Here is a 144,179-nt window from a genome sequence, read left to right as displayed (position 1 = left end):
TTTGGCCACAGGATGCAACCAGCTTGTAGTGACCCAGCAGAAAGAAAGTCCAGAAATTAAATATTCCCAATCCCACTCTCCTCTATTCCTCTTTCTGCTCTCCTGTCAATGCTCTCCTAATGGCCACACCTTCTCTTAAGCCTTTTAAGGCACAGAGTAAGGCAGGAAAGAATGGAGAGCACATTTGGAGGGGCCAACAAAAGGTATCCAGCAGAGACTGACTAACATTTTATAGGCCCATGTAAAAATAAGTTTACGGGAAAACTCACAAGAGTAAGTCCCCTGGGAGGTTTGTTTTTTAATAAAATATATTAGAAAACTTACTACTAAGCCTGAGAGATGCTGTGTTAGTTAGGTTTTGCTATAACAATGCAGCATCACAAACAACCCCAAAATCTCAGTGGCCTATAATAATTAACATTTATATTTTACTCTCAGGTCTACAGGTCAGTTCTGGTTCAATTACATTTAGCTAAGTTAGCTGGACATGGCTCCAGGCTAAGGGTTGGGATCAGTTGTGCTTCACATATCTTCTCCTTCTAGAATTTGGGCTAAGTGGCCAATGATTACATAGAACATGGAAGAGGGTAGGAGCACAAAGGGAAAAACAGAAATCATGACATCTCTTAACTTGTAACTGGTATGCGGTCACTTCCACCATATTGAATCAGCCAATGGAAGACTTTTGACCAAGCCCAAGGTCAATGGAGTGGGAAAGTCAATGGATAGAGAATGGAAGAGTGAATATTTTGCAAACTATAATTAATCTACTATACTTAGTAAAACTGCCTCTGAAAATGTATAAAAACATCCAGGCATTGCAACTACAAATCGATTTTTACCCCATTAACTGTTTTTATATATATACTTTTTTGCTGTGATTACGCATTCCTGCCAATCACATTTACCTTCTACATTACTAAAAGAAACTGTCTAGGTAAACACTATTAACAGAAATAGCAGCCTGAAAGCACATTATATGTACCTTCATATATAGGTATAGGTATAGGCCTCTGCCTAAAGCACCTAAAGAAGACAAAAAGCACTAAAAGTTCATATATTATACACCCTAGTGACTTATTCAAATTTCAAAGCTACTCATAGCCCTTTCTAAATCATCAGCAGAATTTTTAAAACGTATTAAAGCTGATTTTTAAAGATTTGCATGTTCAGTGTTTCCTTGCTATCCATCTACAGTTACAATGTTTTTTTTCCAGCTTTATTGAGACATAATTGACATATAGCATTGTGTAAGTTTAAGGTGTACAAATCGTCGAATTAATACATTTATATATTCTAATATGATTACCACTGCAGCCTTAGCTAACACCTCCATCACATCACATAATTACCATTTCGTTTTTGTGGTGAAAAAAAATTTAAGATTACTCTCTTAGAAACTTTCAAGTATACAATACAGTATTATTAACTATAATCACAATGCTGTGCATAGAACTTATTCATCTTCTAACTGGAAGTCTATATTCTTTGTCCAACATCTCTCCATTTCCCTCATCCCCCTGGTAACCACCATTCTATTCTATGTTTCTACTAGTTCACTTTTTTAGATTCTGCATATAAGAGATATCATACAGTATTTGTCTTTCCTCGTCTGACTTATTTCAATTAGCATAACACTGTCAAGTTCCACTTGTATTGTTGCAAATGGTAGGATTTTCTTCTTTCTCATGGCTGAGTAATATATATATATATATATATATATATACACATATATATATATACACATATATATATATGTATGTATATAATCATCAATATCTTATTTTCATTTTTGCATCTATATTCATCAGGGATATTGACCAGTAGTTTTCTTGCAGTGTCTTTATCTGGCTTTGGTATCAGGATAATTCTGGCCTTGTAAAATAATTTTGGAAATTTTTTGGAAGAGTTTGTGAAAGATTGGTGTTAATTCTTCTTTAAATATTTGTTGGAATTCACCAGTGTAACCATCTGGTCCTGAGCTTTCCTTTGCTGAGAGGTTTTTGATTACTGATTAATGTTTCTACTCATTATTGGTCTGTTCATATTTTCTATTTCTTCATGATTCAGTCTTGATAAGTTGTTTGTTTCTAGGAATTTATCCATTCTTCTATGTTATCCAATTTGTTGGTATGTAATTGTTTATACTAATCTCTTATGATATCTATGTATTTCAGTTGTAATAACTCCTCTTTCACTTCTGATTTCATTTGAGTCTTCTCTCTTCTTCACTTATCTAGCGAAAGGTTTTCAATTTTGTTTATCTTTTAAAAAAGCAGCTCTTAGTCTTTTCTGTTATTTTCCTGATCTCTATTTCATTTATTTCTGCTCTGATCTTTGTTATTTCCTTCATCTGCTAACTTTAGGCTTAGCTTGTTCTTCTTTTTCTAGTTCCTTGAGGTGTAAAATTAGGTTATTTCCAAAGATAAAGAGAAAGAATCAGAGCATACTACCAGAGAAAATAACCAGTTAACAAGGGCAGCAAGAGAAGAAACAAGAAACAAGAAAGCTACAAAAAAAAAAAAAAAGCCAGAAAATGATTACTAAGATGACATTAATAAGTCCTCACATATCAATAATTTCTCTAAATATAATAGATTGAATTCTTCAATCAAAAACACAGTGTAGTTGGCTGGATTAAAAAAAGCAAGATCCAACTATATTTTGCCTATAGGAAACTCACGTCAGCTTTGAGGAAAACATGGACTCAAAGTGAAAGGATGGAAAAAGATATTCCAAGCAAGCAGAAACCAAAAGAGAACAAGGATAGCTATACTTACATCAGACAAAGAAGACTTTATGCCAAAAGTGGTAACAAGAGACAAAGAAGGTCATTATATAAGATAAATGAGTCTCTGTCAAGTATACTTCAAAAAATTAATTTTTTAAAATTTAAAAACATAACAAAAAAGTTTTTTAAAAAGATTAATGGGTCAACTCATTAAGAAGATATCATTGTCATAAATGTATTTGCACCCAACATGGGACCACTTAAATTATTAAGCAAATATTAAGAGGTCTAAAAGTCAAAATAGATGATAATACAATAATAGTAAGGAGAATTCAATACCCCACTTTCAGCAATGGACAGATCATTCAGAGAGAAAATCAACAAGGAAACATTGGACTTGAGCCATGCCTTAAACCAAATGGACCTAATGAACCTATAAAGAACATTCCATCCAATAGCCTCAGAATACACATTCTTCTCAAGCACACACAGAACATAGTCTAGGATAGATCATATGATAGGTCACATAATAAGTCTTATCAAATTAAAAAAGACTGAAGTTATACCAAGAATCCTTTCCAGCTACAATAGGATGTAACTAGAAACCAACAACAGGAAAGCTGGAAAGTTCACAAACGTGGGAATTAAGCAACACCCCCTTGAACAACCAGTAGAGAAGAAATCGAAAGGGAAATCAAAAATTGTCCCAAAATAAATTTAAATGGAGACACAACCGAACAAAACTTATAGGACACAGCAAAAGCAGTTCTAAGAGGGAAGTGTATAGCAATAAATGCCCATATTAAGAACAAAAGGAAGATCTCAAACAACCTAACTTTATACCTCAAGGAACCATGATGTTTATCTTCTAATTTATGCACTATGCATGAAAGAAGGAAAATCACAAAAACCTTAAGGATTTAAGCAGTTATATAGGTAAACTTACAGTCCTGTTCAGGAATGTTTTCCCCTGTGTGCCTGACAAAGTATTGTGCCACCTCTGATTAAATAGCTCTGGTGATAGGCTGTCACCATCTAACATGGTAGTCTTTTGGACACTCTCTTTGATGGAATGTTATGATTTATTCATTTTTCTTTTTTGAGTAAACTCTACACCCAATGTGGGGCTTGAACTCATGACCCCAAGATCAAGAGTCACAGGCCCTACCAACTAAGCCAGGCTGGTACCCCACTTGTTTTGTTTTAAAATTGATCCAAAATCTTCCTTTCTTCAGCTTCCTCTTCAATTGTTCCCAGTTTTGTCCTTGGAAGTAAAGCAAATGCATTCCCTCTTCCATTAGGTTAGCTGCTCCATGTTTGGAAACAGCTAGAACATGTGCTATCCTCCTTCCCTGACCCATTTCCCACTTCACCAGTGCTCTAGTTTCTTTTTAAGACAAGGTCTCTTTCGAAATGTCCTCTTATATCAGTGTCTCCAGAACTCTTGTCACCCTGGTTGTACTCTTTTAGATTCCGTTGAGAAAAACAGATTCAGGGAGATTTATTTCCAGATTTTAAATATTATGTTGCCTTCCCCAAACATCCAACCTAAAATAACTTTCATTATATCCTTGCAGGGTACCTTGTTCTATTCCTTTTAGTACTTATTATATATAATCAATACTTACAAATTTAATTAATCATATATATCTAATTTAAATTACATTTAAATTATTAAATGTTCATTTAATTATTTAATTATACCTATAATAATATCTGTCTGTCCCACTGGTCTGTAAGTTCTCTGAGAGTATGAACTGTATTTATTTTGCTCACCTTATTTCTTGCTTTCAGCACAATCCCTGCCACACAGTAGATATTAGTAAGTACTCATTGATTTTCAGCTGTTGAATAAAATGAAATTCACATTGTAAACATAATTAAAGAAAGCAGAGTGGCATTGTTTTACTACATAGAAAAAAATTTCCCAGAAGAATTTAAGTTTAAGGTGAATTTTGAAGAAGACAAGGATCCTGTATTGATGGTGAAAGCAGGGAAAAACACTCCAGCAAATAGCGCTTTATCTCATGTGGTAGAGAAAGGTAGCTGTTTACTGAAGTCCATCTCCCCTTCTTCCTGGACACATGGTTAGGCTACATTTCTAAGCCTCCCTTCCTGTTAAAGAATTCCCTTGCTGGTAACTAAGTTCTCACCAATGGAACATGAACATAAGTGATGGCTACCCCATTTGAGTTTCTGTCTTAGAAGTAGTTGCGTTTCCTCCTTGCCCTTTTGTCTCTTGCCAGCCTCAACGATGCAGACAACAGCAAGGCCACAAGTGACCTATGTTCCACATGGGGCAGAGCCACAAGTTGGAAGGAGCCTGGGTCTCTTTTTGACTCCCCAGAGCAGAGCTGTCCCACTCACTTGAACTGTACCTCTTGTATTATTGTGTGGAGAAATAAACTTCTTTGCTCTTTAGGCTACATTATCATTGGGTCTCTTCTTGTAACAACTTACCCTTCACCCTAAGATATCTGTCATTTAGAAAATAATCAATATTGTTTGAATTCACAGTGTAGACAATGACATATGTGGCATATCCTAAAAGAATCTACTCACAAAGAGAGGGGATAAATGTGCCTCAGATAAGAAGCTAAGTGAAAAGAGTAGTGAGAAATCACTAATCAATTTTGGAAAGTATTTGGGGTTATTATAAACATATATATTATATATGTGCATAAACAACATAAGTTATATTATTAAACTCCCAAGTACCTGCCCCTCAAAATGAATTAAATGTCAGCATTTTTGGAATTTACTTCAGATTTGCTTTTTTTTTTTAAAGAAATAGTACCTTATAAAGAGTGACCATCCCCTATAATTATCCTCGTTGGAGGAGGTTTTTCAACATTCCTCTGAAAATATGGTACCTACAGCTGAAACCCAAATAAGGACTAATCATGAGAGTACAGAGCCTATTACTCACTGGGATCTGAACAGTGAAGTTCTAATAACAGAGCCCAAGATTGCATTACTTACTTAACAACTGCTTAACACTATTTGCTTATGTTAAACTTGAAATTTACTAAAACTGCCTAGCCATCTTTCACATCCACTCCTACCAACAGTTCTCCCCTTTCCATGCTAATTAAACTTGTGAAATTCACTACTGACATAAGTACACCACCCAACATTGATTACTTGTAATTGTTACCCTGCTGATCTTGGTCTATTGATGACAGAGCATGATTCTTATTCAGGTGAATTTTTGGCATCTAATTGTAGACATTGCCCACTTACCCGCTCTGAAAAACTTCCAGGTGGATCTTAGCATTTCCAATATCTTACATTATGATGATCACTTGGGTCCTTTCCCAAAACTAGTCAATGTATCAGGCAGGTACAGGGTGCCTGGTGAAGGCAAGGCCCTATCTTAGCATTTTTGTTTTGTTTTGAGTCTGATAAAGTTTCATCTAAAAGTTGCTAGACATATTCTGCCACAACCAGTAGCAACACCCATTATTCCTTGGAAGAAAATTCCTTTGTTTTGAAAAAATTACATGAAAGAGCCATTTAATTATATTTCCCAGTTGTTCTGTGGATTGTTCTGCGGTAGCAGGGAACAAGGGTTTTGTTTGGTTTTGTTTTTGTTTGCTTGGAGGGCAGAATGGGTGAAATTAATCCAAGAGATTTCCAGATGACATTATTGAGTGAAAAAAGTAAGATGCACAGAGGTGTATATAATGTGATTCCATTTATGTAAAATAAATGAAACAAAAATATGAACATATAAATATGTTTTTAAGTGGCTATGTGAACATAGAAAGAGTACATTAGGATATAAACACCAGACTGAACATGGGATGGTCTTCTGGTATAAGACAAAAGCAAAAACAAAAAGCAAAAAAAAAAAAAAAAGGGGGGGGAGATATTTTTAACAAAGAGCACTAAAAAGCAACATTACCATGTAATAAGAGTGAAAGATTGGACTTTGCTAAACTAGTTGTCTGGGGGCTCGAAGTCATCATTTTTCAAATATGAAAGGAATGACCTTATTTTATAGTGACAGGCCTATGTTTTAAGATGAACATCAAAATACAAAAAAAAATATCTACTATATGCAAATTATTTATTTTTTTAACTATATGTAAATTAGAAGGCCATGGTAAAGCCCTCTATGACAAAAGCAGTGCAAATTATCTCAAGTGTTTCTGTTAATAGATTTTAAATATGCAGTTTGAAAGGGTACAGTTAGTGGCATGTCACCCTTAAGAGCAAAGAAAAAAATGCCAACTAAAGCAGATTTGATTCCAGATCACAGAATAAAGTGGGGAGCCTATAATGGCTTCTTTCAGTTATGACTTAAGATTCCAGCATAGGTTTTAATGTAACCATTTTACAGATGATGAAACTGAGTCTTGGAAGGTTTTGGCAGCTTTCCTAAGATTTGAGCCCATTCACATAATTCCAAAACCCATGTACTCTCTCTGACAGTAACTGTCTATGTAGAATGATACAAGTATCACAGATTTAGAATCCATTTAGGAATGTGACATATATATCCTGCACTTGCCCTGGCAGGCTATATGATATTCCAGAGTAGTGCCGCCTAGTTCCTCTCTCCTTTTGTACTAACTGAAATGTTCTCTGTGTTTTCATGCACCAATTTATAGATCCTTCATTAAATCTTCTTTTTAGGCTATACAAACCTACATAATCTGCACACACCTCCATCTCTCTGACTTCCTCTCCTTTCTTACTCCACTCCAGTCATTCTGGCCTCCTTGTTGTTCCTCAAACACAATAAGCATGCTCCTGCCTCAGGGCCTTTGCACTTGACATCTATTTCCCCTACCTGGAATATTCTTCCCTCAGATATCTACTTGATTCATTCTCCTCTTCACAGTAAACATTTTCCTGATCAACTTACTTAAAATTAGAATCTTTGTGGCCAGTCTGACTCTTTCTAATGCTGTCTCCTGTTTCATCTATCACACTAATCATCATTTAATAAGGTTTATATTTATTTATTTACTTTGCTTGATTCCTACTACAAGAACGTAAGCTTCACAGGGTAGCGATTTTCTCTTTTGGTTACTGGTATGTCCCAGGCATCTAAAATAGCACCTGGAACACAGTTGGTAGTCAATATGTGGAATAAATGAATAAATGCAGCACTATTCTCCTTTCCAATATTCAGATCTGATAGTATGATGTTCATAAGATATGTCTTTTCATACCACATTCTGGTCATGCATCTCATCCTAGAAATGTCTACAATTTCTAGATGTCTATGATTTCTAGAGATAAAAATGGAGGGAGGGGTTACAGGTGAGGAAAATGAGTCAATAATATCGTTGAAGAAGGGGCACCTAGGTGGCTCAGTTGGTTAAGCATCTGCCTTTGGCTCAGGTCATGAACCCCGGGGTCCTGGGATTGAACCCCATGCCGGGTTCCCAACTCAGAGGGAAGTCTGCTTTTCCCTCTGACCCTCCCCCTTATTGTGCTCTCTCTCTCTCAAATAAATAAATAAAACCTTATATATATATATTTTTGAAGAAATTGTAATTATATAATATGAAAATATAGTTTTTATCTGTGCTCATACTTTACACAAAAATGAATCTAGGTAGATTATACACATATTTTTAAATAGTGAAAAGCTCAGAAAGTAGAATTTTATCTTGTCACTAGAAGGGTAATAAACAATGTATATATTGCAAAAAGGGATCGAACAAATTTATAAGAAAAAAAGTTAAGATTTTAGGAGATAAATGGGCAAGGTGTAAATAGATAATTTACATAGTGAATACACAATTTGTAAACAAACATGGAAAAAGTCTTCAATGAGTTAATGAGAAATGCAAATGGAAACTATCATATGGTATCATTGTCTTGACAATTAAAAAGTACTATGGTGAAATAGTTATGACAATGTTAAATGAAAAAGGTAGAATTCAAATTGTATCTGTCATGTTTATGGTTATGTATATGGACGTGGACTGGAAGGGAACCCAAAAGTTAAATGTAATTTGGTCTGCTGGTTTTATGAGCATACTAAAATTTAAAGTCTTCTTTATTTTTTTCCCTACCCTATGTTTTGGTATGTCGACATCTGAGATCAATCCTCACCTGGCCAGTTTTCTGTTTATTCTTGTAGCTATTTTAAACTGAAAAATATTAATTTTCTATCTCCTGTCACACCATATTTTCTCCAGAGCATTAAGCTTTGCAGTTTTGAGAGGCAGAATAGTACACAGGTTAAAAGCAAGACTCTTGAGCCAGCCTGCCCCATTTGAATCCCAGCTCAGCATTTTACTTGACCTTGGACAAGTTGCTCAAATGGCTCAGTTTCTTCATCTTTGAAATGGGCATAATAATAATCCCTCACTTGTGTGGTTATTGCAAGGATTAAATGAGTTAGTGCATGTATAAAGCATTAGGACAGTACCCAGCACTGGATAATAGTAGCTATTATTATTATTTAAATAATTGATTATTTTCTCTCCATCTTTCCATTTTCTCAATACTCTTGATCAGATTAAAATTCTTGTCAAACATCCTTTACAACCTTAATAAGAATCATAAGGTTGTTTGCCAGGAGTCTGATGTTTTCTCACTATAATTCAAGATTTGGGTAATCAAAATCTGATCTCTAATGCCATCTATGTAGCTAACAACAGAACACAGCCAGGCAAGTCGGTTTCTCCAGGTGGGAGAACAGACTGGAAGGGGTTGGGTTCTGGAGCCACACCACCAACCATGTGGTACAGACAGCGGAAGAGTAGATCCCTCCCTAGGTGGTAGGAAATTAAGTCTAAACATTTACCAAACATGTCATGTTCCAGGTATCATGCTAAGTCTAAAACCAGAGGAGGCAGCGAGACGGAGTCCTTGCCCTCATAGAGAGTAAAGACAAAGACAAACATTAAATAATCACAAGTGTGATAAACTCTACTCGGAGGTCCAGGATTCTACGGCAGCTTATAGTCTGACAAGCAGATTTTCCACTGCGTGGTCACAGCCAAGAGAACACAGGTTTATTTAGCCTGGGCTGTCAAGATGAGTGGCAGCACCTGGCGTAAGGAGGCCAGAGCAAGCATCGCTCAAACACACGGGAGACACGCCAGGACTCTTACTCCGAAGTCCCTGCCGCCACACGGTTTCAGGGAGATAATTCAGATGCTCGGAAGATTAAGACAGGTGGCCACATCCTGAAAGAAAGTGAAAAGAATATACCGTAGTCTAGAACTACAAGTAATTCCGTGTGGCTGGAGCCCAGACTGGGGAAAGTGCTGCAAAACGGGACTGGGCTCAAACAGGGACTAGATCTTGAGAGCGTTTTCATACCATGTGTGGACAAAAAACCTGCCGCCCACTGGCCGGGCAGTACTATCCAGACCAGTTCTCTTGTCCCTTTCTACCCACTAATAGCGCCAAGCAGAGCCTGAGCCAGTGGGGAGAAGAGTTTTCTAGCTACCGCATTCATCCCAGTGGTCCAAACCCACGCTCAGAAGGGCTTCTAACTAATACGGCCTGTAGAGTTGCACCTCAGAGCACCAACAAGAAATAAGGTTCTCTTTCTTCTCTTTCCTTCCCCCGTCTCTCCACCTGTCTTCCTCCCTCCCTCCCTCCCTTTTTCTGTTTCTCTCTCTCTCATTTTCCCTCTCTCCTGCTTTTTTAAAGTCCAACAACTTCTTCTCTAATGAATAAACAGCTCAATGTGTATTTTGCCTCTTCCCTCATCTGTCCAAAGGAAATGATAAGATAGCCCTTCGTTTTTCTTGCTAGGAATGGGTTTTGCTGAAGGTGGGGGAGGGGGGTACTAGTGTCAGTAGGTGGCAGAAGGGACAGAAGCTCTGCTGGGAATTCTCAGTCCAAGGGGAAGAAACACCCGCATTTCTACTGAAAAATAAAATAGGCCATTTGATCTCATCCATGAGTTGTTTCTCTGCGATCATTTTTCTTTGAATCATGCTGATACTTTGTTATTGTTTTAAAACTATATAATTTTGGAACTATATTTGTGGTATAGACATTACATACGTGTACTGGATAGAATACCTTTTTGAAATAATTTTAAATTTATAGAAAATTTGGCATTCTACTGTAAGGAAAAGCTTTCTCTTCTACTTATTTGTTGGTTTGCTTACCTCTGTATGGAATGTGTATTCCTATTTTATTTAATGTGTTGTACTCTGTTACTATCCTTACTTACTTTAAAGTTCAAAATGATCCTGATTTGGCCAGTGGGTAGTCCCTCAAACTAGCTTCTATGCACTTTGACAACTGTTTATAATCCTTAGAGCATTTCCTTACTTTCTTGAACAACAGGTGATCCAAGTCATCTTGTATTTTCTCTGCGTCAGCTCTGGAACCAACCATGTCCAACAAGTACTGGTTTCTTTTAGTGGATATCAATATTTGGAAACCAAGATCTAAGTACTCAGTATCCTTATTTCTACTGAGCTGTCATTGTTTCTAAGCCCGCTCAGAGAAAAGAAGTAGGAAATATATGTATGTGTACACATAGACATACATACATACACATACATCTATATCTATTTCTATATTTATCCATGTATATATATTTTTAACTCATTAGTTCACATACTAATACTTTCAATTCCAATCCAGCCTCCCTCCTTCCATATTAATAAATTCTTTCTCCAACAGTGAGAAACCTGACTCTTGTGATCGTCAATGTGTTTATTTATTTGTTCAATCTACCTGCATGTAATTGATCTATCTACCATGTTGGCTGCCTGCTCAACCCCAGGGACTGCCATCTCCACAGCAACTGCCTCTTTTAAAGGGGAGGAGAATGGATAAAAAGAGTGGCCTAATGAGAGGGAAAGAAAAAAGGAAGGAAGGGAAGGAGGGAGGAACCAATTCCATCTTAAGGCTTCTCACCTACAGATTATTCAAAAAACCAAAGGTTTAATCAAAGGGAAGGGTTCAATTGTGTTTCCAAATGCCAAATAGGAAAAGAAATGGAGAGTCTGATCCGTATTTAACTGTCTGTGCTTCTTGCAGAAACCCAAAACTTCTGTCAGTAATAATTTCAAGGAGTCCTACAGAGGCTTTTCTACAGACAAGCTGATTATGGTTGAGGGTATTCCTACCATTGCCACAGTAACGTCCCCATTTGGGCTCCCCAGTTATATTTCTCCTAATTAATCGTCACACACCTGTTTATGATCAACCACCATGTCACAGTACCTGCGTTAAAAGGAGCCTACACATAGCGCCAAAAACCAGCCCTTACCCATGGAAGTTTTTGTATTGAAAGCTCAAGCTCTTGAGCTGGGGACGAAATACTAAGACATGTATACCTTTATGAGAAGTAACCAGGCCTTTATAGAAAAGGTCTTGATATTCTTTGTAGAGAAAAACAGTGATAATTTCTGACTTTTTCAGGATAGTGATGATGCATAGCAGGCTCTGCAATTTACAAAATTCCAGGGCATACATAACTTCATTTAAGAAAAGGTAGGAAGTTACCTTATAGACAAGTGTGGAGTATGACTATTTGATTACACTTAGAAGACCTCACCAAGGGGCGCCTGGGTGGCACAGCGGTTAAGCATCTGCCTTCGGCTCAGGGCGTGATCCCGGCGTTGCGGGATCGAGCCCCACATCACTCCTCCACTATGAGCCTGCTTCTTCCTCTCCCACTCCCCCTGCTTGTGTTCCCTCTCTCGCTGGCTGTCTCTATCTCTGTCCAATAAATAAATAAAATCTTTAAAAAAAAAAAAAAAAGAAGACCTCACCAAAATTCCAATATATGAATAATGTTCTTCACTTCCTCTTAGAGAACTCATGGCAAACTCTGAGAATAAATCTGAATCTTTCCTGAGATAAAAACTTATCCTTCATAGAAATCTCTAGTCCAAGTAGTGCTAAGCCTTCCTCGACATTCAAGCCAACTTTAGAAATGTTCCTTTAAACTCCAGAAGCTGAACTTCTGGACCAAATCTGTCTGGTCAGGGATCAGAATGGTACCCAACTGTCCACTAACTGTACAAATGAGAAATAAATTACAGTATATTCAAGAGTGAACTATTACACAGCACTGAGTTAACTACAGCTATGTGGCAACACTGAATCTCACAAACATAACCAAACATGAAAGCATATATCGTGTATGATTCTGTTTACATACAAGGGTCGAACCTAGACAAACCAGGGCATGATGCTACAAGTAGGAATACTAGTCACTCAGGGGGGAATAACTAGAAGAGGGCATAAGGGCGGGCGGTTCCAGAATTCTAATACTATTCTGTTTCTTGATCTGGGTCCTCTTCATTTTGTAAAATTTCATCAATTTGTATATTTTTAGTATGTATGTTAAATTCGATAAAATAAGTATACCTCAAAAGACTCCTTGAATGAAACACCACTAATCCTTAAGGATATCCAGAAGTTTTCAAAAACAAAAGACAATTCTTAGGTCACTTTCTAACATATCCAGGAAAGGTCATAATATTTAAATTCCTTGGCTATGGCAGTGGTCTTCTCTTCTGTCCCAGTGCCAGCTTACTCTGACTGGACTTAGCCCTATATATATATATATAGGAATCAGATGGCTCTAAACCACGTGGGTACCATTAGTGACTGGAGGACTTTTGGAGGTGAGGGAACCTCCATGCTTACACCTATATTTTTGAGAAGGCTGACTCTCTCCAAGTCAAACTTGCCAATATTTGATTGAGAGCCTACCAAACACCAAGGCACATTCAAGGCCAGGAGACCTAATCATTCTGAGGAGGTGGTGAAATGCAATCATGACAGGTAAGCATCTCTAGAAAGCGAGAAAATTCAACAATCTTCTTCAAAATGTTGAATTTAAGATTTCAAACATCCAGAAATCTTGAGCTCATATCCCATTTTCTAGTTTAAAGTAGCAGAGTTTTGAAAGCTCCCCATACCCCGAAGAGATTCCTTGCCCTTCAAAATGATGTGAGCCTACAACCACATTTATACCTAAGGGGCCTAAATTGGTAGGGAAAATTGGATTTTTGTTGCTTTAGAGAAGAGAAAAAAAAATAAAATCTGTTTCTTTTCCACAGGAATCAAAAAATGTTAATCACTTAAGTTTTTGAATTCCCCATTTGTCTTTCTAGGAAGCAATCTAACCTGAAGGTAACATATGCATTGACAGTTCCCTAGCCACACTTAATGAAGTTATGCCCCTACTGAATATATTTACAGTGGCATGTCCCTAGAATAGTTTCAGATTGATGTCTTGCTCTGCTTGTTCTTACTGTTACTATCATCACACCTATTCACACCCCAAATCTTGCTCAACTGATTTAAACACACTTTCTAACTTTTTTCATTGCTACCATGTCATCTTAGCAGCTTTTTTCCTTTGTTGATTATTTGTAAACTTATTCCTTTTTCTCAGCCCAATTCATACAGCTGCCACAATATCTAGCTAGCAATTTTCACTTTCTTCTCCATATATTTTTTCCAGAATAAATCACAACAAGTCCAGGTTTAACCAAGTTATAGTCTTACATTCTTGGCAGCTGAATCATTGAAAGAATGTGTCAGATAATCCTTCCCAATGAGATTTTTATCAGGGCTTTCATAAAATAATCCCTATATTTGGGCAATAAATAATTTATTTGAATTTTTCTTGACTAACAAATCATATTTAGAATGGTTCTGTGATCTGTGTACTTTTCCTAAGAGACTCCTTCTAGGCCTTTCTTTGTTCATCCAATGACCAATAATATCCACAAATGTAGCTACAACCTGAGCAACTCATGTATTTTATAAGCTCACAGAAAAATAAAGGAACCCTTCAGGATGTGGTATATTTTCAAAGTCAATAGATTAATCTAGAAGTATCATCTGAAGCAGAATTTTGCTTAGGAACCGAGACTTGTCATTTTTAACACTGACAACATATGTTATCCTTTTTTCTTCCACTCTTTTAATTTCTCCACTGCTGTGATTCTTCCCTTCATTTGAACAGCTTCTAAGCTCTTTGTTCTAAGATCTTACCCTGTTTTTGCTTTTCTTTACTCATCTTACTACTCAAAATTTGAAAGTAGGGTTCAGCAAACTTTCTAGGTGTAATCAAAGGGGACAGCTTGTCAAATTCGGCACCGTCTGGTTTCAGGTCTGTATCATGCTGCTGATATCTTATCTGTACTTCCAAACCTCTATTAGCTCCTTTGCTCCATAACCCAATGCCTCATAGTCTCTACTTACTGCCTGCAGCTGGCACAGGAAATCTCTCCTCTTTCCACACAGATAACATGGTAAATGGTTTTGAAGCTTTTTCAAACGAGGGAAATGATGGCACCAAAAGTGATATTGATTGCATACTGTGCTATGGTTTATGTAATAGTTTATGCGATTGTTAGAAATAAGTGACAGGCCTCCTAATTCCCAAACCCTGGGTCCGGAAAGAATTTAATACTGTTGTCTTACTGTCATTTTATTTAGTTTTAAGATTACTTTCTATTAATAATAAGTGAAACTGTTCTCCCATTAATGATGGCAATATAAAGTCTCCCTTTAAGATATTTAAGTAAAAATGCCATTACATTAAAGAAATTTTAAATAAATAATAGCAAAAGTGATATGAGGATATGGCAAAATTGGTGATAATCAAATGACTGAGGTTTGGGAAACATTGCTATCTGGAAAACACTATAAAGACTGGTATACAGTGATGGCAGGGCAATCAAGAGTCAAGTGTCATTTACTCTGTTCTCTGGATGGGATTTAATGATTCTTACGACATGGATCTTGGTCCCGATGGCAAGAGCTAATCCCAGGCCTTAATTTAGCCAATAACTGACTTCACTACCCTCCTTGCTGGTTGGCAGTTAGAGAAGCAATCCTATCACAGGTTTGGAACAGCCAGAAAATATGCTGACAAGAGCCAATCTGAGTGACAGTCTTCAAATCCTTTAAAGAATATAAAACTGACCCAAATAAATGAACAGGTAAGTTGGCCAGGATCAGAGAGCATAGATTTGCATGCCACCTCACCCTTGGGGCACCAGTCTCCGATTTTTTGGGGGGGTTGGGGGGATCTTTCAAAAAAGCAAATGTGGGCAAGTGTACAACAGTGACAGAAAGAGCTCTGTGCTCTGGGAAACCCTTAAAGTCTACTAAGGACATTGTAAGTTGGGGTTCTTTGCTTGGTATTTATGGTATTTCTGTTATAGAAAGTATTCTTTTTAGCTAAAAATAATGATAAATATCTTATTTAAGTGACAGGTAGTTGCAATGGTAATTTTGTTCTTGTCAAAACCATAAGTGAGGGACAGAGAGAAGAAGGGGTAGGGAGATTGATACAAAGATCTGACCCTAAATTTTTACCAACAGGGCAGAATTTTGAAGAGGAAGCTCATGTTTTGTTTAAGAACAATTTTTACCAAAAATTAGAACAATATTTATTAACCTTGGGAAAGTCTGAAAACTTTTATAAGCTTCAAAGTCTTCATCTGAAAATAAAGACAGCAATAACTAACACATCTCACACTAATTATTGTGTAGACTACACAAGATAATGAATATAAAGCACCAGGTCACACTAATCCTCAATAAATGTGACATCCCCAGGAAGCCAAAAGAACTCAGGTCAAGATCTGAATCTCATCATAGGTCAGTTTATTTATGTATGGCTCAAAATTCTCCAAAATGTATATGAGGCAGATTATAAAAATTCCAAATAATAAAATGTATACATAAAATTTCAGAATCAGGGACAATATAAATTAGAATAGAAAACCAAGATGAGAAGAGAAAGCATAACACAGACGTTCAGACCAATAAGTCTTTCACAAGTACCAATGTCTACTAAAGTACAAAGTTAGCTCTGGGCTTCCTAGCAACCCAAAAGAAAACGGGAAAATGTTTGATTACAAAATATCCCTTCATTCTCCATAAGGAAGAAAAATATCAAGTGCTCATGGCCCTCATATTTTCAAAGCTTTAATCTCCTCATCCTTAAAATGATAAAAACATTATCTAGCTTTCAGGTTACATGTTGAATAGCAAGTGGAATAATGCATATGAAAAAGTACTTTATAAACTTAATGTGCTATCTAAATGTCACTTATTATTCTTTATACTTTAATTTATCTAATAGAGCAGGTTTCTCACACTTTGGGGTCCTCACTTAAGTTACTGAGCTAAATTATTTTTGCTATAGGAGTATCTAGCATCCCTAGCACTATTCTAATAATTTACATGTATCCCATTACTCCTCACAGTAATAGTAATAGTAACTCCTCACAAAAATGTTTTCCTATTCAGATGAAGAGATTGGGGCATAAAGAGGTTAAGTGATTTTCCCAAGATTACTCTGCTAGCAGGTGACAGTGCTAAGATTGATACCCAGGAAATTTGGCCCCTGAGTCCATGCTTTTAACCACCCTTGTGCACAGATACAACTAGGTATAAACGCCTTATACAGACGGGGCTTATGTAACTATAAAAAATACCAATCTATAAATTGAATATAAACAAGCAATAAAACCAGTAAGTTTTAAATTACAAGCCTTAATTTTATGTGACAGAAGGTATTGCTTTTCTCATCACCACTTGTAGCATGAATTTGATAGTATGACAGTTGGGTTAAAACCAGGTACTGCGAGACAACATTACCTCATCACCGTGTTTCGTACAAATTACCGGTAAACCATTTGTTCATACAGCTTGTAGTGCTATTATGCCTTCACTTCATATAAACACATCATTGACATAGTAAGCCTGCTTTGGTTCTTTCCTCATTAATTCCCTGATTAAACTAGAATTGCTTGACGCTAATTCAATTGTAAAAACAGACTAAAATTGCAGAGCAGCACTTGGCTGGAGGGAGGTCATTCAGAGGAGCCACAGTATACTTATTACTTTTAAATTATCGTTAAATGAAAATTAAAAATTTTTAAACTCTCACAGAGAGCTCACGGACACTAGAGTCTCTTGTTGGAGAAATCCCACCAGAGAACATTCTTTAAAAACCAGTTGAGGGGTGCCTGGGTGGCTCAATCGTTAAGCGGCTGCCTTCGGCTCACAGTGTGATCCCGGAGCCCTGGGATCGAGCCCCACATCAGGCTCCTCTGCTGGGAGGCTGCTTCTTCCTCTCCCGCTCCCCCTGCCTGTATTCCCTCTCTCGCTGGCTGTCTCTCTCTCCGTCAAATAAATAAATAACATCTTTAAATAAAATAAAATAAAACAAAACCAGTTGAGCAGATGATCTCTTTGTACTAGGGTGTGCAAACCTACCCCAGTCCATTGCCAGAGAACCAGCACCAGAGCACCGCCTCCTGCCAATAAGAGAAGAAAATCTCTAAGCAATGCTTATACTCCTCCAAGTTTCCACCTCTTTCTATCATGTACCTTGGGGCATCTTCAGGCAGGGAGTTCAGCTAGTCTGAGTCCTATTTTGATGTAGGCCAGGGGAAAAGAGAGAGACATTAGGGAGAGATTTGGCTACAATAAATCTGTTCTGATGGTACCACGTGCCCCATGCTGACCCTAAGGGGCCTCAGACTGACAAAGGGCTCTCCTGGGGTTATTTGGGCAAGAGCGAAGTCCCTGCATCATGCTCAGCTTGAGTTCTGAGCTGAAAGGGTTGCGGTTCTCAATGAACAGTTCAGCCCCAGAGCGAAAGCAGGTCCAGAAGATTCCAGGTAGGAATGGAGTCTTGTTGCCTAGTGTAAGTCCTCCTCAAATTATGGTTTGCAAACTCAGGTCCGTTGTATTGGTTTCCAAATATGTACAATGGACACAGCATACTGATTTGAAGATGCGAACAGTTTAAGATCTCTGTTACTGAAAATTACATATTAAGACATCTATGAGGATAGCAAATACAGTGCAACAACCTCTGCAGAGAAGCAAAGACAAGGGTCCAGCATGCCAGCTTCTGGCTTAAAATTACCATAAAATAAAGAGCCAATAGCACAGATCTTTTCTAGCAGTTCTGAGAATGAAGTCTGGGCCCTAAAATAGAGTGACTAACTCAATCTCATGATGACAGAAACCTGATCTTGGCCTCATCAACATTCTACACTAACTCCTGGGTAAGCAATCTCTTTAAAGAACCCTCAGTAAGGATAAATAACACCCTGCTGGCATTTTCTTTTGCTACTGAAAACTGATAAGAGGTAAATGATGGTGAGTCAAAAATTAAGGAAGGTAATATCAAGAACTTATCATATACATAACAAAAGTAGCAAGGAGTTGGCTGCCATCAGGGCTGTAGGCTTATTTATAAAAAGTTGATCTAAAATGACCATATTTCCTGATTTTCCCCTGTATAATTCAGCCTGCTGTACCAATACAATTATTAATAGTGCCATTTTCACTCTTGAAAATGTTCTGGATTTTACTATAAATGACCTAGACACCTTATCTATGGCACCATCTCACATTATTTTAGGCTCCATTTCCTCTTCTGATCCTCTTCTCCCTCATCCCCTAGGAATCCTTTATCTTCTTTTTTGCCCATTGGCTGTCTTTCCCTGTTTTCTGAGTGTTTCATGCTCCAAAGTTACTCCTCTGTTCAGTATTCAGTCTTCACTACTATGTAACCCAATTCATTCAACTCAAATGATCCTGGTAAATGATTAGAAAGCAAGCAATCTGATTTTTACATGTAAAGCAGTTTGTATTTGTGCTATCTGTGATTTTACAAGTAATTTAGAACTATGGAAGGGGGGACAGTTTTCTAATGCCTCATGCAAAATCTCTGCCATTTGTCAAAGGTGCAATTGTGTTAATTATGTAATCATTTCTGTCTGCGTTATTTTGTGACTGCTTTTATATATACACTTATTCAGTTATATAATAGGGATCGCTGACTTGGCACCCTTTATTCTGAAAGTTTGCCAACACAAAAAGAAGTACAAGGAAAGACATTGGAAAGAGATCCAGAGAAGCAGAATTACATACAAGTCGTTAGTATATTCTTTATTACACATTTCCATATTTTCCAGATGACTGGAATTGAGTTTGTACTACTTTTATCATCTGGGGGAAAAGATGAATACAATAGAAGAGAATAATATGTACAATAAAAGTAAAGGTCACTTAGACTATTACTTATTTTTATCAATAAGAAAATCTAAAAGCTAGACTTGACATGGGATAATAGTCTGCTGGTTATAAATATATATATTTATATCACATATATATCAAATAATGCTTCTTTCAATGGTCAAAAGTTAGAGTGTATCATCACACTAGCATTCCAGCTTTGCAAGAACTGCTTCTCTCTTATTGGTTACCCTTACTGGCCAGAGAAAGGTCCCTCTTTCCCATTGTGTGGCACAGTAAGGTGTGAACCCAGATAGACAGGAATAAGCCTTGTAAAGGCATGTTTTGTAAGCGTTGCTGTTTCTCTGCACCCCCTACTCTGAGCACCAGAATTTTTATTTCACTTGTTGGTTGAGAGCTATTCAGTCCCAAAATCTAACTTATAACAATGCCTAGTGTTCTTTTCATGCAGTACACTATAAAGACAGACAATTCATTATGAACAACTGATCTAAATACTAAAATACAATAAACTACCTGTATAGATTCTGTCATGAAAACCAACCCCCAGTCCCCCACACTGAGGAGTTATAAGAATTCTTAGCTAGATACAGCTAGGGAAATTATTTATGATTTGATCCTATTAAACCCTTCTTCCTTTGTCATCCCAGGCCCAAATTATTTGCTGAATTGTTTCCAATAATAATTCATGTTCATTAACAGTAAATGATCTTTCTTGCATGGATGCTTTAATGATTTCTTATAGAAAATTTTCATTTCTCTTTCTATAATTATTCAAAGTTCATACATTAAGCAAGAGTCCTTACCAACTGTGCTTCTATTGCTCTGATTATCCCAGTCTCTCTCTTACCCCAAATCTACACAAGGCTTAAATTTTAAGCAGGATAGTCCCCATCAGTATATGACCTTTTTCATCACAAAGCTGACGTTGGGAGTGGTGGGTGTCATGGAGGGGCACATGTTCTCTATAGTCCTGGGTTGTTTTTTTTTTAATAACAAAAAGAATAGCTTCCATATTGAATACTAGATGAAAAATTCCTCTCTGTTGTATTTTTACTACGATACTGCCTATAGCATAGTACAAGAAAACTCCAAGCTAGATTTAGGCTTACTGTTTAACCATTTCACGTCCATAGGTCCACAATAGGTCAGTCACCAGAGAGTCTAGAATTTTGATAAGCCACATAGGAACAAGCAGCTTGAGTACCAGCTGAGATCACCCAAGATTTAGGGTTCATAAAATGAAAATGGCTGCTGCTGAAGAAGGTATGCATGTAGCTGTCAAGAATAGAAGAAAAAGAATCCTCAGAGAGTGAATAGTGATGGAATATGCAGTTCTAGAATGCTCACCAGCAACATGATTACAGGGTAACATATAAATATAGGAGAGCCATTCTTTAATGAGAGAAATGAGCAGTTGTCTCAGGCATTTGGAACACAGGTCATTGAATATTTTTGAAAGAATTTTATCTGTCCAGCTTCTTTACTATATATGTCTACATACAAATTATCAGATCGATCACTCTGTAATAATTAAAACAGCTTCTTTAATTAAGAGATAACAGGGTACCTGGGTGGCTCAGTCGGTTAAGCATCTGACTCTGATCTCGGCTTGGGTCTTGATCTCAGGGTCGCGGGTTCAGGCCTTGCCTTGGGCTTCAGGCTGGATGTGGAGCCTACTTAGAAAAAAAAGAGAGAGAGATAAGATACATACAATAAAACAGAGTTAGTGTACTAATCAATGTATAGCTCAGTAATTTTTACATAAATATGTATACATATATGACACACATACATACATACATATGTGCATATCTCGTACATTGGTAAGCACAACCCAGATTAAGACCAAGGATTTCTTGCATTCCAAAGTCCCCTTGTTCTCCTTCTCAGTCTAGCATGCAGGGCAATTAAAAAATCTCTGGTTTTACACTGAGATACCACCTTACGCCAGTTAGAATGGCAAAGATAGACAAGGCAAGAAACAACAATTGTTGGAGAGGATGTGGAGAAAGGGGATCCCTCCTACATTGTTGGTGGGAATGCAAGTTGGTACAGCCACTCTGGAAAACAGTGTGGAGGTCCCTTAAAAAGTTAAAAATTGAACTACCCTATGACCCAGCCATTGCACTACTGGGTGTTTACCCCAAAGATACAGACGTAGTAAAGAGAAGGGCCATATGCACCCCAATGTTCATAGCTGCATTGTCCACAATAGCCAAATCATGGAAGGAGCCGAGATGCCCTTCAACAGATGACTGGATTAAGAAGCTGTGGTCCATATATACAATGGAATATTACTCAGCTATCAGAAAGAACGAATTCTCAACATTTGCTGCAACATGGACGGCACTGGAGGAGATAATGCTAAGTGAAATAAGTCAAGCAGAGAAAGACAATTATCATATGATTTCTCTCATCTATGGAACATAAGAACTAGGATGATCGGTAGGGGAAGAAAGGGATAAAGAAAAGGGGGGTAATCAGAAGGGGGAATGAAACATGAGAGACTATGGACTATGAGAAACAAACTGAAGACTTCAGAGGGGAGGGGGTGGGGGAATGGGATAGACTGGTGATGGGTAGTAAGGAGGGCACGTATTGCATGGTGCACTGGGTGTTATACGCAACCTAATGAAGCATCGAACTTTACATCGGAATCCGGGGATGTACTGTATGGTGATTAACATAATATAATAAAAAAAAATCATTAAAAATTAAAAAAAATAAAAAAAAAATAAAAGCAAAAAAAAAATCGCTGGTTTTAACAGAGAAAATACTTTGAAGATTACTCACACTAATTGTCTTAGAAATTGCATTAGCTGTGAAAAAGAGACCCCATAAAACAGTGCCTCAGACAAATTAGTGGTTTTCTTTTCCCCTTATGTGAAAAGAATTCCAGATGGAATGAAGATTCCGAAGGACCTAGTTTTCTTCCTTCTGTGCCTGAAGGATCTTCTTGTCACACAGCGCCTGACTCCACCCAGGCGTGGTGACAGCACTCCAAGCAGGAAGAAGGGTTGAAGGGGAGGAGCAAAAGGCCCTGCCTCCTGAGTCAGGCCACTGTCAATGCTTTCTCAGAAGCTCCACCAAATCACATCTGCCTAAATCTCACTGGTGAAAACCGTGTGGCAAATAGTTTTGGGTGGCAAACCCAAAATAAAATCGGATTTTATGAGTAAGAAAGGAAGGGAGTTTCGATATTGGTTAGTCAGAAGTCCCAGCCACACCAATGGTCACCAATTGCTCCCATGAATGACCTTTCTTGAAAATGCCACGTTGCTTGTAATGGATAAATGCAATCTGAAATCATCCCACAATGGGTAATGCGTTCCGAAATAAACATTCCTAAGCCCCTGCTACAGATATAATATTAAAACATTTGGAAAAGAAGTCTAGTGAGGTACCACTTCAAAAATATGTTACCAAAAAAGCATAACTTTATTCTTAAGAAGGAAAATACAGGGAAAATATTAAAGGGTAAAATTAAAAGAACTTAAGACCACACAAATAACTAAAGAAATCTGACAGCAGGTGTACGTTAATTCATTAGGGCCCACAAACGGAAGTTTGGCCATTTCCACATTGTAACTCTGTTCATAACCATGAGGATGATGAGCTTTGATTTAAACTAAGAATGATTTTTTTCAACAAACTGAATGGGACTAGCATCTACAGACGCACAATCTCTTACCTACGCTTATGAATTCCCAAAATTTGAAAGCTGAAAACCGTTTAGTAAGTTGTACTACCTGTTTGGTGACAAAAGCTGACCCGAATTGACCTGGGGCTACGTATAGTCTTTGTTTACTCCATTCAGTGTGATTGGTCATGTATTTTGTTATTGCATTTGGTTATGGGGTGCAGTATCATATTCCTACTTTAAAATTACGGAAGTCCCCCCCAATTCGTGAGGGATATGTTCCAAGACCCCTAATGGATGCCTAAAACCTCAGACAGTACCAAACCCTATACATACTACGTTTTTTCCCCACACATACGTACCTTTGATAAAATTTAATTTGTAAACCAGGCACAGTAAGAGATTAACAATAACTAATAATAAAGTAGGACAATTGTAACAATATACTATAATAAAAGTTATGTGGATGTGGTCTCTTTCTCTCAAAACGTCTTATTGTGCCGTACTCACCCTTCTTGTTGTAATGATGAGAGATGATAAAATGCTACGTTATGCATGAAGTGAGGTGAGTGATAGAGGCACCGTGACGTAGCGTCAGGCAACTACTGACCTGGTCAGAAGGAGGATCGTCTGGTTTCTGTCAGAAGGTAGGCCCCGTGTAACTGAGACAGCAGAAAGCAAAACTGTGGGTAAAGGGGACTACTATATTTTAAAGCTCTGAATTCCAAAACATAGCTTTCTTCACCTCACAGTCCTGAGAGGCAAAGGTCTTAAAAACTGCATTACCTAATTGGCTCACAATTTGATTTGTTTCGAGATTCCTATTACTATCAAAGCTCATTCAAGGAATTACACATCATGGCTTTCAAAATTTTTCTAAGTCTTTGAATCTAAGAAATCGAACACATTATTTCTGCCCATGTATGCACAGCATTTTGGTTTGCTGATGAAGAGTAAATTCAAAAAGGATAACTGTTTTGATTCCAAGTGTATTAGTTAAATTCTAGCTTTAATAATGCTTTGGCTCTTTTGTTTTTTTTAAAAAATGTGTTAATTGAGCCTTGTTCAACTGATAAGAAATACAAGGTTTTTTAAATAAAAAATACCAAAGTCAACACTTGAAAAGAAGTAGAAAATGAGGCAAATGGTTGCCTGACTTCTTTCTTTTCGTTTTACTAGTACTATGTATAATCTTAGATATTTGTTTCTTGTTCACATTCATTTATGAACTGAATCATAATCAATGGCTATAATGATGCAGATGAAATGTAGATTTTTTTTATTTTTAAAAGATTTTATTTGTTTATTTGTCAGGCAAAGAAAGAGCACAAGCAGGGGGAGCAGCAGGCAGAGGGAGAAGCAGGCTCTCCGCTGAGCAGGGAGCCCGATGTGGGACTCAATCCCCAGACCCAGAGATCATGACCTGAGCTGAAGGCAGACGTTTAACCAACTGAGCCACCCAGGCATCCCTGAAATGTAGTTTTTTTTAGAATATAATACCAAAACACTCTGATCCAGCTATGTAAATTCACAATTTGCGTGGAGTTTTGTTTTGTTTTGTTTCTCTATTTCACCAAAGTTTCTCTGGATCTTATCATCACTAAACCTCTAAAATCTCAAATTCCAACCTTCTACTCTCTGAAAATGATTCACTTGCTTAGATACAGAACTCTTCTCTGTAGTTTACAAACCTCTGCAGGATATCACTTCATTTCTGAACTCATCTGATGTCATTTTCCCTTTCTCTCAATATGCTGCCCCCACATTGGCCTCATTTTACTTCCTGGAATACTTCAAGCTCCATTCAGCCTCAGGACATTAGCACACGTCCCATCAAATCTAGTTTCAATGTCACCTGCTTAGAAGCAACTTTCCTTACCACCTTATCTATGTGTTTCCCTTCCTTTTTCTTTTTTTTTTTTTTCTTTTTTTTAAAGATTTTATTTATTTATTTGACAGAGACAGAAACAGCCAGCGAGAGAGGGAACACAAGCAGGGGGAGAGGGAGAGGAAGAAGCAGGCTCATAGCGGAGGCCCGATGTGGGGGCTCGATCCCACAACGCCGGGATCACGCCCTGAGCCGAAGGCAGACGCTTAACCGCTGTGCCACCCAGGCGCCCCTCCCTTCCTTTTTCTGTCTACAACTTCACTGTTTATTTCTTTAAAGTACTTATAATTTGCTTGTTTATTTCTCTGTCTCCCCACTAGACAGTGAACTCCTTGAAGGAGATGATAAACTGTCTCTTGCTTATTAATATATATGTAGCACCAAGCATCATGCCTGGCACATTCTAAACTCTTAAGAACCTATTTCAATAAACAACATGAGAATAATCTATCCTATGTCTTTCAGTAATAATTTTTCCAAAACATCTCACTGTACATTTTACCTTTACCAAAACAAAAGATGTTCAAATCTTGTATATCATGAATATTGGCTCAAAAACTCTGAAGAAAATTCTCCTATAAAAAAGTATATAATTAGAAACATGCACATTGTGGAATATGCACAGAAGATTCTAGTCTATAGATAATAAAGTATACATCAGCATGCATACCTACATAGGTATATATGGGTGCACATATATAGTTATATATGTATAATTGTATGTATACATACATGGATGTACATGCATATATAGGTTTGGGAGAGAAAAGAACAGGGCTAGGGTGATGGAAAGACAAAAGGACATAGTGAAACTGGACTATAACACATTTTTTCTATTGGAAGGAAAGCTGCTTAAAAATTACTCAAGAATTTTTGTCTACTGTCCTCATTAGATGACTTCTTAAGGATGTTTTCCTGATTATAATCAAATATCACTGAATTTCATTCTCATCGGGTCACTACTGATGAGATTACAAAATAAAATGGGTATTAAGATATTCTCTTTACCATGGTTGTTCATTAAATATATTTGAATCCAAGTCTTTTGTCATCTCCTTCAGTTGACATGAGAGCAGGGACAGAGAAGGGGTCTAGCTCAGGTTCTGTCTAAATTGGCCTACAGCCCATGCCTGCAGGTGCCTTGTCTGGCAAAAGTTATAAAAGGTCTCTCTGAAGACATGGTGAGCCCTACCTCCTGGTTTACCGTGGACAATCTCTGTTTATTCCAGTTGTCAAAGAATTAATAATATGCCCCCTTTCACTGTCAAGTGTCCTAGTTAAGATGGCAAATTGTATAGTCACCCTAGCTATAGCTCCTTAAGGACGTTAACTACTAAATCCCAGGCAGGGATAGGGACGCCGGCCTCACAAATTGGGGGCGGGAGGCTGGGGAAGGGATCCTAAAGAAGGTAGGCAATTCCCCACCTCTGTCTTCATCCAATTCCTTTAAACCTTGTTCTCTCCTTGGCTCATTAGAAATTTAGCTGGCCAAGAATTTTATCCTGAGCATGTTCAATTAACACATAGATGCAGTATTTGACACATTTTGATATTTGCTGACTTTTTGACTTTACATTTGCAATCGTCGTGTCACATTCATTTAGTATTGCAATTTTTTTAAAGTCTCAGACTTCATTTTTATTTAAAACCCCAGTTGCAACCACCCAATACCTGACTCAGCTCACAACTAGAAACAGAGCATCAAATTTCCCAGCCCACTTAATTTGAAAGCCTGCCAAGATAGGTGAAAGACCTTATAAATATGTAAAGCAGGAAGTTCAAATTACAGTCAAGTAAATCCTAGTGATTGATGATCTTTTCAAAACAATTACAAAAAAAACCTCATAAAAGCAGCACATTTCTGAGACCCCCCTTACGAAAGGTTTCACCCGAGTTCAGACTGGACAATGTACTTTTCGTACTGTATTTATTTTGGATTTTTACCACTTCCTGGAGGCCAAGAGGAGGCACAGTGGGAGGATCCAAAAAAACTCAGTACCACAGCCATTTTGTTTGTAAGGCAGAGCGGTCGAATTCTGTGAGCCAGGAAAGGTTTTCGAAACAGAATTTTTAAGGAGGAAAAAAAGAAAAAGTATGCCTATTGTTTTAAAATTTAACCACTAACACCCTTTTATTTTCATTCTTTGCACAAATGGCAGTTATTGCGGCTAACGAATTCTGTTTTTACAAGGAATTGAAGCTCTCTCAGCTACGGAGTCGTGCATTTGGCTCATGGACGACCGCCTTCTCTGGGCATCTAAGGATGTCAAATCCGAAACGCTCGGAGGGCCGTAGTTTTCAAATGGCCGTATTTGCATCCCAATTACACGTCGACGTTCGCGAAGCGATCAGCAATTTGCTTAAGAAAAGCGTTCTAGTCCGTAAAAAAACCCAGCGACAGGAGCGGACCGTGTTCCCCGAGCCGTTGAGAGGGCATTTTCCCAAGCTCGCAGGCAGTCGTGGGTGCTATTGTTTTGCAGTGTCACTTAATAGCGAGCTTCGACTTTCGTCGTTGGGTGGCTGTGCTTTTAAAAGCCCAGTGTAAAATGGCACACACACTGCATTTTTTTCCGAGCTGCAGGGGGCGGGGGCGCGGGGGATAGTGCAGACTGTAGGGACACTGCCCTCCCAGCCAATCAGAGCGCGCCTGCTTGCCATCGCAAAGTTGTTAACCCCAGAGTCTTCTGGCTGCCGCTGCCTCCTCTGCTTTTAATCTTCCTGGATATTTCTCCGATTTTTTCCAAACGCCCACAGATCCTGGGGGAAGCTACCCCGTTCAGCCACCCATCATGGAAGAAAGTATTACTTTTTATTTACCAAATATTTTGAAGATGTTTGGAGATCCATATGTTGCCCGGAGGCTGTTGTTTCTAGGGACACAAGTATCCAGCCTATATTGTTACAATTATTTTTCAAGAACTGGCTTCTTCTTTGCCTGCACTAATGGTAAGTTTGTAATTTTAAACATTTATGTCATTAAATCTTCCGAGGAGCCACCAGATAAAGAGGATTTTCATTGTGTTTCTTCTAACAAAACCAATCTTTGTATTTTTCTTCAGCTTTGGTCTCTGCATATTCCACCTAATCTTGTCTGGTAAATTTTTACTAAAAGAAAAAACAAACATAGTTTTTTTTTCATTATTAAAGCTAAATATTTGTGATATAAATTATACTTCAATTACTGTGAACTACAGGGGAACTCAGCTATTTCAAGATGGACTTGTTTTGTGCCAGCAGTGTTGGTAATGCCAAATATGTGCATATACTCTTTATAAGAATTATGTATTACCTAATTTGTCCAGGACTAAATTATCAGCAGGCAAACTGTGGATGTAGTTTTGTTTCTTTTCTTTTTTTCTTTTTTTTAATAGGCCTATTGTGGTTTTCTTGATGGATTACTTGGATACAAACTACAGAAAAGCTGCCCTTGGTATAATGAAGGTGGAGATTGACATAACCGGGTTTATATTAAGTTATGGCTGTTACTAAATAGTGGATCTTTTATTTGGGGATCAGATCTAAACTTGTATTCCCTGATATTAATTCTTTGAAGCTCTTCATTAGATGATCTTTGCAGATCTAGCTTGATTTTCTCCAAAAAGCTACATTTGGAAGACATTTTGTAATTTTTGGCATTTTTCTAATTTTTTTTCTTTTTGCACACGGTGGGAGATCTTTTTTGTTTTGCATTGATCTGTGTTGGTGGCGCTGTAGTGCTCCTCAACAATTTATGTCAGTTTCACTAAAAGAAAAAAGGAGGAAAAAAAAGAGGTGGGGCAAGATTTGATCTATTATCTTATCCCTTTATTTCCTTAAAGAAAGTTCAATTTGGTCAGAGGAATTATTCAGTTGAATTATTTAAATGTTTGTTGTGAACTGTGAACTGTGGGTGAGAGCAGACATGTCGTCACAACCCGTCCAGGGAGCATCAGGGACAAGCATGCAGTTTGCAGTTGTGTTTTATCTGATCTGATTATCTCTAGATCAGAATTTTTCAATAATAAGCTGTTGGTTTACCTTCTCTTGCCTTGGTAACATTTTGCATTTTCTTTATATTGCAATACCATATCTGTTAATGTTTTTTCAATGTAACAAAATGTTTGAGTTTTAGCTCACTCAACATTGTAAAAGTTGAATTTCATTTTGAACCTAGTGATTTCTTAGATAACTATTCTAAGTTTCTCCAGGGAATTTTCTAGTCGTTTGACATGTAATAATGCCTACATTATTATTTATTTTGAAATGATACTTCAGTTGAGTTTATGTATCTCCTTGTTTTGAAAAGAGCAAATATTTTGGAATCAGATAATTTTTTGAGAATATGTACACAACTGCTTCTAACTTTAAAAATACTGGTATTCGTGTATCTAAATGCAAGTAAATGTTTTTCATCTTTGTTCTTACTGAGAGTTATCTGATCAGAGAATATGGGGTTTAGGCCCAAAGCCTCCCAAGAACAAAATGTATATTACGATATGACATAGGTTATACCCGTCTCTGTGAACATTTTAGTTGTTTATGAAGATAGTAAGTATATCCTTCGTTCAAAAAGAAAGTGGGAGGAATCAATAATTGTACCGAAAAACAGATTATTTTGCCAAATAAAATAAAAACAACTGAAATAGTATCCTAGACCACCTTACCATATGATTGAATAATTTCTTGAGAGAGTGAAAATTTCTTGAGTTATTGTTTTTATTCACTTTGAAATAGGTAAATGCTTATTTCCCTAATCATTTACAATTCTGAAGTAAAAATAATGTGTGAAAATAACCAAGAATAGTATTTCTTATTTTTGTGTCCCTATAATTTATTTGTATAGGACTCTTTTCTTGAACTTCAAAAATAATTATGTATCATGTCCATATTTTATTTATACTATGCTATAAAAATTTGAAAATGTCCACTGTAACATTTCATCTCTTTATAAAATTTAAATGCCCCCATCAAGACTAGTTCTGACATTATGGATTATTTATAGAATGAAATACAGCAGGTGTAAATATACTATCTAACCCTCTGGTTATTCTGGAGAGTTTAGTTCTCTGAAGTTGATCTACTGAATAAAATATACTTCCCAATATGTTTGTTGGTAAAATATTCTGTTATTCAGCTGGTGATATATTTTATTTTAATTTGTAAAAACTAAAAATGTTTATATATTGTAGCCCCCCTTTTAAAAACAAACTGATGCTATGAGGTCCATATGTAGCTATGCAATGCTCTTTGTTCTCCTACATCATTGACTATTACATCATTGATTATGAAGTAACCATTATAGTTAAATCTTCACTTTTTAAAATCATCCATATATATTTATGTTAAAGATATTCTTTTATATGTGCCTCTTACATCACTAGGTAGGTAAGGAGGTTTAAATCTATAAGGCAAAAACAATTTATTATTTTATATTATTCTCCATTTTTAAATCCACCTTGTGCTTCATTTTAGCTCTGGATTCTTTGGACATTAATTCTTTTTTTAGCTGACAATATTTTTGTGGGCGTTAGTTCATAAGTTTGGTGTGATTTAGATTAGAATTATTATAAACTATGTTTTTTATCATGAAAAAAAATCTTTATTTATTAAATGTAGAGAGAACTCAGTTTTCCATAGTAACAGTTGCTAGATCATGAACAATAAAAAAATTATATTAAAAAAATCCTGAAATATCATCTTAGTTAATAATTACACATTTCTTTATTTCTTGCACACCATTTTATCAGAGATAGTAGCAAGTAGCAAAATTGACTACATTAAAATGTCATATCACATTTTTTTAACCTGCCCATCCCTCTGGTGGAAGGGAGGGGTCAATGAGTAGTGAAATAGCCAAAAACAGGTTGCAGAAAAAATAAACAAATGATACCAAAGATATGGAGAATCTATAAATCAAATTCTAACAATAAACCTCAGAAAAATGAACTTGATATTATGGAGTTTGGTCAATAACAGAAATAAGATGAAAATTTTATTAAGACTTAATGTAAGGAACCAATACAATTTCCTAATTTATTAATTTGTACTCATTAGTATTGCTAAAAATTGAGAAAATTTTTACGTTAGCCAAACCTATTAGGAAAGATGAGATGACAAAGGGAAGAGATATTAAAATGACCTAACATAAATACTAAAAATATTAGCCAAGACCAATCTAATATACCTTGGAATGAACTTCTTTAGAAGAAGAAAAATAGCTAAAAATTTTGTCCCCAGAAAACCAAGTTCAATACAGACCTGAAATTGTACGTTTCAAATTCCACCCACTTCTTGTGCATATTTACCTCTGCTGTTTCTTGGACATATCATTACTTTCCACAAGACCATACAGATTCACTACTGGCCTCAGCATGGTTGTGTGAGGAAAGAGAAGGGGAAAGTAATAGACAAAATAGGTATTTACAGTATAACTTTTTTTTTTATATTTCTAAAAAGATTCTTAAATGGAGATTCTAAAGAGAAAATAAAGCAAAGAAATTATTTCTTTATGAAAAGGATGAAAGGGTTTTACTTTCTACTTTATTTGTTTAACATTTATTTTTATTTGGAGATTTCTTTATTTTAGATTTTCCTACATATTATTTGCTACTCTGCTAAGGTGCTGGGGTATAATATTAAGACGAGCCAAGCATCCCTGCTTTCATGGAGTTTATTGTCCAAGAAGGTTCGAGTTCTAATCTAAGGTGTTAGATATGGGGGGGCTCCCATTTGGAAATAAAGACCAAATGAGATTTCTGGAGTAAAAAAAAAAATTAATTTAATTTAAATACAATCACATGATTTAACAAGTGTCCTTCTATTGAAGGACCATTATTTGGGCACCAAATATTCACACATTGAGGGGGAAATAGCCCTCAGATTTTAGATATAGCCCAAATAGATGCTATGTAAATAGACAGTTGATTAATACAAAGTTCTGTTGCAAAATGAGAAATAAAACATAAACTTGTTTGCTTGTGAAGAGAGATGGAGAAGGTCACTCTGTTAGTAGGAATTTGGGGTGTGTCCTTGTAAGGTCCATTTGATGAAAACTTTTGAATGTGGTAGAACTTCATTTTGTACATTGTGTTCACTTTGTCATGAAAAAACTGTCAATGTAAATATAAATTGTGAAATGAAGCAGGAAAATATGATTACAATGTTAAAGGATTATATCAAAATTAAAATATTTGTTTTTATTTTAAAATCTGCTGTAATATTTTTTATGATAGATATGCCAAATTTTTTAAATAAAAACAAATATTTTCATTTTTATATATATATAACATAATTATGCAGTTAGCTACTAGTTCATTAGTTAAGCACATAAGATATGGAGCAGGAAAGTAAGACAGCTGTTATATGCAGATGATTTGGAGAAGGATCTCTTCATTAAGGATTCTCTATGTGTGGTTTAAGATGACCTCAAGAATAAAGTCATTACATCATTTTGTCATAGAGCCAATTAATCCATGCTAGCTATACATCTAACTAGAGATGTATTATGTCATTTAGTTTCCTTTGGTACTAACATAGAACTTTACTGATAGTGGCATAAAAAAATATGGACATGTATTATTTCAGCTAAATCAGTAACAGGAAGCAAGCCAGTTATAGGTTTGGTTCAGTAGCTCAACAGTGTTACCAAGTTCCTTAGCAGGTTCCATTCTTTCACATTGCCGCAATGTCAGCATTGTCTTTCCTCATAGTCACAATGTGGCTGCTGCAACTCCAGGCATCATAGCTTGATATTATAATTTCCAAAGGGAGAGAGTTTCTCTTAATGCATCCTTTTGTAAGGGAAGAAATTCTTTCCCAATGGCCCACAGAACACTGCTTCTTATAGCTCATTGACTAGGTTTATAGGACATGCTCATACCTTAACCAGTCATGGACAAGGAGGTTAAAATTCCCATGATTAATTTGGCTAGGGAAGAGCTCTTGGAAAGGTGAGTACCTGCTCAGTATCTAATGTTCAATATGGTTAGCTTCTGTTTGCTTTGTATGAACTTTAACTGCTTTGTATGAACATTCTTGAGTAATAAAGCATAAATACTGTTTACAGAGAGACCAGACTGGACACGAAGGCAGCTACTAAAAACAAAACTAAACTAAAAACAAACATTTAATCAGAGCTTACCATGTTCTAGCTTCTAGCTAAATGCTACCTTTATTATATCCTTAAATTCTCACACAAACTTTGGAGATAAGACAATTATTATACCCATTTTACAGACAAGGAAACTGAGGCTTAGAATGGTTTGACCCAGGTTACCCAATAAATGAAAAAGCTGGAGTTTGAACCTGGGACGTTTGAAATCAGAAGCTGTATACTTACTTGCACTTCTATACTATCACATTAGACATTTGTAAAATTTAGTTTCTGTAAATGGACATATTTTAAATGCACTGTATGATGTCACTGTTTAAATGAATCCTCTGGTGAATCATTTTATAAATCTAATATTTTCATTAAAACAGTAATTGGCCTCCTAACTTATCGGTTGTATACATCTGAATTTTTGTATGTTGAATTTGCTGAAGGCCCACTTGTATTGCATCTAATCTCTTCAGGAACATCTCATGAAATTCTTTCAGAAATTTGATTTTTATAGGGGAAAAAAAAAGATCAAAGACTAGAGATTCGGTGAGGCTTAGTGGAACTGGGTAAATTCATGATTCATAACACTAGGTCCAAATAGAATATTGGCGTCTATTTCACAACGTACAAGTTCAGTTTTATGTACAAAATGTTTTGATCTTAACCAAGTGTGGGATGTATGGAAGTCTACCCTTCTGGGATGTGTTTGGGGGATTCAGTGTACTCTAGATCACTGTATCTCAAATGTCATTGTGCACCAGAATCGCCTAAAACACAGATTGCTGGCCCGCACATCTAGGGTTCCTAGCTCAGTTGGTCCGGGGTGGGGCCTGAGAGGCTGTTTTTCTGGCAAGCTCAGATGCTGTTGATGTTGCTGGTCCCCTTTGAGACTCTGCTCCAGAGAATCAGATGGTACCTGCCATGATAAATATTTTGACTTTGAAATATGCCGAACTTAAAAGGTTGTCATTTAATATTTGGCAAATATATGAATACACATATATTGAAATATTGAATAGGGTTGTCAGGATAGCCTCACTGAAAAGGCAAGAGTTGAGCAATGACCTGAAGGAGGATTCTTCTTATGCCTCAGCATGAATATCACATTTCAGATTTATTTGCCAATGAATCATATATGTGTGTATTTTTAACCCTTTTTTTTAAAAAAAATAGCAATCCACAGTTTACAAATTATTTTTTAAAGTGGGTAAAAATAGAACTTTGTTGTGTTCAGTAGCAAGTTACATCTGAGAAAGACTTCTGCATCTGTGGCATTTTTCTGGTTTTTCTCAAGACGTTACCCCCCAGCCACTAGTGCCCCACATTCATTAATAGGACATGGTTTCAATGAAACTGAGGAAGAGGCTGCCATGCCAGTAACCTATATTTAGCTTTGAAACTCAGGCCACTGCCCCAGTCCACTGGAAACTCTCCATCATCCAGAACAAAGGTCGCAACCTCCAGTTGAAAAACACTATCATATGCCAAGGAGTGAAGAAGACCTTTCCCAAGAGTTTAATTGCTCCACTGTTTTGATATTAAGAAATTTTTAATTGTGAAGGCCTCTGCTCATTTTTCATTAAAGTATAAAGTCCAAGAAACAAACTGCCAGCATAAATGAGTAAAAAACAATCAGCAAATTCAATGTCCTAATATTCTCAGAGCCTGTATAAACTTTTTTTAAAAAAGATTTTATTTATTCATTTGACAAAGGTAGAGACAGCCAGTGAGAAAGGGAACACAAGCAGGGGGAATGAGAGAGGAAGAACCAGGCTCCAGGCGGAGGAGCCAGAACACCGGGATCACGCCCTGAGCTGAAGGCAGACACTTAACGACTAAGTCATGCAGGTGCCCCAAGAGCCTATATAAACTTTGAGCTATCCTTTCATACTACTAGAGGCTTCGTCAAGAAGCTAGCGTGAAGTACCCCGAAGAGAAAAGAGTAGTAAGAGTGGACCGGTGTGGTCCAGTATCAAAAAGAGTCATTCAGCATCTATATAATAATAAACTCAGATCATTTTAAATGGCCTAAGCCTGCCAAACTGTGCTGTCCAATACAGTAGTCACTAGCCTCCTGTAGCTATGCAAATTCAAGTTTGGATTAAAATTAAAAATTTAAGGGGTGCCTGGGTGGCACAGCGGTTGGGCGTCTGCCTTCAGCTCAGGGCGTGATCCCGGCGTTACTGGATCGAGCCCCACATCAGGCTCCTCCACTATGGGCCTGCTTCTTCCTCTCCCACTCCCCCTGCTTGTGTTCCCTCTCTCGCTGGCTGTCTCTATCTCTGTCAAATAAATAAATAAAAAATCTTTTAAAAAAATTAAAAATTTAAGAGCTACACCTAGCTAATGGCTACCATATTGGACAACAGATTTATGGAGCATTTCTGTCTTAGTCTGTTCAGGCTGTTATAACAATGCCATAGCATGGGTAGGTTATAAACAACAAATATTACTCATGGTTACAGAGGCTGGAAGTCCAAGATCAAGGTGCTGGCAGATTTTATCCGGTGAGGGTCATAGTGTCCTGGTTCATAGATGGCCGTCTTCTTGCTGTGTCCTCACACAGCAGAAGGGGTGAGGGACCTCTCTGGGGTCTGTTTTACAGAGACATTAATCCCATTCCTGAGGTTTCTACCCTCGTGACCTAATCACCTCCCAAAGGCCACCTCCAAATACCATCACACTGGGGGTCAGGATTTCAATATATGAATTCTGGGGGGACATAAGCATTCAGTCAATAGCAATTTCCATGACTGCAGGAAGTTCTATCGGACAGCGTGGCGCTCCAGACCTTCCTAAGCTCACACTGTTACACCAGTGCTTCTCAACTCTTCCTTCAGTTACCATTATCCAGAAACTTAAAAACAATGCCCAGAGATTCTAGTTGGTCTGGGATCAAATCTTGGCATAAGCATTTTCCAAAAGCTATTCATAGGATTCAAATATACAGCTGCAGTTGAAAATCGCTGAGTTCCTCTGTTGAAGTGAACCACTAAACCAAAAATTGAAGAGGTCAATGGATTAGTGCTGCTACTTATCATCTCAGTATTTCAGAAACTATAATCACATCTCCTAGAAAGTGAGGAAGGTTCAAACCAAAATAAAGAAAAACTGGACAGTCAGGCCAATTCTGTGGGATGAAACTTTAAGTTGACCGCCTAATGAACACCAACTTTAGCTGGAAGAAAAACAGCCCAATTGTCATTGTTAGTCTTGCATACTGAACGACTATTCTGAAGTTAATTTGAGTTTTTAAAAGGTAGTTTGTAATTTATTAATGTTAATATCCAAGGAAGCTCTTCCTTATGTTTTTAAATTTAGTTTACAAATCTTACCACTGTAAATCTTATAAATTTTAGAAATCATGGTTCTTTAAAATTTGGTCTTATTTATACTGTCACTTGATTAAATACCTTCCAATTTTTTATTCCCCTTTATACCACATTTATAAATTTACTGCATACAGCTGCCTCCTTTGGTATCTAGTAAGTACTTTCAAGAAATCAAGAAAGTCTTACATATCTAATAAACTTAACTTCTAAGTGTGGTGATTCTTAAGTTCTCTTTAATGTTTCAACACTATAGATAACTTTGTGGGAATTGTACTTAAAAGTCTAATAGGCTGACCTCTTACTCCAATAGGTCAAGTGTTCTTAAACAGAATAATTACCTACATTAAAAAACACTTCTGGGGCGCCTGTGTGGCGCAGTCATTGAGCGTCTGCCTTCGGATCAGGGCATGGTCCCAGCGTTGTGGGATCGAGCCCCACATCAGGCTCCTCTGCTATGAGCTTACTTCTTCCTCTCCCACTCCCCCTGCTTGTGTTCCCTCTCTCGCTGGCTGTCTCTATCTCTGTCAAATAAATAAAAAATCTTTAGAAAAAACAAAAACAAAACAAAACTTCTGTACAAATTCTAAAATCTTTCTGGAGTTAAAAGCTTCTTACCTACTAAGAAAACAGTTATGTCCTACCAAACAATTTTGGGTGATGCCTCCCCAAGTGAATGTTTTTATCTGCCTTGCCTTCTCAACTTATTGTGGTTCCTTGATGAGCAGAGGTTTTGGTTGGAACACACCTTGTCTGAGACACTGATTTAACATTCTGAGCCTTACTTATATTCATTGAATCAAAAAAAAAAAAAAGTAAGCTTATTTGCCCAAGATAACGAGTCATATCTTTACCTTTTTCCAAGTCAGGTTAGAATCTTTGGCTCTTACACCCACAAACGGCTACAACAATGAACAAATATTTAGGTTGTGCATTTCTTAATCCTTTAGAACATATAACTGTCCTTTATATCAAATCTAGGCACCTTTGAACTTGGCAGAATCCTTCACATTCTGTCTTGTAGGACAATCAACTCTTGAAGATACTAACAGATACTTAATTGACACTGAATCTCTCTCACGGCTTTGTCTGACTATGTGGTCACAATTTCCAAGCATATTCTGTTGACAGGGTTTTGTTTTGTTTGTTTTTGTTTGTGTTTTTTTACCCCTCAAATAGCTAACTGGAAGCCTCCCCATACACATTTCTATTGAAGACATTATGAGAACACAGCTTTGCCCGATCTGTTGGAGTTCCTAGCTCTGCCCTTCACTACATGTGTAAACTTGGGCCAGTTATGTAACTGTTTAGACCCTCAGTTTCTTCTTCTATGAAACAAGGTAATATTCCCTCCACACCTGGCTATTGTGAGACTACAATGAGTGAAAGCACTTAAAGCACCAAGAATAGTGCCTGATATGTCATAAGCATTCATTATATGCCATAAGTTCCTTTTTTCATAGATACCCTTGATTTCAGGGATCAAAATAGGCTTTACACAGTGTGATGGGAATTATAAAGTTCAGTCCATTTAGGCATATGGATATCACAGTATTGTCAGAGAGGCTCTCATCATCCTCTGTAGCTACTCTCAAAAGTCAGTAAGTCAGATAGCCTTTCCGGCAATTAAGGTTTTGTTACCTTCTCTTCACTCACCAAATAAATCTTTATTGAGGTCTACTGTATTAAAAACAACAGCAACAACACTGTCTTGAGCCTTAACAGATTAGAAAGAAGAGAAGCAGTTGGGAATTGGGCTAAACTTCATGGAGAAGATAGTTTTGACCAGAGCCTCAAAAGACACCATAGACTTTCAATATGTAGAAATTGAGAGAAGACATTCCAGGTAAAGAAAGCAGTGTGGGCACAGGCAAGAAGAGAAAACACGTGGCATTTGGAAAGACCAGCTAGAAGTCCCGTGTGGATAGAAAGTTAGCTATAATGTGTGGGGGTTAGTGACTGGGAGAGATGACCTGTGATGGTAGCTTGGAACCAACACCAGGAAGATTTGGAATCCCAAGCTAGGGAATCTGGATGTCAGCCATTTCTGATAGAAAACCAATTCAAGTGCTTGTAATTAGCAAAAAAAAAAAAAAAAAAATGGTGATGAGATAAATAGGAGGAAACTAGTTCTTTCTTACATTACCATTTACCCATTAGCCTTAGTAGAGGAAAACTTCAATGGTCTGGTTCTCTGGACAGGTAATTTTTGATGGGGACAATAAAGAGAACTAGCAAAGGTTGAAAAGTTTGGGACAGTTTTCAGTAAGTGTGGACACTGGGCAGCAGGGGGCAGCATGAGGGCACCTAAAAGAATGCATAGGGCTTTGCTTCTGCAATATTTCTTGACAACTATAAATTTACATAATATAGGCTACATATATTAATAATAACTTAGTATTCTGTTCCCCAAAATGAATAGAAATTAAAAGAGAAAAGAAAAGTAGCAGTCTGATGACAGAATGACATTGCTGTTTGAGAGCATAGAAATTAACAATTGTCTATGTATTATTTCCTTTCAGAGTTCATATAAATTTGAAAGTGTCTAAATTTCAATTGGAAAGCAATTGCTTTTCATTTGGAAAACTTTTATGGCTCTTAAAGATTTTACTTTTTTTTTTGAAGGATCCTTGTTAAGCTATACTGTGCTTCTCAGAGAAACTAGTAAAAAAAAAAAGAGAGAAAACACTTGAAAATAAAATTTTAGTTAAGTAATGAATAGAAATTTTATTACATATCCTATTTTACATACCAAGTATATGGAATTTTAAATTTTTTTATGCTTATGAAATTTTTGGACTTTCAAGTGAATTTTTTTATATATATCTAAAATTCGAGACTATCTACACTAAATTTCATTGTATTTTTCTGGTGAAATTTACCTCTTACTAACCTTTTCAAAAGTTTGGATGGTTCATGATATAAGAGTAGAAAATTAGAAATTTCCATGTAAATTTTTTTTTAGCTCTGGAATTTGCCATCGTGAATGCTACATTACACCCACCAGAAAATAGCTCTTTCTCTCATTGTATGAGGAAGATGTATAATACCGCTCATATCCTACACACAGAGAAACTTTCTCTTTGTTCCTTCATGATTTCTCTCAATGACATCACACGTGTTTAGGAGGTTGTGATCCCTGCATGGACCATCCTTCACGTGCTTTTTGTTCCCTCATTTCACCTTTCTGTATATGCTTCTTTCCATATATTGACAGAATATGTTACACATATCACTTTAAACGGCCACATAAATTGATGGCTGACTATTCCATGATTGTTGAATATCGATTTCCACCTTCATTAAAGAAAATCTGAAATGATGAACAAACTTTTGGTTTAAGGTAGTTTACCTGAGGGGCTCCTGGGTGGTGCAGTCAGTTAAGCACCTGACTCTTGGTTCGAGCTCAGTTTGTGATCTAAGGGCCGTGGTATCCAGCTCCGTGTTGGGCTCCATGCTCAGCACAGAATCTGCTTAAGATTCTCTCTCTCCTTCTCCCTCTGCCCCTCCTGCTTGTGCGCGCTCTCTCTCTCTAAAATAAATAAATCTAAAAAAAAGTTTACCTAAAAATTAGTTCTTAAATATCGTGAAAGGAAATGAAAACAAACGACTTTGTAAATTTATGGAGCATTTCCTGTATATTTTATTTCCATCGTTTGTAAATCTGAAAATATAAAAATAAAAAAAATTATTTAAAATGTTACCTTTCAAACCAGGATTACCAGGATATATGTACAGGACATGCCACATTTGTTTTTATAGGAACAAAGTTCATTAAGTGAAATAACATCTTTTTCTTTTGTATCTCACATGGTTCATAATACAATACTTGCACAGAGGCAGGGCCCAATAAATGAAACATTAGGAAAACTTATTAAAGTATACGTAACACAGTCTAGTTTTTTGATGTAAGATTTAAATGTACTCTTCATACTTTCATCATCCTTTTCAAATTGTTAAACTGGTTAAATTGTTACTCTTACTGTTCTGGTTGTTGCTATTTGGTATTTTTCCCAGTACCTGGATAATAGCATTGTGTTATTTTCTGAATTTATTACATAGAAATTCCCAGTGTTTTTCCAGTGAGAATTTCAGGCTAATTGCAGATCTTTTATCACCAGAATCTATTATTTTGATCATTTCTGCTTCAGCTTTTGTTTTTAAGTTTGTCTTTCTTTTGATATTAATTCTGACTCTTTATTTTCCAGTGTTAATGATACAAGCTACATGGATTTCTCAGATCACATTTGACCATATTTATGGCAAACCTGCTTTTACTAAGCATTCTCTAAGACCCTTTTGTTTAAGCATCAAGTGTTACTAATTACCAACTAAAAGAGCATTGTATCTCTGACTCAGTGAAATTACTCTCCCTAGGGCATAGCTTCCAGGACTCTATTTGCTCTAACACTCTTCATAGGGCTTTCTTTAATATGTAAATATGTAGCCAGGAAACACTAAAGGTGTTATTACTATAGAAACCATGCATCTCAAATTTAATTATCTTTTCTTAGCTTTTTACTTTTAAACATTTTTTGTATATCCTCATTTTTTTTTCCTACCAACTATTAGTAAAGGGGAGATATTCATAAAATTTGACAGTTGGAAAAGTTGGGAGGGATCATTAAGTCTTAGTCCTTTTTTTCAAAGTTGAGGAGACTGAGGCCAAGGGATTAAGATCAAGATCCTACAGCTAGATATGCCTGGGTGGCTCAGTGGGTTGAGCGTCTGCCTTCTGCATGAGTCATGATCCCAGGGTCCTTGGATCGAGTGCCGTATTGGGCTCCCTGCTTGGCTGGGAGTCTGCTCCTCTCCCTGACTGTTCTCTCTCTCCTTCTCTCTCTCTGACAAATAAATAAATAAGATTTTGAAGAAAAAATAAGATCATACAGCTAGCTGGTGGTAGAAGCAGAATTGGAACCTCTATCTTTTAACATAAAATGTTCATAAATAACCACTTGATACTGGTGAGATAGCCAAGCATGTGTTATTTTTTAATTCGTTGATGATTCAATTATAAAAATATAACATGGCTTAAAAACCTTTCCTTCCTGGGTCACCTGGGTGGCTCAGTTGGTTAAGCATCTGCTTTCAGTTCAGATCATGATCCCAGGGTCTTGGGAACGAGCCCCACATCAGGTTCCCTGCCCAGACAGGAGTCTGCTTCTCCCTCTCCCTCCGCCCCTCGCTCCTGCTCTCACTCTCACTCTCTCTCAAATAAAAAAATGAAATCTTTAAAATAGTTGAAGAAAGTTTTTAAAAACCTTTTTTTCTAAAAATAGTCTTAAAAACCCACATGATGGAGGCAATACTATTATAGTTACTCTTTTCCATACACTTAAAATTGTTTTTGTTTTTTATTCCTACTGAGAAATAACAAAATAGAATTTTAAGAAAGACCATTAGACAGAATATAGTTAAAATTACTCCTGAAGAACTATGATTTTTCAGGTAGACCATGAAAGTTTATTTGAAGAAGCACAACCCAAGAAAATAAAGGCAGGGAGTTCTATTAAGATGGAAGACTGGAACTAAATACTAAAGAGACACACACAATACTGTCGCCTACAAGCCTGATATAAAGTGTGTGTGTGTCCTATATGTGTACATGCTAGCATTTCTGTGAATGGAAGGATAAAAGAAAGGGTTTGAAAAATTGTCGAAGAAGGAATACTTCTTCATTCCCATAGCATTTCCTTCTTTTGAAGGTTTGGGTTTTGAGTATTTCTGTTCAAAGAAAAGAAGGACTGAACAGCTAGTGTAAACCTCGTTTAGCATTTATGTTTAAGTGAAGGTAATTAGGACCTGGTTAGCCTACTCAGGGGCAACCAACTTCCCACCCTATACTGACAAATATTCCTTAATCTTTCTTTGAGAAAAATGCTCAGCTTTTTTGTGAAATAGTATTATCTAAGAATACTTACTGAAATCTTACTACAATGACAGGCACTGAAGCTATTTTATAACATTTGTGGGATTAAACGAGAGAGTATATGTAAAGTGCCCAGCACAAGTAAGAACTCAGTAAATTTGGTTACCTGGTTTCTTTATCTATTCCAAACAATACTTGGAAGTATGAACTATCTCCATGCTACAGAGGAAAAAACTGCAATTCATAGACGTTAATCATTTTATTTAAGTGTACAGAGCTACAAAACCCAAATCATGTCTGACTCTACTCTGGAGCTAGTGTTTTTAACCACTACGTTTTAGCCATTTGTTTTCTTAGCATGTCATCTGCTAAAAACCTGGAATGCTGCTTTTAAAATGAGGGAAATTAGAGAGCAGAGAAATTCAGGAAAAAAACACATTTTTATTGATTTTCTGTTCTTAATAAGGTGGTGATGAGGAAGCGACAATTTTCAGAAAAATACATTAAAATTATAAAAATTTATAATTGTAAAAGTTCTAATACAGGTACATGTCTTATCTTAGAATAATTCAGTTATGATAGATTTTTTAAACTTCTATTTTGGGCTAGACATTCTTTAGAATAATTGAAAAAAATATGGCCAGATAAATTAGAAGGGTGAAAAAAGATTATTGAAAAATAAATAAAATGGGTGAATCTCGGTGTCATGTTAAAGATTTCCCATTTACGGCAATGTCGAAAGCACTCTAGTCTCGCAGTGAAATCTGTGATCAACTGCGTGATTTGGATAGGTCACAGATTTTCTCTTCCAGTGTGTTCTTTTGGGGCATGTATACGTACGCCTTTCCTAACCACTGTGGTGAAACTGAAATAATATATTCTTCCTTAATATTTGTATTTGTGTTTGCAGCTGTCAAAAGATTTTTCGCTATATTATCTCATTTGTTCATCAGAGTGGCGTAAGAGAGAAGAAAACAAGTATTCTTTAGACTAAGTATATGAGATACTTAAGGCTCAGAAATGAAATCGCTTTTGGGGCCCCTGGGTGGCTCAGTCGTTAAGCGGCTGCCTTCGGCCCAGGGCTTAATCCCAGGGTCCTGGGATCGAGCCCTACATCGGGCTCCCTGCTCCGCTGGGAAGCCTGCTTCTTCCTCTCCCGCTCCTCCTGCTTGTGTTCCCTCTCTCGCTGGCTGTCTCTCTCTGTCAAATAAATAAATAAAATCTTAAAAAAAAAAAGAAATTAAATCACTTTTGTAGGGTCGTACTGCTGGTAAATGGTAGATACGGATGAGCACTGGGCTCTTCAAAGCCAGTGTTCCTCTCACTGCACCTTGTTTCTACTTTGAATGCAGAATGTTACTTATCATTTGACTGTTCTTACTCAAAGCACTCACCCTAAGGGAAACAGTAGCAGCCTGTACATAGAGGCCCCAACCCCCTGGGGAGCTTGCTTGACCAGATTTGGAGATTGAGCAGTCCCTGGGCAGCCACCTGAGGAATCATTTGGCAACTGGGGGGGGGGGGGGCGCGTACCAGAGCTCCTTGTGGATTTAAACATAAGAATGTTACAAAGCTACTAAAGAGAAACCAAAAAAAAAAAAAATTCTAGAAGATGGGTATAATGTTTTGTATAAATTAGTTATATATGTGTGTCTGTGTATATGTATGTACACTCAAATATAGTCTTTGGTTTCATTTGAGGACATTTTTAGCCTGGTTTTGTTTTGTTGCCTTAGCTAAGAGTTTTGAAAGCCTTTACAGTTAATATTGTTTTATACTGTATATATGGTTGGGGGGGGCTCAGAAAAATAAAATGATCTGTGGGATAAAATAGGATTAAAATGTCCTTTAAAAATAGTTCATGTTTATTGAGCATTATTTTTGTGTCAGGTTGATGATAAACTCTTTGCATTAATGATTTTATTGAATCAAGGTATCAACCTGCATGATAGATTCTGTTGATTCCTATTTTATGGATGGAGAAACTGAAGCTCCAAGAGCTTAAGTTAAAATAAGAATCTGAATCAAAGTGGTTCACTATGTTCTTCTTAATAGAGAAACTTTTGGAAAGAAACATAGCTAAACAATTTCGTGAATTTGGTATTAATACCAAATATATTGCTATCAATCTGCTTAATTCTGTGTTGGTTAGAATTCTGTTCAGTTTTACACTTAAATGTCTTATTTTGCACTGTGTTTAACAGTATAAAAATCTTAACTGGTAATAAGGAGTACTTTGGATTTATAAGATCTTTATGCTTCTTCCAAAGTTCACATGTCAGGCTTCTTAAGCAATTAAATGAAAAACTTGATTAGAAAATCTTTCATTTCCTTGTATTGCCTAGATTAGAATTTCCCAAAGTGTGCTTTTATAGAATTAAAGGTAATAATTAATAGTACATAGTAAGGGATTGCAAGGTTAGACAAATTTGAAAAATACTGTGATAAGCATTAGTAAGTAGATTACTTTTCTGTCAGGACTTGTCCTGATACTATGCCTTGTGAGCCCATACATATTTTTAAAAGAAAGATATAGTAGACAGTATTTTTCTAACTTACTGGTTTTATATGTAACTTTTTATGTACCTCATCTCAGAATGTAACCTCTGGGATTAATGTTTTATGGATCATACTTTTTTAAAATGCTAAACTAATATCTGGGAAGAAATACTTACATTTTAGACCTTAAATATTGATATTTAAGATATTGAAGACCTGTATTTTGCCATCAACTCAGAATGACAGTAAAATTGTCAACCTTCATTTGTGTAGACTTGGCACTATTGTTATTTAAAGAAAGGCAGGGGTGCCTGGTCGCTCAGTCAGTTGAGCATCCTGCTTTTGATTTCAGCTCAGGTCGTGATCTGAGGGTGCTGGGATCCAGCCCTGAGTGGGGCTCCGTTCTCACCCTCTCCCTCTCTGTCTGCCCCTCCCCCTGCTTGCGTGCATGTGTACATGAGCGCACACTCTCTCCCTCCCTCAAATAAATAAATCTTTAAAAAATAAAAAATAGGGCAACCCTCTTGGGTTCCCTCCCTCCTCTGGAGCTTTGTACTATCTTTTTGCTATCTCTCAATAAACCTTGCTTTGCTGCCCACCAAAATAAATGAATGAATGAATAAATAATACAAATTAAAAATAAGCAAAGAACAGCAGATATTTGTTCTGTGCCTTAAGCCATGAAAATTCAAACCCACTGTTTACTTTAAATGTTCTATTAAGGCAATATGTGTTCTTTATAATAAAGAAAAGTCAGTACATTCCATAAACGTCCCTGAAGAGGGCATGCTTAAGTGAATCATGGTATATACATAGGATAAGTATCTGTTAAAAAAATAATCTTATATAAATATTTAATGAGGTGAGAATATTCTCAGATTTATTTAGAAGCGAGGACCACAAAACAATATTCAGGATTATTCCAATATTACAAAATAAACAAATGAAAAATAAAAGAAAACCCAGGAAAGACTGGAAGACACAAAAACATCAAAATGTTAACTTGATTATAAAGAAATCAGTTAAACCCAAAATTTAATATCCAAGTACATGTTCTACCACAGTGCACCTGTGTTGTTTTTTGGCTGCTGAGTCTAGTGTTTGGGAAACTTAATTCAGAAGAAATCTTCAGATCTGGATATGACGTATATCCTTATCACTAACTCATTTAAATAAATTGGCTTACTTTTGTTTACTAGTTTCTGCAACTTTAAAGATGGTAGATATGTTTTACTTCCTCCTATAACCAGGATTTTGTTGTGAAATAATGGAATGCATTCTCTTTTAATACGTCTAATATGGGAGGTGCTGATGATGTTAGCTACTCTGTCTCTGGCTATGTCCTGAAGCTAAGCTGATTCTTGGCCTTGAGGTGCTCTCACTTGGGTGGGCAAGTAACAACACAAGTATCACAGAAAAGTACTGGGAAATCACTTCAAAATTTTACTTGGCTTGGGCTTGCCTGGTAAATGATTAATTAACATGCTTCAGGCACCACTCAGCGAATGCCTCCTCCAATTCATGTCTCCACTCACCAGAGTGTATTTTCCGCCCATGGCGTCCTCTCGAAGTCTACTTGCTGTGATCTCCAGTGACAACCTCCGTCTTTTTGGCCCCCCTTATTGACCTTTTTGGCCCTCCTTGAAATAGTGACCTCATCTGGCTTCTCCCAGCCTCTTGTCCCTCCTCTGTTCTTTCCCTGGCTTTTGTCCCTCTCCTAGATGTTGGTATTCCTCCGACTTTATTCTCCATGTCCTCCTCTTCTCACTCCATCAATCATTCTTCACACCTATAATCTCACTCCTTGGGGCTGAAATTATTCACTTTCCCTTCCCTATTCTGGAAGAGAGGAGAAACTGGATTTAGAGTGCTTATCTAAGTAATTGGCACAAAGGTTACTCACAGTATCATAAAGAAGAATAGAATGAAAGTAAAACTTTAAATTTCAACAATCCTAATTTATTAGGTAATAGGGAAGATAATCCTGTGCCCCAAGTTTCAAAAGGAAAATGATTTACTTCCTGTAACTCACAAAAGTCTCTCTTGAAAGCCCTCTTCCCTGTCAATCTTTTTTTGTCTACCACACACTAATTTGATTTATTAACTTCCAACATAAAATTCTACTTCGTTAACAGTTTTTCTCTTATTTCTCCAAGTTTCATTTCTTCACCCCATGTACCATTTATACCATAGTGATTTGTATATGTTGCTTAGTAAAATTAGTGCCAAAAGTATAGCATATTTTATGTGCTCAGACTGTAAGGCACCTAAAGGTTACTACCTTCCCTTTCCCTCCCTCTCTCTCCCTTTTCCTCCTCCTCCCCTTGGCCCTTTCCTCTGGTCTCTCCCAACTCTCTTTGTACCTTGGACTAACTAATACCTGGGCTATACACAGTACTCTGTCAGTAAGTGCCAGTCATTGGATTAAATGGGTTAGTAGTAAATTAACAAAATTCAATTTAGATAAATACTACCAAATATTTTTTAATATTTATGGTTTAGTTCTTCAATTTTCCTTGTTTTCTCAGACTTTTATTCCCCTGGCAAATTAATTGTTGGAATGTATGACATTCCTCTAAAGTAATAGTTATTGTTCAAATTTCAAATGATTTCTTGCTTATGACTCCCACCTATGCATCCAACTGCATCAGAGTCTAGTAGGATCCTCATTAAAATAATGCCATACAGGTCTCATCAACTGCCTACCAGGATTGGAGGAGGGGGAGATCAGATGATGTATGGGACCTGGGAATTAAGGAATCCAAGTCCTAAAAATGGATAAACTTACCTAATCACCTTTTTTGTTTCCGGGGGTATGGACTAAATTTTGGCAAAATCCTTTCTGTGTTCAAAAGTAGATTTTCTATAAATTTAGAATTTTATATTATACAATAAGATGTATTATGTTTCATTATCTATGTATTATATTTCATTATCTTTTTAATTTTTAAATTTCAATACTGTTGGCACCATTTTGTGAATTTTAAAAAATATTCTAATTCACTCTCAAACAGGCCCAATTTGTTTGTGTTTTTTTTCTTTTTCTTTCCTTTTGCAGTTAAAGTTTGTATTGGAGATGAAGGTAAACTGAAATAACTTTGAGTCCATCCTGCTACAGTTTGCTAAGAATAATAATCTGCCCTTTATTCTTTTAAGGTAGAGATAAATTATTTCTGGATATATTCTGAATATTTTATATCAAACCTAGACCTTAAATATTGCATACAGAATTCCATGTATAAATCAACTCTGTAAAGAAAATTAGTTCAGATATTGTTTCTTTGACACCCTATTAAATATATTGCAATATTTAATTTCCAATATTTCCTAGGGGGGAAACACATCATGAAAGTATTTCTAGTTTTTATTTTCCTAAATGTTATGTTGGAAGAATTCTTTGATGCCATTTCTTTATATAGCTTATCATGAAAATAAAAAGGTTAAGAAAAATGATAACTTGAAGTAAAAATGTATTAAGTCAGTATTTAGTGCTTTTGCACAGTGCTGTCAATTATAGCACTGTATCACTGTCTCATGATGAGATCATTATCCATTCACACATTTTAAAGAAATTAATTTCATATTTTTCCAATTAAATGTAAAGGCAATATATCACTTCATTATTAGCTCTGTGAGGTTATATAGGGATCATGTCTTATTTATCATTGTTCTCCAGCACAAACTGCTTTACCTAGTTCTTAGTAAACACACAATCAATATTTGTTGAAGCCTTGAAGGAATGAAGAATCTAGACTCCTGCTAGCAAAACTGGGATCATGATTTTTTAAATCTTATTGTCCCATCAAAGAGAGTTTAACTTCTTTGGATCACTATCCATTCTTGCCCTCCTTCCTTCCTGCCTGAGGAAGACAGGTCTAAAGTTAATCCATTTACATGAGTCTTTGCTTTCAGTGTACAAACATGCCCACATCTCTCCCACCTTCAAAAACAACAAAATCTGTGACCCAAATAGCTCCCCCTTTGTCTCTGCCTTTCCTCCCTTCATTGCCAAGCCTCTTGAAAGGGTAGCCCATATTCAACATCTCTCTTTCCTCACTTCTAGCTCACTCCTCACTTCACTTTATAATCTGGTTCTGGGTGCTTCACTCTGGAATCAGACACTAGGGATTTCAATGTCACCATTGCCTCTCGCCAACTTTGTAACCACGGGCAGGTCTTGCAACCTCTCTAACATTAGGACAGATCTCATAGGACTCTCATGAAAATTAAATGAGATCATGCATTTAAAATGTACTTCTGCATTGCCTGGCACATAGTAAATCACTTACTGATTGAAAATGTAACAGGAGTTAGAGATGAGAAGAAATGGTGTAGGCTTAAGAAGAATTATTTTGAGTTCACCTAATCTCTCACTCTTCAGATTAGGAAATTAGAACCTAGAGAGATTAGTCAAAATTTCATGGAGGACATGATATTTAGTTGGATTTTGAAGGATAATAACAATAGTTTACAACTACTGAAGGTTTATTCTGGGTCAGAGACCATTCTAAATATTTACATCAATTGTTTTATTGAATCTTCAAAACATTTCTGTGAGGTGGCATTTCGGTAGCTAGAAATGTAGTCAGTCTGAAGCTGGACGGGGAGAATAGAGAGAAAGGAATGAATGAAAATCTGGAGGCAGGAAAGACATGCTGATTTCTAAAGATGGTGATGAGACTTAGGAGCCAGAGTGAAGAGCTTGTCTTAGGCAATAATGGGAAATTATGTTAGACAGAGTTAGTCAAAGTTATTGAGGTGCTCTAACATACATACCAAAAAAAAAAAAAAGGTTTTATCTAATGGACAAAATAAAGAGCAGATATAAATAAGCGACGTGGGGAGGGGAGGACACATATGGAATGGGGATGTAGGCACACTGATTTGGTGGCATGCACTATGAAGCCCTGAAGGGCAGTTTGTACTGTGTTCTTCATATCCCCAGGAACCAAAGCTTCTTCCAGCCATTATTGGTTACCACTAGCCACTATGAGAGTACCTGCAGTTTCCTGTAAAGTAGGTGGTTAATAATATTTTATTAAGGGAAGGCATGAATAAAGGATGAATTGGATTGGAGGCAGTTTCTAGGCTGGAAGTGATGAGAGCTGGGACTATGGTTGAGACGATGGCAATGGAAATAAGGAACGAATCCTGGGTACAATTTCCAAGAATAAATAATAAGACTTGGGCACATATTGGACATGAACTAAAATTCAGAACCATATTTCAGGTTTATTATATATAGCAAACAGCAGTGCCAAAGCAGTTGCATTTCACACATTCTTTGTTGTTTTCAGCATAAGTTCTGTATTTGGTACAAACTGAAATGAAGCACATTTCAGCATGATGATATTATCAAGTAATTATTATCACCATTAAAACTTTATCTCTTTACTTTCTACCCCTACTCCCTCAACCCAAGTTCTTACCGGTTTTACCATATACCTGGTTGTCAGGAGTCAGGAGTCTCCTGAACTCTGGCCAGGTAAACCTTCTCATCTTCACACACCAGCCAGTTGCCTCCTCTCACTGTTTTGTTCATACAGTTCCTTTCTCCCATGAATACCCTTTCTTCTACCAGTTCATTGCCATTGCCAACTGGAATAGTAGTCATCCTTCACAACCAAATCACACGCTATCTTCTCCATGTTGTCTGATCAGCCCAGCTGGAACTGACTTTTCCTTCCGAACTCCCATAGCACTGTACTTCACCATACTGCCTTGAAACTGGTCATTTGGTTAACTGGGTATCCCTTGATCAGAATCTTACTTGTATTCCCTGCATTGAAACCTGAACCTTTATTGCTGCACTCCTGCCGGTTAGGAGGGAGGGAAGTGAATTGAATTATGAGGCTTGGGACTCCAGCCTTTAGGTCCTTGGGAAACCAGTGCGACTGGGAGTCAGAAATCCAGGGCATTGAGGTGGATGGAGAATTGATGCAAAAAGAAAATGTCTCTCAGCAGGCATATTATCTGCAAAAAGCATATCTCCAAACCTGCCATGGAGGATGATTCTAGAATTTCTAGTGAACAAGGAACTGATTTGTACAGTGCCCATTAGGGATGTAGAAAATATTATCTACAAGCGTTATTTTAATGCAGTTTATATATATATATATATTTGTTATATATTTGTTTCCTTGGTGGTTCACTTATAACTTAAGACCCTATTTTGTTCTATAAAATTTTTAGTCCATAAAGTCTATAAAGACTTTCCTGTATGAAGTCTTTAGTAAAATCAACAGAATTCTACTTTAAGGATTTTCAGAAATCTAGTATTGCAGGCAGGAGAGAACTACTATACTAATACTGAGCCAGAACTCTTAAACCTGCCGAAATAGGTGTCTGTTCCACAGTATGGTTGGCAATTCTTGAGGCTCCCAGAATATGACATGGGCTCTCGTGGCTGCCTTTGCACATGCTGCTTCCCTTGCCTAATATACTTTTCTTCTTTTCATTTTTTGGCAAGGTTAACTCATATTTATCCTACACAATTTTGCCTCAGATATCATCTCCTCCAAAAAACCTTCCCTGAATGCTCTCATTAGAGCCGGTGCCTTTGGACTGCATGCCACTCCTGCCTGTTCCCACAATAGCCTGTGCTTTCATCACAACACTTATTTCAGGTGTGGCAGTTGTCATCTACAGGTCCTTTCCACGAGCTCTGTGGGTGACAATCAGCAGCATACTTAGAAGGCCAAAGGACACAGTAAATGTTTGCTCATTGAATAAATGCACAGTCTTAGTATAGGAAATGTAGATGAAAGTCCCTCTGCCTCACAGAGGGAAGTTGCCAGTATTAGAGTTTGAGGGTAATTTTTGAGAACTGCAATCTGTGCGCTCCTTGTCTTCTCCCCACCTGGAAGATAGCAGTTTGCCTATGTGCCTTAAGCAAGTAACAGTTCCTATCCAACCCGGTATTTAAGAATAGTGACTATTTTTACTATGTAGCCCCCAGGGAGAAAAGCAGACTTATAGAACATTTTTGTATCTCAGTAAATGTTTGAAATTTTGCTGGCCAACCTACTAAACCCACCCCGACAGTCTCTGGATTTTTAAAATATCCCACTGAAAAGAGCTTTCTAGATACCAATTTTCATGTGGTTATTAATCGATCACATCCATCTAAATCTCTATAATAATACACTTCCCCCCCCTTTTTTTTCTTTCGCAGGACCACTACATATCTTTACATAATTCAATTTTAGAAAGTTTTTCAGAAAACAAATGGTAAGTGTGAACCCATGGCTATTTTGAAGCAGCGTTTTCTTTCAGTAAAAACNCTTTTTTTTCTTTCGCAGGACCACTACATATCTTTACATAATTCAATTTTAGAGAGTTTTTCAGAAAACAAATGGTAAGTGTGAACCCATGGCTATTTTGAAGCAGCGTTTTCTTTCAGTAAAAACAAAATCATGAGCTACATATAACAAAATGGCTCTAAAATTTTGAAGTAGGTCTTTAAATTTTTTTCCCTTAGGGTTACAGTGTCCAATAATAACTCCTTTTGCTTCGATTACAATAAAAGAGTGAATATGGGTAGATAAAATGCAAGATTAAACAAACAAACAAACAAACAAAAACCCCACCTACTTTGGAGCAGAGTAGGATGTCTACCGTTTTTATTAAGCCCAATGGATGGGAACTGACCAATGATTTGTGGCGGAGCCTGTCAAATATTATAATCCAGAGTTTCATTAGACGTAAAAATAATCGCTGGTAAAGTTCACCCAAAGTAGCATTTTGCCCCTAATTCCGTCTGTATTTTTGTTTTAAAGGTCTAAAAAGCCGTGATAACTAAGACATGCATTCACCCACTGAATTTGCCGTCGGTGCGCTGTGCCTCTTGAGCGCCCCTCCTAAGCCCCACCAAGGGCGGCTTTGGCCCCCCGGCGTCTCCCCCGCCCCTCGCGCCGGCAGCTGGCGGGGGTGACAGGTGCCGATCCCGCCTACCCCGGGGCAATAGCACCACCCCGCAATTCTCCCGCCGTTGCCTTTCGCAAAGCCGGCGTGCGGGTGGAGATAGTTTGCCTGCACCTTCACCTGTCAGAAAACGGCGCTGGGAGGGAGCGAGCGTGAGAAAGTGAGCGCGTGCCCGAGAGGGAGAGGAGGATCGAGGAGCCGGCTCCCGGCGTCCGAGCGCCCAGTCTGCCCCGTCCCGCCCGTCCGCCTCCGGGCCCGCAGAGGGTGGGGGCCGCGGGCAGCGAAGCCGGCGGGCGCCGGGGGTTGGCGGGACGCGCGCTCCGTGCCGGCGCCCGGCCTCGAGCCCGCGCTCCCCCCCCCGCGTGCCCGCGCCGCTGCGCGATGCAGTGTGGGGAATGGCTGGGGTTGGCTGAAGAGCGCACAGTGGAGTTTTAATGTCCGCCATGTTGGCCATGGCGTATTGAAGAGAGCGAGCGAGAGAGGAGCGGAGCGGCACAGCCTCCCACCCTCCCGGCTGGTGTTAGTGCCCGGACGGCGGGCTCTGCGCTCCGCCCCTCAAGTCCCCGGCAGCGGTAGGCAAGTGGGGACCGAACCCCCGGTTCTCCATGATCCCGCTGGCCGGGGCCGTTTCCCCAGAGCGGAGAGGTATCTGCTGCGCCTGAGATGAGTAAACTGTCGTTTCGGGCGCGGGCGCTAGACGCCTCGAAGCCGCTGCCGGTTTTCCGCTGTGAGGATCTGCCCGACCTGCACGAATACGCCTCGATAAACCGGGCCGTGCCGCAGATGCCCACCGGAATGGAGAAGGAAGAGGAGTCGGTACGTGTTAACTCCCCTGTCCGACCCAGCGCCAGGCCCCGCTCCCTCTGCTGCCTGCGGCGGCGGCGGAGCAGCATACCCACACAAAATGGCCGCCATCTTCTCTTCGCCGCCGACTCTCAGTCGCCGGCTGGGCCTTTACCCCGCCTCCCCCGGCCTCGACCCCCGGCCGCCGCGGCCCGGCGGGGCCTCCTCTAAGGCCACCCGCCGACCCCGGCCACTTGTACCCGGGTCCCGCGGAGTTCGGGAGCCCGAAAGGCACAAAGGGGTCACGTGACGAAGCTGCCGGCAGCCATTTTGTGGTCTTAGTTCTTGGGTTGGGCCTTGTGCATCCGGAGAGGGGAACGGGGTGGGTGGCGGTGGGGGTGCGGCGAGCCGGGAGCCGCGGAGGACCCGTCTGCAGCCCTCTCCACAGCCCGCTGGGTGGCGTTCTAGGGCCACCTCGGTCTTCGCGCGCTGCCGGCGCCGGGGAGCGCAGGTTCCTTGGCGCTGTGGGGGAATTTCACTTCCCGGTGGCCTGGAAAGGTGGCTGGGCTCAGTGGGGCCTGTAATGTTGACAGCACGTCTGTGAGGTTTATATTCCCTTCACCCCGTGCAACAGAATGTCGAGGGTACAGCGTGTTTGTCCGGATGACTGACTTTCATGGAAGATAAGACTTAATTTGTGTATCTTCTTTCGGGGACTTCTGCATTTATTCTTCCCCAGTTCTAATTAATCGGAGGGTAATAAACTATCCCTGACTTTTTCTTTGATCTTTGAGACTATGTTGCAGACTTATTTTGGAGTACGTAGCTCTTTTAAAGCCTGTAACTTTATTATTGCCTTTTTTTTTTTTTTAATAAAGTGTAAGTTCGACTTCTTTCTGGTTTCTCAACATAGGGGAAGAAAAGACCCAATTTAAGAAGATGTTATAGATCTAGATTTCGAAAGAGGTTCCTTCCTTATCGATAACCGAACTAAAGTTAAGTGAGTTCATTTACGGAAATCTTAACATTGAGATGTCTAAATCGGGTGGGTTTCAGTATTTAAACTGTTTACACCTAGTAGACATTTTGTCATAGCTATGGCTTTACCTTGTAGAAATGGGGTTCAGACACAAGGGTAATAGAATCTTCCTCTCATTTCCCCCAGATCCTTGACAGTATAACTTGATGACTTCTAATCCTAAGGAATTGCATACCTTGGTTTTCAGGTACAGCCATTTAAACAGGGTGCAGTGTTTTGACAGTTCAAGGAAATCAAGGAGTCGCTGGATTTGTGTGCTACAATTTTGTTGTGGAAAATTGTACTGTAATACTTCTATTTGGTACTGTAAGAATTTTAAATGTAGAAATTATGCTTTGTAATGTTGATTTTCAAAATAAAGCTGTTTAAACTGTTTGGGTTCTTTAACCTTTCCAAGTAATATAGTTGTGACAGTTGAATGTTACTTTTGAGAGTAGTGTTTTAAATCTAACTTTACAGATAAGCTAAGTGATAAGTGTATGTAGTAGTTGAGATTGTCTAGTGTAGTACTGACTTTTCAGCACTTATCTATGAGACAGAACCTCTTAATTTATTTTACATGTATCAACTTTAGAGTAGACTGGTGCCATTTGTTTATTTTTTAATAAGTGATTTGTTTTTAAAAATTAAAGTACTTGTGACTGCAGAATCTTGTCTTTTGGTTTTATTTTTGTTTCTGTTTGTAAGTTTTACAGATAATACTTTCAAGTTGGGGTGCTGGTGTTACACTGCCTTGGAATTTAATTTAATAGTTCTTGTTTTGCAGCCAGGGAAGGTGGGGAGAGCCTTGATAAAAGCAAGGTAGCACTACAGTACACTTTAGACATTTAGTTGAGTCTTGCTTCTGTGAATACTTCGGACAGTCCAAGAGCTACAACCTGAAATCAGAGCTGAGCTCATCTGAAGTATCAATACTTGTTAAATTTTACAGATAATTTTTGTTCACAGAAATAATTTTGACATTTTATAATGCAGTGGATGTCATTAGTTAGTAACATGTGGAATCTCTATTTCTGAGGGAGATGAGGGATTTTTTTTCTTCAGACTTCTTTTTCCATCATCTATTGAGAATTTGTTTCACTTTACCTACAACTGAAACTATGATCAGTGAAGCATAGAACTCAGGAATAGGTCTGAATACTAAATACTGAATTTAATAGAAGAATGTAAACAGTCCCAGGTAAAGTGCTGCTCTGCAGTCCTGGGTTCGTGCTGTTAGTAGTAATAAGCCATGTAAATCACAGTATTGAAAGTAGCATGTTACACAATATTGAAAATGTAGACTAAGCATAAAGGTAGTTAAATTCTGAACTAGCCTTACAAAAAGAAAACTTCTTGATAATTTGCCGAGGCAAATTATATATCAAATTATATATTTCTTAAAAAGGTGAATGGTTAAAACAAACTTTTGCTTTTGACTGATGCATTATTTATGGTGTCCCTTAGGTCAGAGTGCCCTAGAATCTGAATTGAGGGTCTAGTTAGAAAAAGTATAACGGTATGTTGATCATGAAAAATGGGGCAGACTTAAATGAGGACAGTTTTGTATACACCACCTGATGAAGAAAGCATTTCATGATCAAAATGTATCTGTAAAATTGTCATGTAAACTGTATCTGGTAATTGTTACCATATTTTGTGAATAACAAATTCTAGGTCTTAACACTGAGAAAATAAAACTTACTAATGTACTCCTATTTAACCGATTTTAATAATGTAAGTTGGACACAATGACTTAATTAGGCACGCCTCTTAATTTTTAAGAAACAACTTTAAGCAGAAATCCTCAAGTTCCCTGCCTAAAAATGACTTAACTCAATTTTAAAATTTATTTTTTTATTGCCGTAGGAATAAAAAATAACTCCAGATTGTAATAAATTGAAGGACTTGACGAGTTTTAGATGTTTAGGGATTAAATGTTTGAATTGATATACTGTAATACATTATAACTTGTTAAATCAAAAAAATAACTTTTTTTTTTTTTTTAAGTCTCCTTGCCCAGGGTGGAGCCCAACATGGGGCTTAAACTCACGACCCTGATATCAAGACATGAGCTGATGTCAAGAGTCACCCAGGGGCCCCCAGAAGTAATTTTCAAATAGGAAATCAATAGACTGTCAGCTCTAAAATGAGATAAATGAGTCCCTTTGGGGGTTAAAAAAGACAAAAGTTTAAGCAAGTTAAGAGGGCAGATGTTCCACCATTATAATACTTGAATATTTTTATTAAGATTATAATCTTAAATTTGAAATCTAGCTTTGAAGTTAGGAATGTTCAAATACTAAGTTTAGTGCTATGGTGTCACCTTTAATTGAAAAGGTAGCTTTTCTAAGATGTCAGTACTATTGATATGTTTTTATTAAAATTGATTTATGTTGGTTAAAATTGGAGCTTTACGTTAAATTATAATTTTCCCTTATGGATACTTACCCTTTAGGAAAGACATTCTGAAAACGCTGGTTTTAAAGTGATATTTAACAAGTTGGAGCTACCTGGTTCCTATAGTATAACATTTTCATTGGGATGTCTAGGGTGTTGTGGCTCCATTAGCAGTGGAGAGTTAACCTTTCTGCTCCTGTTACCTAGTCTGATTTGGGTGGGATATGTGATGTAATTGATATATTAATTGTATCACAGCCACGTTTGAGACTGTTAGAAGTAGGGTTTAGCCATTGCAATCCAACACCTTGTTTTAGTAGGGTTCTAACCAGACAGAAGGGTCTCCTACACCTGCCTTTCTCTCCTCTTAAAACTACCACCTTTCATTATTGGTCCTGTATACAATGTTATTAAACCCAAGTTAAGGACCATTCATAAAGTGGGCAGGTTTTTGTTTGTCTTTAATTAGGGGGAAATTGGAAATATGTACTTCTCTGATATGAGGAAAAATAGCCACTACATTTCAAAACTTAAAGTCTAGTTTTCCTATTTTATAAAAAATAAAATAACTTTAAATGATCAACTTAAAAGTTTGATTTCTCATTTTTTGAAAGAAACCAAGAATCTTTTTTTCTCTTTAAAATTGTATAAACTAAGAGCTTTTAGTCCTTGTATGTGGACCTGTAAAATTAATCTAGATTTCTCCCTTCTGTCTTGGAAGTGAAGTAAAATATTAGGAGCACAGTTAATTTTTTCAGATAGTTTGAATTAGAAATTTAGAGGTTTTTTGTCTTAAGTAGCAAATAGTCTATTTAGAATCAAAGATAATTGAAGAGAAGTAGTAAATTTTTATTTCTACCTTTCCAAGATTTTTTTTAATTTTTACATTTTATTTATTTTTTTTAAGTGAGCTGTACATGCAACATGGGGCTTGAAATTATGACCCCAAGATCAAGAGTCACACTCCACCGACTGAGCCAGCCAGGTGCCGCTCCCTACTAAGAAATTTTTAAATAGAAGTTTCTAAGCTGAGTTTCTAAGGATTATGCGGAAATGATCCTGAAAGTAATGAATTCCCATAGTACACCTATAAAATTTTGTGATGCTATGTTTTTTTAGGAGAAAAGTTCATATTTGTCATCAGTTTCTCAAAGTATTGGTAATGAGGTGGAGCAGAAACCTCAAGGTTAAGCATTACTTCTAGAAATTTCAAATGAAGTTATTTTGGTTTTATGTGTGTGACAATTACATAGACTTATTACTAGGAGAAGGATAATTGAAAAAAAGCTAACAGGCAACTCAGGAAGAAACTGTGTACTCTTAACTGCAAAAGGAACCTCTTGAAAACTGTAATTGCTAGGTGCCTAAAGAGCTTGTTTCGGTGTACTATTTGATATTTAAAATTTTGGATTAGTGACATTTATACTTAGACTTCATTTTCTTATAAAACAATAGTGATGACAACTGACAGGCGTACGTATCTAATCACGTTTTGTGAAAGCTTTGTGATCTGTAATGGAATTTGTGCTGAACTACCATTTCTTTTTCTTTTCTTTTTTTTTTTTTTTTTAAAGATTTTTTATTTATTTATTAGAGATAGAGACAGCCAGCGAGAGAGGGAACACAAGCAGGGGGAGTGGGAGAGGAAGAAGCAGGCTCATAGCTGAGGAGCCTGACGTGGGGCTCGATCCCATAACGCCGGGATCACGCCCTGAGCTGAAGGCAGACGCTTAACCGCTGTGCCACCCAGGCGCCCCATCCATTTCTTTTTCTTACTTAGCAGTACTTAATTAAAAGTACCATCTAAATGTAGGATAGCTTAAATTTTGTAAACAAGGAATAATAACCTGTGTTTACATGTTCAAGAGTTTGTGGTTAGATTGAATATTAAACCAACATCCCTAAAAACTAGGCTTTAGTTTGATATTTTGCATTCTACACCATGGGATGTGGTAGTAGTAAAGTTAAACAGATAAAAGATATATGTGTGTATGTACATACATACATAGCTAATGACAAGAGTTTTCTTTGTATATATAAAAATGTGGAGCCTGACTGTATGATTCAGTTTTCCTGAAAAGTTAGGGGTATTTGTTACCAACAGTTGGTTAAAACAGTAAGTTTAAAGCAGAAGATACCATGAAATGATAGTATAGTTTGTAATTCTGCTGCTTAATATAACCAACAAGGAAATGAGAATTTCATATTGTAATTTGAGAATAAAATTAGTTGTGAGTTTCTAAGTATAAAAGTGGTATGAAAATACGAAGTACTTCTAGAGACAAGGACTAGAGTATGTCTTTTACTTTTTAAAGTAATCTTTGGAATCCTTAAGGTGTGATTTACGTTAGTATTTTATAATACCTTTTCTGTAAGAGTATATCAATTTATTAGAAAATCAGATGTTTTCAATAAATTGCTGAAACTACTTTCAGTCACTTACTTGAAGCTAACTGTGTTGTCTTCAGCACATTTATAAATTGTGGCAAGTCTTTCTTGATCAAGTTTATTATGTAACTTAAAGCCTGTGATTATAGGTAGTGATTTTGAGCTCTTACAGTATTTCAAACATAGTGGAGACCCAGCTTTGTTCCTTTAAATATATATGAAGTGAATTTCTTCCACCATCCTCCCAGTGGTAGGTGGGTGAAAACAAAAACATGTTTTAATTAAATCTATGACCCATTATTTGAGTTGTAGCTGTGATGAATGGGGGTATAATCAGTTCTTTAAAAGATAAAACTCTTCCTCAATTATTTGTTGTTATGGAAGTTATCTATGAAAAGTTTGGTTCAGCTTCAGTTATGCATGTGGTGGCATAGTTGCTGAATTTTGCAACATATTAGTAAAGCAAATCATTTTGTTTGAATTTATTTCAGTGTAGCAAGTTCTAGCTTAAGAAGTAGGACATTGGCCTTAGTTAGAGTCAATCCAGAGGCAAAGATAATGTGAGGTTTAAAACATCCAGTGGATGGACAGACAGCCTCTCTGCTGTCCTGCCTGCTGCTTCCTGGCAGTGTATTCAATAAACTTCTGTCTCCTGTGAAAATATATGAAATCATCCCATGGATGGTTTACTAGAGTTTCAAATCCTTTTATATATTGGGATGAGTTATTTTCATAATTGTGGAATCACAAGTAGCAGTTGTCTATTCTCTGAGAAAATGTAGTTTGGCTTTTATGGCCTTTGACAAATCACTTAACCTTACTAAGTGAGCTTCAGTCTCCTGTGTCTGCGGTCTTCTGACTTACTCTCACGAGGTAGCTCCAAGGAGTGAATAAGGCAGGGTACGTAAAAATGCTGTATAGATGACTTCTGTTATTACCAAATACTAACTGAATGTTTAGAATAATGGCCTTTTTCTTGATTCTGAAAAACTACTACATTTACACATCCCTTGTATTTGGGGATTATCTGATATGAACGTGTTAGATGTGTTCTTTTTCTTGTAGAGTTGTATATAGTTGCAAAATGGGTGTCTTTAAATTTAGGTAGTAATTGGGAAAATCAACCTTGGACTCAAGGCTTCATCCAGGTTCCAACACTTGCGTGCATGCGTGCATGCATGCACCCACTCACCCAGGTTTTCTTAACTGCAAAATGAAGCAAGGCTATGATGATTTCCTGTTGTAATGAGTATATTATGTTACCAATAAATTTAAGTCTGTTTCCAGATGTGCTTTATGTGGTTATAGAATAGTCATTCAATCTTGAATTAGTTAATGATTTCATTTGCATATTATATAAACATAATTTACACAAAAATAAAGGTAGTCTGGGTGCTTGGATAATTGGTTCATTTTAGTCTAGGAAGGCTCACAAGTTATAAAGGATTTAAAGAATATAAATGGGTGTCACAGTCACAATGCTTTTATTGTTATGAGAATTTGAAATTGGAGGCAGAATCTCGTAGTGATGGTTGCACATTTGTTTTTTTACCTGTAGTGTAATGGAGGGTGAAGGGAAACAAAATATAATTATGGCTGTTTGGAAGTCTAAAGCAAGAATTTGATCATTATTCTAGTAGATAAGTGGAGATATTCGAGGTAAGGTATGTTGTGCAAAGACTGGGAAGATGGAGATAAATCCATTTGCCACTTTTGTGGCAAATATCTTGCGCGTTTGCTTTGAGGCAAGGACTGTTATAGGCCCTGTGGATACAACGCTGAACAAACGGTTCCTTTTTTCATCGATCTGACATTCTAGAATATAGTAGGCTCTATAGGGGCAGGAATTTTTGTCTAGCTTTATTTAACTGATGTGTTTTCAGCACCCAAAATAATGCCTGGCATGTAGTAAGGGTTTGATATTTGTTTAATTGAATGAATTGTAATGGGAAAACACACAAAAAAAACAGAAGGCAAATGAAAGTAAAAAATGTAACTTACGTGGCAGTGGAACAAGATGATTTCAGGTGGAAGGAGGAAGATCTAGTTTTCTTTGCACAGCTGGTCAAGGAACATTGGATCTGAAACTTGAATGGTGGGAATGAGCCAACCCTGTGAAGAAGATGTGGATGAAGAACATTCTAGGCAGAGAGACCCATAGATGTAGAGAGCCTGAAGTAGGAATAGAAGGCTAATATGACTAGGGCAAAGTGAAAAAAGGGTAGCGTAATATGAGACTGAGGACCAGGGATAGTCCGGGGTCGTATCTGGTATGGTATTAAAGGCTACTACAAGAAGTTTGTATTGTTTTGAAATGAAGTAAGCCATTAGAGAATTTCAGGCAAAGGAGTGACATGATATGAATAATCTTTTTAAGATTATTCGTGCCACCATGTGGAAGAATGAGCCATATTGGCAAGAATGAAAGTTGATAGTGACTTTGACTAGGGTGGTGGTAGTGGAGATGAAGAGAATTGGGTGGATTTGAGGTATATTTTGAAGGTAGAACCAGCAAAACTTGCTGGTGAATCTGACCGTACTAGATGAAGAGAAAGAATCAAGGATTAACTCCTGATTTTTATGTTAAGCACCTGGATAGATAGATGATTGGGCCACTTATTGAGACAGGGAAAATTGGAGGAGGGAGGATATTAAAAGAATGGATGTGTTTTGTTTGAAGTGCTTCTTGTCCGTATTTAACTGGATATGTAAGAACATAGTGCATTAGAACAGTCGGCATTAGAACTGTAAAATTTAGAAGTCATCGGTTGGTACTGTGAACTTGAAGGTCTTTGGGAGATAGATGGTTTTTAAAGCTGTGCCTTGGGGCTCAGCTAGGGGGTAGCTAATGTAGAAAAGTAGGAAGAAAACAAGGATCAAAGGGTCTCAAAAAAGAAGGACATTGGTTAACTATGTCCACTAAGAAGATGAGTAAGGGGAAGGTAATGGTTTGATTAGATGTGTGCCATTGGCCTGTTTTGGTGCAATAATGGGAAGAAAAGCCCAGCGAGAACAGAAGAAATAATTAAAGATAAATAAAGGAGTCCTAGCAAATATAGATGATCCTTTGCAATCGTTCTGCTATGAAAAGCAGAAAAAATAGGACAGTGGCTGGAGTGGGCTGGGCGATCAACAAATGATTTCTTTTAAAAATGAGTCAAAATGGGGTGCCTGGGTGGCTCAGTCTGTTGTATCCAACTCATGATTTCAGCTCAAGTTATGATTGTGAAATCGAACCCCACGTCGAGCTCCAGGCTCCAGAATCTGCTTAGGATTCTCTCTCTCCTCCCTCTGCCTCTCCCTGTGCGTGCACGTGCATTCTCCCTTTCTCCCTAAAATAAATTAATTTTTAAAAAATGAGTTACAAGTTTCCAGTAGACACAAAGGAAAGATAGGACAGAAATGAGGGAAGCAGAGCTAGCCCTCGGTTTCCCCGTCTCTACCTAGAGAGTTTCCAGGCTGCAAGCATAGGTAGGAGACATCCCAAATAGACCCTGACAGCCTCCTTCAGTTGAAGAGAGAAAATTCAGAGTTTAGGGAAGCTGAAGTGACTTCAGGGGAGGATATCAGACATGCACAGAGCTCCAGAGATCCCCTTGAGTGTGGCTAAAAACTGATTGGAGCCTATCTGTGAGGAAACTAAAGAGGCTGAGGGAAAAGCAATTGGCAAGAACTAGAAGGGACAGTTCTGGGAGCTCACATAGGGCTAGGAATATGTTGTGTCTTCACTAGCGAGAGCAGAAAGACATCCTAACACACAGGGTGTCAGATCAAAGTTCTCAAAAGAGTTACTTCCTTAGTAGTAGGCCCCAATTAGCTTTAAAGACTGTTCTGGGTACAGCCTAACGAAGATTAAACACTGTTCTCAAAAGGATCAAGCTAATTTCAAGTAACTTCACTGTGTCCCAGAAAAAGCCCAAAAATGTTCACAGGAATACTAAAAGGTCCTACAACATAAAACTTAGTTTTTGGATCCAATAAAAAGTTATCAGGCATGCAAAGAAGCTGGAAAATACAACCAACAACTAAGGGAAAAAACTAATCAACAGAAAAAAATAGAAATAACCCAGGTAATAGAATTAGTAGACAAAAATGTTAAAATAGTTATTAGACTTAGTGTAATAGTTGGAATGAGGTTGTCAAAAAGGATAAAATAATCCTATCCTCTCTTCTGCTCAGCATTTTGTTTTTTAAAACTATTTTCCTGCAAACTATCTCTCCTGGATCAATTTCACAGTGAGGATTGGTCATTAATTAGAGCAGAAATACTTCTTCCTCTTTAAAAGTAAGAAGGCAGGTACGTGACGAGAAAATGCTGATCTGTTGTTAGAATTGGCAGTGGGAGAATGAGGTAATTCATCCTATGATTCTTTTTTCTTTGTGAAGTATGAGGTGAGGTCATCACCTCAGAGTGGGGGGGGGACCTTAAGAGAGACGAAGGTATGTGTGAGAAAGCTAATTTACTAGAGAAATGTGGTATGATTGAAGAAGGACTGGCTGAGCGCTCAATATTCATGATCACTTAAAGTGAGACCAGTCAGCTCGCTTAAGCAGTTGAATGCAAGCATTAAACTTGAGTTCAAGTAGGTATACAATAGGGGTTGTTCTACAGTGAAGGTTTTCCCAGTGAGTACAAAGGAAGAAGAGAGGGATGAGAGGTAGATTATCATGATAGACCATGGAATCTAACCTGGGTGGGCAGGGAAAGAAGACATCAAGGGCTGGTAAAGAGTGGGGCAGTGGTAGGAGTCATTGAAATAAAAGGCTCTGTGGGAGGGAAGTGCTAGAATATGTGAAATTAAGTCAGGAGAGGGTGGTGGTTAAAAAGTGAGATGCTTGATTTTTAGATGTCAGTGGCGGCACAATTACCAGTGAAGGCAAGAGCTAGAGTATAATCACAGGAGTGGTGGCCGAGGTGGAATAGAGGAAAAAAGATCAATGTGGGTGAGGTCATGATGGCAGAAGTGTATTAGTAGTTGAGAAGAAGAATGGGAGCTCTGTGACTTGATCAAGAAGAGTGTGTATGTCAGCTTTGGAAAGAGTATGAATTTCTGAGGATTATGATTTTTGAAAGGACAGCAAACAAGAATTGGTATGGGATTGGCAGTCGGAAGCAAGGAGGATGAATAGTTAACCCACCTATAAGTATGTGGGACCTGGGAAAATAAATGGCTTCTGCTTGAAAAGGGCTACAGAGAGTATGATTTCTGGAAGACTCCTGCCAGGCTTCAGGGCAGGAAGTTGAAGGAACAGTGAAAGAAGCTGAGACTTGTTTGAAGAGTTTACTGATAAATCTCTACTCTAGAGAACAGAGCAGAAGAGTTTGGGAAGGCAGAGAAGGGTGGAAGATTGGGTCGCATTAGTTGATATTGAAGTCAGAGCCAGGGAGATGCTATCCAGTCTTGGATTCTGTTGGTAAAGGGAGGTTTATCCAGCTAACCTCAGATGCACAAACAGTTTAAGATAACTTCCTAGTTGATAATCGGAACTGTATGTAGCCATTCTTGCAGCTCAATATGGTGTGATAGCCTGAAGGAAGGGCATCCCCACTAGGTAGAAACTGGCTGCTTGATGAACTCCAAGGAGTATCTGTCACTCCTTCTGCGGGCATACTTAAGAGATACTGTAGGTTCAGTTCAAGACCATTGCATAAAGTAAATACCACAATAAGGCGAGTCAAATGATTTTTTTTGTTTCCCAGTGCATTTAAAAGTTATGTTTACACTGTACAGTATTAAGTGTGCAATAACATTGTGTCAAAAAAAATACATACCTTAATTAAAAATGCTTTATTGCTGGGGTACTTGTGTGGCTCAGTTGGTTACGCATCCGACTCTTAATCTCAGCCTCAGGTCTTGATCTCAGGGCCATGAGTTTAAACCCCCTAAAATACTTCATTGTTGAAAAATGTTAACCATCATTCGAGCTTTCAGTGGGTTGTAATCACTGATCACAGATCACCATAACAAATAAAATAATGAAAAAATTTGAAATATTGTGAGAATGACCAAAATGTGACACAAAGACATGAAATAAGCAAATGTGGCTGGAGAAATGAGTACTATACACTTGATCTATTCATGGTTGCCATGAACTTTCAGTTTGTAAAAACTGTGAAGCTCGATGAAAGGTGGTATGCGTGTAAATATCTTTACAATGAGGGATTTTTGGTACAGTATTCTTATTTCAGGATCCAGTAAGGGGACCTTTGGGGTTGTTATTGAGCATCTGAGAACTTTCCGTTCTCTGCAGTGGGTCTCCATGGGGACTGTAGTATTCTCTAATCCTCAGGACATTCTGGAAAACTGGGGATGCATTTGATTGTCACAATTTTGGAGAGATGCTTTTGGGGTCAAGAACAATGTCAGTTCCACTGTGCAAAGGGTAGTCCTGCAATGCAAAGAATTGCCCTTATGACTTTGACTATCTCCCAGAATATTTAACCTAACAGGTTAAATTTCCATTTGTAAATTATCTGAGCCTAGGACCTAATTCCGTTTTACATGTGAAGTGTTTTTGTTCACTTTTTATATATAGTAACATTTTTAGCATTGCTATTAGTATATAAAGTAATATATATAAAAAAGGGAAATGTTATACTATATTTCATTTAGAACTTTTGTAGGGGTTGTTACCATTTTGGAAATAACTTCATCAACTTCATTTGTGGGATTTGAGTCAACAGACCTAAAGCATAAAGTCTGTTCTTTTTTAACTGTTACATTCACAATGATTCTTTGTAGACTTGTAGCATCTGTGATTGCTTCATTTTGTCTTCCTAGGTACATACCCCAAGCATTTATATGTTGCAGTTCATATTTTATTATAAGTTACTTTCCTTTTATTTCTCCTTTGTTTTGCAGGTAATGTTCTTGGATTGAATATTTTTAAAATGCATGAAGTAGAATAGTGAAAGAATTTGAAAAGAAGGAGCATTGGGTCTGATAGGGTTGAAAATAGCTACTCAACTGGACTCAAAACATGAGCTATGGAATTAGGTTTTAGCTAAAGTTCTGGTTGTGCAATTAACCCTATGTCTGGTTTAATTGAGATCCTATGTAAAGTTTATAACATGGTGCCTTACATATAGTAAATGCTCAGATCTTTTTAACTTATTATTTTAGTTTCATTTTTAGTCCTTGAAGGATTCTTACTCCTTGAAGGATAGAAATGTGTTTTTTAGGTTGTTTTTAAAAATTTCAATGAATTTCCATTATAAACAAATGAGTTTTTGTTAAGGAGTATTTTGATAGCGAGTGAGTACTGATTTTGGTACAACCTATAGTTGTGTTTATGATAGAATGTGAAATACTAAGCAAGGTATCAAAGAACATGGCCTTAAGTAGACAAGTATGTCAACCAAATGGATTGTCTTCTCCACTTAAACACCTGATGGGTTTCCTAGTGGATGCTAAAATGTATAAAATGTGTTTTAAATAATTCATCAGGTGAAAAAAAAAGTTTTCTGCACTTTTTAACATGTTCTGTTTGCTACAATGATTTTTAGTTTTTAAGGCTGTTCCTTTACATAAATCTACACATCTGAATCTAAAAATTCCTTTTAAAAGGTGAAGACACCCTCTTATTCTGAAAGACTTATAATTGCTTCTTAATTGGTCTCCCTACTCTGGTTTTCAAATTTATAATCCTCTCTCAAAGTTGTCAGGGTGGTCTTTTTAAAATTTGAATTTGGTGGTTGTTTTGATATCTAGAATCCATAAATTGTTCCTTTTTCTGATAGAATAAAATGCAAAAACTCCTTAATGGGGTTTCCTAGGCCCTGATGATCTGACCTCTGTTTCCTGTCTTTTCCCTTAACCCTGCTCAAATTCTGTATTAATTATTTATTGCTGCATAATAAATCACTCCTAAACTTCGCAGCTCAAAACAACAAACACTTATCTCACACAATTTCTGAGGGCTAGGAATGTAGGAGCAGCTTCTCTGAACCATCCTGGCCTAAGGTCTTTCATAAGGCCCCAGTAAAACTCTTGGCAAGGACTTCAGTCTTGTAAAGGCTTGACAGTCTGGAGCATTTCACTTCCAAGCTCCCTCACAAAGTTTTTAGCGAGCTTCAATTCCTTGCTGACTGGAGGCCTCTGTTCATGAACTTCTCCATTGCTGTCTCATTGTTGTCACAATATAGCAGCAGGCTTACCCCGAAAGGCAGTGACCCAAAAGAAAAAGCACAAATGAGAGAGCATGAGAGACAGAAACAGTGGTTTTTTATGATTTTAATTTGGAAATTATATATGGTCACTTCTGTCATACACTATTTATTGGTCATACAAACCAAGTCTGGTAAACGTAGGAGGGACCACGCAAGGCTGTGGATGCCAGGGGATGGGGATCATTGGAGGCTGGCTACCACAGTAGCCACATGCAGAATGCTCTCACTCTCTTTCAGAGCCCCCACAAGTCTCATCCCATTATAGTATCAGCTTGTAGTCCAGACTCTATCCAAATTGTTTTCAGATATGTTGATGCTTCTCAGATGTAGTTCCTTAGGTACAGCTTCTCAGATTTCTCTCAACCTCTTAATCTAAAGAGAAATATCTGCCCCCTCCCTCACATACCCAATATACTACACTGAGTAAGGCTGAGGATAATCCTATAAAGCATTCCCCATTCAAAGCAGGAGGCAGAAGGTAGGGGGTGGTAGACACAAGCGGGTTCCGGTCCAAAGCATTTTTGAAATCCAATCACACATATTATGGTTGGTAGTTCCTTGGTTGGATGTCAGTTCCTTACTATAATTCACATAAGACTCTCTCAGCTTTGCCCTTTTGGGGATTTGGTTCTGCTCTATTCTCACCCTTTCTTTTTCAGGAAAGGTAGAACGTGTTTGTTACTGAGTTTCCTTAGCTTGCTTCCCACCAACATTTTGGGACTCTGAAGACCTCTTTTCATTTTGTATTGTCTCTTGTTCAAGCTGGCTGTGTTTCAAAATATGTAATTCTTTTAAAAACTTTGTGGGTCTTCTGTGTATTTTATTGGGGTCAGTTTCATTAGTTGAATGCCGCACCCATTCATGTCTTTAAGATAAGCCTCTTACTACCCTGAGTTCCTGCTGAGAGACCACACCCTTAAGCCTCCTAAAAAAGCCTTATTGTTGAGAGAATCCAAAGTGAGTAGTTCTCTTTACCAGACCTTTTGTCTGAACAGTCTTTGATCATTCTGAGGTTTTAACAAAAGATTTTATAGTCTCTCGCTCCATTTAGTTTTAGACCATGTTTTTCTGTTAGTGCCCTGGGTTTAATCTTGGCTCAGAGTCCATTTCTAAGTTTTAGTGTTTGCATCCTGGAGAAACTGCACATTTTCAAAACCATCAAGTCCTGACTGTTCTTCAACAGTTCTTCATTTAGTTTATTTTCTGTCATTTTTTTACTGTATAAAGCAGAAAAACAAGTCAGCACTTTATGGCTCTCAGTTTAAAATCTCCTTAGCTAAATCACCCAGTTTATTAGGTAAATTTTCTACTTTTCGCAGAACTAAAGGTAAAAGTGTTACTAAATTTTCTGCCCTTTCCTCCAGCATGTGCCTCACTTTTCTGCCCTCTGCAGCCTTAAGATAACACCATGAAGATTTTATTAACAGTTTCTTCACTAATACTGTCCTTAGAGGGCATGGTTTACTTCCAAAGCCATTCCAACATTTTAGGTTTTTGTTATACAGTGAGGACTCGGTACCAACATATGTGTTAATTTTCTATGGCTGCAAACGGCAGCACCTTAAAATGAACAATCTGACCTACCTTTTCTGGGGATCAGGAATCTAGGAGTAGCTTTTTTAGGTGACTCTGGCTTGGTATTTGCAGAAAACTGTTTAGGGTTGCAGTCATCTCAGCTGGAAAAGTCTGCTTCCAGGCTCACTTAGTTGGCTGGAGTCTTCTATTCCTCATCACATGGGCCTCTCCATTTACTATCTATTTGTCCTCACAACTTGACATCTGGCTTCCCCAGAGCAAATGATGCAATAGAAAGAGTGTGCTCAACCTAAAACAGAAGCTGCAGTCTTTTATAACCTCATCTTGGAAGTGATACACTGTCATCTCTGCTGTATGCTACCTCAAACCCTCTGCTCAATAAACTGAACTACTTACTGTACTTGATATTCTCTTCGTTGCTCAACTCTGCCTTTGCTTACACTATCCCTCTTTTCTTTCCATGGGTTCACTCAACAAACTCCTGTTTGCTATCAACGTTGATGAAGCCTTTCTTGACATACCTTCTCAAGCCCTGTCATACAAAACCTGAACTTGTAGAAAATAAATTCACTTACATGATTATTTCTTATACTGAAAGCCCTTTGAAAGCAGAAACCGAGTTGTATCTTAAACACTTAATATTGTTCTGGCATAAATGTTTCTTAATGTTTAAGTGTTGTGAGAAAATCTAGGTATTTCACGATTTTTTTGTGTTTTAAAATGGTAATCAGATACCTATTTTAACTGTCTTTGAGCCTAATGAAGTAGGGTTTAAGCTATAATTTTTGTGTATTTTTGTAAGATTAGGAAGGACGTGAAGACATTCTAATAATTACGCCAAAAGTTTAAGCCAGAGAAAATGTCATGACCTTTCCAAAAATATGTTTTGTTTAACACTGTGCTAAAAATACTTATTTTATATTGTGTTGATTTGTCAACTATTTGTAAACTTACAAAGTATAATGATAAATATTATGGGCTTTATAGATAAGTCTTTTCCTAAAAGGGGCTTTTGATTCACATGGTAAATAAGCTATAATCTGAGGCAGTCTTTTTAAGTCCTTGTTGTAAAGATAAATATGTATTTTTACTTTGGGTAGTTTATCACTCGGAATCTAATAAAACTGTGGAAACCAATTTCTAACGTTAAGTTCCTGAAAAGTCATCCCCCCCCATTTAAAGTAAATATAAGTAAAATCATGTAAGATCAAATCAGTCCTTTTACTCTAGTTTAGTGTTTACATTGAAATGCCTTTTCTCTGATCTGAAAGTGTTTTTGCAAGCCAAGATTTTGAATTCTATTGAATTCTTTTTTGTTGTTGTTGTTGGAACTTTTGTGTTACGATTTTGTAGAATACACTTTGGAAATTCCTCCTGACTTTCGTAGTGATGAAACATTTCTTGATTTTTTCTGAAGATGGGACAGAATAAAGAAATGTTTGATAGGATTCACAATTTCCCCTGGTCTTTATATTTTCAGGATTGGGTTTTTTCATATAAAATTTCTCAGTTGAACCTCAATTCTTGTCATCTCTAGAAGTATTAGGAAGGATTCCTGATACTTTGTATCACTAGGAAGAAACTAGTTAAATAACTATAATGTCCCTTTATTTCCACTCAGCTACCTTAAGCCCTTCCTGGAATAAATCTTAAATTCAAATAAAAAGCATCTGTAATTTCTAAGATTTGGATCTAGAAAGTTTTCACTAAATAGCCTGCCTTGTCATTTGGGAAATAATGGAGTATAATCTAATGTTTTCTATGTGAAGTGGCATGAAACAAGATGACCACTCATTGCTAGTATATGTGCATCTTCTAAATGTATTGCTGGGGCCTGTTGGAGAGGCATCCTTATGATATATGTATGTTAGGCTACCCATAACATCTTGGTTTTACGCTGTCCTTTCACTCAGTTTAATGCATTCAGATTTACTAGGAATTACGGTGGAGAAGTTAGAGAATCAGGTTAAAAATTCAAATAGGCTAGCAAGAGTGTAAAAGACCCTGAATAAAAATTCTTAAGTAGTTCATATGTTATCGTCTCCATTGCTACTTCCTTAATTCAAAGTACTGCTATCTCTTGCCTAGGTTTAAATACCTTCCTAATGAGTCTTCCCAAGACTGCAATTGCTGCCTTCCCCAGTATTAACAAAACCAATGGCCTTTTGCAAACTGAAATCTCTTTGTGTCACTTCCTGCTGAAAACCTATAAAGAGCTCCCATTGCTCTTAAAGTGGCTTATATGTTAGACCTTATGTAATCTGGCCCCTACCTCCTCTTAGCTCCTCCAAAGCCTTTCAGGTCCCATCCACAGGATTGTTTCTCATTTATTGCCACATACTGATTCATTATTTCTCTACAGGTTGGTTTAGTAATCTCCCACAGATCCCTCAGATCACAGCTCCAGGTCACTTCCTTAGTTATCTACCCATTACGATAGGTCTGTTACATGCTCCCATAACATACCTTTTTTAACAATTACTGTTATAAACTTCCATTTCATTTATGTGATTATTTGATTAATCTTTACCATATGACTCTTAGTTCCAAGTATCTTTAGAATTGGAACTAAATGCCTTCATTATTTGTTGAATTAAGGGCTGGATTGGCCTGTTGTTAATTTATTTATGTGTTTCTAATTCAGTCTATCCCAGAGTTGGTATTTAGAGATTAACAGCATAGCTCCCATTGTAATTTAGAATTACATGAGGGTAATGATGTTTCCATCAAATTTTTCTACCATACGGTTACTGTGTGATTAGACAAGTCATATAACTACTAGACCTCACTTTTATCATTTGTATAAGGAACTGGAAATGGTTGATCTATAAGCGTGCTCTGACTCAGATGTTCAGTGATGTTTAATGGTTTCCCTTCATCATCAGGACAAAGATTGTTTTTTTTTTAAAGATTGTATTGATTTATTAGAGAGCACAGGAGTGCACAAGTGGGGGGAGGGGCAGAGGGAGAGGGACAAGCAGACTCCCCACTGAGTGCAGAGCCCAACATGGGGCTTAATTCCAGGATCCTGAGATCATGACCTGAGCCCAAGTCAGACGCTTAACCAACTGAGCCACCCAGGCACCCCCAAAGATTGATTTCTAACTTCATGGTCCATTGGGTTGATTTGAAAGTTCTGTTTTACCTGACCCCACTCCAGGATTCAGCTGACAGAGCAGCCTCTATCCTCAACTTTGCTGGACACTGTAATAGAGGAAAGAACTCTGGAGGATCTCTTATCTTGTAACAGTTATTCAGATGCTCTGGCCAGAAATTACATGTCACCTAGGCTCACAGCTCATTGGCCAGTATGAGCCACACAGTTGTACCTAACTAACTATGAAGGGACTGGGAGGTACAATCCTACCATATGACCAGAAGGCAAAGAAAAAAAAATATTTGGCAAACAACACTAATGACAGATCGGCCCTGCTGCTCAACCAGAGATCTGAATCACTGTCTTTACCACAAAATATACTCATCTCCTCCCCAGTGAACCCATCCCCAAAGTCCCAGCTAAACAGCATGAAGCTTGAAGTATTAGGATTTCCAAGTGATACACATAATTCTCTACATTGGTTTGGATGTGTTTCCTCATGATCCAGAGATGTGGGAATGAAAATACTATCTGCACCGCCACCTGTTCCCCTCTACCCCTGCTATACACACACCCCGTATACGTAGGAATAATAGGGCCATGATAACTGCAATAAATACTCCCATTTGGATTATGGAAGATTGAGGGAAGCACAGCACTCCCTAATACATAGCGACTCAAAAATTCCACCAGGCTGACTTTATAAGGATCCCCTTCCCCTGGATATGGGGAGTATTTTTGTTTAGGTACTAAATCTTCTCTCCTGGAGGGTCTCCCTAGTCCATCGTTTTGTGGTTCTTGACATTCTTTCATTCTCCACGTCTTCCTTAGCCTCATCGGAAGTAGGTATTGGGAAAATATGCCCTTTGGGGAGCTAATGCAAGTGTACTTTTAAATCAAATTTTAATCTGGACTTTTGATTTTTGATTGTCAGCAGCACAACTTTGTAGGCTTCTAATGTGTTTTCATTTAGCTCCGTATACCAGTAACCTATATTCATAGTTTTATCAGATGTCAGTCTCCTAATTGCTACTAGCATAAACCTAACTTTTGCTGGAAAGCTACACCCTCAGTGTCTTCTCTTCTTTCCTGTGAGCATTTTCTTCAACTGAAAGCACTAACACAGTTTTAATTGTGTGTTTTTGAGACTCTAATTCATTCAAACGTTTTATTTTAAGTATCATGGCCCTACTCTGATTTAAACCTTACCCTCAAGGTTGATTACTCTTCCTTTGTTAGCCAAAGGCTGCCTTGATTTTTACACTTACAGCTTGGGTTGAGAAGCATTCTTCAAATGCTACAAGTCCCTGAATTTTTGGACTCTTCCTTTTCATTTCTGCTTACCAACTAATCGGTTTTAAAAATTTGTTTCTTACAATACCAAACACAGAGCAACTAACACACCATTTTAACAGATCTCCAGATCAAGAGGCAACACACCCATATGTTCAGGTTTTTTTTTTTTTTTTTTTTTACCTCTCCTAGAGCTACAGGTTTATTAAGTACATTATTTGCTTTTCAGGCTATCGTAACAGACTTTTACCAAGTATTTTGTACTACCTAATGTGAATTACCAGCCTTCCATCCTCTGAGAAGTTTCCTTGCTGCTTAGCCCCCAAACAAATGGCGTATATTTTAGCCTTTGTGTTATAACAGTATCCCACTTCTGGAACCAATTTATGTCATTCAGGATCAACTAGATTATGATGTGATAACAAACAAGCTTAAAAGTTTATTTCTTGTTTTATATAACATTTTTTCATGGATCAGCTGGGGAACCAGTCAGATGTAGGAGTCAGCACCTCAAGTATGGTGGCAGGTGGAAGGAGATTTCAGATCTTCACCAGCAATTAAATACTCTGGCCTAGAAATAATAAGTTGCTTTGATTCACAACTCATTGACCAGGATTAGTCACCTAGCCCCACCAGCCACAGGAGAGCCAGAAAATGCAATATTATTGTGTATCTGGAAGGCAGCCAGGAATAATTTGATGAACAGAACTAAAGACTATCTATTACACTTTCAGTATTTATCTTTGTGTATTGGGGGAAGAAGATGAAGAAAGGGGGTATGTGAGGACATTTGTGAAGACAGATAAAAAGCACACCTTCAGGGGCACCTGGGTAGCTCAGTCAGTTAGGCAGCAGACTCTTGATTTCTGCTCAGGTCTTGATCTCAAGGTTCCAGGGTCAAGCCCCAGGTCAGACTCCATGCTCAGCAGGGAGTCTGCTTGAGATTCTCTCTCTCTACCTCTTCCCCTCCCCCTGCTTGCTCTCACTCTCTAAAATAAATATATCTTTTTTTTTTAAGTATACCTTCAGTAAGCTATGTTTTATCTCTTCTGAACTTAAGATTTTTAACCTATCCTTCTTCACTCCATTTAAATAGTAAGTTTTGCATTCTGACTATGGTTTGGTCAGATTATAATATAAATATTTCACTTACCTAAGATGTTTATTTTGGTCATCATCATCAGATTGAAAAAAACCATAAATTCCTAATTAAATACAGGTGTCTCACACAAGCTGTCTGCTGCCATTTATTACTGGAAAATTAATTTGCCTTTATAGGGTTAAAATAATGGCAATGTCTGCCACAGTTTACTTCTTTAAAATGAGATCATGGAAGTATATTGCTTACTCTTGTTTAGGTGTAGAAGAATCAACCTTTCCTTCTGACCAAATTTAATGCAGCTCCTGAGATGATACAAACTCTTTAGCATGATTTACGTAATACTTTTGTAGGAAACTTAAATATTATCTGGAAACTTTAGTTATTTCATCTATTTCTGTTATGAAATAAGAGAATTTGTGTTATGTTTTTATGAGCCTAAAGACCTTTGCAAGAAAGAATATAATTTTCCTTCTCTTATGGCTTTAAATACCAACTAAATAGAGATAATAATTTAAATGTATTAGGATTAAATCTAAAACTGCTATAGGTATGTTATTCAAGATTTGCAGCCTTTTGCCTTTCCTCCCCAGATAAAAGTTCTGCATTTTTCTCTCATTTCCATAGGAAAGAGGAAACCAGATTTTTTTTAGATAGCATTAAATTAGATTAAAAATGTAGTTATCTCATATCCATTGTGGGATAAAGTGTATGGTAAAAATAACCTTTGAAATGAATTACTGCCATTAATTTAACTTGATCAGGAAAGCTGGGAGGACAGGGCTTCCTTATGACTGCAGTGCATGTTTTTTTTTTCCTTTTGTACTTTAAAGTGTATAGAGGGACCTCATTCTTCTGCAAAAGCTGAAAAAGTGAGTGTGGTCACTATGGTGTGGTGCCTGAATTTGTCATTTGAAGTTCTACAGTGAGTGAAATTTGACTGTCTTCAGAGGTTAGGGTTGTTTTAACAGTGACAGTCTGCCAATAATAATTAATTGGAGGTTTAAAATGTCCTCATTTGGGGCACCAGGGTGGCTCAGTTGGTTAAGCATCAGACGATTGATCACAGCTCAGGTCTCAGTCTCAGGGTCTTGAGTTCAAAGCCTGGCACTGGGCTCCACGCTGGGCTTGGAGTCTACTAAAATATAATAAAATAAAATATCCTCATTTATAGGATTGGTAGGAGAAAGGATATCATTTAAGAAAACATAAGGTAAATTTAGACTTAGTCTTATTAATTTATTGATCTAAATATAGCTACAGTAAAACAATTTCTATTAATAATGTAGGGCATAATCTATTGAAATTTGCTGTTATAATAATAATAATACACCACCACTTTATAGACATAATCTCACTTACTCCTCCATGCAACCTTTATAAATTAGGTAGCATTTTCTGCCCTTTATGAATAAGGAATAAAGGTTAAGTTGGTATCGTTATTTATATTATGAAAAGCTAATAAAAGTGTGTGCTAGGTTTATGCTAAGAGGTTACCTTCAGGGGCGCCTGGGTGGCACAGCGGTTAAGCGCCTGCCTTCGGCTCAGGGCGTGATCCTGGCGTTATGGGATCGAGCCCCACATCAGGCTCCTCTGCTATGAGCCTGCTTCTTCCTCTCCCACTCCCCCTGCTTGTGTTCCCTCTCTCACTGACTGTCTCTATCTCTGTCGAATAAATAAATAAAATCTTTAAAAAAAAAAAAAAGAGGTTACCTTCATTTCTTATCTCATTTTACCAATAAGAAAATTTAGGATTAGAGAAGTTAAGTCACAATTAGTAAGTGGCAGAATTGGGAGTCCAGTCCAGGTTTCTGACATTAAAATGTGTGCTTTTAGAAATTTTATTTCTATACAATATGTTTTATAACTTATAAGAAGATAATTTGTGGCACAAAATAACATTAAATTAATTAGAATAATTTGAGATTATAAAATATTTATTTTCATCTAACAATGTATTAGTTTAAATAAAGTGAGTTTGAGTAAGTGAAGGATACAACATATAATTAAACAAGAAAATTTTGAAACTATCAAAACTGCTTTTATTTTTTAACCACTACAGAAGACACAGCTTCCGAAATTACACTGGGAGTTTTGTGATTTTGGTGAAACCAAGGGACTTGGTGTTAGTTAAGGAAGAAAATTTTGTGTGATTAGTTTTAGTGTATTATGAACTATGATTTCTTCCTATATTAGCCATGTTTTAATGTTTTCCACAGTTACCTTAAACATGCACATATCTTAGCATTCATACAAACCCTGAAACTTTATATTTTTGATGGGTAAAACAAAATATTAATAAGAACAGTGTAACAGTTAAGTCTCAGTTGCTGCATTGACTGGCAGGAAAGTACAATAGATAAATCTGTTATTTTTGATGAAAGAACAGAGAATGATCAAATTTGGTTTAACTTGAGACTGTTTCAGCCTGTTATTATGTTGATCTTATCTCTCTAGAGTGGTAAATAATTTAGTGTCCTCTTTGTTTCTGGTAGATTATATAATTGTACCTAAATAAAGTACTTTAAAGCCTAAATGAATTCCTCCCTAATTTACTTTTAATTCATTTATTTTTTATTAACATATAATGTATTTTTTGTTTCAGGGATACAGGTCTGTGATTCATCAGTCTTACACAATACACAGTGCTCCCCACAACACTTACCCTCCCCAGCGTCCCATCACCCAGCCACCCCATCCCTCCCAACCCCCTCCACCCCAGCAACTCTGTTCTTTTTCTGAGATTAAGAGTCTCTTGGTTTGTCTCCCTCTCTGGTTTCATCTCATTTCATTTTTTCCTCTCTTCCCCTATGATCCTCTACCTTGTTTCTCAAGTTCCACATATCAGTGAGATCACATGATAATTGTCTTTCTCTGATTGACTTATTTCGCTTAGCATAATACCCTCTAGTTCCATCCACGTCGTTGCAAATTAATTGCTCTTAATTCAAAGCTGATTCTCTTCTCAGAGGGAAACTCCTATTATTTCTGTATATAAAGAATAAACTCCTGTTTATTTCTGTAAAAAGATTATTTTGTTTCTACATTTGGTAAATGTGGTGTCAAAGGTATAATAAGCAAAGTCTTGGAAGTCCCGAGGAAGAAGTACAAATTTTAATGTAGTTTTACTGTCTAATTCAGCAAGATAAAACATAAACTTAATAAAGGGAAACATACTTTACTCTTTACTGTAGACCTCTATATATGTAGGGATGATAGATAATTAAAAGTAGTTACTTACACAGGAAACGTACATGGTCTTGGTTCTCCTAGGACTTAATCTTCCGCAGCTCCATTCTTCATATCCACAGGGCCTGGGTATTACCAGAGTTAAGCTTTTGAGCAGTGATTTAGTAAAGCACTCCAAAGAGAATCCTGTAAGAGAAGTTAGGAAATTGCTGTTAACTTCCTCAACTTACCAGGTTGTAACTTTCCGCTGATCCTTGTAGCTGTGATGTTGTTGTTCGTCTCTTCAGTTGTTCAAAGTCCTTTCTGCTTCTCTCTTAGTCCTCCCCTGAGTACCAGCCAGAACTCAGCCATACATGGGGAAGACAAAAGAAGACAAGAAGGAGGAATTGAACCATAGTAGAAAGATCATAGGGCTCTGGAGTCAGACCTCAATCCAAATCCTACTTCTACCACTTCGGGCAAGTGACTTAATCTTACCGAGCTTCACTTTCCCTGTAAAATAGGTATACTAATACATTTTAAGAATGAAGATGTCATGTCTAATATAGGGTCTGAACATAGAGATACAATTTTACATAATAAACTTAACTACGTCTTCTGTCATTTTCACCAAGTAAATAGAGCATGCTTTTATGTCTGTCAGTGACCTACCTTACCACAACCCAACTACTGAATCTTCAGAAGTGAACAGCATAAATAACTATAGCAATGTCAGGATTCTCCAAACTTTGCATAAGAGTCAGATAGTAAAAATTTAGGCTTTGCAGGCCTTACAATCTGTCACAACTACTCAGCTTTGCTGTTGTAGGGCACAAGCAGCATGGACAATATGTAAATGAATGAGTGTGGCTATGTTCTACTAAAACTGTTTACAAAAACATGGGGAGCTGGATTTGCCCCTCCACGAGGCTACAGTTTGCCAACTACTAATCTGTATTACTGTCCATAAAAGGGAGTTCTGTTGTCAGATTCTGTAGTCTAAAAACAGCCCCCCGGTTTTAAAAATAAACTTACCGAAAAATGCCTCAGTATGAGTTGAACAGTGGAGTCGTATTATATATCCCAAAATTGATAGACTCTATTATTGTAGAAGAGAATAGTTTTTATATGCCACATTTTAACATTATAACTTAAATGCTTATCATAGTTTTTAGTCCTGAAAATTAAAGTCTGGGTCCCACCAGACTTTTAGATGAATCACACTAACAGTGGTCAATGAATAATTAGGACATGTTGACTTCCGTATTACCGATTTGGAAAATCATGGTGCATTTTAGTATGTGTAAAATCTCTGAGGATTCTTCTGTAAAGAAACTGTTCGACATTGCTTATCCCTGTCTATGCATTTCTCAAAACCAATCACAGAACTCTTCAGATAACACTTAATGATATCTCTAGAACTACTTTTCAGAAGACAGTATTCTGATGATATCTAGTTTAGATAAGGATATTAAGAGCCAGAAAACTTTCACTGACTTACTGAGATCAGAGATTGTGCAGTTATTTGGCAGTAATTCTGGAAGAAGTACTTCCATCTCTTCCTCTTGCTTTCAGGGAGTCTTTTTTTTTTTTTTCTTTTTACTCATTAAAAAAAATCTATTTGGAAATAATTTCAAGCTTACAAAAAGTTCGCAAGAAAAAGAGTAGTACACCCACACATACCCGTTGTTAACATTTTGCCCAGTTTGCTTTATTGTTTGTTTTTTTTCACACACTCTTATCATACCCAAACACATGTATACACACACATACATATTTTTCCAAACGATCTAAGAGTAAGTTTCCTACATCATGGCCTTTTATTCCTAAGTATTTCAGTGGATGTTTAACCTTTTATGATGCAGTTTTTGAAGATTACGGTCCCTTTGGTTTTTTTTTTTTTAATAGAGGATCCCATTTTGAGTTTGTCTGATGTTTTCTGAATTAGATTCAGGTTTTGCACTCCCAGGTAGAATTTCACATAAAAGGATGTTGCAGTCTCATAACTATCACATCCTGAGGCACATAATTTATCTGCCCGTGATTAGTAATGTTAGTTTTTATAACCCAGTCAAGGTGTGGGCCTATTTCTCCACTGTATAGTTACTAGTTTTCCCTTGCAACTAATAAGCAATCTGTGAGGAATCTACATCCTTTTGAGAATCAATATAGTGAAGTTGGTAAGAGTTCATACTGGGAGCGCCTGGGTGAAGCAAGCGTCTGCCTTCTGCTCAGGTCACGATCTCTGGGTCCTGGGATCAAGTTTGTTTGTCCCTTTCCCTATGCCCGTCCCCCCACTCATGCCCTCTCTCTCTCTCTCCCAATAAAATAAAATCTTAAAAAAGAGTTCATCCTAGAATCACAGCTGGGTTTGAATCCAGCTAATTATATGAACTTAGGCAAGTTTAGTGATATGTGAAATAGGGATGATAGTTGCCATGCCTTTCTACATATAGATATAGATAGATATATGTATATGTAATATATAGAGAGAGAATATATATAGTTAAGAGCTTTTAATGAAGTAAGATATATGAAGCTTAGACCTGGCATGTAATAAATGCCCAGTATATGTTAGCTATTACTATTTTAGTTCTGGAAAGGTGAATTAACAGACATAGTAATAAAGCCTAAAGCTTTATAATCCAAAGTTAAAAAGGAGTTCACAAAGTCATTTCTTCCAAGTAGATTAATATTTTATCCAAGATAAATGGCTCTTTAAACTCTTATTGAGCTTGTTCTGACTCTTGGTGTTCTTCCCTATCTGTGGTGCCCTGTCCTTTCTGGTATGTGTGAGGCAAGTAGTTTAGGGGTGAAAACCCCTACCAGGAAATTTTTTTCTGAATTCTGACTCTCTGAGTTTTCAATTTCATAAAGATGTTAATTGAATTTTTATGAAATAGATATTTTAAAAATCACCTATACCTGTTTTCTATTCTATCACTGTGATAGTATAATGTAGTAGTTGTAAGAGACTTTCTGAAAGGGTAGATACCCTAGCAGAATTATAAAGAATAGAGAGGGGCTTAGATGGACTTAAAGACGGGAAACATCACATGTAGGTATTACTAGAAAGGTGTGTTAGATGTCCCCTATGGCTAGATTGTGAAATTCAGAGTAGGAAGTGGTAAGGTGTTGTACCAGAAGAATTAGCTAGAGCTAGATCATGAAGGACCCTGTTTGCCATGCCCAGAAGTTTGAATTTCATCATGAAGGCAGTAGAGAGCCAAGGATTAAATGTGGTAGTGATGGGAACCAACTTTGAGAGAGACCCTGGCAACTACAGCTACAGAAGGTAATTGGAGAATAGTGTGATACCAGAAGTAAGGAGGCTAGTTGCTGCCTGAACTTCTAAAAAAAACAAACAAACAAAAAAACACTGAATAATTTCTAGACCTAAAATGAATGAGAAATCTATAGGATCTGATGGCCTTGTTTGGAAATGGGGAAGTCGGAAGCAAGAGACAGATGGAAAAGTCAAGGCTTCTGGCTTGGGTGACTGGCAGTATGGTGATGGTGGAGTTAATTCACTACAATAGGTAACACCAGAGGAAGAACAGATGTGGAGAGTCAGCAGATGGGGATGTTCGTGTTAATGAAGTCTATCTGTAGAACATGTGGTAAAAGGTATTTACACATGTGCCTAGAGGTTAGCAGAGATCTAGGCTAGAAATTAGGATTTCAAATCATGTCGTCAGCATACAAATGGCAGTTAAAGCCATGAAAGAGGATGAAATTGCAAGATTGAGTATGTGCAAGAGCTAAGGACTAAGTCTTGGCATAGCTTTGTTTGTATTAGATTATATAAACATGTTTAGTTTTAGACAAGCTTAAATTAGATTATTCAGGCTGTTGATTTAGGGTCTAAATCCCCCAAAATGAGAAACACCATTTGTATTTTATTTGACTGCATAAGTTAAAAGGCATTAAATAATGGCAGATGACTAGCTCTCCAGAATATGTTGGAGGTTTAGAAATTATCAGCATAAAGACTATAACCAAAAATCAGAGTTTCTCGAGCCTTTTTAAATTAAATTTTTTAGGGAAGCATTCTACTTAGATTGTCACTTGTGAGAATAGAAAGAAACTGATTTTAGTCCCTTCCCCCTTCACATGTCAGTCATCACATTGGGCATGCAGGCTCTTAGCTTTTATGAAATTTAACCTTAGTTTTTTATGAATTCTGTTCCAAGCGGTGTTTGTGGACCTTAAATACAATTTGCTGGCTTGTTTATTCAGCAAGTATTTATTGGATATTTGTATGTGTTAGGCACAGTTCTAGACCTGAGGTAAAGAGTGAAGAGGAGAATAGTAAATGATGCTAGAAAAGTAACAAGGAGAGGGGAATGCAAATCATTCTGGACCTCGTAAGCAGTTTTAAGAACTTTGGCTTTTATTCTGAATGAGGTAAGAAGTAATTGGAATATTTTAAATAGAATAATGGCATGATTTGACTTGTATATTAACAGATTGGTTATTCTTTGAAGAATGAACAAAAATGGACGCAGGGAAACCAGTCAGAAAGTTATTATAATGAGCCAATCAAGAATTGGGGTGTTTGGAGGTAGAAAAACTATGGAGTCCTTGCTGGAGCCATATTCCTGAATAGGCATTGATGTTTTAGTTCTTAAAAATGTTATTAGAAAGTAGGAGAGAAAGTAATTCAGCTCAGTGCTTTTGTTCAAGTAGCAATGGAGTCTAGCTCTACATGCATAAATAATCAGGGGGTTAATTTCTTAAGTGGCTTTTTACAAGTTAGTAATCACTTATTTCCCCATAAGGAATTTTATACATTGTTGCTTATAATAACCTGTTTTTAATTCCGTAACCCAGAAGGTCCAAGTGTGGTCTTAATTATTATGTCTAAGTGTTAAGGTCATTATTTGCTTAAATAAAACCTAAATGAATAAGTGAATATAATTTAATCTTTGTTTAGGAATTTGTTCAATATAACTTTGAATAGCTTTTTTTGGTTTGCTAATATGTATTAGATATTTTAAAGTAAATACAAATATTCTTTTAATTTTTTCATGTATTTTATTTAGACTGCTACTTATCATTTTTCTTTAATGATATTTTATGAAGTATTGAGTATCTGTAACAAAACATCGTACTAGATGCTGAGCCGGCTACCAAGATAGTTGTGTGTAGTTTTCATCCTTAAAAAAAATCAGAGTCCCCAAATAATACAATAGAATACATCTTTTAAAGGAAAAAACGCAAAGGTTAATTAAACTTAGTGTCTACATTTTGGAGATCAGTATATAAACAAATAACTACGATTTCTATGTAGAGACTATAGTACTATAGAAGCACAAATTGGGGAGCATTTCTGCTAAGGGGAGAGAGAGGAAAGATAATTTTAAACCAAACTTTGAAGAACAAGTGGTAATTTTCTGTGGTGGAGTGGGGGCGTGGTGAATGGTAGTGTCAGCAGATGTATCTATGTGAGCAAAGGCATAGAGCAGATGTTTAAGACACATTTGCAGTTCTGTCCCTTCAGATAGGCTTTATCTACACATAGCTAATGTCACTCTCATTTAATCAATAAAAATGGTGTTTTCTGATTTCTCAAATATAAATGACATGCCCTGTTCAGAGCCAGTTAACCCTTTCACATTAACTACCAATACATTTAACAAAGACCATAAAAAGCCACCTGGAAGGACAATATTTTTCTAGGGGTAAACAAAAATAGCAAAGAGGAGAGTAAAAGAAAAAACATCAACTGCTGGAGAGAAGAGAGGGAAAGATGGGTAAGGGGGGAAAATGATACAAATAGGTAGTACAGTGATTTGCTGGATTTAGGGTCTGATGAGGAAGCTAGGATTCTTGAGTAGGTCTCTGTCTGTAAGACCCATGCCCTTTCAGTGTACTAGGCAGGCTGGAGTAACGAAAGTGAGTATTTTTGGAGCCCACTGCCATGATAGCAAGGTTCATAGAGACATGACAGTGTGCCTCTGAACTTTAGTCTAAAGATCATTGTTCAGTCTTTTCTGATCCTCTCTTTTATTGTTCATATTGCTTTGTATAGAAACCATAATTACTACAGTGCAAGAAGTTTTTTTAAGTTATTTGCTTAATCATAAGTTATAGTTCATCTCATTCTATTTTATATAAGGTCAAATATTAAAGAATTCTCTAGATTATTTAATTTAATTTACTTTGTTCCCTGTAAAACCAAACGAGAATTTATGCCTCTGTTATTTTATGAAAAATTGGAATTGTTCTTGGTATTTGGTATTCTTAAAACTGTGCTTAATATAAATATTCTATTATATAAAGAAATTTTACCCATCCACTGTGTCAAACATGTAAGTGGTCTTCAAACATAGTTATCCCCTTTTCTTAAAACAATCTTTAACTCGCACTGCTGCAGATGTTAGCTTAAATGTCCCTGGTGAAATGATCCTGTCCTTGTAATCCTTTTCCTTTTACCATAACATACTGTACTTTTTCTTCATAGCACTTATCACACTGGTGCAGTATATTTTTAGGGTTGTTTTATTAGTATCTGTTCTCCCTACTAGAGTGTAAGCTCTGCAGTGTTAGGAACTGTGTATTTCAGTTACAGTATTGTGTTACCAGTGGGGCACATGGTTGACACTTGATAAATGCAGACCAAATTAATGAATGAATAAACTTAATCCTAGATATTCTCTGTATCTCTAATTTTTGTTCTATACCAACATTTCCCAAACTGTATTACAAAAGTTCTCTGAGGGGCGCCTGAGTGGCACAGCGGTTAAGCGTCTGCCTTCGGCTCAGGGCGTGATCCCGGCGTTATGGGATCGAGCCCCACATCAGGCTCCTCTGCTATGAGCCTGCTTCTTCCTCTCCCACTCCCCCTGCTTGTGTTCCCTCTCTCACTGGCTGCCTCTGTCTCTGTCGAATAAATAAATAAAATCTTTAAAAAAAAAAACAAAAGTTCTCTGAGCTGTTAATAGATACTTTCTGAAAAAATGATTCTATAGTCATAGGCTTGAATGACTGTATCGCCACTCTGGAACAACCACAATTTATATTAGCATGTTAAAACTTCTTAGAAGTCCTAAAGTTTAAAAAAAAACAAGCAAACCTTTTAGAATCCAGCATTCTGTCTTTTTTTAACTATCAAACTCTTTATTAGACTATTTGAAGTTATTTGAACACAGCTGGCCTACTCAGTGCTGCAAGTAGATTTATTCAAAAATGTCAAATGACAGTATCTTCAAGGAACTTCTAACTTTTTTATATAATTGTAATTTAAAATTGGATTATCTTAGGTATTTAGTCAAGGCATTCAATAATTATTGAATTGAATTCAGAACTCATTCTAGTTTGTTTCATTTGTTATTTGGCTTCACCATTCTACATCTTTCTACTCAAAGCAAGAATGTCATTATAATTTAATGTTACTATTATGTAATTTAACATTCTATTTCCTAGAAATAGATGTATATAGTTTTGGGTTTTAAAAATACTTTCTTTACCTGGAAAGCTACAAGTGTATTTTACTCTTAGCTAACTTAAATGGGAAAGGTTTTACTGAACCAAATAAATTATGTCTTTTAGAAATCATCAGTGTTTTAGAAAATCATTTAGTGAAATGTACTCATATTTTTTGTCAAGAAGTATTACAAGTACATTTTAGGAAATATGGGAAATAAAATTACAAAAGACCATTGCAAAATTGTACCACCTGGAGATAATCTATTAACTTTTTTGTGTGTATACATTGAAACTTTATGTATATGTCTGTGCATGAGTGCATAGATATGTACATACATCATTTATTCAGCAAATATTTAAGCGCTATGCTTTGTGCCCAGCACTATTTTAGGGTGGCTGTCTAGCAATGAACAAAATAGGCAAAAATCCCTGCCTTCATGCAGCTTGGATTGAGATGGGGGGGGGGAAGAAGGGGTGACAACAGTAAACAAGTATATGACATGTCAGAGGATGACAAGAGCTATGAAAAAATAAGGCAAGGAAAGGAATAAAGGAGTCTAAAGAGAAGGATTGTTTTGTATATATGCTCATCTACTTTGAGACTTTTTTCTGAATGTGCTTACGTTCAGTTGTGTCTTTTTCTTTTAAAAAAGAGTTATTGATACAAATATTCCAAACGTCCAGTTTTCAGATCTTTTTTACTTAATTAATTGATGGGTTTTTTCCATGTCATTAAATATTATTCTGAACTGTTTAAAGGCTACACATATTCCATTTTATAGAATATGGTCTGTTGTCTATATAGCAACCAGGGTGATCTTTTAAAGCCTTTCAGCCACTCTTGCTATTCGTAAAAGGACAGATCCTTAACGTAACCAATGACTCTGCATGATTTGATGCAGATCCCCTGAGCAGATAGCATCTGTTACTCTCCCCACTCACTCACCGTGTGCCAGCCATATTGCCCTATTATGGGTAACAGATTAAAACCTATTATGGATAACATATTAATAGATAACAGATGCTATCTATTATCTTTCCTCAGACATACATGGGGAGAGCATAAATAGGAATATATAAAGTTATAGTTATACCCCAATTGTTGAAGAATACTTCCGTAAGACTTAGAAGAACTTAACCATAAATGCAGTATATTATACACATTTAGGATCCTTAGTACCCTGTTCTTTAACTTTGTATTATAAGAATTTTCAAACATAGAGAAGAGCTGAACAACTATATACTCAAACTAGATTCCAAAATGTTAATATTTTGCTGTATTTTTTCTCATTCTATGATAAAATATTTTTATAATTGAACCACTTGAAAGTATGTTGTACACATGACACCACCCCTATAAGCCATGTATTAAGGGGAAATCATTTTCTTGACTGGATAGGAGAAAATTGTGTGAAATATTTTATAAAACAAAAACTACAAATACAATTTTTTTAAGCTGTAAGTATTCACTCTAATAGTGATAAAAATTTGAGTTCACAGTTGTGGAAAATGGACAAAACCATACGGAAAAATCTTTCTACAAAACACTTCATATAAATGGTAACTATTAAGCATATGGAAGACTCTTTAGCTTTTCTAATAATGAAAGATATATTTGCTACCGTATGTTGGGTAGTTAGTAGGTCTCAGGCATTTTATCTTAACCACAATTCCATATGGTAGGTACACAATGTACATTTACAGATAATAAAACATACTGGGATAAATATCTTGTCTCGAGACCTAAAGCCCTAGAGCTACTAAACCATCATGCCAACATTTAAATCCAGAGCCCTCTTGATTATCAAAGTCCATGTTCTTAACCAGCATTCTATATTGCCTGTAAAAATCAAAACACTTTAGAGGTCCCGCTTCACACCTAGAAAGTAATTTTATTTATGGTTCATCTAGAAAAATAAATGAGATAGCCAGGAATATTCTGTAAAAGAATTATGAAGAAGGAATTGCCTTACTAGGTAATAAAATGTAGTATGAGGCTACACTTTAAAATAAGTTAAATACTGGCATAAGAGACAGTTTGGGTAGAGTAGGAAAAAAGCTTAGGAATACTCCCAAGTGAGGGGCGCCTGGGTGGCACAGCGGTTAAGCATCTGCCTTCGGCTCAGGGTGTGGTCCTGGCGTTACCCGATTGAGCCCCACATCATGCTCCTCCGCTATGAGCCTGCTTCTTCCTCTCCCACCCCCCCTGCTTGTGTTCCCTCTCTCACTGGCTGTCTCTATCTCTGTCAAATAAATAAATAAAATCTTAAAAAAAAAAAAAAGGAATACTCCCAAGTGAAAGGGAAATTTATTCTATGATACAGGTACATTTTTGATCATTAAAAGGGATAGATGTTTTTATGCATGACATTAGGACAAGCGGCTTGCCATTATTTTTCCTTATACAAAAACTAAAAAGATAAAACTATTTCTCACATGTTCACCTACACAAGAAATTATGATAGATCAATTGTTCTAAATTAAGAACAAAATGCAAATTAAGAATAATGTGCCTTACTTCCCCACTCCCTCCTTGAGTTTGATATGTATGTGGGGCATAGGTCAAAGAAAATTTTTCTTGACATTTGAAGGAATCTGAGAGTAGAAAAAGTATGCATGTGACTGACTTCCCAGCTGGAGCTTATGGAGGCACCCCTGTGTCAATAGATAAGGGCCAGTAGATACAACAACAAACTATACCAAAGTATAAGAGGATACATTTAGCCATTAGGGAGCCCAAATCAAAGATCAAATTGAGTTATAAAAAAGAAAGTATTTGTTTACACCCTAGTTTGTGACTATACAATTTATACCTGTTATTAAGCATGACAAAATTATAAAGGAAAAGATTAATAAATGTGACTAATAGAACTTTCTTGTGTGGAAAAAATACTCTAAATGAGAAGTCATCCTTCAGGAAAATATTTGGAAAATTTATTACATGGGTCCTATTAATATTAAAAAGGAGGGGCGCCTGGGTGGCACAGCGGTTAAGCGTCTGCCTTCGGCTCAGGGCGTGATCCCGGCGTTATGGGATCGAGCCCCACGTCAGGCTCCTCCACTATGAGCCTGCTTCTTCCTCTCCCACTCCCCCTGCTTGTGTTCCCTCTCTCGCTGGCTATCTCTATCTCTGTCAACTAAATAAATAAAATCTTTAAAAAAAAAAAAAAATATTAAAAAGGAAATCTATTTAAATGTCAAAAAGGAAAAGTAGCTCTTTTGAAAATGAGCAAATAACAGCAACGTTTAAGAAAAAGACTGTCATTATAAAAAAATTAACCTGAAAATAACAAGATGGATGGTTTTAAAATTTAAAAGCATCATTAAGATGGTATTACAAGGAGGGGCACCTGGGTGGTGTGGTCGGTTAAGCATCCAGCTCTTGGTTTTGGTTCAGGTTTGATCTCTCAGGGTCATGAAATAGAGCCCCACGCGGGGTCTGCGTTCAGCGCAGAGTCTGCTTGAGATTCTCTCTCCCTCTGTCCCTCTCGCTTGTGTGCTCATGCTTTCTCTCTCTTTCAAATAAATAAGTCTTTAAAAAAATAGAAGATATTACAAGGAATGATAGTGTATGTTGTTGGGACCTCATATGCCCTTTGAGGACTTTTTTGTAGTTGTCCGACAGATGCTTTCACAAAGCCACAAAGGTGTTTTGTGTATAATAATACAGATGTGATTTTTGTAGCATTCAGGGAGAATAGGCATTTAGGTTGTCTTCAGTGGATTTTTTCCTATCAGTTAGTGTCTGATTAAATAAATTATGGTACATCCATATAGTGGAATACAATGCAGCTGCTGCAAAAATTGTAGAAGTGTCAGTATAGAAAGATCTCCGGGGTATATCTATTGAACCAAAGCCCTAGGGATAAAGTTCTGTATGTTGCATAGTAGAATTCTTTCTGACTTTTAAATCCTATGTGAATATATATGTATATTTTTTAATTAAAACAGGATACTTATGAGGACTGGAATTTTCTGTTTTCATACCATTGGAATATTTTTCATCCTTGAACTTGTATTTTATATATTTATAAAAGCTAGTTTAAATTTAATGAAATGTTTACCAAAATTCAGTAATGATAGGGCTGAGTGAGAACAGATATTTTTATGGCAGCTGGTAGTATCACAAACTGGTAAAATCTTCCTGTGTGGTGACTAAACCAAAGCTTACTTCGAGTGCCTGTATGCCAGGCATTATACTAAACATTTTTTGCAGATTTATCTTACTTAAATCTCCAGCCAACCCTACAAAGTAGATTATTTTTCTCATACTATTTTTCTCTACAAAGTAGATTATTCTTCAGATTTAGAAAAGTAAAGTGTCTTTCCAGGAGTCACAGACTCTGAAGCCTATGCTTTCAACTCCTGTACTGGGCTCTGGAAATTCATAAGGGGTTATTGAGACAAAAGACTGGATTTGAATGTGTCAGTTTCATCAAATGAAAATGGAGAGGATACTCTGCCCTTCTTTGAGAAGATCGTATTAGTTGATTTGTATGAAAGTGCTTTCTAGATTTATGAAGCAATGAAAAGGAAATTAGAATTTTTTTTTTATCCAGGGACGCCTGGGTGGCGCAGTCATTAAACGCCTGCCTTCAGCTCAGGGCGTGATCCCAGCGTTCTGGGATCAAGCCCCATATCGGGCTTCTTCGCCAGGAGCCTGCTTCTTCCTGTCCCGCTCTCCCTGCTTGTGTTCCCTCTCTCGCTGGCTGTCTCTCTCTGTCAAATAAATAAATAAAATCTTTAAAAAAAAATTTTTTTTTTTTATCCATAGCCTGCTTGCTTCATACAAACGTAAATGTTTTAACCCTTTTTCTTTGAATCTCATCTGTAAAATGCAAACTCAAAGTAACAGTTTAGTCAGTTTTTTGGAATTTTGGAATCTGTTGTATAATTTAACTCAGTTTTGGTGTAGTACATTTCTTAAATTGAGGAAGTATATGTTGTATCTAATAAAACTTTGTTTCTACTTAAAATGTGCTTACCACTAATTGTATTGTTAGCATCCTTTCAAGGCTACTAAAATCCTTCCAGTTTTAAAAAAAATGAACAAAAACATCTTATTAAGGCTACACATTCTGTTTGCTATTTTTTAAATACATAAACTTACCTATTTTTTCCTGTTTTTAGGAACACCATCTTCAACGGGCTATTTCAGCACAGCAGGTGTATGGCGAGAAGAGGGATAATATGGTCATACCAGTCCCAGAAGCAGAAAGTAATATTGCTTACTATGAGTCCATATATCCTGGGGAATTTAAGATGCCAAAGCAGCTCATTCACATACAGCGTAAGTAATTACTCTTTTAATTATTATATTTTCTATAGCTATTTTCTGCTTAACTCTTGACACATTTTTACCTGCTCAAGGCCATTTTCGGTACCCTTTTCATTGAGTAGCATCAGCTAGAGGGTTCCTAGAGCCCATTTTCAACTTTTAAAATTGAGATTTCTGCCTGACAAAAAAGATGGCTTTTTCATCCTAAGTTTTTAGTTTCATCTCAACGTGAGATCTTATACTACTTTAGACAAAAGGATAAAGAATATACCTGAGATGTAAAAATGGTTTTCTTACTGTTCAGAAATAGTGATATGAGTAGCCTTAAAGAACATCTTAGTAAAAGTCGGGAATCAGCAAACTTTTTCTAAAAAGGGTCAGATAGTGTATATCTTAGCCTTTTGGAGTCATTCAGTCTGTGACAACTTTTCAGCTTACTGTTGAAGGAAAGGCAAAATCAGCGGTTGACAATATGTAAACAAATGGCCATAGCTGTGTTTCAGTAAAACTTTATTGAAAAGAACAAATAGCAACCCAGTATTGGCCCATAAACCAATAGTTTGCCAAGCTCTGATCTGTGATCCTGCTAACTTTTAGTGTTCTAGGTGGTAACTTGTTTCATGTTGTAGTAATGAGTTCTTCATTAGCAATGATCCTCTGATGGTTATCACATTTAATGGTGAATAGCTGAAAGCTTATAAACTTAAGAGAACACATTTCATTCACTCAATCCCCAAGTAGTTGACAACTTTAAAACATAGTTGAAAGTTTATTAAGGTAAAATTGATACAGCTTTCATTGTGTTGCCTAATTAAGAGGGTTTTCCAATGACCTAACAGGACCATATAAATCTGTGTTGTTTTTAGAAATTATTTAAAACTAACTAACTACTTTCCTCATTTAACCTTTCCTCCATATGATCTAGTTTCTGTAATGAATTCTAAACATTTATTTTACTGTTTGTTAAATACGAACATCCAGAAATAAAAACAGTGCCTGTATTGGCTCTTATCAGTACTGTATTGGCATTTGCTATTTTTAGCTTCATGTTTTTTTCCTCTTTAATTCTAACTTGCCCCTTAATTTATTGATTTCCTTTAGAAAAAAGTATTTTTTTCCAATTTACTAGAGGTTACTTTGAAGTGAACTAAATAAATGGCATATGCTTTCTTGCCCACTCACATGTTTAATTACATATAAGACATAGACACAGACATCTTAAACGAATTTGACCAATATTAGAATATAAAAATTAGTTCTCTGAAAAATCATGGCAGTTTGAAAGTTACAGATCATCATCAGATCCATACGTTAACTAGAGCCACACAATATTCCACAGCCACAGGTTATATTTTCTTACAAATGCATGCTTTTAGGTTAAAGCAGGATTAAGTAAGGTGAAATTATATGAATCATTTTACATTATCATTACTATCAGAAAAAAAAATTGGAATGCACGTTTTACAAATAGACTGCTCATTGATGACCAAAACCCACAAAACACATTTTACTGGTAACTATAATGGATTAAATTATGGTCAGAAGAGTCAAAGATACAGTGTTTAAAAAGAAATTGACTTTGCTGATATTGTTTTCAAATAATAGCAATAAAATGGCAGCAGAATTGTAGCTTATTTGGGGAGAAAATTTTTTAATCAGTACAAATTTGAAGTATGTTGTCTCTGCAAAGGTATATACATTGGAATATTAATTAAGATACTCTGCTAATTAGTATTAGCTGTCATTGAGTTTCTTTTAACATTTCATTTTAAATAATTATAAATTCACAGGACAACATATGTAGCTTTGTATACCTCAGTCGAGATAACTGTAACATCACCACAGGATTCCATGTTGTTACTCCTATAAAGCCAAACCCAGCCCCTGGCAACCACTAATATGGTCTCCATTTCTGTAATTATATTAGTTCATGATTATAACATAAAACGGAATCATGCAGTGTATGTCCTTTTGAGTTTGGCTTTTTTCACTTAGCATGATATCCTTGGAGTCCATCCAACTTGTTTCGTGTAATATAGATCATTCCTTCTTATTGGTGAGTAGTATTCCATAACATGTTTGTTTAACCATTGACCCAGTGAAACACATTTGAGTAGTTTCCAGGTTTTGACTATGACAAATGAAGCTGCTATGAACATTCATCTGCAGGTTTTTGTGTGAACATAAGTTTTTATTTCTCCTGCTATAAATACCTATGAGTTCAGTTGCTGGGTCCGTTTTTAGTTTGACAAGAACTTCCACAGTATTTCCAAGAGTATCTGCACTGTGTTGCATTACCTCCAGCCGTGTGTATGTGATCCAGTTTCTTCTGTATTGTCGGTATTTGGGGTTATCACTTTTCTAATTTAGCTGTTCTAATAGGTATGCAGTGATATCTCATTATACTTTAAATTTGCATTTCTCTAAATGGCTAATATGTTAAACATCTTTTCATGTGTTTATTTGCCATCTGTATATCCTCTTTGGTGAAATGATTGTGCATGTGTTTGCCGATTTTCTAATTAGATTGTTTTAACATTGAGTTTTAGGATTCTGTTTTATTTATATATTCTAGACACAAAGTCTTTGTCATATATGTAATTTAGAAATATTTTCTCCCAGTATATAATTTGTCTTTTCATTCTCATAACAGAGTCTGTCACAGAGCAAAAGTTGTTAATTTTGATGAGATCAAGTTTAATCAATTTTCCTCTTACGGATCATGATTTTGGTATCAACTCTAAGAACTCTGCTGCTTCCTGGGTCCGAAAGAGTTTCTCCTATGTTCTAGTCTAGAAGTTCATAGTTTCACATTAAGTGTATGATCAGTTTTGAGTGTGTGAGGTTTATTAGGTCAAGGGGTTTTTTGTTTTAGGTTTGGTTTTGGTTTTTACCTCTGGATGTGCAGTTGCTCCAGCATCATTTATTGAAACAGCCATCCCTCCTCCACTGAGTTGCTTTAGCTTCTTGGCCAAAAATTAATTAGGCATATTTTTTTTAAAGATTTTATTTATTTATTTGACAGAGATAGAGACAGCTGGCGAGAGAGGGAACACAAGCAGGGGGAGTGGGAGAGGAAGAAGCAGGCTCATAGCAGAGGAGCCTGATGTGGGGCTCGATCCCATAACGCTGGGATCACGCCCTGAGCCGAAGGCAGAGGCTTAACTGCTGTGCCACCCAGGCGCCCCTAATTAGGCATATTGATATGCATCTGTTTCCGGGTTCTATACTCTATTCCCTTGATTTCTGTTTATTCTGAGATAGTACCGCTGTTTTGATTACTGCAACTTTATAATAACCCCTTATATCAGGGACAGTCATTCCTTCTTCATTTTTCTTTTTCAAAATTGTATTGGGTATTCTAGGGCCTTTCCATATAAATATTACAATAAGCTTCTCTGTATCTACGAAGAAACTTGCTGAGATTTTGATAGGAATTAGATTAAACCTATAGATCACTTCAGGGAGAACTGACATTTTTACTTATGTTGAGTTTTCAGTCCATGACCACAGTATGACTCTGCAAGTATTTAGGTCTTCTTTGATTTCTTTCATTAACACTTTATAATTTTCATCATACAGATCCTGACCATGTTTCTTTAGATTTATACCTGAGTGTTTTATTTGCTTTGGAGCAATTGAAAATGGTATTGCAGTTTTTATTTTGGTTTCCACTTGTTCATTGTAAGTATACAGAAACGTAGGTGAAATTGTTTATCTTATGTCCTATGGTCTTAACTGAAATTGCTTATTAGTTCTAGGAGATGTTTGCAGAGTCTCCAGGATCTTCTACGTAGAAAATTTATTTATTATACAGTTTAATTTTTTTTAAATTTTTTTATTTTTCCTTTTCAGTCTCTCTGTCTTTAATTTCTCTTTCTTCTATTATTATAGTGGCTGAAACTTTAGTACTGTGTTTAAAATATAAATGGTGAGAGCAGACATCCTCAACTTGTTCCTGATCTTAGAAGGAAATAATTAAGTCTTTCATCATTATGTATCATATTACCTGTAGGTGTTTTTGTAGTTGCTTTTTATGAGATTGTCATATATGTGATTTGGAAATCTTTTTTCCCTGTGTAAAATGTATCTGTTCATCCTCTTAACAGAGTCTTCCACAGAGCAAAAGATCTGAGATCCAGTTTATCAGTTTTCCTCTTATGGATTGTGATTTTTACTCTTAATGTACTGAGAGTTTTCATGAATCAGTGTTCAATTTTGTCAAATACTTTTTCTGCACCGGTGGATAGCATCATGTCACTTTTCTTCTTTAGCCTGTTGATAAGTACACTGGTTAATTTTCAAATATTAAACCAACCTCACATACCTGGAGTAAATCTCACTTGACTGTAGTGTATTTTTTTTCATACATTGTTGGGGAGGATTTTATTGGGGAGTTTTGCTTCTAGGTTCATGAGAGATTGTGTATGTGTGTGTGTGCACATGTGCGTGCTCTGTCTTACTTGGTTTTGGTATCAGTGATAGTGGCTTCATAAAACAAGTTGGAAGGTATTCTCTTATTCCCTTTTCTGGAAGAAATAGTGTAAGATTTATGTTAATTCTTTTAAACTTGGTATTGGCTTTTAACACACTACAGTAAATAAAAAATAATTAGAGTATAAATTTCTGCAAAGTTAGAATTGAATTTTGTCTGCTAGGTGGTCTAGTAAATTACTTATGAAGGATATGTTACCTTGAGTTATATATATGGACTGGTTTGTTTTAGTTACCCTAATTTCTGTTGTGTAAATCTCTTAAGCTAATGTTACACAAACTCTTCTTGGGAATTTTTAAAAGGTGATAATTAGTATTCTCTAAAAAAAGCAATGGTCAAACATGTTTGAGAATGATGGCATATTATGTTCCCCTACCTGCCTCCAGAGTCATAATGCATATTATCATATTTATAGGCTCTAGGGGTCTTGTGGCTAAAAAAAAAAGCTAATCTTAACCCAGCATTTTCCAGTTCTCTGTAAACATTTCATTGAATATTAGTTTGGAAAAGTTCAACTCTGTCCTTATCTTCAACTGGCTTAGGGAAGAGATCATAATTTTCTTCCTTTTATCCAATCAGAGCTTTGAAGGCATACACCCATATTATAACCATTATCCCCTTCTTTAGTTCCAGATTTTAGGTACTTTCTAAGCTATTTCACTGAGTGCTTTACGCTCAACATCTCCTGATCCAAAGGATCATGTAATGTTTCTTTTTTGCCGCTGATCTGTAAGGCTTCTAGGTTATACAGGGAGGACTTCTTTCCTGTTTATACTGGAAGAAAGGATAAAACAGTTCTGACCAGAATAGACAAGAACAAATCTTTCGCTCCCTTCTTTTTGCACTTGGGTCTCAAGGCTCTCCTGTTAATCCTGAAAGGAAGCCTTTTTTTAAAGGGTAATCTTGATGTACATTTATATATGTATATATGCCTGTGTATGGAAATACAAACATATATATATATGTATGTATGTGTGTGTGTGTGTGTGTGTGTGTGTGTGTGTGTGTGTATATATATATATTTGTAGCTCTGTCCACTGGAAGAGCCAAGAAGCAAGATTATTCAGTACCAATGAGCACACCAAGCACCTCTTCTCTAACCCGTTCTCCATTAAATAGGACCAAGAATCTGTGGAGAAATGGCTGATTCCAGGGCTGTGGAAGGGTAGGTGCAAGATGAACTTGGAACCTCTTCTTATGTCAGAAATTAAGCATTAAAAAAAAATGACAGGGGCATATCATAAGGACACAGGAATTTCTTCTACTTTCTGGTTCTGGGACAATTTAAGCAATTCAGTAATTAAACATAATAATGAATTGTAAAGCATTGAAAAGTGTAGGAATTCAGGAGTCCCCACTGATAATAAAAAATGGTGAAGAGTAGTCTCATGCTTCTGTAGTACAAAGCCAAAAGCTGAGTGGTACAATGTGAAGAGAGTACTGGAGTTGGAAGATCATTTTTGCAATTATCATGACCAAGATCGAATCATGTTAAGAATCATCAATGTGTTCTCAATATAAGAGGAAATTTTCATGAGGAACAGGATATTTGAATGATCTTAAGCTCTCCCTACCAACTGTTTATTAGTTACAAGAGGGGGGAAAAACAGACAGTAGTTATGAGTGAAACAATTGGGTAATTTCTTGACTGGTGATGAAAATTATCATCACTTATTAGGAACAGATGAACATGGTGTGCCTCTCGATGTGATACCATGAGAAGGACTGAGAAAGTTGAGTATGCCGTATGCCATCTAAGAATGCATAGTCTAATCATAATGGGAATAATAATAATAATTGTTCTGGGGAGAGGGCTGTATTCTTCAAAAACATCAGTGTCTTAAAAGACAAAAAGTGGCTTTGGAAATGTTCCATGTTAAAGGAGGCCAAAGAGACCATAACAAAAATAATACCTGATCCTAGACTGGTCTTGTGCTGGAGGGGGAAATGTTATGAATTATTGGATCAGCTGATTAAAACGAATATAGGCAGGAGATTAAATTGTTGTATGAGTGTAAATTTATGAAGTTGATGACTGTACTGTTACTATATAAAAGAGTCTAAGGAAATATACTCTGAAGCGTTTAGCACTAAGGGGCCATTATGAATGTAATTTATCCTCCAGTGCCTCAAAAAATAAAAGTGTGAGTGTACATAGATAGCTAAAGATATAAAACAGAGAACACACGCAAATGATAAAACAATAAATTTTAACAGTAGGTGAATCTGGGTAAAGGATATGCAGGTGTTCCTTGTACGGATATGCAGGTGTTCCTTGTACTATTTTGTGGGTTTTTTTAAAAATTTTATTTATTTATTTGAGAGAGAGAGACCGAGAATGTGCATGTGCACGCAAGACAGAGAGAGAGAGCACAAGCACGGGGAAGGGCAGGAGGGAGAGGGAGAGGCAGGCTCCCCGTTGAGCGGGGGGCCCAGCACGGGACTGGATCCCAGGACCCTGGGATCATGACCTGAGCCGAAGGCAGACACGTAACTGACGGAGCCACCTAGGTGCCCCTACACTGTTTTCATTTTGCAATTTTTAAAAGTGTGAATTTCTAAATAGGAATTTTTGATCTTTGTACAACCCACTTTTAAAATTACCTCTTAGAATAGAGGTATACTGTCTTTATGCCCTCATTCTGAAAGATTGCATTGCCTCCTCCCCTTTGCCTACCTCTACATCCACCTACAACATCCAGTCTTCTGCCATTATTCTTCTGGTACTACTTTCTAATATATAAAATCTATAGTATCATCCACAGAATTTTATCAAAAACAATTTCGTATCTGTGGTTTCAAATCTTTCAAATCTGGGGTTTTTCATTCACTCTCCTCAAGTATATTGTAAAAGTGACTCCAAGCTCTCAGTTACTTATGAATATAAAGAAGTTGAAGACTTTGATTATCTAGCCAGCCAGTGAGTGATAGCTTTGTCTTCTTAGGTCTAAAACAAATGTGTCAAATACCTACCACACCATAGTAAATATCACTATTAACAATAGTATTTTCTGCTGCTCAGAATTAGTTTCAGGAACTTTACAAGTAGATATTACCAATCATTGAGTACTAGTGCTTGAGTTGAAACCCACTTACCATTCTTGGGCTGACAAATTTCTCCTCGCCTTGTATAGTGTGCCGTCTTTTCAATAGGGATTACATTCTGTTTCTAATCCACAATTTGTGCCATTTTGGGGCCCAAATATCCTTTCGCTATTGGTGTTATAGACATACATACTTAGTCTGAGCTATATATGGCATTTGACTGTAAGCATAAGGGCAAGGACTGTGTTGTGTACTACTTTGTATCTTCTTTAAAAATAATCAATTTAGGGGCGCCTGGGTGGCTCAGATGGTTGGGCATCTGCCTTCGGCTCAGGTCATGATCCCAGGGTCCTGCGATCGAGTCCCGCATCGGGCTCCCTGCTTGGCGGGAGCCTGCTTCTCCCTCTCCCTCTGCTGCTCCCCCTGCTTGTGTTCCCTCTCTCGCTGTCTTTCTCTGTCAAATAAATGAACAAAATCTTTTAAAAAATAAAAATAATCAACTTGTATGTGTGTACTGTTGTGTTCTTTTTGCTTAGATTTATTTTCTACCACATTTTCTCCTCCATCTGTGTATTTTGTTTAACCATACACATATCTGGGTTTATCCCTATCAAAGTATTTTAAAAGGAGTTAGCCTCTATAATATGGCTCCTGTTCTTAAACAATTATTGGTTAGCCAGGTCTCATTTTAATTGACAGAACTTAATCACAAGATGCAATCCATTTGCCTATTTCTCTGTAGACCCTGTTTTCTACTTTGAACACATTCAGTGACATGACCCAGAAACTTTGAAGGTTCTCCGCGTTCTAGGACCATGAATAACTACGCTGCATCTTTATCAGCTGCAGTTGAGCTGCCATTTGGAAGCAGCCGGCTGGGCTGAAGCTAAATTATACTTTAATCATTGGCTGTGGTTTTTTGGTCAAATGAAATCCTAAAGTGAATTTTTACATGTTAGCGTTTTTCTAGGGCCTTAATATTTTTATGTCTGAACAAGATTTGGTTCTCCTCGTATTTTAAGATCTTACATGTGTTTGCACCATCTATTAAAGGAAAACTTCTTGCAGAGGCGAGAGCAGTCTGATGCTCAGGTACTTATCAACTTTCCGTAGAAAAGACACTGAGCTCCCTATCCTAGGGATCTTCCTTTCCAGTCTTGAGTGCCTTCCCCAGTATGTTGGATGTGACTTATCATTCATGATGTAATATATGTCAAATATATTTTGGTAATGCAAAAGTAAGGTGATACAAGGTGAGCTTGTTTTGTTTTTGTGAATAAGTTTTGTTAAGTATGATTTGATCTGAAAAATTTTATAGTGGAAGATGCCAAGTAATACATAAGTAAGACCCTAAACATACATAAAATATGCCCTTAAGAAGCAGAACAATGCTAGTTGGTCCCAGTCAGTTTGGCTTTCTGGATTATGAGGATCACCACTCTTTAATAGAACTTTAAATGATGATAGAAATATTTTATAATTTGTGCTTTCTAGTACAGCACTAGCCACATGTAGCTATTTAATACTTGAAATGTGGCTACTGTGACTGAGGGACTAAATTTTTAATTTAATTTATTTAGATTAGCTAATGGTTATCCTATTGAACAATACAGATATGAATTGTTTTGGTTAGGGATCCCAAAAAACAAGTGTTTTAATCTAACAGACAGTGTTTAATCTACTTCAGTATCTGCAAAAGCTCTGTTTACATCGCAATAACAGACAGAAATAGATCATGGAAAGTCATTGGAGGGCCTATTGGTGTAAGAAACATGGGTGCAGAGGTGTTAATATATAGAGATTTTTATGAAGGAATCTAAATATTTTAATTAGGAGTATTACAGAAGTGTAATATAGGTCAAAATGGAAAACGAACAATGATATAGTATGTTCAATTCTACAAATATTTATTGGATTCCTATAGGCCAGATACTATGTTAAACTTGAAGCAGGGAAGGCAGGTTTGGGGTAGCCAAAGGGTCCCCTCTTGTACCTATCACAGATATCACGAATGGATGACTTCATATTTTTTCAGGGTTTTTTTCCCCCACTTTAATAGAGGCAGTATCAGAATGCTTTTCAGTAGAGTACTGCGAACAGAGTTGCATACAAGATGAACATGTTTACTGTCTTTGCAGAGATAAATAAGTCACAATGCTTCCTCTCAAGAAACTCAGTCATATTCTAATATTGATCAAGTAGATTGTAAAGTATGTGTAGAAAAATAGTACAAAAGAAGGGCATTGGTCTAGAACAGGAATTTTTAACCTTGGTGCCACAGCTTTTAGGGATATTTGAATTCCTTGTAATTTATGCAGAATGTTATATGTTCACACAGTCTGTTTTTCTGGGAGAGGGTTCATAGCATCAGTAAAAGATAAAAGTGGCTGGGAACCACTTACTAGTTGGGAGCAATCAGGAAGAATTCCACAGGACTTGAAGTCAGGTTGTTTACAGTCATTTGCTAGGTGGGCAGGCAGAAGACAGCTTATGTAAATGCCTAAGGACATGAAATAGCATGCTGTATGAGATATGTGAGATTTCAGGGGCCCGACTGGCTCAGTTGGTAGAACACACGACTCTTGATCCTCGGGGTGTGAGTTTGATCCCCATGCTGGTGTAGAGATCACTTAAAAATATACATATATATGAAATTTGATACTGCTATATCATAAAGTACTGATGAGACTGGAGAGATAAGTCAAAAGAGGCCTCATACAGTCCTAAGGATTTGGATTCTGAGGTGATGGGAAGCTAAGAGGTATTAAGCAAGGGAAAGGTGTGAGACATTTTGATATCAAGCTATTTAGTAGTTCACTTACATTATTGTTAGCCTAGTTTAATTTTGATATGTGATTGACATTTGATAATACATTATAGAGCAGTGGTTCTTGGCCTTTTTTTCAAATCTTAACAAATGTAAGAAATACATCACATTTCTGTCACCATGACAATGATCGTTGAGGAAACAAGCCTCCCTAGCAGAAGTGCGCTCATTGAGTGATAGCCCTTACTGTTAGTGGCAGTGGCTTCAAACACTTGAGCTTTAAATACCACTCCCTAGACAGTTGGTAAAGTAGTTAAGTAATCTATTAAGTAGGATTTAAATATTCTAGAAACAATCTTATTTAAAGACCTTTTATATTATGTCAAACCATATGAAATTGCTGATATTTTATCATTTTTTAGCTATAAGATTTTCATACAGTTGAATCCAGTACATTTAATAATCTCTTTATGTTCTTAATAATGGGCTTCTGGTTTATTTGTTTTTGAGGTGGGGGGAAGGGGTCACATCCATTGTCTTTTATGACTTATGTATATGTCTATATTAGCAGTAACTTTAAATGTGGGAAGCATAAATTTCTTATTTCTTCAGAAAAATCTAGATTTTGTTTTTATCCAGACATCTGTTGAGAGGTTTTTGTCAGTGGATTCACATAGTAAATGATTGCTTATGGTTTCTTCTGTCAGCTTTTAGTTTGGATGCTGAACAGCCTGATTATGATTTGGATTCTGAAGATGAAGTATTTGTGAATAAACTAAAAAAGAAAATGGACATCTGCCCATTGCAATTTGAGGAGATGATAGACCGTCTAGAAAAAGGCAGTGGTCAGCAGGTACAACTTCACTGTATATATAATAAGTATGTGTTTCCATATATATGTATATGGAAACAGGATGATATTGGTGAGGGTAAGTGAGCAGACTCTGGAATTAACAAGCGTGAATTCACAGCCCATCTCTGCCCAGTACTAACCTGTATAATCTTAAGCAATACGTTTAAAAAAAAAAAAAAAACTCTGTGCCTCAATTTTCCCTTCTGTCAAATAGAGATGATAGACATGATAGGATTGTTGTGAAAATTAGCTAAACTAATGTATATAAAGCGTCAGTGACTGACATGTATAAGGCACTCCACGTTTGCTGTTATTAATACTGTTGTTATTTTGATTATTGTCATTAAAATTAGAAGTATTTTTGAACCTTATGTATGCATTATTTGAAAATGACATAATGATTTTACATTTAGCCAGTCAGTCTGCAGGAAGCCAAGCTACTGCTAAAAGAAGACGATGAATTAATTAGAGAAGTTTATGAATACTGGATTAAAAAGAGAAAAAACTGTCGGGGGCCATCTCTTATCCCATCAGTAAAACAAGAGAAGCGAGATGGTTCCAGCACAAATGATCCTTATGTGGCTTTTAGAAGACGTACTGAAAAAATGCAGACTCGAAAAGTAAGTGAATTTGGAAAACTTTTTGTAATTTTTTTTAATGTAAGAAAAATTATTTATACTTATGAATATCTCTGCATCAGAAGGCTGTATTTTAATTTGTATTTAAATAGACTTTCTATACGAAAAAGTGAAAAGTATTAATTTAAAATGGATCAGCCTTAGGATTCATTACACAGCTGTTAATGATATGTTTTAATGTTAAACTATTTAAAAATCACTTATAAAATTGATTTCCTGGTCATCCATATTCCCTTTCAGTGTCTTTAAATTCTAACTAGCCCCTCAAATATATGTATTGTTGTATATAAGTAGCCACTAGTTAGAAATGTTATTGACATTAAAAAAGCAACTTCATATTTGCAGAATCGCAAAAATGATGAAGCCTCTTATGAAAAAATGCTTAAACTGCGTCGAGATCTGAGTCGGGCTGTTACTATTCTAGAGATGATAAAAAGAAGAGAAAAGAGTAAAAGGGAGCTATTGCACTTAACACTGGAAATTATGGAAAAGAGGTAAAGTATACTTTAATAGGGTCAGGAAGTATGGTACCATTAGCATTTTATATATTGAAGTATGGTACCTAAGCAGTTAACCCTAGAAATACCTTCCTTTAATAATAAGTAGAGACTATTAAATGTGTGGTATGATACACTTTGCATAATTTTACATGTGTTTCTCTCTTTATTTTCTTTAAAAGTGACTGAGTTCAGTAAAATTAAAATATGGCAGGTATAATCATAGTCTTTTGTCCTTATTTGAGTTGAGTGCAAGGCTGGAAGGGAGAGAATATTTGTCAATTCTAAAGTTTTTAATTTACTCACTAGATGGTACTGATTTTTTTTTTTAACATATACTGGGTTTTTTAACAGAGAAGTATAAAGAAGGGAGGGGAAAAGTCCCATAATCTTAACACTAAACCACTTGGCAAGGTACAGAGTGACAACTTCAAGCCTCACTCCCCTATTTCCTAGTCAGTATCTCCAAAGAAAACCACTATTAAATTTCTCATAATTCATTTCAGGAAAATTAGTTTTATAGCACAAGCAATTCAAATTAGTAGAAAGTTCCTCAGCACCATTTTAGGCATTAATTTCAACATCTCCATCAAATCTTTCACCAAAATTGGTAAGTTAAAATTCAAAACCCTTGTTTTTTTCCCACAGTCATCTATTTATGGTGCAAAGATAAAGCTATAAGCCAAAAACTAAACGGAAGAAACAAAAGGAATTATGTAATCTTTATTTTTAATAAGCATTCAGCAAATTGTGAGAGTTTAATCTTACCTTAAGTCTACTCAGTGTTTATAATCATCTCAGTTAGGTATTAATGGTCCTAAGTGTTTACAGAACTAACTTTAACTTTTGCAGCTTTCTTTTTTATAATTTCAGGTATAATTTGGGTGACTACAATGGAGAGATCGTGTCCGAGGTTATGGCACAGAGACAGCCAATGAAACCTACTTATGCTATCCCCATCATCCCTATTACTAATAGCAGTCAATTTAAACATCAGGAAGCAATGGATGTGAAGGAGTTCAAAGCAAATAAGGTGGTAAACATTTTTGTGATAACAGTAGCTGATAACAGGGGCGCCTGGGTGGCTTAGTCATTAAGCATCTTCCTTTAGCTCAGGTCTTGGTCCCAGGGTCCGGGATCGAGTCCTGTGTCAGGCTCCTTGCTCAGGTCTCCCTCTCACACTCCTCCTGCTTGTGTTCCCTCTCTCGCTGTCTCTCTCTGTGTCAATAAATAAAATCTTTTAAAAAAAAAAAAAGCTGATTAAAAGAATGGCGTGTTTTATAGTTAGAATGAAAAAGAAAAATTCATATAAACGCTGCCATGAAATATGCTGCAAAGTTAGCTTTTGATTCAAGACTGACCTGTCGAGACAACAGTAGGAATTGTAAAGGGATATACCATATAGATGAACTTCTCATAATTTGCTTTTCCTGAAAAGAACCATAATGCCATAAACCACCTAAAACTTGATACAGATATTTAGTATATGTATACAACCATGATACCTGCTGTGATCTTTTTCTTCCCAACAAGTATCATTTTTGCCTCTGACCTTTCTTGCCTGTTGCATCCTTCATACTTCTAGCCTTTGCTGTCACCCGCATACATATTTCTAACATGCACTGTGTTCATCAGCTCAGTCACTTTTGCTTCTGTATTTTATCCTTGTGTTGTCCCTGTTTCATGATTTCGTCTCTTTATCACCTAAAACTGCCCAAATTCACTCCAGAAAGCCTTTATTGTTTAGCTACCAAATCCTTACTACTCTTTATTTTTGTAACACCTCCACATTATAAGTTATCTAAGGTTTGCTTTGTGTGTATGTAAAATTGTTTGCATTATTATTTTCCCAAAATTGATTTGTTAACTCTTTAGAATAAAGACTAGATTCCCCCCTTTTTTAATTCTCTCCTAGAATTTTCATAAAAAAATTAAGAAAAAGGTACAGGAGCCAATGGTAACTACTAACTGCAGTTACAGAATTTCAGAAGCTGAAGAACTTCTATTCTCTTCTACTTTAACTGAAACAGAATATTTTATGAGATTAAGTTCAGGTTGTAGGAACATTCTCCATGTTTCACAGAGACCAACCTGTAAGACTTACAATATAAGATGACAAAACATAAGTGTCTTACATCTCTTCTGAATATGAATGACTTCATTATAGCTCTCAGCTTCTTTTTAAAACTTACCCCAAACTGCAGGTTTGTCAAACAGAGTTTCTAATGTTTGATTAATATATGACTTTATTGCAGCAAGATAAAGCCGATCTTATCCGACCTAAACGTAAATATGAAAAGAAGCCCAAAGTCTTAGCATCGTCTGCTGCTGCTACTCCTCAACAGACGAGTCCTGCTGCACTGCCAGTCTTTAATGCTAAAGATTTAAATCAGTATGACTTTCCCAGCTCAGATGAAGAACCTCTCTCCCAGGTAAAGATACAAATTGCTCCATGAGTAGGAGGAGAAATGGAGGAAGTCACATGTTTTGACTCACTTCATTTATTTTAAAGGTTTTGTCTGGCTCTTCGGAAGCTGAAGAAGAAAATGATCCCGATGGTCCTTTTGCTTTCCGTAGGAAAGCAGGCTGTCAGTACTATGCTGTAAGTTTCAGGTTCTCTTTTTAAATAACAAACTGTTCACCTTTAACTGACAAAATAAAATAATTTGGATTTTTTTTTTTTTAGCCTCACTTAGACCAAACTGGCAACTGGCCTTGGAGTAGTCCTAAAGATGGAGGATTAGGGGATGTACGATATAGATACTGCTTAACTACCCTCACCGTACCCCAAAGGTGTATTGGATTTGCACGAAGACGGGTTGGGCGCGGTGGAAGGTAAGTACTTCAGTATTCCTAGCATAGGGATAGTAGGGACATAGACAGTAGGGTAATCAAATATAGAGCTTAAAGAGAGGGAATCCTTCTAAATAAATAGCTCATTTGTTCCCATTTTCTGTTCTTAACTGATTTTTGACTAAAATACTTAAACTGCAAAAAGTTGTTTCAGAAGTTCTTGGAGATGTTAGGAGAAAGGATTGAATAAGCAAAGAAATGTCATGTAACTGGTATACTAAGTTGTTTAACTCCTCAGTGAAAATGCTCCAAAAGGGGCGCTTGGGTAGCCCAGTTGGTTGAGCTCAGGTCATAATGTCTGCGTCGTGAGATTGAACCCTACATCGGACTCCTCACTCAGGGCTCAGTATGGAGTCTACTTGAGATACTCTGCCTCTCCCTCTCGCTTTGCCCCCCCCCACAGGCACGCGCATTCTGTCTCTCTCTTTCTCTCAAATAAATAAGTAAAGTCTTTTTTAAAAAAAAAAGGCTCCAGGATCCATGCATGACCTGACCTTGACATCCCAGTTTTTCAGGATCTAATTACTCTTCTTTTGTTTAAACATGATAGAACCCCCTGTACACTCTAGATGCCTTTATGTGAGAATTTGTGTGGGAGGCAGGAGGGAATTACAGAACACATAAAAGTGAAGAAAAAGATATTCCCATGTAAATGAAAAAAAAATAAAAGACACAACATAATATCAAGGTGCTTTCAAGAAGAAACCTAAGGATGTAATTTTTAGTGAATTATGGCTTATACATGCTTCTTTCATTTTTCAAATCTTACTTGCAGTTTTTAATCACTTAAACATTAGTTTAGAATTGTCTGGGCACTGAAATATATTTTATTTAGTGCTTTTCCCCCCATCATTATGTTGATATCAATAGTAGTGAAAATTCTGTGTGTTGGTTATATTTTATTCTTTTTTTTTTTTTTTTTTTTAAAGATTTTATTTATTTATTTAACAGAGATAGGGACAGCCAGCGAGAGAGGAAACACAAGCAAGGGGAGTAGGAGAGGAAGAAGCAGGCCCATAGCTGAGGAGCCTGATGTGGGGCTCGATCCCACAACGCCGGGATCACGCCCTGAGCTGAAGGCAGACGCTGAACCGCTGTGCCACCCAGGCGCCCCGGTTATATTTTATTCTATACTAGCATTAGTCAGTGTTAGTATTTTAAGATGGAATCATTTATAAAGTTTTTATAAATAACATAAAAATATATCCTCTAGAGTAGTGGATCTCAAATATTTTGTCGATAAGAAATTTTAATGGTATAAACTATTCCAAAGATTGCATACCTTTTACTGCTTTTCTCTTAACCTCCCCCACCCCTGAAAAAAAAAAGAAAAGAATGAAGTTTTTGCTTAATAGAGAACAGATATTTTATAAAGTGTTTTGGTGCTTTGTAATGGAAATAAAAGTCTTTGGTTGAAAAGCAGTTTGGAAGGAAAAATAGTCTCATGTTTTATCAGTAACTTCTACTGGTAGACCAACTCATAGAACTGTTAAGAAGGCGCTTGCCGATGTAAAATGAATAGTGTACCTTATTCTTTAAGGTGGATTACTCTCTTCTTTAATCAGATTATTATAAAGTAAAAGAACTTTTATCAGAAATTGAGAATTTACCAAAAAAAATTGAGAATTTAGCTTATAAGGCCAAATACTGAAATAATCAAATTAATAGCTTTTAAATATTTAGTATGAGATGACTTTGGGGAAATTGGGAGGGTCTTTTTTATATAATTTTTGAATAACTATTTTACATATATGTTCCCTGCCTTATTTTTCATAGGGTCTTACTGGACAGAGCTCACTCAGACTATGACAGTATGTTTCGCCATCTGGATTTGGAAATGCTTTCCTCTCCACAACATTCTCCAGTCAATCAGTTTGCCAATACCTCAGAAACAAATACCTCGGACAAATCTTTCTCTAAAGACCTCAGTCAGATACTAGTCAATATCAAATCATGTAGATGGCGGCATTTTAGGCCTCGGACACCATCCCTACATGACAGTGACAATGATGAACTCTCCTGTAGAAAATTATATAGGAGTATAAATCGAACAGGAACAGCACAACCCGGGACCCAGACATGCAGTACCTCCACGCAAAGTAAAAGTAGCAGTGGTTCAGCACATTTTGGTATGTTTATTTGTTATGAAGTACATTTCTATAGAAATGTCCGGTTCATCCATTTTCTGAATATGTGTTGATTATATTCAAGGCTAAAAGTCCTTTTCTCTCAAAATAATGAGAAAAAAAGGACCTAGGTTAAGTATGTATTTGAATTCTATTTGTACATGTGTTTTCACTTAAACACACCCACATGCAAAGGTGATTTATTACTACTTAATGTATGATAATTGTTTCCTGGATACACTCTGTGAACCCACAATTCACAATTCAGCACTTATATTTTCAAAGAATATGAAAAGAAATTTGCCATTAATTGTTACTATTTTATGCGTGGACACTTCTCTAGTCTTTTATTTAAACTGTTTACAAGTAGACCAGCAAGTCAGTAGATATGCAAAAGCCTTATCTACTGACAGTAATGCAGAATAATTTATAAGAGAGAAACTAATTTTTCAGGGAATAATACTTAAAGGATTATTTTAATTTTATTGGATTATTATGATTTTGGAAACATTTCCAGATAACATCTACTTTAGTATTCTGGCTACATAGTGAAATGTGTCTAAAATAAATGCTGTCTTTAAATATTCCTAAAATTTTAGCTTTCTATTTTAAAGCACAAATCTGTGTTATTTGAGGCATGAAGATTATAGAAATTCAGTGTTCAAATTATGTTGCCACAGATTTTTGTAAAGGTAATTTAAATACAGATATTGAAGGGACTGTGAAGATATTTATTGTGTTGCCCTAGTTATCTGGTAAGGCTACAGTTAAACCTTCTAATAAATATGAAACTGTGCTGCTTATTTTTAAGATCTCCAGAAAAGGTTCCATGAACTAATTTACTTTGTGTCTGGAAAACAAGTACTTCTATGATATGGAAGTCTTGAGCTCATAAGAAAAATAATCACATTTCAGAAATCAGCTAGAAGATAATCTAAATTATTCTGAGTCCTAACGGATTAGTACAGTCCTGTTAATTTCAGAGTATATACTATGGAGAGTCAGTTTCTTTCTCTCAGCTATTACAGTATTAAAAATCAAAATAAAGAATTTTTCAATATGAAGGAGGACTTATGTAGTGTGCGAGTATAGAGATTTTAAAAGTGTGAACTTGTTAATATGTTTTCCCTGGTATATATTTAAGCTGTATAAATTCCTTGAGACTTCTTGGCACGTTTCATCAATCCCTATCTTCTCACCCCTTAAAGTAGAGAACTTGAGGGGTGCCTGGCAACTCAGTCGGGGGAGCATGACTCCTGATCTCTGGGTTGTGAGTTTGAGCCCCATGTTGGGTGTAGAGATAACTTAAAAAAGTAAAATCTTAAAAAAAAAAAAAAAGAAAAAAGAGAGAGAGAAGTTGAATTGTATAAACTATCCTAAGGATCTTTTAATAATCTTTTTTATGTAAATTGTTTTGCTATACTACATAAGTAAGCATTGATATTATGAAACTTATTTGATTTGTGTTTGCCAATGAATATTAAAAAGTGAACATTGAACCAGTAGTATTAGCGAAAGTTTAGCTGAAAAACAATTTTTAGTAACTGTGTAATTTTCTTTTTAATCATGTCCTCCCCATATAATGTGATACAATCTTTAAAGAATAGGTTTATCAATTTTTTGTTGCACATAATTGTTTTCAGTTTTCTCTTAATTTTTACTAGATCTTTTGTGTACTTAGAAAACAGATGCCTACAGATTGCTATTGGGTAATGCTTTATTCTTTCCTATTTGTGAATATTCCAAAAACCTAAAGCTTTTCCCTTTATGCTCGATGAAGTATATTATGGTAGAGTCCTATCATATGTACATTTAACTTAAGTGAATTCAACCATAGGCCCCTGGAGAAAAAAATAAAATTTTAACAGTTCAGAAGTTCTACTGCAAGAATATATTGTCCAGAGTGGGCCACTCTGGGAATGGCAGAAGTGAATCTGGTACTGTTGCTCTCAGAGTGTCTGTGCCTCCATTGTCACTTCATTCAGGGGTTAAGCATCTCACCTCCATCAGTATAATTGTAATTTTAAAGGTAAATTTTTCCGTATACCCTGGCCCCCAAATACAAGCCTAACTGTGTCATCTGGTTACTCAGCCACAGAACCTGCTCTAGGCTGATGCCAGAGGAAAAACTGTCTTTTTCTGTGCTTATTGAATGCAATAACATCCATCGTGGGAGACTAAGGGAATTTTCAAGGCTCAGTTTTTACTATACTGACTTTAGAACTTAACCACTATATGAGATATGAGTCAGTTGATACATACTTACTTGTCTGCTGCTTAAGCCAAATACTTAGATTTAGCCATTTTTTATTACTCTGTCGTTATTTTAAATATTAATATTTATACATATGCTGTGGCATAGTGATGTCCTCTGGACTGATTTTCCTTTTTCTCAATATCACCTATAAGAGCCTATTTATTCTCATTTTCAAATAGGAAATTCTAAATCAGGATCTCAGGAGCCCATTCTTTTTAGTAAAGGGCATGAGCTTTTTAACACACCAACTTTTATAACTTCTGGTGCTCAGAATTTTTTTGCTTGCTTCCCAGTCTTGGCCATTTTGCATAGTTGTGTGGCCAGATGGGCAACCTGGTTAGTCCTGTGCTAGAGTGCTTGGTCCTCTGGATAACACACAGCAGAATGACGCAACATTGAGGAACTTGGGAAGACTTAAATATATGTGTATTTAGAATTTCTAGGACTAGATTTTAGTACATATGAATAAATTCTGTATTTTTAGTAATCTTGAGTTAATATGTGATTTGGACAGTTTCCAAATACAGTCTACTATTTTTTTTTTTAATCTATAAAAGCACCTTTGAAAATGTAGTGTTTGTTCAATGACTCTTCATTTGCATCTGTTTGAGTTTGGGGGATATGATATGTTAGAATTAATACCTTTTTCATAATTAGAAAGAACTCTATAATTCAGAAAGACTGTAAATAGAAAAGTGAATTTTAAATCACCATTATATGTGATTTTCAGGATTTGAATTCCCAGTTCCCACTGAAATTGCCTCAGCATTCTAAGTAATTTTCCTAAGCTCACATATCTGTGGTTTAGTGTCATAAATTAATAGGATATATGTAGCTGGACTGATATGTTCTAAGTTTCCAGATCTGTAGCTTACTTAAATTAGTACATTTTACTTCATAAAATTTGTGACATATGGTTTTCAAAGGAACTCTAGATGTGAGCATTGAATATTTTCATGGTTAGCTTTTATAAATCTGTAGAACCTTAATCCTTTTCCAAGTGTGTTTGACGATTCAAAATCACATCCTTAGCAGGGTGTGAGGTAGCACCTGTGGTTGTAAAATTAATGGTTCTGTAGTTCTGTGCTGAACTGCAGGATTATCCACAATAAGTGGAAGATTGGACCACAAATGATCTCTCGTTCAAGTAATTCACGGCCAGATAAATTCAGGTTCGTTCATGTTTGGCCATCTAAGGAAATACACCATATTTTTCTTTTCAGGTTGGATTTCTAGGTGGCTGATAAGTGCTTATGAACCTCATAACTCATTCAAGCTTAGGTTAGGGGATCATACTTTAATACTCTCTGAAGTCATTTTATTTTATATTTATTTCTCTAACGTTACCTTTTCCTGTATTAAAATAATTTTCTGCCTGTGTACTGCTCAAATTTCTAATCAAGGATTATCTTTTAAAATAGGTGTTTGGGTTTATTGGTTATTTTGGTTTTGGGGTTTTTGGTTTTTGGGGTTTTTTAACATAACGATGTACATCTTGGTAAACTTAAATCTATCTTCTCAAACTGGATTTTCAAATTGTTAATTTGTTTCTAAGTTCCTGTCACCCTCACCTACTCCCACTTATTTGATCATTTCCTTTGGTCTGCTCCGGCTGCAGGAATGTGACTTAGAGGGCAACAGCCTGAACTATTCCAGGTGTTGGGGAGCCGCACAGTAATTTCCTGTCCAAGTGGACTGGTAACATGTTAGATTATTTCATCTAAATTTCTGCTCCAGAGAGCTGTTAGCAACTACCAAAACAACAGTAGTTTTTGACCTTTGTCTAGACACTTTAGGGAGGGGGGATCAGGTTTTCTCGATCAGGTTATTCTAGAGTTGGGAATCTTGTTTAAAAGCTTGTCCATATATGAACAAAAGCTGCCTCCTTAAATTGAAATCTATAGGTTCCTCTTTTGCCCTTAGAAGCATGAATAAGTTTTTAGTCATGGCCCTCACATGACTCTTCTCCCAAACCTAGACTCCTGTCAGGAGCTGTATATATGAGGGTGGTTTTTTTTTTTTTTTTGAAGCACTCGATTCGTACTGTTGGGTACATTAAAAGTTTAATTATTTCTTATAAATAATATTAAATCTAAAACAAACTTTTATCTATTTATTTTTATATTTAAAATTTCAATGGTTTAAGGGTGGGTTTTTCCCCTTCCACTACTATCTTTGTGACCTCAGATGAAAGTTTCTTCATCTTTAGTGTGAAGTTGTAGGAGGAAATCACCAAGGATGCCTCCTGATCTAAAAATTTGGGGTTTTGTGAAATGCTTCTTATTCTAGGTTTGGTCATCTGTCCATGAAACCATCCTGTCCATCTTTATGTTAATTGCAAACTTGACCACCAAACCCTATCTGGAGGTAGACCTAGAACCGTAACACTTTGTACCTTGATAGAGGTTAGGGAAATACGGTCATTTTTATTCATTCCGGTTAGCAGTTGATTAGCCTTTAATTATAATGCCGTCTGAAATCCTCTCGGTTTTCTGTATAACAGTGTAAAACCCAGTTCAGATCGTATTTGTCCAAATTTACACCTTACCTTTGTCCAGGCTTTCCTGCTTATTCATACAACCTTTTGGATTGGAAATGTATTTCTCAGAAAAAAAATATAAAATCCTTGCATCACTTGGCTGAAAAGGCCTTTAGTGATCACCTAACTTAATCTAAGTATGTTGGATAAACATAACTGAGCCCCCAAAATTTCAGGTACTTGCCCAGATATACTCGACTAGTTACGGTAGAGCTGAGAGCTAAAAAGAAAAAAAGAAAAAAACCAAGATCTCCTGGCCCCTAGACCCATGGTTTTTATTACTATCATTTTCAGCTTATATTTTGCTTGGCATATGCATTTCATCTAGATCAGTTATGAAAAATGTCTGCGGAAAACTTCATTAACTAGACTCTAGAAGTGTAGAAATATTTCTAAGCAATAGATTGACAGTAGTGATCTAAAATCATGATGAGTATTAGTTGCATTTTCATTTCTAAATCTTTTATTAGGAAGAAGTTAACAGTTGTTTAAAAGTGAAATTCACAAGACCCTCAGAGACCAAGAATTAAAATGTTGACTTAAATTAAGGCGAAAATGTTTGGAACTTTTTTTCAAGTCAATTTCTGATTTATTATTGCTTAATTTTTTATTAAAACATACACAAACACAAGCAAAGTTCTATAATAATATTTTCATTCATAAAAATTGAGTTTTTTGTACTAGGTCTCCAGGGAATGCTAAATTATTGTTTTCGTAGATATGTAATAACCTGACCTTATAGAAATGATCCTTTTTTAAAAAAAAAATTTACTGAGTATTCCCTGCTAGGAAATTCAAGACTTTTAGGCAACTCACTCAAACTTCAGAAGTTAAAGTGTAAATCTCAAAAACATACTAGCAAAACTATTTAATAAATTAAGGATCTTTAGGTTTAAAAAGTTGCTTTTTATGGATTTTTCAAAACATAGATAAATGTTACGTAAATTATAAACAATCTTTCAGGGCAGCATTAATTTTTGTAATCTTGAAGTTTTGATTCAACACATTTCTATTATATGGAAATGGCCATTTTGACACAAAGTTACTTTATGGCAATATTTAGAAGTTATCCTCTTGTCAATTAAAGTCTCTTCCCTGTAGTATTCAGATCTGAAAATTACAACATAGTAGGAAAAGAAACGCATGAAAGGACAGATATCAACTAAAGTTTTTACAACAAGAAATTATGTTTTAGCTCTTGTAGACCAAGAACTTAGTTCTAAGTGTAAAGCCTGTGTAGACACTTAATTTCTGGGGTTTTCCTAAATATTATTTCAGAATTTTCTGATCCATTCAAAATATGGTAGAATTTCTCCCTAAACATTTTGTAGTGGTACTAAGGAAAGCTGTATCCTGGAAGATAAAGATTCTTTATGAGTTATGAGTGAAAATTAGAAAACTTGATGAAGTGTGCTAATCTCTTCAACTAAATTATTAAAATGCAGTTAAAAACAAATTAGGTGACAGTGTTTTGAAAACATTAAACTTTAGATTGAGGAAATTTGCATTGCATGACTTATAGATTCCCTGGTATTCAGGGATGCGTGATAACCTTTTTTGTGTTTTGAAATAATTCTTACCCAAACATCACAGGTTTCTTAAAGAAGCCTTTAACGTCAGATGTTGTGATTGTATGTGCCCTTTTTTTTTTCCTTTTTTTAATTGGCAAAAATAAGAAAAAGAAAAGAAAAAGGTTTCCTTTTTAAAAACTGCACACACTTTTTTGGGGGGTAATAAATGAACATTTTTTTGTTTGTTTTTTTTAGAACTGAGCTCTCCATAGACAAACATAAGTAGCATAACACAGTGTCTTTCCTCAGACATCATTCTGTACAGTAAATCAACATAAACAACTCCGTTCTTATTGACTGGATTTTTTCCAGGTGGGTTAATTGGGTGGGGAAAATTAATTAACCTTAACATTTGGAGCCTCTTTTCTTCCTATTAAAGGATGAGTTCTTTAAAAAATAATAAAGGTAATAAACCAACAACCTTATATTCCATATAGAGGGAATGTTTGTAATGGCTTAAATTAGAAAAAATGTCAAACAATTAGTATTGATACACAGAACCGTTAGGGATCATCTGAATGCATTGGGACAGTAATAGGAGTAAACGAGAAACCGAATGGTAATTATCAGATTTCTTCTCAAGCTCAGTGCAAAGTTGAATTCCAAAAATGTGGATTTAAAAAGCTGGATTACCTTTTTACACTGTCTAGCACAAGTGTCACAGCTTACAAAAATAATGGTTCTGAAAACTTGAGAAGTGAGTTCTCTTTCCTATGTTGTTATAACTCGGGAAGTTTATAATTCCGTGTTGATTTAAAGTGAAGCCACTCCTGTTAAACGTGGTTGTAAAAATGCAGAACTTTGCCTATGGAAGTGATCTTTAGCAGGATCATGAGCCTTTGTCAGATGCTTTAATTTTGCACAAGATTTTGTTTAATGCTAAAACTTGTTTTGGTACTGTAAGATGTGGGTGCTGTCTGTGCGTCTTTATAAAGTGTTTCCTTGTTTTATGTTCAGCATTTACAGCCGAACAATACCAGCAACATCAACAGCAACTGGCACTAATGCAGAAACAGCAGCTTGCACAAATTCAGCAACAGCAAGCAAATAGTAATTCCTCCACCACCACTGCACAGGTGAGGGATTTGTCTGTCTTATGATTATCCCTCATTGTTTCCCACCAGAGTTCATCTCTAATTACCAACTGTTGTCATAGAACCTTGCATCTAACCAGCAGAAAAGTGGCTTTCGCCTGAATCTACATCATAGCCATTCTATACAGGGTTTAGAAAGAACATTACAGGTGAGTATGGAAGCTGTTGCCTCTGCTCCCTATTTTAAAAAGTAAAAGTAAAACTAAAAAGCATAGTTAAATGAGATCAAGACACTGTCTTCCAAGTCTGTCCTATAGTCTGTGAATTTACCTCTTTAAAGTATAATCTCACCCAGCTCATTATCTTGAGTATTTTAATAATTATTAAAATTTATTTAAAGTTATACTAAACCTCTTTTACTATTTAAAAAACCGCTTTTAAACCTTAAGCATGATGAATGTTTGCCATTTAAATACTTGTAAGGCTTAAAGGCTGAAAGCATCTTAGAGGAAACATTCATTTAAAAAAACTCAAGGAGCCTCTTAATTTCTAGGCCAGGTTATTGACAAAATATATGATATTTTGTTACCTCTGTTCTAAAGGGATAGTTATCTTACTGTCCCAAAGGGGCCTTTTTTTATATGTGTATATATGTGTAAGTTAGGTGACAGAAACTTAAATGCTTATTTTTCATTATATGTATTTGCAAATCACTGAAATGTTCTTTTACTAGCATATTTCTTGTCTGACACTCTGTTGGAGGTTTACTGTCTCCACATTACAGGTTTCTTTTAGTAATTGACTTGTCCATATTACATATTATCACGTATGAAAATCAAAATTCATGGTCCCTGAGTTCTTAGATCGCTTGAGCATTTTTCAAATTTATGACTGTCAAACGAGATGAAGATATTTCAGTGGTTTGCCACTCTGGTGTATATCAGGCTGATTGTGGTATACCTGTGTAGCTTTAATGATAATTTGAGACCAAGTGATGCTGATTAGATTTGTTTTGTAATTTTAGGGTTTTGTTTCCAAGACTTTGGATTCTGCTAGTGCTCAATTTGCTGCTTCTGCTTTGGTGACATCAGAACAACTGATGGGATTCAAGATGAAGGATGATGTGGTGCTTGGAATTGGGGTGAATGGCGTCCTTCCAGCCTCAGGTAAAGATAAAGACATTTAGGGGCGCCTGGGTGGCTCAGCCGGTGGAGCGTCCAACTCTTGATTTCAGCTGAGGTCATGATTCATGGTCCTGGGATTGAGCCCCATGTTGGGCTCCATGCTGAGCACGGAGTGTCCTTGAGCTTCTCTCTCTCCCTCTCCCCTCCAACCCCCACGTGCATGCTCGCGCACACACTCTCTCTCTAAAATAAATAAATAAATCTTTTAAAAAAGGAAAGGGTAAAGACATCTAAGTTGTTCTGATGTTTGTAACATATATCTATAGTAAACAGCCAAGTTGTGCACTGTTTTGATGCTTCTTTCTTTTTCTCTAGGAGTATACAAGGGCTTACACCTCAGTAGTACTACACCAACAGCACTTGTACACACGAGTCCATCAACGGCAGGTTCAACTTTGTTACAGCCTTCAAACATGACACAGACTTCAAGTTCCCACAGTGCACTGAGTCATCAAGTAACTGCTGCCAATTCTGCAACAACTCAGGTTCTGATTGGGAACAACATTCGATTAACTGTCCCTTCATCAGTTGCCACTGTAAACTCTATTGCCCCCATAAATGCACGACATATACCTAGGACTTTAAGTGCTGTTCCATCGTCTGCCTTAAAGCTGGCTGCCGCAGCAAACTGTCAAGTCTCCAAGGTTCCATCTTCATCCTCTGTAGATTCAGTTCCAAGGTCAGTAGTTATTTCAAGCGTGAAATGTTTGAAAAATATGAGCTCTAACTTAAATCCTGTGGCAGTGCTAATCATTTGTGTTTTCTGTTCTTTTCCTTATATACATTAAAAATGGATAGATGAGAATTCCTTATTTATTCAAGAATTAAACAGATAAATGTTATAATTCAGTATTGAGAATTTGAATTAAATGATATACTGAATATCACATATGTGCTTTGAACGTCACTTTCTTAGTATAATAATAGCTTACAATGCTCTCATTTTCCACCTTTGGGTGGAGGGAGTTCTCTTTAGAATGTTTCTTTTGTTTTCTTCCATAGCTTCTCATGTAAACAATTGATGTAACCCACCCCTGGCTTATGCTAAGCTGCTCTTAATAATGTAAAGGCTTACATTATTAATGCCAGGTCAACTTTTACTCAATTATTTTTTATCCTAATTTGTCTTGTTGGGTTTCAGAAAATGGTTTAGAATGTTGGCTCAGGCTCTCCTGTTTTAACTATTAATGGCAATTAGAATCCTGCTATTTACAAAATACTATGGGGGGAACAAAAAGAAAAAGACAAGGGGTTTTCAGTTTAGTTAGAAGACAAGCATAAAAGTATAAAAATTAAGTAATGTTAACTGAATAATAGGTGAAAATCATTCCTGTATTACAAAGCATCATATCCTTGTCAAATTAATTGTATAGATTATAGCTATAATTTCCAAAATAAGGAGAAATCTTTTCACACCAGCAGTATTCTGGGAAAGTTCTACAAAATAAGATCAGATTTTATCTTTGTTGGGCAGAAAGGAGGAAGAGAGAGTTGGAGAAACACAAATGTGTTCAGAGGCTAACGACTAAACTAGTTTGTCTGGAGGTTTGGGAAGGTTAGTAGTTGAAGTTGGAATGGTAGGAGAAGGGCAGACTTTGGAACACCTTGGATGCCAAGCTGATGGGTAGACTTCCTCAGCTGAGAGTGGCCCAGGAAGGAGGAGCAGCAGGCTTTGCAGCAACAGACTGTAGCCTTAAGTTTCCAAACTCCTGCATCCCTGCCTGCTTCTCAGCTTCAGTAATAGTCCTCATCTGCTCCATTCAGATCAGCATTTGGGGTCTAGTCGTAACCAATCAATCAATTACAGTTCTTACTTAAATATGTAATACCTAGTTTTCATTGCTGTAGAATTATGTAACCACGGAACACTCGCAGTGTATGGTAAACTTTTATATCACTTATTTTAGTCCCTTTGTTTTAAGGATGAGGGAGATGAGATCCAGAGAAGCTGATGGATTTCTGCAAGCACACTCGGCAGTGTAGGCGCTAGGACACCAGGGACCCTGGGCTTCTGATGACCAGCTCAGGAGCCGTCCTGCTCAACTGCACATACACAATCCTGACGTGAATGAACCTCAGTCACATCTGTTCCTTTTTCAAAACTTTCATGAAAGGTTTAAAAGAAGAGGAAGGTGAAACGATAGCCTAAAACTTGGGAATTCTTTATAACAGCTGGGTAGCTTGGCTGCTACTACAGTTTTGTTCGTCATATCGTTGACCATGGAATTTATGGTGGACAGAAGCCTGACTCCTGGTTGTATATTCCTCATACTAAACTGTAAAGGTCCATATTCCTCTACTTGTGTCTTATCCCCAAAGAGAGTCACATTTCTTCCTATTATTAAAAATACTTCATTTTTTCATTGGGAAGATAGTCTTGATTTGTTAAATTTATATTTTATTAAATTTGTTGCGGATAAGTAATTGAATTGAACTCTATTTCAACAGGGAAAATCATGAATCAGAAAAGCCAGCATTAAACAACATAGCAGACAATACAGTGGCGATGGAGGTGACGTAGCTTCCTCAGGAGCGGAGCTGCAGCCTGGGGACTTGATTAGGTGCTATGCATCAGTAGCATTTTGAACGCAAGGGATGATGGAATGCAGCACATGCGTTTCTGTGGCAGCTGTGGGGACTTGACAGCAATGCTCATCTCTCATGCTTCAATTTTTCTTTTCTTATTGTTAATAGGAAAAAATCAACATCTGTAAATTAAGAATACAGCAATTATCTGTACAGTACTGCATATTTGTAATACCCTTGTATATATGTTACTTGAATACAGAAATGTTCATTTGTGATGCTTTGCACTTGGGGGTGGGGGGTGGGAGGGAAATAAATTGCAACAAAGAGTGTGAGATGTGAGATTGTATAGAGATGAAGTGTCATCACATCATGTGCATGGTGCGGAACCTGCTGTTTTATCTATTTATTGTGCCGTGTTTACAGTTTTTTGTACACTGTACCTTCATTGGTTCCTGTGCTGTAGTAAATGTGTTAGGTAGCTGTGGACTCCTTGGTATTTTGTAAATGGTATAACATAACTTGGTTCCCCTCTGGGTCCCTGAGTTTTCTGTGTATCATGTGAAAAAAATGGTGACATACATACAGAATTTTACAAAAAAAAAAAAAAAAGGCATCAGTTTTTAAAAAATGGGGAATGTACTGTTAAATGGGGATCTTCCTGGTCTACTATCATTAGGACAAGTAACAAGCTAAAAATGAAGTCTCTTGAATCTTCCCATCCCCACTCGCCCACAGAGCTGTGGGTAGTTTCTGGTACTTAAAGCACTAATGTTACGTTGCTGCTCTGCAAACAGCCCAGTAGTCCCATTTCCTTCCACGCCAAAAAGTGTTAAATCAAGTATGCAAATGGAGTCCTTACAACTGGAGTTTATGTTGTCTTGCCCTTTTTTTAGCACAAAAAAATTGTACTTTTTTATTGTCGAATTGTTTAAAAGACTTCATTCTTTACTTGTTCTTACAAAAAGGATATAAGGGAGAAGAATGCAGTAATTGCTGTACGTGTATCATCATTCCAGTTTCTAAAAACAGCCAGCCAGCTTTTTTCCTTTTAAGATTCTCCAGAAGGCTGCAAGGCCAGAACCACAAATATCGGGTGCCTTCCTTTGGAAATATTTGACCTCTCTTCTGTGAAGAGAATGGTACTTAACAGACTACTACTAGTGCTTTGTCAGTACCGAAGTCTGAATGCCCAGTCCAATGGCATACATTATCCTTAAGGTTTTTAATCCCACCTGGAAAAATTGTGATAGAATTCTCACAAAATAAACCCAGGGCATTACATGTTGACAAACTAATGTGTAGTGGTTTTGCTTTTATTTCCAACCCAAGAGCTTCTGTGTGACTTTAATTAAAATCACTCAGTAAAGGGGGGGACATGGGAATGGGAGTGATGACTTTAAGTTCATTTTTTTCAACAATTATTATTGAATGATTACTATGCTTAGATCCTAGAACAGTGAAAAAAAAAAAAGGCCTGTCCTCATGGAGTTTGTAATCTCATTGAGTAATAAAATAAGGTTTAAATTGTATTATGATAAGCATTAGGGGAAAAAATGCAAGGAATGGGGAGAAGCTGTGCTAGGGTGGGGTGGAGGTTTCAGTTTCAAGCAGGGTGGGCAAGGAAGGGCTCACAGACATGGTTACATTTGATCAGAGATTTGAAGCTGGGGGGAGAGTGTGCCAGGCAGGGAGGACAAGTACAAAGATCCCGGGGTGGGCGTGTGCCTGGCTTGCTAAAGGAACAGCACTGTGGCTGTGCAGAGGGAAAGAGGAGAGTAGGGTGGGTTGAGGAGTAATGGGAAGTCTGCTCATGGAGGGCCTAGTAGGTAGTTTTAAGGACTTTGGCTCTTCCTCTGAGAACGGTGTTTGAAGCAGAGAAGTGATGTGATCTGAACAGGTGCATCTGACTTTGGTGTTGGAATTGACAACGGGGGAGCCCAGCGAGGAAGCAAATCCAAGCGAGAGACAACAGTGACAGGGATGGTAGGGCTACCGTAGTGGGCCCATGGTCTGTCTAAGCAACAGAAATTGGTAAGAGGCCAAAAGGGAGTTCCAGGCAGGGCTTTACTGGGGCTTGTGCTCAAGCACAAAGGAAAGAATCCTCAGGCTGAACTCCCCAAGGAGAGATCATGGTAGGTAAAGAGTGATGTCTCCGCATGTAGAGGCAGGGATTGCTAACACCTGTGCATCTAAAGGTCATGCTTATTCATGCATCACGCATCTAATTAACATGTTAAATCTCTACACACACACACACACACACCCGGGCATGGTTTTTAGTATTATAATTAGGAGGAAAGTTGGTGAAATGTCAGCGCTGGGGTCCATCTTGGTGCAGGCTGGTTTGGTCTGGTGTTTGCCTGTCTTTGTAGTAAGAGGCCTCCTTTCAGTAAGCATCCTCCCTCCACATTCCTGCAAAATAGTCTACTCAAGAGACAGAGTTGCTTTATTTTGTTTTCTTTTTTCCTTGTAGAGGCAGCCTAGGGTTGCTGGATTTCAAGGTCAGCTTGAGGGGACCCAAGTCCAGTCCCTGCTCTGTGTCAGTAGTGAGAAGCAGTTGGATTCTCTTCATATTTTAAAGGTCAGCCCAGTCAATTTTGTTCACTGGATAGATGTGAGGTACATGAGAGAATGATTTAAGGATGACTCCCAAGTTTTAAGCCTGAGCAACTGGCCACAGTTGGAGAGCACTGTGGAAGGAGTGGGTTTGGTGGAAGCTCAGTTTGGGGCTGTTAGAGATCTCCATTAGACATCCAAATAGAGTTGTTAAGCAGTTGCATATAAAATCTGGAATTTGGAGAAGTCTGGGCTGGAGATCAAACCCTGAGAGTTCTCTCCATAGATGAAGTTTAAAGCCATGAATCGGTGAGATCACCAAGAAAGTGGGATTAAATCTTGGTGTAACAAATACAGCTATTACTGATTGCGGGGTTTAGAGCTTTAAGAGACTTCCCTGTCTCAAAGAGATAGACTTCCAATTTATATAACTACTTGTCTCTTATTCTGTTCTTCGTTCTTTAAGGAGAGAAGACAAATGAAATAAGCAGAGAAAGACAATTATCATATGGTTTCTCTCATCTATGGAACATAAGAACTAGGAAGATCGGTGGGAGAAGAAAGGGATAAAGAAAGGGGAGGTAATCAGAAGCGGGAATGAAGCATGAGAGACTATGGACTCTGAGAAACAAACTGAGGGCTTCAGCGGGGAGAGGGGTGGGGGAATGGGATAGGCTGGTGATGGGTAGTAAGGAGGGCACGTGTTGCATGGTGCACTGGGTGTTATATGCAACTAATGAATCATCGAACTTTACATCAGAAACCAGGGATATACTGTATGGTGACTAACATAATACAATAAAAAAAACATTAAAAAAAATAATAAATAAATAAATAAAAGGAGAGAAGACAAAAAGCTGCCTTTCAGTGCTAGTGGCTGGTATGTGTGACTAAAATTCAAACTGCTGGTTTAAATGTACTCAAGAATAATTAAGATTAAAATTTCTAAACAAAGTCCAGCAGAGGGAGTAAGGCCTGGGCTCCCGAAGTCCCCTAGTAATGGCTACTGTTCATGGGCAAATTTAGAAATGGATTGAGGAACAAGAAAATGAATCTTCATCAAGCATACCCAGTTAGGAATTTGAAATGAGTCTGGCAATGGGATAGTGAAGTGGCAGACAGGCAAGTAATCATCAAATCCATGTGGCACTCACTCCTGCATTTTAGTATACCAACACTGAGATGCAGACAATACGGATTCATATTGTTCACATTTTAAAATAATGACGTTTATTCAAAACGGAGACTTCAGCCTCTCAATGTCTTGCTATTTTTCCATAGATTTCATTACCAGGTTTATAATAGCCAAAAGTGAAGGATAATACAGCAGAACAATTTAAACACTGAGAAAATAGAGAAATCAGTCATCAAGGGAAGTTTGACATCTAGTCTAGTTAATAACTATCATTTATTGAGTATTTACAAGGTAACATCCCATGCATAGTAATTATTTCATTGAATCCTTATAGTCCTTTTATACAGATGCCTGGATTACCACCATATTATGGGTGAGATCCACTCAAAGTTACTCAGTGAGTGGCAGTCCAGGATTAGAACTCATCTGCCAAATTCCAAAGCTGTTGCCATTTGCTTCCCCCTACTTAGTGGCTAAGCCCAGAAACAGATTTCTAACATAATTTCTTAGTAACCTTTGTTCCTGTCGCGCTCCTAAAGAACTGGCTGATTCTGTTACTCTGGTATTTGTTATACTTGTTTCATGAGCAGAAGCCCGAAAAACCTCCCACACTGACTTTTTACCTAGATATAAATTTTGTATCTTAAAAAAGACTACGTAAATAGTGTTTTCTGAACTCCAAATGTGAGTTTTGTGACTATTGTAACAATGCATAATACACTACAATATTAATGTGTAATATGTTACAGACAGGTAAGCAGGACTTCACACTGCTCGCTAAGAGCAGATCTACTTGTATCTATTTTATATATTAATGTTCTGTATAAAATATAAATTCAACAAAAGGATTCTGCTGTTTATAAAAAGTTTGAAAAAAACAGCAATAGAAAAACAAACAGCACATTGATGCAACAAGTATTTATGAACTGTGCCAGGTACAATTAGATGTTGGGAACCCATCAATGACTGAAGTCCCTACCTTCAGTGTCAGTGACATTTCATAGAATATGCGTTGATCATCATTGGAAGAACCAGATGACAATTCTACTATTTTCTCAAAAGAGTATATTCTGAACAAATTAGCCACAAAAGAAAAAAAAAGTTTCACATAGGCAAATGTATAACCGTGCATTTTGAAAGAGAATCCAGTCCTAAAGAATAATCCACCCTATTTTTGTAGTTCTATAAAACAAAAAGGGGGTTAGTACATAGGCCTATTAGAATCAGAGCAGTCGTCTTTACTGAAGACTTTTTTGCCGACCACATGTATTAGTTACCTGTGGCTTCAATAATAAATTACCAAATGATGGCTTTAAAACAACAGAAATGTATTCTCTCACAGCTCTGAAGACCGAAAGTCCACAGTAAGTTTTTGGTGAGCTGAAATCAAACTGTCAGCAGAGCCATGCTCCCTTTGTATGCTCTGGGGAGAATCTGTTTCTTGCCTCTTCCAGCTTCTGATGGCTGCCTGGCATTCCTTGGTCTATGGTGGCGGCACTCCAGACTCTGTTCATCTCTGGGTTCACATTTCCTTCTCTTGAGTGTGTCTGAAAACTCCATCTTTTCCGAGTACACATGCAGTTGCTTCTAGGGCCCGCCCACATAACCCAGGATAAACCCTTCAAAATCCTCAATTTAATCACATCATTTGCCATATAAGGTAATAGTCACAGGTCCTGGGGATTAGGACTTGGACATATATTTGAGGCCACCATTCAACCTGCTATACCATGATAATTTTGTGGCTCCAAATATCCTACCAAAGGATAGTAAAAAAGCAAAACCAAGTTCACCCTTGTATCAAGCCATTGTAAGTAGCTGCAATTTTTTTTTAAAATTCCGGTTTGTCTATCTCAAGAAAAAAATCCTCAGGTTTCCTGGAAAAGCATCTAGAATGATCATGGATATAAGAAAATTGTATTGTGGGTAGATCGAGCATTGATTTTGTTCACCAAATACTAAAACTCTAGAAAACAAGAGAGCCTCCCTACATCACCCACCCACACACACGTCTGTTTCTGGGAAAATATTTATTATTGGAGGAAGAACTATGTAAATTTACAGTGAGTAAATTTAAGGTACCACCTGTGCTTAGAAGTTAGCTAAGTTATGTGTGCCTGGGTGGCTCAGTCATTAAGAGTCTGCCTTCAGCTTGGGGTGTGATCCCGAAGTTCTGGGATCGAGCCCCGCATCAGGCTTCTCCGCTGGGAGCCTCCTTCTTCCTCTCCCACTCCCCCTGCTGTGTTCCCTCGCTCGCTGCCTCTCTCTCTCTCTGTCAAAAAAATAAATAAAATCTTTAAAAAAAAGTGAGCTAAATTAAAAAGTTCGAAACAGGCTTAATGTATGTAATAAAATGATATGCTGTTATGGTCAAACTAGGGATTCTCTAAGATAAACCTTTATTCCAAGGTAGCCATCATAAAACCATCTAATTTCCCTTAGACTAATCTGATTTGACTCAAGTCAGATTTTAGTATTTATCACTTGAGCTCTTGACTCTAAACTCCACGCCTGTGCAGTTCAATGTGCTAACTACTAACTACATGGCAACTTAAATGTAAATTAATTAAAATTAAATTAAATTAAAGATTCAGCTCCTTAGTCACACTAGCCACATTTCTAATCCTCAAAGGCTATTTGGCTTAGTAGGCACCATATTGGACACATTCACATCACATAGAAAGTTCTATTAGACAGTGATGTTCCAAAGCCATATAGATTTCGATCATTTCAATGTGCTCCACACTGTCGTCTTTCCTCTTCCTCACCCCTAAAGAACCCACATGTGCAATCTAGGTCTTCTCTAGTTTCTCTGTCTTAATTAATGGCACCACTGGTTATCCATCTAGAGAGAAACCTGAGATCCTTATTTCTTTCTTTCTTCTACCTAACCTCCCACATTCATCAGGCAAAAATAATTTTTAAAAAGTTCTGTATGTATTCAGTTGGTATACTTTCCATCTCTACTACTGCCACATTTGTTCAGACCACCATCATCTCTCTTCAGACTACTGCGGTGGTTCCCTAACTGCTCTCCCTGCTCCCAGTCTTAATTCTAAACCTTCCCCCATCTCATTCTGCTGCCAAAACTGTCTTTCTAAAACTCAAATCTGACTATATTGAATACTCTTGGAGGTGAGTTCCGAACTTCTTCACATGGTATACAAAGACCATCTTTAGCCATTTTCCCCTTCACACAGGGCTTCACACTCCAGCCCTAATGATAGGTAACAGATTTTGAGCACTTACCAGGTCCCAGCACTGCTCTAATCACTTTGTTTGCATTCTCCCATGTAATCCTCACAACCAAGCCCCTGGGTATGGTTGCACGGGTTCTGCTACTGTTATCTATGTGGTCTCACGTAAATGGCACACTCCCAACTCCACACTGCACAATTTACAGATGAGAAATCACAACTTAAGATGAGAAAGCAGCCTACCTCAGGTGGGATAGAACTCTAAACCATTTTAACTCCCGAGTCCACATATGTAACTAAAGGCCATATTTTAAATAACAGTCTAGCTTTAGTGAGGACAAGTGCAAAGTATTACATTTGTGAATAAATAATACAAACCATATGTAGAAGATTGTGCTTTCAAAGCTAAGAGTTATAAAAACCAAAGAGGCTTCATTTCTAGGAAGAAATATTCCCTCTTTCTTCAGATTAGAAAGTGGAAGGAATTCTTACAACTGTGCAACCTTTTCTAAAGCAAAGCAGCAAATCTTTGTGTTATTTCTTGGTCATTCCAAGAAACTTGATAGTTTAGGCATAAATGGCATCCTAATAGTTTGATTATTATGAATCTGGGGCCTGAACTTGTGAAAGGCAAAAAATAAAAAAATATATATATAATTATTAAATCTCATTTAGTAAAGCCCAATCTTGTGTTTTTGTAGTTTTAAAATTTTTGTGGAAATAATAAAGTACTTGGTCCATAAAACCAATATAGGACATTCAGAGAGTTTAAAATCACAAGAAAAGCTAACCTTAGTCATGTACAAGTGAGTATTTTATATCATGGTAAAATTAGAGTGAAGACATAAAGCTGGGTGTAAACCAATTTTATTAACTCTTATTTGTACAAAAATTCATTTATTCAGCAGGAACATTATACCAACTGTGCTCTACTACACATTATAAAATCTGTATTTCTAAATCAAACTGTTAGAGTCTTTAAATTATGCTTAAAAACTCTGAATGTGAGCTTCTAATTCTGGCCAAGATGGAGTAACAAAGATGAGATTTACTCTCTCACCTAAAACACAAAATTGAACAAAGTGTAAAACACTCATTCTTACATATCAAACATAGGCAACAGAGGATAGCGAGCCCTGGGAGAGAGGAAACAAATGAGGTGAGTTCTGAGGGGGCACCGCAAGGAGGAGGAACTCCGAGCCTAGCAGAGTCACAGGGTTGAGGAAATGAAGCTAGAAATTCAAGAGGTCAAGGGCCAGTTCATTGAACAAGTACCACAGAGTGCTGAAAAGAAAGACAACACCAGAGATTTGCAGAGGTCCTCCCTGATTATTCAGTTGTAAACTTAAAAATGCATGTGTGTGAAGAAACTGCACAAGGATGAGGAAAAGCCACCAGAAAGATCTAGAGGTAACAACTCTTAAAGCTTAATCAGGTCTGGGAGCAGTTTTTGTACATATTGGCCACAGAGTGGAAACCCTCATAATTCATGAGGCATCAGTCAAGAGTATTCAGAAGGATATTGCCTCAGCAGTAGGGCAAATTAGACTTTCTGCTCTGGATCTGCCTAATAAATCTGAAAAGCTAACTTCAAAAGAATCAAATCATTTCCAAGTAATCTAACTCCTTCCCAAAACAAAGCTCAAGAATTTTTATTTAAATACAAAAATTTTTAGAGGAACCTAGGTGGCTCAGTCAGTTAAGCATCTACTTTTGGCTCAGGTCATAATCTCAGCGTCCAGGGATTGAACCCCACGTAGGGCTCCCTGTTCAGCCGGGAATCTGCTCCTTCCTCTCCTTCTGCCCCTCCCCCTGCTCATGCTCACTCATGCACATGTGTTGTTGCTGTCTCTCAAATAAATAAATAAATAAAATCTTAAAAAAAAATTTTTTAGCACCCCACAAAGTAAAACTCACAATCTCCAGCATCCAATTCAAAATTATCTGGCATGCAAAGAAGCAGGGAAATACAATTGAATCAGGAAATAAATCATGTGGAAGAGTTCTAAATGGCACAGATGAAAGAATTAGTAGATTTTTAAAAAATGTAAAATCTGTTATAACTACATTTTATATGTTCCAGAACTTACAGGAAAACTTGATCATAATAAGTGCAGATATTGAAAATATTAAAAAGACTCAAATAGAACTTCAAGATGTGAAAAATACAATGTCTGAGATGAAATTAAGAGTAGATTAGATACTACAGAAGAAAAGACTAGTGAAATTGAAAACATGCAATAGAAGCAATCCAAAATAAAACATGGGTGAAGATTAAAAAAAAATCAATCAGCTGTGGTATAATTTCTAATGTATACGTAATTGGGGTATAGGAAAGACAGGAAAGGAAGGCCATACTTAAATAATGACCAAAACTTTCCCAAATATGATCAAAACAATTCATAGTCCTAAGAAAATCAACAAAACACAAGCAAAAAAGAAAGAAGAAAGAAAGAAAGATCACCAAAGCATATCATAGAAAAAATTGCTAAATATCATTGATAAAGAGAAATTTATTTATTTATTTATTTTTAAAGATTTTATTTATTTATTTGACAGAGAGAGATACAGCCAGCAAGAGAAGGAACACAAGCAGGGGGAGTGGGAGAGGAAGAAGCAGGCTCCCAGCAGAGGAGCTCGATGCGGGGCTCGATCCCAGAACTCCGGGATCTCGCCCTGAGCCGAAGGCAGATGCTTAACATCTGAGCCACCCAGGCGCCCCTGATAAAGAGAAATTTTTTTAAAACAACTCGTAAAAAAAAATAAAACAGACAAAAATAAGAATGACAGTAGATATTCATTGGAAGATGTGAAAGCTAAAACAGAGGAGCAATATCTTTATTGAACAAAAAACAACCTATCAACCTAGAATTCTATACTTAGCAAAGCTATCTTTTGAAGGTGAAGGTGAAGTTTTTTTTCAACATACAAAATTGACAGACTTTATCACAAGCAGACATCCACTACCAGAAATATTAAAGCATTAATTGAAGCTGATGAAAATATCAGATCAAAATCTGGATGTATACAAATAAAGAACATCAGAAATGGAAAATATGGGGGCACCTGGGTGGCTCAGTCAGTTAAGCATCCAACTCTTGATTTCTGCTCAGGTCATGATCTAAGGATTTTGAGATCAACCCCACATGGGGCTTCATGATGGGCATGGAGCCTGCTTAAGATTCTCTCCCTTTATCCCCCTCCAGAAAAAAGGTTTTAAAAAAAAAGAAATGAAAAATATGTATGTACAAATAAAAACCCTTTTTCCTTATTTTTTAAAGTCTTTTTAAAAAATAATTGACCTTTTGAAGCAAAAATAACAATGTATTATGGCATTATAACAGAAAGAAAACATATGACACTAGCACAAAGGTCATGAGAAGGACAGGAATAGAGTCTTATGCTATACTTAAAGTGGTATAATATCACTTGAAGGTAGACTATAATAAGTTAAAGATGTATAGCAGAAGTCCAAAAGCAACCACTGAAATAAAAAAAGAGTTAGAGCTAATAAGCCAGGGAAGAAGATAAAGTAAAATCATAAACAATATTCTATTGACCCAAAAGAAAGCAGAAAAAGAAGAAAAGGGACAGAGCAAATAGAAAACAAATATGAACATAGTAGGTTTAAACCCAACCCCATAAATAATATTAATTGCTAATGATCTAAACAACCCAATGGAAAGACAAAGATTGTTCATCTGTATGAAAAAGAAAAATCTGGGGCACTTAGGTGTTGCAATTGGTGAGCAACCCACTCTTGGTTTCAGCTTGGGTTTTGAGATCAAGCCCCCCATTGGGCTTTGTACTCAGAGCAGAATCTACTCAGTTACTCTCTCCCTCTCCCTCTGCCCCTCCCCCCCTGCACACTCTCTCTTTCTCTCTCTCTTTAAAATAGATGAATGAATCTTTTTTTAAAAAAATTTTTTAAAGAAAAAGAAAACCCCATCTACACATTGCCTACAAGGAATTCACAAATCTAAAAACACAAACAGGATAAATAAACCATGTTAATACTAATCAAAAGAAATCTAGAGTAGCTATATTAATATATTAGACAGAAAATTTCAGAATAAAGAATATTGCCAATAAGAGAATGAAGCAAACTATAATAGACTCTTAACTATTTGAGAACAAACTGAGGGTTGATGGAACGAGGTGGGTGGGGGTGGGCTAGATGGTGACGGGGATTAAGGAGGGCATTTGTTGTGATGAGCACTGGGTGTTATATGTAAGTGATGAATCAATTAATTCCCCTATAAACCAACTTGACCTAATTGACATTTATAGACTCTGTCCCACAACTGCAAGTACACATCTGCTTCAAATGCACATGAAACATTTATCAAGATAAAGCATACTGTGGGCCATAAAACAAGTAACAATAAATTTAAAAGGCATTAAATCATAAAAAGTATTTTCACTAACCACCCTGGAATTAAATTAGGATTATTAACAGCAATCTAGAATCTTAAATATTTGGAAACTAAATGACAAGCTTCTAAATGTATGTGTCAAAGCAGAAATCAAAAGAGGAATTAGGACATTTTGAACTAAAGGAAAATGGAAGTACATATCAAAAGTTGTGAGATAGAGTTAAAACAGTGCTTCGAAGAAAATTTATAGCAAAAAAAAAAAAGAAAGAAAAGAAAGAAATCAATGATCTACACTTTTACCTCTATAGGAAACTAGAATAAGAAGTACAAATTAAATCTAAAGTAAACAGAAGAAAGGAAATAATGAGGATCAGAACAGAAATCAAAGATATTTTTAAAAAGTAAAACAATACAGAAAATCAATAATACCAAAAGCTGGTTCTGTAATTCAATAAGATTGATAAATCTCTAACCAGACTAATTAGAATAAAGAGAAAGAAGTATGGTGTATGAGGAGTATGGGGGGAAATATCACTACAGATTGTACTGAAATTAAAATGATAAGGAAATATTTAAAATTGTGTGTCAATAAATTTGACAACTTAGGTGAAGTAGAAAAATTCCTTAAAAGACACAATTACCAAAGCTCCCTCCAAAAGAAATAGATTAAAAAAAAAAAAAAAAAACTACAGATCAATACAAAAAAAAAATCTTTAAAAAACTTTAGTGAATCAGTTGTTATAAATATATTTGAAGGATACTACATTATGACCAAATAGGAACCACCCCAAAAGTGACTGTGTGGCATAGCTAAGCATCTAATACCTGAGACACCTACATAGTTTCCCAGAGTCCTTGTAAAGTGGCTGAAATTTACCCCATGCTTCCCAAGAGGGTGTGGATAGAATTTAGATGGAGCTAGAGCTGTAGAGACTCTGTATTAGAAGACAGGAACACAGTTATACATCAACAGCCAACAGCCAATGGGGCAATTTATATCCTACCATGTGTCAGTGTATGATCAGATGACAATTGAAACCCAGGTGGCTCTGGTTCAAATCCTGGATGTACAACTAACTAGCTGTATGACTTTGTGTGAGTTACTGAACTTATCTACACTGCAGTGTCTTTATCTCTAAAATGAGGGAAATAATAGTACCTACTTTTTGGGAGAATTAAATGAGATGATAAAAGTAAAGTATGCAGTTGGGCCAATGTTAAACAAAAGAGAAAGAGAGAGAAAAAGAGAAATAAACTCTATAGTGCTTTCCCCGAAAAAGAACTGAATTTCATGCTGTCAAAATGATGCAGTCAGATGGGGACTGGGAAAAAAATTTACAACTTCATATTACTTGTTCTGGATTTTTGTTTGTTTGCCAAATAAGTTGACTTATAGAAGTAATCTTTATCTCTTGTTGTTCCTGTTGTTATGCAAATTAACCGAGGCTCTAAATTCACTGTGCCCCAAATTGCAAAAGGAAAAGAGACACAAAAGTCTAGCCAGCAATGTGTTAAAACCAGCACACATTGACTCATGAGAATCAATTGTTTAATTTTTAGGAATTTAATGAACTGGTTGTTAAACATTGTTAAAAAATAAATTATATAAGCTTACAGGTAAATAAATTATATAATAACAAAGATAATAATACAAGAAAAGAAAACTACAGAACAATCTCCCTGATGAATATTAATGCAAAATCTTAAACAAAATTCAACAGAATTCAATAGCGCTTTAAAAGGATTTTATACCATGACCAAGTGAGATTTATTCTTGAAATCCAATGATGGTTCAACATATAAAAATCAATCAATATAATATAACACATTAACAGAATGATGGGGAAAAATACATCATCATCTCAATTGATGCAGAAAAGGCAATTGACAAAATTCAACACTTTTGCATGATAAAAACACTCAACAAACTAGGAATAGAAGAAAACTATCTCAACATAATAAAGATCTATATGACAATACCACTAACATCATACTAAATGGTGAAAGACTGAAAGTTTTTCCTCTAATATCAGAAACAACACAAGGTTGCTTGCTTTCACCACTTCTATTCAGAAAAATACAGTAAGTCCTAGCCAGAGCAATTAGGTAAGACAAAGAAATGAAAGAAAAAAAAAAAAAAGGCATGCAAAGTAGAAAGAAAATAATAAAATTATCTCTGCTCAGAGACGACAGGACTTTGTATGTAGAGAACGCTAAAGATTCCTCAAAAAACTTGTTAGAGGACGCCTGGGTGACTCAGTCAGTTAAGTATCTGCCTTCAGCTCAGGTCACGATCCTGGAGTCCTGGGATCGAGTCCCACCATCGGACTCCCTGCTCAACAGGGAGTCTGCTTCTCCCTCTGCCCTTCACCATACTTGTGCTCTCTCTCTCCCTCTCTCTCTCAAATAGTATATTTTTAAAAAATTTGTTAGAACAAATAAACCAGTTCAGCAAAGTTGTAGGATATAAAACAAAAGTATTAGTGTTTCTATACACCAACAATGAACAATCTGAAAGACAAATTTTAAAGTAATTCCATTTACAACAGTATCAAAAAGAATGCAATACTTAGGAATAAATTTAACCAAGAAGGTGAAAGACTTATATACACTGAAAACTACAAAACATTGCTGAAAGACATTAAGCACTCACCAACAAATGGAAGAATAGCCTGTGTTCATGGACTGGAAGACCTAATATTGTTAATATTATTATTGTTCCATCTGAAGTGATCTACGGAATCAGTGCAATCCTTCTCAAATTCCAAATGGCAATTTTTGCAGGAAAGAAAAATCCATCCTAAAATTCATCTCAAGGAATCTCAAGGGACCCTGAACAGCCAAAATAATCTTGAAAAAGAATGAAGTTGGAGATCTCACATTTTCTGATTTCAGAAGTTACCACAAAGCTACAATAATCAAAGCTGTGGAGCTGGCATAATGACAGACAAATAGACCAATGGAATAGAATAGAGTGTCCAGAAATAAACCCTCATTTATACGGCCAAATGATCTTTGACAAGAATGCCAAGATCATTCAATGGGAAAAGCATGTTCTTTTCAACAAGTGGTGTTGGGACCTTACACCATATACACAAATTAACTCAAAATGGATCAAAGACCTACACGTAAGACCAAAAACTATAAAAATCTTAAAAGCAAACATAGGGGGAACCCTTCATGACACTGGATTTAGCAATGATTTCTTGAATATGACACCAAAAGCATAGGGGACAAAAGTAAAAATAGATATATTAGACTACATGAAGATTTAAATCTTCTACAGATCAAAGGATACCATCAACAGGGTGAAAAAGCAATCTATAGAATGGGAAGAAATACTTGAAAATCATATATCTGGTAAGAGATTAATATCAAGAATATATACAGTACTCCTATAATAACAACAAAAACAATGCAAACAAACAAAAATCAAACAAAAAAACCCCAGGCAGATGACTTGAATAGAAGTTTCTCCAAAGAACTTACACAAATAGCCATAAGCATATGAAAAGATGTTCAACATCACTAATCATTAGAGAAATACAAATTAAGACCACAAAGAGATACAACCCCATACCCATTAGGATAGTGACTATTTTTTTTTTAAAGCAGAAAATAACAGATGGTGAAGAAGTAGAGAAATTGGAACCCTTGTGCAGCACTGGCAAAAATGGAAAATGGTGCAGCTGCTGTGGAAAACAGTATGGCAGCCCCTCCAAAAATTAAAAATGGAATTACCATATAATCCAGCAATCCCGCTTTTCTGTTGAGATATATATATATATATAGAGAGAGAGAGAGAGAGAGAGAGCGCGCGCGCAGTATCTCAAAGAGTTATTTATACACCATATTCATAGCAGCATTATTTACGATAGCCAATGGGTGGAAGCAACCCAAGGTTCATCAACAGACAAATGGATAAAGACGATGTGTTATATACATACATTGGAATACAATTCAGTCTTTAAAAGGAAGGAAATTCTGTCACATGCTGCAATATGGGTGAATCTTGAGGACATTATGCTAAGTGAAATAAACCAGCCACAAAAAGACAAATCCTGTGTGATTCCACTTACACAAGGTTTCTAAAGTAGTCAAATTCATAGAAACAGGAAGTAGAATGGTGGTTGTCAGGGGCTAAGGGAGGGGGAAGCGAGGAGTTGTTTAGGGTGTGGAGATGGACTTTTACAAGATGAGAACAGTTCTGCACAACCATGGGAATATACTTAACACTACTGAACTGTACACTTAAAAATAGTTCAGACAGTAAATTTTATGTCATGTGTGTTCAGCACCATTAAAAGATGTTAAGAACAAGGATAATAGACACTCAAGCCCCATAACTTTGTAGTTATTTTACTGTTTTTACATGTGCTCTTGGGGTCATATCTATTACATTTATGTAGTAAACATGCTCTATACAGGTGGGCTTCTGCACATCTCTTCCCGGCTTGGCATTTAGTAAGAGCACCTTGATAGCTTGAAATCACCCATGATGAAAGTATTTATCCCCACAGAAATAGACAAAGGCTAAAAATCGTTAGTCGGTTGTTTGGTTGTTAAACATTTCCCCGCACACCACTGGGTCTAGCAGAGATGTAGATTTGGGCCCTCTCTGCCACTGAAAAACACACTAACCATTGGCACGGGGGCGCCCTTCTTTTCTAAGACAGTGCTAGGGGATGATGAGGGTGGGTATTGAGATCACATGCAGAGTGCTATTTTCATTCCCTGGCCTCAGGGAGAAAGAATGTAAAAAAGATCATTAGGACTTGACGGGAAAGTGTGTCAAACCTGCAATTCTGTATTTGAGCCTTTACACAACTGCTGTGTTATTCACAACTATGCTTTCTGCCCAGCACAGCCAGGACCAAACCCCTCAGGCAGAAGTCCCCAGGCCCAGTCCAACCTGGCACACCCCACATTCCCAGGCACATAATCTCCTTAACCATCCATGGAGCAAGGCTCAAAGTCAGCAGTTCTGGGATCCATTCTAATGTGTTCAGAGGTGAAAAGCTCCAGATCTTTGAGGCCATGGGTAGTAAAGTCTGGCTGATAAAACATCCCATGACTCTTCCTTCAAAAACTTGCTAATTGCTTGCCAATTTGGCGATTTTAATTAGCAGTCCGACTACTACTAGGAGGAAGTCACTGGTGCCCCCTTGTGGCAAACTTGGAGGAGACGGGAGCCCAGAACTGCCCAGAAAACAGGGAAAACCAAAGGGCATGTCAGGTGACAAGGCGGAGTGCAAAACAGGGTGCGCCCTTGTGCTTCCCCTTTTGTTATGAAAGGAAGTAGGGACGGGAGTGCAGGTCTATACCATCTCTAAAAATGTTAGTATATTACTGTAATGCTTAAAAAAATATATCCTAAAGAAATAGAGACGGCTCGTCATTGTATCAGGAGAGATTCCACGGCAAGCGTTCACTCAAGCAGTGCTGGCCGCTGCCGGGCAGGGTGCCTGCATCTGTCACCGGCAGGGCATCAGAAGGATATTCCCAACACGAGCCAAACAATACGGGCTTCGTTTCTCTGGGAGCGAACATGTAAAAACTATCTGGGTGCTTGTTACGAACACTAATGTTTGAGAACCAGTTGAATGCAAAGATGAGTAAGAAATTCAGGTGGGTTGTCACTGTCGGTATGGCCGTCTGTCACCGAAAGTGTCTCATGTAATCGGTCCCACATCAAAGGAGACTGAAGAGACAAGACAGTGAACTAGGACATGTGATCCTGAGGGGATCCTGCTCCAGAAAGAAGGCATGAGTGAGGCAATTGAAGAAATTTAAAAAAATGTCTGAAGATTAGTTAAAAGTATTATTTCAATGTCAATTTCCTTGTTTTAGTAACAGTACTATGATTATATATAAGGTATTAACATTTGGGGAAGTTGGGTAAAGGGTCTCTGGGAATTCTTTGTATTGCTTTCATTTTTACTTTTTGCAAGGATAACACTATTTCCAAATTTTAATTTACAAATTTAAAAAGAAACTTGGGTCTCCCACTTGGTAAGGGCTTTGTATCCTTGCTACCTGAAGTGTGGCCCATGGTCCAGCTGCATGAGCTGCACCTGGGACCTTGTCAGCAGTGCAGATTCTCGGCAACCCCAACGCAGCATGGAACCAGAATCCAGGTAACTCATATGCTCATTCAAGTTTGAGAAACACCAAAGTTTCTACACATTACCCCATTAACTCTTCCAACAACACTACAATTCAGATAATATCATCCCCGTTTTACTGATGTGGGGGCTGCAGCTCCCAGAATTGTCACTTGCCCTATGTCCCATGAGCAAATGAATAGAAAGGTCAGATTTGAACCCACGTCTATCTAACGCTAAAGCCCATTTTTCTGAAGAGTTACCTGGCATCTGGTTGCAGATATGAAATTTCCAATTATATGCAAGACTAGGAGTGTACTCTCACCCATCCTATCTTCCGGCTTCTGTCCTGAAGGCAGCTATATTTAAGGGAGCGCTGCACCATGAGATCAGGGCAGCTCCGGTCACTCCTTGCCACTTTGTTGGTTTGGAACTTCAGGACTTCTGCGGATGAAATCTGAGACTGGTCCCCACACATGGAGGGCAAGGAGAGACCGAACAGGCAGACCACTCCCAAATGATTGGTAGGTGGTAGTTTTAATGAGCAAGGGAACTTACAAGTGGGGCTTGTCTTGAGTAGCTGCAAAATGAGTACATTTTTGCACCCACCCGTCAGATTCTTAGATGTTTACAGAGGCCTTAACAGGTTTCGGTCATGCATTCGGTCCAGATGGTCGCAACAGTTTACTCTCTCAAGACTATGAGACTATGTCCTTGAAGCAGCTGCTAGGATGGGAATAGCAGGCTGAACGTATGTTCCAAGGACAAGGGAGGGGGTAAGGAGCCTCTGGTTGCTCACATCCAGCTCTCCGGTCCACTGGAGGTCACCGCCTCTCGATGATCTCCTCCAACACACTTCCACAGCCCACTTCATGGAGGCTGCCGGGCCACTCAGGGTGTCAGGATGCTCACATGCTCACGTGCAGAGTGAACGGGCGCCACAGACCTTCTGCATGGTCCCTTCTGGCGCCAGCCTCCAGTGAGCTTCCAGGCGCCACAGCTAGCTGGAGTGGTGGGGTGAGAGATACATGGCCATCGTAGGCCTTCCTCTGAGCCTGCCAAGGCTCCCGACCCGCGAAGTAAAGACCTCTCCCTCTCCCCCCTTCTCCACCTGACCGCCACTGTGTCTAAAGGCCGCAAGCCCCTCTCTTCCCCGGCTCCTGGCCTTTCACCCAGGCCGACAGATTAGGCTCTCAAAGAGGTGACGGGCTCGGAAAGACCTGGTGGACAAATGCACTTTGCAGCGTTAGCTGGAACGGCCTGCGGCGGAGTCCTCCTCAGGGTGTGCATGCGCGGCCCGAGACGCACAATGTGACCCTCAACTGGTGACACAGGCGTGACTGCAAACTGGCGGGAGATGCGGCCCAGGAGCCCTTGGGTCTCATCACGCACGTCTCTCTACTCAGAGCCAGCCCTTCGAGGGAGAAGCCACCACGTCAGGAACGCTACTGCCTAAAGCGGCGGGAAGAAGGCAGTTAGGGCCACACCGAGTGCTGACAACACACTGGGCAGCTACCCAGAGCCAAAGGCGGTGGAAGGTCCGAGCCTCACGGCCGCGTAGACTTCAGGCCTCAGAAGGTTAATGTGCAAATGTTGTCTTCCTCTGACTCCCAATCTTAACCCCATCGTGGGAGTGCGAGTCTGTGCGTGTGTGTGCCTGCATGCAAGAGAGAAGTTGAGATTGAGAAAATGGAATATGACAAAGACACATCCTTAAAAATTCATTCAAACTGGGGTGTGGGGTCAGAGCCCCCTCCAATCCCATGAGCACAGAGAGTTTCACTTCTCTCTCCCCCTATCACATGCTCATTGAGAAACCTCTCATCTTAGAAGTGGTTCCCAAAGGAGGGAATTTTGAGGGGTGGGGGAGAGTATCTGAATCATAAGGGTAGCTTTTTTTTTTAAGATTTTATTTATTTGAGAAAGAGAGAGAGAGCACGGGATTAGGGGAGAGGCAGAGGGAGAGGGACAAGCAGACTCCCCGCTGAGCAGGGAGCCCAATGTGGGTTGATCCCAGGACCTGGCGATCACGCCCTGAGCTGCAGGCAGACGCTTAACCGACTGAGCCACCCAGGTGCCCCCAGAGTAGCTTTTCAAACCACCTTTTTTTCTTTTTTTTTTAAATAACTACAGCAATGGTTCTCAAGCTAGTTTGCCTAAGTCCCACATGGGGTAATTTTCATGAGTCTTGGGCAGGACCCAGGAGTATGCATTTGGAATAAGTATTCCCAGGCAATTTTGCTGAGGGAGGTGTAAAAGCCACCCTCTGAGAAACAGTGCCCAATAGCAATGCTTCTCAGACTTTATTGAGCACTCCTAGGAATTTTGTTAAAATGCAGGTTCTGATTCAGCGGGTCTTGGGCGGGGTTGCAGATCCTGCCCTTCTTAACAAGCTCGTTAATGTTACTGGTCTGAGAACCAGCTCAGGGTAGCAGGGCTCCCAGGGTTGAAGGGTTCTTTTAATCAGTTGCACACTCTCATTCGGACGTTTTTCAATAATATGCGCTTTGCTTTAAGCTTCCTGAGTTATCAAAGTTACAACTTGATGTAGGAAAGATAGGATAGTAATTTTGTATATTCTCCTCCCTGCTAAAAAATATTGTGTGATGCTTGAGCTCAGATAAAAGTGTGTTAGATAACCTAACGTAACTCAATCTTGCCAGTCAGCTAAGAATTAGTCTATTTTTGAAAACCATACAAAATTCAATAGAAAGTCTGCTAGGACCAGGTGTCTTCCGGTCTTTGGAGACAAAACTGCTAATTCAGGCTCCAGCTGCAAACATTTTCTTCTCCTCAATGTTTCTTTCCCTCTTGGGAAAAAGACTTTTAAATTCAGTGACAGCAGAGCTCTAGAGCTCATTTAGAAGGAACTTAAAATGTTCTCCAGTTTGTCATCTGCTGAGCTATGTGATTCCAAAGGCCCTAGTAGAAGGACACCTTCACTGTACCCATGGCGTGGTGATGGGGACGGCAACCCCGTGGCCAGGATGATCACGCAGGGGGTTCAGAAAGGCCAGAAGATGTCCCTTACAGTCTTTGTTGTTTTGGAGTTTTTCCTCCTATTAAAAAAAAGAAAGACAGACCCGGGGTGCCTGGTGGCTCAGTCAGTTAAGCATCTGCCCTCAGCTCAAGTCTTGATCTCGGGGTCCTGGGATGGAGCCCTTGTGGGGCTTTCAGCTCAGTGGGGAGCCTGCTACTCCCTCTCCCTATGGCCCTCTGCTTGTGTGTGCGTGTGCTCTCTCTCTCTCAAATAAATAAAATCTTTAAAAAAAAGACACTTTTTAAAAAAAAATTGTAAAATATGCCTAACATAAAATGTACTATTTTAACCATTTTTAAATATACAGTTCAGCGGCATTAAGTATATTTTCATTGTTTGCAACCATCACCACCATCCATCTCCAGAACTCGATCATCCTACACTAAAACTCTGTACCAGATTCCTTCCCCCTCCCCGCAGCCTGTGCTAGAAGGTGGAGCAGCGTCAGACCGAGAAGGCACTCTCGTACCAAAAAACGAAGCAAACCGCGCCATACTGTTTAAAATTTTATTTCTTCATTTGAGACAGAGAGAGAGAGAGCATGAGCAGGGGGAGAGGGAGAAACAGACTCCCTGTTGAGCAGGGAGGACCCTGAGAGCGTGACCTGAGCAGAAGGCAGACCCTGAACCATCTGAGCCACCGAGGCGCCCCTACAGCGAGTTTTATTGGAACTTACTGACGGGCAATCGGGCAGAGGGACGGACCGGGTGGTACCACGCAGCCATTCTCCGCCCAGCCCAGCCCTCAACCCATGTCTTTATAGAGCGGCTGGTGGTGCGGTCACGGGGTAGTTATCTAAAGCGGCAGCACCCGTGCACCAGAGGGGAGCACGGGCTGGAGAGCCACAGACGGAGTCCGTGCTGGCAGCGCTCCTACACTCCACCCCCACAGCCTCATGGGCCGTATGATCCTTGCACACAGTTCTTCCACAATGACCCTAAAACCAGGTATCAGGAGGCAACTTGCATCCTCTCCCTTTGCTACAGCAGCAATAGAAATGGCAACATGAGATGTCCCAGCAGCCCGGGAAGGAGCTCGTCTCCTCACACGCAGCAGAGCAGTTGCGAACTTTGGCGTACGTCGTGGCCCATGACAAGAAGGTGCTTCCTGATGCGACAGGAGGGAGCGTCAGCGATGTGAGGCCAGAGTTGAGAAGACAAATGGCAACAGAGATGGCAAATCTTCCTTTAGCAACAACATGGTAGCGGTTTGGTCCCCTTGAGCCAATACCACCCCCGGCTTTGGTAGCTTCCCTGGGTGATGATACCATGCAGTTTGCCCCTTTATAGTATCAGAAGATGTGTCTACATTGTACAGAGGCATTTCGCTTGCACCCATACCGACAACCCTAACCTCAGTGCCAAGCATCAGAGGTTCAGAAACAGTTAATTGTGTGTGTCTTGGCCCTGACCAATGTAGAACAAGGGGTTAATACCAGACGTGAGCACTTGGCCCCAAGGGATTAGGATACCAAGACACCTGGGGGGGCACTCCAACCTAATTTCCAATGCACTAAAGTCTTGCCATGTGTGAGGTTTCTTGGCAATTGCAAAGTGAGCCCCCCTCCAGCAGATAGACCTCAAGCTGCCTCACAGCCCCTGCAACCATAGGGAGCCAGCTGAGGGGCTGTGGTTGGTTAGACATTCACATGCTCTGGGTGAGTGTTAAGAAGTCGAATTGCCTCTGTTAGTCTTGGAGACCATCCTTTGAGAGAACTGTCTGGTGGGTCTTTAACGTGTTTTTTTTATTAGTCCCTTCGTCTTCTCCATCAGGCCTGCAGGGTGGGATTGTATGGCAGGTGGAAAGTCTATAATATATCCCGGGCCTCCGCCTACGCTTGGACGTCGTGGCTGGTAAACCGTGTGCCTTGATCACTGTCTGAGTTGGCATTGGTATGCGCCCTCTAGTTTTGTTCATCCCTTTGTAGCTGCAGCCGGATGGACTCTTTTACAGGCCAACTCTTGAACAAGTCCTGTGGAAATGTGACACAGGTCAGCGTATATTCGTGTCCTTCTGATACCAGCAAAGGGGCCTATATCGTCTATCTGCAGCGAGAAACAGGGCATGGAGTCCACCCAGTATGCCCCAGCTCTACAACCCAACGGCCACCACCTCAGGTGGCATTGGGGGCAGTCCTCCTCAGCAGCTTGCAGCTTTTAAAGGCAAATGTAATCTTTTGACTATTCCCTAAGTAGTGTTGGGATCTGGGTGTCCCAATTTAGAGCGGACCCATTCTGCTACATCGGATGGGATCAGCATTTCCTCTGGCAGAAGGGCTCAGGCTCAGGCTAATTGCCTGGTAGTGTGGCTGCGGAGTGAGTGGGCACAGGCCATACTTGGATAGCTGCATCGGGTTTAGTGCACCTTCCCCAGCATCTTGCCGTAGTTCTGCTCCCCACAGGGGTCTGTTTAATGTAGCCCAGGCTTCTCTGCGCCTCTAGCATCTGTGTTGTTAACCATTTCCACACTGCCCAGGTGCCGCTGGTCTGTCAACACAGGTTCACATGTCAACACAATCCGTGCTGCTCACTACTTTTAGTTCCTTCTTCCAAGCAAAGCACACCAGGATCCAGTCAGTGACAGAGGAACGCCCAATAGGTGGGTTTCCTGGCATGGCCATCAGTGTGCATGTGTCCCCCAGGGGCCAGCCTACCCCTTCCTTTACTTGGGAAGGCATACTGTTGGGCTGGGGTTGCCATAAGTGACCGGCCCCTATAACCAGTACAGTTCAGTGTACTTTCTCCTCTGCTGTAGTGGGTAAATGTGCCATTCTGTAAGGTGCTTTTCTGGGCATGGACACTCTTCGGTCTGCTGCATGTGTTCTTAATTCATCCTTCTACTGGCAGGGAGGTTCCATCATCATGGGCAGGTCAGCAGTTGGTCCTTCCCATTTTGTTAGTGCCACAAGCCCCAGCTAGACCCATCTGGATATGAACTCACATCGAATTCACAACTCACTTTTGGCATCAATACCCCCATCAATACGTTTTACTACCATTTCTGCCTTTAGAAAGCCTCTTGTTGGTCAATACCCCAATCCCATCGGCTTTCCTTCTTAACCAAGGTGTATGAAGGTCTTAATATCTGCTCTTGATGAGGAACAAAAGGTCTCCAGTAACCCAATAAACCAAAGAAAGTCTGTCGGGAAGGCTTGTATCTCATCATTGACCACCTTTGGCATCACTTTGTCTTACCCAACCAGATGACACCAAGGACCTTAACCAACTGACCCAGCCCACGGATCTCCTCATGACTTTAAGTACGCCTGTAATGTCACCGCTACTTGAGACAAGGAGAATAAATCATTACACGTTAACATGACATCATCTACATAATGATAAAGCACATCTTCTCTGGCAATATCCATCTTCCCCAATCTCTGGCTACCATCCTGTGACCAATTGTGGAACTATGGAGATACACTTGGGGGCAATGCCTGGAAGGTCCATTGTCTCCTGTTCCACATGAAGGCAAATTGGTCCCTGGATTCAAGTCCTAATGGAATGTTGAAAAAGCCTACATAGGTCCAATACATAATGATATGTCTTGATGGATGCCATGATTTTCTTCCAACAAGGCTATATAAGGCACCTCTACAAGGATGGGCAGAGTAACTTTATTGAGTTCCCTATAATCCATTGCCGCTCATCGGGTCCCGTTAGATTTCTTTACAGGCCAGACTAGACTAATGAATGGATTTGAGCAGGCCTGATTACCCCTGCCTTTTCTAATTCTTTAATGATGGCTGTAATTTCGTCATGCCCTCGCCACCCCACCCAATAGCTTATATTGTTTTATGTTTATTACTCTCTGGGAACAGGCGGCTATCTAGGTTCCTGTTTTGCATGACCCATAAGGACATATTTCACTACTTGGATACACCACTCAAATTCACTGGTCATTGTAGTCAGATTCAAAATCTACGCCCAAAATATACTCAGGAATGGGTGAAATATGCACTAGAAAACAGCCAGGATCAAAGTCTGCCAATCTGTAGGGGAGAGACTAGTTCATCTAACGTTGATAATTTGTCGCCCCCCCACAAGCATCGAAAGCCTTTATTTCTCCCTGAAATTTTTAGGGGTTTCCCTAGATAAATGTGCGTTCAGCTTGTGTCTGTTAGAGCTAGTATAGTTTGTTAGTGCAAGACCAGTAAATGGTTAACTCAACATGGGGCTTCCAGTCACCTCCTGTCGCAGACCCTAGAGGGCCATGCTGCCTGACACTTAGTCTCTAGGGGTCAGCGATATCCAACCCTGAAATCCCTCTATCAGTGGAAGGGCACTCAGTGACACATCTAGCTTTTTGAGCCTTCCTTCAAAGGAGAAACTGTTTTCTCCTAGGCAACGACTTCCATAATCTTAGAAGACCTCATTGGGTTGTTTGTCTCTATTTTCTCTCCAGGTCCCACATAGTATTTAGATCTTGCCATAATTGTTTCTGAGAGACCTTGATGGGCCCCCTGTCCATCATTTTATTGTGGTAGGATCTTTTGTTCTTCCCCACTTTTCCATCCATCTATTTCCCTTAATGACAGATTCTCTCAGTTTCCCTGAAGTCAGCCACCACAGCGGTTACTCTAGCAACGGGCCACTTGTCCACAGCAGCAAGGACAGATACCAAAGTCCTGTACATGCCCCCAGGGCTGAATGTAAGATACCATCTTTCATACCAAAGGAAACTGATTCTTCATCTGGGCTTCTAAAATGCTGGGCATACATGGCTTATTTCATTCCCAATTCACGTATAATTTCTTGTAGTTCTTCCACAGAGGTTCAGG

The 144,179-nt window shown here is 37.4% G+C and overlaps 1 protein-coding gene across 5 annotated transcripts; it reads left to right on the top strand.

Annotated features, from left to right (window-relative positions):
• The first annotated feature begins 27,656 nt into the window (after window positions 1-27,656).
• On the top strand, window positions 27,657-120,286 carry EPC1 (enhancer of polycomb homolog 1). 5 transcript variants are annotated; one of them, XM_034644376.1, is made up of 17 exons: window positions 27,657-28,185; window positions 52,194-52,249; window positions 52,798-53,758; window positions 90,456-90,615; window positions 101,618-101,763; window positions 102,177-102,383; window positions 102,747-102,895; window positions 103,772-103,931; window positions 105,154-105,330; window positions 105,411-105,500; window positions 105,585-105,733; window positions 107,528-107,880; window positions 115,202-115,320; window positions 115,401-115,487; window positions 116,303-116,444; window positions 116,778-117,141; window positions 118,911-120,286. In XM_034644376.1, exons 3-17 carry the CDS (start codon window positions 53,606-53,608, stop codon window positions 118,981-118,983), a joined length of 2,529 nt encoding a protein of 842 aa, XP_034500267.1. In that variant the 5' UTR covers window positions 27,657-28,185; window positions 52,194-52,249; window positions 52,798-53,605; the 3' UTR covers window positions 118,984-120,286. The 5 variants fall into 5 exon arrangements, with proteins under 5 accessions (XP_034500267.1, XP_011224799.1, XP_034500269.1 ...); XM_011226497.3 differs by lacking the exons at window positions 52,194-52,249; window positions 52,798-53,758 and having other exon boundaries at window positions 27,659-28,185; XM_034644378.1 differs by lacking the exons at window positions 27,657-28,185; window positions 52,798-53,758 and having other exon boundaries at window positions 52,227-52,249.
• The last annotated feature ends 23,893 nt before the right edge of the window (window positions 120,287-144,179 follow it).

The sequence above is a fragment of the Ailuropoda melanoleuca genome, chromosome 15 (assembly GCF_002007445.2).
Source record: "Ailuropoda melanoleuca isolate Jingjing chromosome 15, ASM200744v2, whole genome shotgun sequence".
NCBI lineage: Eukaryota > Metazoa > Chordata > Mammalia > Carnivora > Ursidae > Ailuropoda > Ailuropoda melanoleuca.
The sequence above is the reverse complement of the archived record's forward strand: the minus strand, read 5'-3'. Positions and strand labels throughout refer to the sequence as shown.

What these genes read in the sequence shown, in the direction of transcription:
- EPC1 (XM_034644376.1), top strand. Translation starts at nt 53,606, where the DNA reads ATGAGTAAACTGTCGTTTCGGGCGCGGGCGCTAGACGCCTCGAAGCCG. An exon ending in CAGTGGTTCAGCACATTTTG is followed by an intron (nt 107,881 to 115,201) that starts GTATGTTTATTT and finishes TTTTATGTTCAG; the next exon opens with CATTTACAGCCGAACAATAC. An exon ending in GTTTAGAAAGAACATTACAG is followed by an intron (nt 115,488 to 116,302) that starts GTGAGTATGGAA and finishes TTGTAATTTTAG; the next exon opens with GGTTTTGTTTCCAAGACTTT.